At 37.9% G+C, this 144179-nt stretch overlaps 10 protein-coding genes, 2 long non-coding RNA genes, 1 other non-coding gene and 1 pseudogene across 20 annotated transcripts in view; 12 read left to right on the top strand and 2 right to left on the bottom strand.

Annotated features, from left to right (window-relative positions):
- LOC18780954 (serine-rich adhesin for platelets) lies at window positions 711–4038 on the top strand. Of its 3 annotated transcripts, none has more exons than XM_007212907.2 (3): window positions 711–961; window positions 1461–1550; window positions 1851–4038. In XM_007212907.2, exons 1-3 carry the CDS (start codon window positions 860–862, stop codon window positions 3975–3977), a joined length of 2319 nt encoding a protein of 772 aa, XP_007212969.2. In that variant the 5' UTR covers window positions 711–859; the 3' UTR covers window positions 3978–4038. The 3 variants fall into 3 exon arrangements, with proteins under 3 accessions (XP_007212969.2, XP_020417050.1, XP_020417049.1); XM_020561460.1 differs by having other exon boundaries at window positions 931–989; XM_020561461.1 differs by lacking the exon at window positions 1461–1550.
- Window positions 10029–10508, top strand: LOC109948748. The gene has a single exon (XM_020562457.1). It carries the CDS (start codon window positions 10029–10031, stop codon window positions 10506–10508), a length of 480 nt encoding a protein of 159 aa, XP_020418046.1.
- Window positions 13094–14158, top strand: LOC109948747 (uncharacterized mitochondrial protein AtMg00810-like). Its single transcript, XM_020562456.1, has one exon. It carries the CDS (start codon window positions 13094–13096, stop codon window positions 14156–14158), a length of 1065 nt encoding a protein of 354 aa, XP_020418045.1.
- LOC18780486 (alcohol dehydrogenase) lies at window positions 14963–21100 on the top strand. The gene is given in 8 exon segments (XM_020562738.1): window positions 14963–15517; window positions 16064–16199; window positions 17198–17267; window positions 17428–17521; window positions 18370–18583; window positions 19310–19451; window positions 19910–20074; window positions 20604–21100. Coding segments are annotated over 8 exon segments (1386 nt in total). The 5' UTR covers window positions 14963–15144; the 3' UTR covers window positions 20796–21100.
- LOC109948746 (zinc finger MYM-type protein 1-like) lies at window positions 26810–28595 on the top strand. The gene is made up of 4 exons (XM_020562455.1): window positions 26810–27725; window positions 28000–28144; window positions 28262–28472; window positions 28560–28595. The coding sequence occupies exons 1-4, from the start codon at window positions 26810–26812 to the stop codon at window positions 28593–28595; spliced, it is 1308 nt and encodes a 435-aa protein (XP_020418044.1).
- On the top strand, window positions 35268–44417 carry LOC18779080 (target of Myb protein 1). Of its 2 annotated transcripts, none has more exons than XM_007212205.2 (11): window positions 35268–35603; window positions 35722–35783; window positions 35967–36080; window positions 36798–36876; window positions 37154–37252; window positions 37342–37455; window positions 39408–39562; window positions 41782–41857; window positions 42474–42559; window positions 43426–43587; window positions 43805–44417. In XM_007212205.2, exons 3-11 carry the CDS (start codon window positions 35980–35982, stop codon window positions 44133–44135), a joined length of 1203 nt encoding a protein of 400 aa, XP_007212267.1. In that variant the 5' UTR covers window positions 35268–35603; window positions 35722–35783; window positions 35967–35979; the 3' UTR covers window positions 44136–44417. The 2 variants fall into 2 exon arrangements, with proteins under 2 accessions (XP_007212267.1, XP_020417557.1); XM_020561968.1 differs by having other exon boundaries at window positions 35962–36080.
- LOC109948459 lies at window positions 81863–85125 on the bottom strand. 4 transcript variants are annotated; one of them, XR_002271086.1, is made up of 5 exons: window positions 84749–85125; window positions 84394–84538; window positions 83513–84070; window positions 83064–83407; window positions 81863–82102 (listed from the first exon to the last, which is right to left on the bottom strand). It is a non-coding gene; the product is annotated as an uncharacterized LOC109948459 (long non-coding RNA). The 4 variants fall into 4 exon arrangements; XR_002271085.1 differs by having other exon boundaries at window positions 83064–84070; window positions 84710–85125; XR_002271087.1 differs by having other exon boundaries at window positions 83064–84070; window positions 84745–85125.
- On the top strand, window positions 95419–103514 carry LOC18780096 (DDT domain-containing protein DDB_G0282237). Of its 2 annotated transcripts, none has more exons than XM_020561484.1 (11): window positions 95419–95844; window positions 96821–96993; window positions 97267–97439; window positions 99577–99998; window positions 100074–100125; window positions 100292–100638; window positions 100829–101265; window positions 101369–101540; window positions 101623–101784; window positions 101872–101960; window positions 103046–103514. In XM_020561484.1, exons 2-11 carry the CDS (start codon window positions 96881–96883, stop codon window positions 103194–103196), a joined length of 2118 nt encoding a protein of 705 aa, XP_020417073.1. In that variant the 5' UTR covers window positions 95419–95844; window positions 96821–96880; the 3' UTR covers window positions 103197–103514. The 2 variants fall into 2 exon arrangements, with proteins under 2 accessions (XP_020417073.1, XP_020417072.1); XM_020561483.1 differs by lacking the exon at window positions 95419–95844 and adding an exon at window positions 95976–96224 and having other exon boundaries at window positions 100074–100149.
- LOC18779704 lies at window positions 103647–113528 on the top strand (annotated as a pseudogene).
- LOC109948467 lies at window positions 107390–109543 on the top strand. Its single transcript, XM_020561486.1, has 3 exons — window positions 107390–107789; window positions 108335–109161; window positions 109272–109543. The coding sequence occupies exons 1-2, from the start codon at window positions 107777–107779 to the stop codon at window positions 109108–109110; spliced, it is 789 nt and encodes a 262-aa protein (XP_020417075.1). The 5' UTR covers window positions 107390–107776; the 3' UTR covers window positions 109111–109161; window positions 109272–109543.
- TRNAM-CAU lies at window positions 114265–114337 on the top strand. Its single transcript has one exon. It is a non-coding gene; the product is annotated as a tRNA-Met (tRNA).
- On the top strand, window positions 119963–120382 carry LOC109948468. The gene is made up of 3 exons (XR_002271096.1): window positions 119963–120007; window positions 120115–120210; window positions 120331–120382. It is a non-coding gene; the product is annotated as an uncharacterized LOC109948468 (long non-coding RNA).
- Window positions 127614–128912, bottom strand: LOC109948745. The gene has a single exon (XM_020562454.1). The coding sequence runs from the start codon at window positions 128910–128912 to the stop codon at window positions 127614–127616; it is 1299 nt and encodes a 432-aa protein (XP_020418043.1).
- The window catches only part of LOC18780191 (probable glycosyltransferase At3g07620), a 7242-nt gene continuing 7110 nt past the window's right edge, over window positions 144048–144179 (top strand). The window contains exon 1 of the mRNA XM_020562928.1: window positions 144048–144179. This exon is cut by the window's right edge and continues 308 nt beyond it. Within this exon, the coding sequence (XP_020418517.1) occupies window positions 144176–144179 (4 nt within the window). The 5' untranslated portion in view covers window positions 144048–144175.

Below are 144179 nucleotides of genomic sequence, written 5' to 3'. Positions count from 1 at the left end.
CAACCCTTGGTGTAGCCATGTATTTATAGGAGCCTTGGAGGCTAAAGTTTCAGAAGAATAGTTCCACATATGGAAATGAATTATTTTTCCCCAATTTGGAGAGATTGACGTAATTAGGAATTTGATTAATTAGGGTAAGAATCGAATAATTGCCAATTAAATAAAATAACTCCCAATTAGGTCAAATAATTCTTAAATTGATTGGCTTAATTATTTGACCTAGAATCCATAGATATTTTGCTTCCACACTATGCAAAACCCAAACATAAGAGACATAAACAAATACGTGATCTTTAAAAAAGACTCATTCTTGAACAACTCCATGAAAAACAAGAAAAGAGAAAGAAAGAAGAGGAAGCTCATACCTTCTATATCTGGTGGGCATTAGTTAATAGAAATTTGCCTTTTGGGTACCGTGTTTAGTTTATAAAACTAAAATAATTATATATTTTTTTTATCTAGTTTAAAATTGAAAAAACTTTAATTATTGGGAGTTTATTTTATTTAATGGTAAGATTAGTTGGAAGTTGAAAGGGTCTTTGAAAGTCCCGTGCCCTTAACTTCCAACAGGTGCGTTACTTTCTTTATTAAATTTAACGACCCAATGCCTTCCTCCTCTCTGCTTCACTTCTTCTGACCCAATTTCAAAAGCTTCCTTTCATCGCTCTCTCTCTCTCTCTCCTTTGCGCGCGCTCTCTCTCTCTCTCTCTCTCTCTCTCTCTCTCTCTCTCCCTGTTTCCACATCTCTCGCTCTCTCCCAGTACTTGTTCTCCCTAACAAATGCGGTTCGTTGAATACATCGATCCAGGTCGCTAACGTACCGCGAATTGGTACCCTCGACAGGTTCGAATCAGAAATTATGAATCCGGTGGAACTTTTGTCTAATCTCTATGCACTGAGACAGTTATATGGACTCCTTCAAAATGGGGAAGATGGCTTTGAACATATAAATTCAAACAATGTATGGACTCTCAGAATCATCTAGTCAGGTTTTCTTTTCAGCAGAAACATGTGGATAATGTCTTCCAGTATGCCATCAATTTTACAAATTGTTGGAACAGAACAGATCTCTTTTTTTCAGTATGTTTAATTTATTTATTTTTTATTACTGTTGGGAAATAGATAGAAATTACAGAGGACTAGGTGTCTGCTAATATCCAATCAATTTTGCCTCCTACGCCTTATCCACTGATTTACTCTTAACACATCCATTACCAGTGTAAATAATTTATATATTTTTAAACCTTATCATTGATTTTATGGCTCCGCCAACTGGGTCCAACCGAGTTGAAATGATCTTGACTTGTAGACCAAAAGTCTCAGGTTCGAAAAGCCCCCTCCCCCAATATCGCGTGTGTTACCTAGTCGCAGAGAGATTACTTTGCATTGATTTTATTAATTAATTCACAACTCAGATGACTTTTTGTGCTCTTTTGGTGCCTAATATTATGTTCATGAAGGTGGGCAAAGCTTTGGATGTGAGAGCGCAACAACTATTAAAAGATCTTCTGGATGATGCTACTGACAAGATTTTGAATACTCATTCAGAGGTATCACCTCACCTGTGTAAAAATTTTGCAAAAGCTTTGCCCACCTTTGACGTCAAAACCATTAAAATAAGTACAAATACATTTTATTCGTTGATGGTCTTTATAAACCGTTAAATAATGTATGTATATGTGCTGATGCTCTTTAAAAACTTTCAAGTTTCAAGTGTCACCTTTGGCCCTTTTCTTTTTGTAGTGATTCCTATTTCTCTTTCTGAATTTTAAAAATGCTGTGACTTAGGATTTGTAAGGCGTAGGTATATTCACCCTGACTTTAGGTTTCTAATGGTGTTGGTTTTGCAGATCACAGCAGCTCGATCTGGTTTTGATAGCACACGCTTCTCTTCTCAAGCAGAGCAACCCAAGGCGGTGCCTAACCTAAATTCTGTTTTGCCAGCAACAGTAAAATCACCTCTTAATACTGTCCTCAACTATGGAAAGGATTCTAAAAGCTGCAACATCACTTCAAAAACGGATAAGCAGTCACCTAAGAAGCCCGAGGGAGCAAGTCCAGAGTCTAAAATAAGCACCTCAACAGACCTACCTGAATACAAAAGGAAACGGTGCCGGATCTGCTTAGAAAACAATCTGAACAAACAGTACTCAGCCAAGGAGTCAAAAATCTCAAATGAGAGAGCCAAGGTACCTGGCAAAAACAGTCAGAGTCAAGATCAGCGACACGATTGGCTTAGTCATCTCAATCATATTGATGAGCATGCTAAAAGACTACAAAAATCGAATGGCATTGGTAAAACTCTTGGTAATCCAAGCATTGATAGTTTGGCTGCTTGTTCCTCAGTCTCTCCAACAAGGGACGGCAAGCAAGAACTCGGTCTGATAAAGGAAAAGACAGATGAGGCTAGTGATTACTCTAAAGTACTCACAAATGCAATCAAACAGATTGAGTCCGGAATTTTGGCTTTGCAATTGGGTTCTACTGACTTGGCGGATTCTTTCAATAATGATGTTGATGTTTCAGTTAGTCCTACTCCTATAGTACACGCAGAAGAGCAGCTAGTTACTACTAGTACTAGAAGAGATCAGCTGAGTGATAGGAGCGAGTCATTGTCTTTGTTGGGTGGAACTGAGCTGTTGACTTGTCCGGCAAGTCAACTACTGTCTCAAAAGCATGAGAATCCAACTGGGAAGTTTGCTTCTAGGGGACATGAATCTTTGAAGGCTATTATGGAGAGATTGGAATCTCTGAGTCAACCAGTGAATCAGAATAATAAGATGGCAAGTTATGTTAATGGGCTAAGGGTTCCCCCAACTCCAACTCAGGATGAGGTAGCTATGAAGCCTGCCACGCAAGTGAAGACGGATCAAATATCTCAAATCAGTCTAGGGAAAAATCCAACAATGAGGAGCAAAAAGATCGCAAGATCTAAACCGTCCATGCCACCTCAGTCCAGGGGGTCCAAAGCTTCTTCAGTTGGACTTGGACCTGGCAAGAAGTTGAATCAGAAGCGGACAAGAAAAACAACGAGACATTGTAATCAGATGATCATGAGGCCAGTTCTGTTAGATGAACACAAGTCTAATGAGAGGAGAGGGAGATACAGGATGTCTTATGTGGGCCAACAGAACAAGGTCATGCCACGCAAGCAAGTATTGGAAGAGGAGACTAGCTCAAGTACCTCAAAGTCCCAAACATGGTCAACCAGTGAGCAAACTGAAACTGAAAGCAGCTCCAGTAGTAATGAATATTCTAAGCAGGATTACTGGAGTCCTAGTCAGTCTTCAAGACGTACTCGTGACATTCATATGAGAAGTGGACAAAGGTCAATAAGAGTGACAACACAAGATAGTAGTTCACGAATTAGTAGCTGTTGCTCCTCCTCCTCCCCATCAGAGGGTCTCTATAGCCATAAAAGATTACAAAGGGACAAGCCCGTTGGACGATTAAGGAAGCTCAAGAACAAGTTGGGACTCATCTTTCACCACCATCACCACCACCACCATCATCATCATCATGGAAATGTTAACAGTGATGATGATCACGGCCATTCTAGGTGGAAACACCTACGGAAGATGATGTTGCAGGGCGAAAAATCCAAGCAGGGCAGTGACAGTCATCAAGGAGGAGAGAGAGGAGGGGTCAAAAAATCGTTGTTGAAACTGAAAACCATGTCACATAATAATAAGCAGCAGCAGCACGGGCATTTTCATGCACTGGCGGAAGGACTGTTGAGGCATGTTAGGCATTCAAAGAAATCAAATAAGTTGTCAAAAGGAGGTGGGATTGGACGTTTGAGACATGGCCCTCATCAATCTCATCATCTTGGCCACGGCCGCCTTAATAAGAAGAACAAGCTGCACTGGTGGCACATGTTTCGGCGGCACGGTGGAGTGAAGCTGCCTAAGGCTAAAAGAGGGCGTGTTAAATTGGGATTTACTACTAAAAGACGTCCAAAGCTAAAAATGAAGTAATTAGTTCAAGCTTGTTGTAATTAAGTGTAAGAGTAAATAGAAAGATATGAGTAATTGGTTATCTTTTTGTATGATATACTACTACTCTACATATTGCACCTCATGTTTTACCTGGCACATTCATCTGCTGAGATGTTTTTTAAGGCATTCCTCGACAAGTCCGCCTCTTTGATGCCGAAGGGCGAATTTGGTATTGTCGTGCTTTTAAACAAAATTGTTTATCTTATGTTGTGAGGATAATCAATTGTAAAATAAAGTAATTTAGCGTTTGATAAACTGTATTTTGCAAAAGTGTTGTGAGATAACAAGTAGTGTAAAAAACTTTGATAAATTTTTGTGTGGAACTGTTTAGACTATGTTAAATGACTAAAATAGGCATGCTAAAAGTGTTTATTACTCATTTGTATTCTTTTGTACACACACACACAAAAAGAAAAAAAAAAAAAAAAAGCAATACTCATCTAGAATTTGAGGATTGATCTTTAAAAAAAAAGGGGCTGTTATAAATCTAGAGAAATTGGAGAGGGAATTGAGATGGAGAGAAGGGAGTAGAAGCTGATTTTTCTTCTCATTTCTGTATATCAGACAAGTAGAGGGGGATGCCATATTTATAGGCAAGTAGAGGTGGGCTCCACCATATATATTTACAACACTCCCCCTTGGAGACCACAAATGATATGGAATATGCCTCGTTAAAAACCTTGCCAGTAAAAACTCAGTGGGACAAAAAACTGGTCAAAGGGAAAAAGAGTACATAATCATGTGTAACATAAAATTCTATGTATATTGACGCGCGTGCAACACTGCCTCCTTAAAACCTTGCCAGGAAAAACCCAGTGGGATAAAAACCTGGACGAAGGAAAAAGAGTACAGTGTTTGAAGATCTTTATTGATAGCACGCTCCCCCTGATGCTTGGCAAAATATCTTTAAGCCATACTGTTGATCATCTTTCTGAATATTGTAGTTGACACTGCTTCTGTGAGGCAATCTCGAGCGACACTGCCTCGTTAAAACCTTACCAGGAAAAACCCAGTGGGATAAAAACCTGGATGAAGGAAAAAGAGTACAGTGTGTGAAGGTCTTTATTAATACCACGCTCCCCCTGATGAATATCTCCCCATGAAAACTTCATGACTAGCTTTTCCAGTATGCGACCATAGAAATTTCCAGAGTCCGCATATCTAATAACACTTGGGCTATTTGTAAGTTCACTCAAAAAATATGCCCGTATGTGGTGTTATGCTGAGATAGCATCAAATATGCCTCACATCATCCCAAAATGATGGTGATGGAGTTGAGCTCTATCTGAAAAATACAATGTACGGTCCAATATACTTCCGGAAAATCCTTAAAGTGTCCAACGGATAATCCTCATAAAAATGCTTCAATACTTTCTTAGTATAAGCAAGAATCTCGTTGGCATAATGCTCGATTTTTAAGTCGAGACAAATATTTCGTGAATTCTGCAAAAGCTTTAATGTGTTGCAATCACATTATAATCAATGTACTCACTGAGGTAATTTATGCATATTAATATTGAGTACAAATTTTGTGCTTCAAGCACATGTCCTTTAGGGACTTGCTTTATGCAATGTCAATCCTCTCAACGGATTTTGTTTAAAAGGGATTAAACTTTATGACACATTATATAGTTTTAACCCAGCTATTTATACATCTTTAGGAAATCGCTTCTGGCGATATGCTCCATGCATTTAATAATCCTTAAAGATAATATGTTGGTCTCCGTAATTGTGTAATAAGGGGGCACAATTGAATCTGTAAATATGGAGAAAACCCAACATTCCTTGTTTCTGTCAGAAACAGTGTGTCATACAAAGTAGGTATATTCCCTTTTATTCCGAACACCCAAGTATAAATTTTAGTATTAACATCTTTTGGGGTTCGTACTGTGGGTTTGTTCATTCACGTTCATTCTCATCTATAATGGAATTACCTCATTCCATTTTGGCCAATGATATTGTCGACATTTAATAATTGAACGTGGTTCCAATCAACACAGCCCATTGATGATTTGAGTAGCTACTCCAAAACTAAAAATTGTCATTCATCAATTCATGATCCCATCATTCTCATTTGCACGTGCATGCATCAATTATAAGCATTTCTTTGCTTTTGGGTACCCAAGCCACTTCATGGGGCTTTTATTATGTGAGAATGTGGATTATAACCTCCATTGGAGCGTTATTTAGCAGTAGGGCGTGGATAATCTCCATTTAGGGAGTTGGAACTTAGAACCCATATATCTGTCATGCTGAAGGCATGCCACAGATTAATACATTCATGTCAATTAATTGCTGGGACCTTAACCCATATTATGGGACCTTAACCCATATTATGGGACTTTAACCCATATAATTTGCTACGCATTAGGCGTGCACAATATCAATATTGACATGTCAAAGGATTGTCCTTTCGGGACTTCAATCCACATCATTTGCTGCGCAACAGGCGTGCATCATATTGATCACTGCTATACCCATATTCTATTCTTATGGGACTTTAATCTGCGCAGTGTATTATCAATGTATCCAACTTACAATTTGTAAAATTTGCATTAATAATTCATGGATACATACAAGCCATTCTTTTGGAACAGACTTATCTTCCCATTTGGTTACCTTTCAAGATAAAATATCAAATAAGTATATAAGCATAAAATAACACAAGTATTGCTTACATCCTTAGGTGGGAGAAACTTTTCTCAAGTATCATTCAAGCTCGTATCGGCCCAGTAAATATAATGTAGCGCTTGATGATCTAGTTATATCCTGCAAGAGCAAAATCACAACTCTTTTCTCTGTCAAAAATAAATAACCCTCAGAGTTAGGATCACTTCATGGATTCTTTCTTCAGATGTTCATTCTAAAGAAACAAAATCTCTTATGAACAGAGAGTTAATGTAAAGTAAAGGTGCTTGTATGGGCACTAATTCTGCTCCATACATTTAAATAAAAATAAAGGCGTGGACGATAAACCCGCGCCACCCTTTTAAATAAATACTGTCGTATGGGTAATAATCCTACACCATACAATAAATAAAATAAATGTGTGGAAAAAGTAAAGACAATTATTTGTGGGTTCTTATCAACACCACGATCAAATAGTGTAATATTGTTATACTGATATATTAGTGAAAGCTAGATATATTACGTTGGCTTTTCTTCTTTCCACTTATCCCTCCTTAGTGGAGTCGAGATGTACGACTGTTATTTTTCCTCTTTCAAAGCGCATGAATGCATGTATGGGAGATGTATGCATGGTCTACAATTGATGGCTGAAAGGAAGAGAAAAATGGGGGAGCTGCACATGCTTACGGTGCCTTGGGTTCCCTCCTTAGTGGAGGAATATTTTTGTATGTCATGATGGTGTTTGTTGCAATGATGGGAAGACATCATCATTTGTCTTTAATGATGCTGTCTTGGGGGGCCTTTTGACTGGCCATCCTGATTGGTCAACGGAAACCACCTTGGATGATAACCTGATGGTGCCACTGGGGAGTTCATTTGCAAGGCCATCCAACAACTTCCTTTTCACACATCGAACTTCATGGTCTCTGTGCTTTCCTTTTGCCTTAAATGGATCTCTGGAGAGGAAGGAAAGCCAGTTGGTGAGGAACTCCAACGCGATTTGGAGATCCGAGGGCTGGTACCCGACTAGAAACGGGTCGACCGGCGAGCTGGAATTTCTCAACCAGCAGAATCTAATTCTGAGCATGGAGAACAAAGCCCTCAAGCAGCGCTTAGAAAGTATAGCACAGGAGCAACTTATCAAATACTTGGAGCAAGAATTATTAGAGAGAGCGGGTAGACAGAAGCGGTATTTGTGGAGGTTTGGATTTGCTGGGTGAGATTGATTCTACACACATCAGGGGGAGGAAGGGTCACGATGCTGATCCATGCCGAAGAAATCGAGCTCAACGGTTGCCCTGGACATGCTCGCAAACTGTTTGCTAAATTGCTTGACAGATATATGAGAGCTGAAGAAATGAAGTTGGGCTTTGTGGTGTGGTTTGAAAGAGAAACTCATTATTGCAGAGTCTTGCTTTCTTATCAGCAGGCCAAAAATTCGGTTCCAAGAACCAGAATTGAGAGGAGGTGCATAGAGTTGTGAGGAGAGAAAAAGAGAGAGCGTTGAGGCTCTGAATTTAGAGATAGAGAAATCGTGCTGATAACGTGTTATAAATCTAGAGAAATTGGAGAGGGAATTGAGATGGAGAGAAGGGAGTAGAAGCTGATTTTTCTTCTCATTTCTGTATATCAGACAAGTAGAGGGGGATGCCATATTTATAGGCAAGTAGAGGTGGGCTCCACCATATATATTTACAACAGGGGCAACATAACATCTTTTAATTACTCAATTGCCCAAAGTAATTAATCATTAACTAATATTGCCCTCTTATTCACCAAAACTACTATTCACCTCTATTGCGTTCTAACTAACCTGCCAATGGAATCAACAATATTAATCACAATTAATATTTACAACTTAGAACTCATTCTAAATATCCCTTGAGTATAAAATTACCATTTTACCCTCAGGGCTTTCACAAGCCAACTGTGGCGCCTAGCTAGGGGTGGCAATTTCCAATACGACCCGTTACACGACTCGAAATCTGCACGGAAAAAATACGACCCAAACCCGCATGATTAATAATTGGGTAATTTTTCGGGTCAACTTGCCATGAGACTTCATGGCGCACACAAGGGGTTTCGAACCCCTGCCACCTTCATTTCTCTCTAACACCTTATCCACCATGCTACAAATAACTTTGTAATTATATGCTACGCCTTTTGATATTTATAATGTTTCTTTTTCTTCTCTCTCTTTTGTTTTTCTTCCTTTTCCGTCTCTCTTCTCTCCTCTCTTTTTTTTCCTTCTCGCTTCTCTCTCTCTCTCTCTCTCTCTCTCTCTCTCTTTCTCTCTCTCTCTCTCTCTCTCTCTCTCTCTCTTTTCCTTATATTTTCTCTCCTCTCTCTTTTTTTTTTAAATAAATTTTTTCAATTGTGAGTTTTGTAACATACATATTATTATTTATGAAATTTAATCGCGGGTCGTCCAAGTTTATGGTTCTTTATACATATTGATGTTGCTTTATTAGTTGCTACCATTTTTTATTAAACAGGTTATTAACCAAGTAACCTGTTTAAGACGACCTGAACCCGACTCGACACGTTTATTAAATGGGTCGGGTTCGGATTGAGCATTCTTGACACGTTTATTATCTCGACACGACACGAGCCCGACATGACACAAAATGAATTGAACATAATTCCGATTACGACTACCATGTCCATGTAATTCAATTTCTCTATCATACAATGTTTTGATTGTAACTCATTAGGCATGAATTACTATCAAGCCCTAATTATGATACTAGGAATAACAGTCCTTCATACATGATTCAATACAATTTACACTATGGCTAGAGATTTCTGAATCATCCTTTCATGAAATATTCTCCTATTTTACTAGAGATGATAAATCCTATATTGTACATTCATTGCCTTCGTATACAAATCACTATGTCGGTACATTATCATAACTCATGGTTAGAACTAAGACTTGTTGCATTGTCAAAGTTATATATACAAGACAAATGTGAAGCCTCAAATTTAAGGATCACTTACATAGTTGTAACGAAGAATTCTTCTTTGATGGACAAGTAAAACTCCATCGAAGAATTCATGTATACGATCACGTTTAGCATCCCTTACACAATACATAGGTACCCAAATTCCTCTTTTAGTGTCTCTTGTTGAGATATCACCGAAATCCCTATAGTTTAGGTTGATTGATTTACAATTGATTCTATATATTTGTTGCCTTAGTAGTACAGCTGACTTCTTGTATTTGCTCCTTGATGATTTCGTTAATTCTAGGATCACCACTGTATAAATATGATTGATGTTGTAATGAGAAAGTATTTTGGTTGAATCAAAACATTAGCCTATTCCTTTTTTTACATGGTATCAGAGCAGAGATCCCAACCCTAGCTCTCCTTTTTGCATAGTCGTCCCTCTTTCTCTATCATGGCTGACGACTCAACCAAAAAACATTCTTCCAAGGATGGAAGCACTAACGATACTTCCAGTCCCTTTTTTATTCATCATTCAGACCATCCAGGAATGGTCATAGTTTCCAAGCTTTTGAATGGAGATAACTATGGGACATGGTGTCGTTCCATCAAGATCTCTCTGAGTGCCAAGAATAAACTTGGTTTTGTCGATGGATCTGTCAAAAGACCATCAGTGAAGATTGATCCAGAAGGTTTTTCCCTATGGCGGCGCTCCAATGACATGGTCCTATCTTGGATCCTGAACTCACTCGAACAAGATATAGCCGATAACGTGATTTATTCAGACACAGCCTATGATATTTGGCAGGACCTTGAGGAACGTTTCTCCCAAAGCAACGCACCCAGGATTTTCCAAATTGAGCGTGACATAGCTTCACTTACTCAAGATCAGATGACCGTCGCTGCGTATGACACAAAGTTGAAAGGTCTCTAGGATGAATTAGCATCATACAACAATGTCTGTCCTTGTAGCTGTGGGGCAATGAAGACTCATGCTGAACAAGAAGAACGAAACAAAATTATGCAGTTTCTCATGGAACTCAACGAGTCCTATGCTGCGGCTCATGGACAAATATTGCTCATGCAAACCTTGCCTGCATTTCGCAAGACATATTCCCTAATTTTCCAAGAAGAGAAACAACGGGAATTGGGATCCTCCCGACCCGTTGTAGAGACTGCGGCCATGGCGGTTCGACAGAGTCAAAGAACTTCCAATCCAAATCGTAGGCCTCTCCATTGCTCACACTATGACGTTGACCATCACACTATTAAGACATGCTGGAAACTGAATGGTTACCCTCCAGGCCACCGCTTCCACAAGTCCAAGAAAGCTAATGGGAATGGCAATCGTGACAAGCATGGGGCTGCATCCTTCTCGGCTAACCATGTGACTTCTAGTCCCACCTTGCAAGAATTACAAGCTGCTATACCTAATCTTTCTGAGACACAATACCAACAAATGCTTTCCATGATGAATGCGAAGATGAATGACCAGGGACCGTCCCAGGCAAACGCTGCTGCTCTGTCATCAGGTTTGTCAAGGTCGAGTTTGCCCTTACATCAATGGATAATCGATAGTGGGGCAATCGATCACATCACTTCATCTTCGTATTCACTTACTTCTAAATGCTCAAATTCTTCAATGCCACCTATTGTCTTGCCTAGTGGTGAAAAGGCTCCTATCTCTTCTACTGGGACTTTATCTTTAAATTCACAAGTTCATTTACGAGATGTTTTACATATCCCTTCTTTCAAGGTCAATCTTATGTCTGTAAGCAAACTTACAAAAGGATTGAATTGTTCAATAACTTTTTTTCCTACTGGGTGCATTTTGCAGGACTTGGCTACGAAGACGACGATTGGTTTGGGTAAACAAAGTGGGGGTCTCTATCACCTTGTGGCGTTGGGTTCTGCAACCTCAGATTCCAAACCTTATTCTCCCATACCTCAATGTTCCTGCAGTCTTGTCACCACCTCTACCCATTTATGGCATCGGCGTTTGGGCCATTTATCTTTATCTCGTTTACAATTCATGGCTAAAACTCTGTTACAATTTCCCTTTCATTCAAATAATATTTGTGATGTTTGTCCATTGGCCAAACAAACTCGTTTACCTTTCAATACTAGTTCTATTTCAACTACGAAGCCTTTTTCTCTTATTCGTTATGACATTTGGGGGCCTTATAAAATTGCCTCACTTTCTGGGGCACGTTACTTTTTAACAGTGGTTGATGATTATTCACGGTTCACTTGGATTTTTCTCGTGCACCATAAAAGTGAAACACAGAGTCTACTTAAATCCTTTTTTTCTTTTATTCAAACCCAATTTCATTCTCAAGTGCAAAAAATCCGTGCGGATAATGGGGAAGAGTTTATTTCTATGTGTGCCTTTTTCAAGGATAATGGGATAATTTTTCAACACTCTTGTGTTTCCACACCACAACAAAATGATGTCGTGGAACGCAAGCATCAGCATATTCTTGAGACGGCTAGGGCATTACGTTTTCAAGCTCATCTCCCACTCCATTTTTGGGGTGAATGTGTGCTCACAGCCACTTATTTAATCAATAGATTCCCTACACCTATTCTTTCACACAAAACCCCATATGAGATGCTATATGCTAAGCCTCCTTCTTATTCACACATGAGAGTTTTCGGTTGTCTCGCTTATGCAACTTCTATCCACCCATCTCATAAATTTGCTTCCCACGCCAAGAGATGTGTTTTCATTGGCTACCCCATTGGACAAAAGGCTTATAAATTATATGACCTTGATACTCACAAACTCTTCACTAGTAGAGATGTCATCTTCCATGAGGATTCTTTCCCACATCAATCACTGGCACAATAATCTTCCACCACAACAACATCTGTCTTACCTATTCCTATTTATGATACGCCACTTAGCCCATCACCCAGCCAAGATATCAACAACCAAGATACCACCAATCCATATACACCAACACCACCTCTTCCAAATCATGACCAGCATATCACCCCAGAGCCACAATTGCCAATTTCTTCTCCACCACCAGTTTCAGCACCACCTTTGAGACAATCCCATCGCCATAAGACACCTTCTGTTCTTCTCAAAGATTATGTTTGTTCACAAGTGACGATGCCCCCACATGACCCTATGTCGTCTTCCTCGCCAAGTCATCTTAAAGGTACTCGTTATCCTCTTTGTAATTATTTGTCTTACCGGCGCTATTCACCTTCACATCTCTCTTTTATTGCCAACATTAGAAGAAGCATGGAACCCCATTCTTTTGTAGAGGCAGCACTTGATCCTCATTGGAAAGAAGCCATGGATTCGGAACTACAGGCTTTAAAGTCCAATCACACTTGGACCATCACCACTCTTCCTCCTGGCAAAGAACCCATTGGTTGTAAATGGGTCTATAAAATCAAGCATTGCTCAGATGGATCCATTGAGCGTTATAAGGCTCGTTTGGTGGCTAAAGGGTACACCCAGACAGAGGGCATTGACTATCACGACACTTTCTCTCCCACAGCAAAATGGTCACTGTTCGGTGCATTCTTTCTCTTGCCACTGCCCAAAATTGGTCACTTCACCAACTTGAGGTGCACAATGCTTTTCTTCATGGGGATCTCCATGAGGAAATCTATATGTCTCTGCCTCCTGGTTGTCAGCGACAGGGGGAGAATTTGGTATATCGCCTCAACAAGTCTCTATATGGTTTAAAACAGGCATCTCGACAGTGGTTTGCAAAGTTTTCAAAAGCCATACAAGCTGCAGGCTACACCCAATCCAAAGTTGATTATTCACTCTTCACTTGCAAAAATGGGAAGTCTTTTACAGCTCTCTTAATTTATGTCGATGACATTCTGATTATAGGAAATAATGTAGTTGCGATTAATTCTCTCAAACAGTTTTTGCACACTGGATTCCGAATCAAAGACCTTGGTGATTTGAAGTATTTTTTAGGGATTGAAGTGTCCCGTTTCAAGCAAGGTATATGCATCTCCCAGAGGAAATACACCTTGGAGATTCTCAAAGATGCAGGTATTTTGGGAGCACGACCAGTAAGTTTTCCCATGGAACAAAACATCAAGCTCTCAAATGAAGGGGAGATACTCAAGGACCCCGCCAAGTATAGAAGGCTCGTGGGACGTTTAATCTACTTGACGATCACACGGCCCGATATCACATATGCTGTACATGTGCTCAGCAGGTTTATGCATGAGCCGCGCGTCCCACATATGGATGCAGCGGTTCGAATCTTGAGATACCTTAAATACACTCCAGGCCAAGGAATACTCTTTCCAACACAGGATGACTTAAAGTTGAAGGCGTTTTGTGATTCTGATTGGGCGGGGTGTCCGACGACTCGCAGGTCGACCACAGGTTACTTTGTGTTTCTGGGAAACTCGTTGATCTCTTGGAGGACAAAGAGACAGAAGACTGTATCTCTCTCTTCAGCGGAAGCTGAATATAGAGCCATGGCTAGCACATGTTGTGAGCTCTTGGTTGCGGTGTCTATTACAAGACTTGCAACTAACAGATTCAGAACCAGTCACACTACATTGCGACAACCAAGCTGCATTACATATAGCTGCTAATCCTGTTTTTCACGAAAGAACAAGGCATATTGAGATGGATTGCCATTTCATCAGAGACAAGATCCAAGATGGTTCAATAGTTACAAAACATGTTTCTTCCTCACAACAGGTGGCGGACATCCTGACAAAGCCTTTAAGAAGAAGGATTTTCAACAATGTTGTGCAAGTTGGGAGTTCTTGACATCCACTCTCCAACTTGAGGGGGAGTGTTGAGATATCACCGAAATCCCTATAGTTTAGGTTGATTGATTTACAATTGATTCTGTATATTTGTTGCCTTAGTAGTACAGCTGACTTCTTGTATTTGCTCCTTGATGATTTCGTTAATTCTAGGATCACCACTGTATAAATATGATTGATGTTGTAATGAGAAAGTATTCTGGTTGAATCAAAACATTAGCTTATTCCTTTCTTTACATCTCTACACAGATAATTGAGACCAAATTATCTTCGACATTGAGTAGAGATTCTTACTGCATTCTTAATGCCTAATTAACAATACCTAAAAGTGAGAACCATTGAGTAACTAGTATCTATTCAATACCGCTTAGAACATGTTTCCTTAGACTATTTTATGCTTGCATAAAAAATAAATAACTTCAGTGATTAGTACACTAATTTTATTTTATTTTTTTTCCATTGAAAGATTATCCTTCCACGTGTTAGTCCCATCGGATTAGGATGCTTTCAATTTCCTTGTATAATATAAAAAAAAAAACATGAAAGTTACAACGTAGGAGAGAGAAGAGATGGTTAATTTAATATGGAAGAAAAAGTTGTTATAAAATAGTTTCCTTCCCCTCTTCTCTAAATTTCGATTAAAAAAGTAAGCCACTATCTTCGCGCCTGGCGAGCTATCCCTGGCAAGCAAGTAGCATCATCCCATCTGCCTTGCTATTTCTACTGTTGTCTGTTTTGTTCAACACTTTTGAGTATTCAGATTGAGAGAGAGAGAAACAAAGAAAGAAACCAATAAACAAAGAAAGATGATGATCCGCAGTGCCATCGCCAAAAGACTTGTCTCCTCAAACTCCTCCTCCTCCTCGTCTACTTCTTCCTCTGGTTGGTCTTGGTTGTGCCAAAAGACTAGCAGCAGCAGATCATCGTCGTCGTTGGTGGGTCAATGCCTAAACGACGACGACAACAACAACAAGAAGCTTGAATTTGAATTTGATGGCATTGGGAAGACGAGTAAGAGTAGCAGCAGCAGGTGGTTTCACTCTGCCTCACTGGGTGGTGGTGGGGGGTTGCCTTCTTCCATGAGGGCAGCTGTCTTCAGGGAACCTAACAAACCTCTCACCATCGAGGAATTTCACATCCCTCGCCCCAAATCCGGTGAAATTCTCCTCAAAACCAAGGGTATATTATATATGACTTCAAACTCTCTCGTCTTTGGATTTTGGAATTGTTATTATCATTTGTTCCTCATTTCCCTGTTTACCTTTCAGTGATTGATTTTGAATCTGTCATGCTGGTTTTGATTCTTGACTTATTTTTTATTTATTAATTTATAGTTCTTTGATGAAAATACCCAGAATTTTTTTTTGTTTTAAAGATGATTGGCCAAAGAAAGAAAAAGAAAATCGGAACCACATGTGGATGGCTGATAATGCGCCATAGACGTTGGAGCTTTGAATATGATTTGTTGAAATGTGATGTATGAGCATTCTTAATTAAGCTTGATTGCCTTTTCTATGTATTGGGTGTTGCCATTTCAATTCTCTAATCTTTCCGCAAGTAAATTCTCACTTGACCTTTTTTTTGTTTTAGCCAATGATAGGTTTCTTCTCCGTCCCTTCTTGCTCCTTTTCGGTTTTCACTAAATTGTGGATGCACTTCTCATGTGTTCACTACTCTTCACAAAATGTTGTCTGATATTGTTACTGTTTTCTTTTCTTGTTGTAGCCTGTGGAGTTTGCCACTCTGATCTCCATGTTATGAAAGGTGAGCTTCCATTTGCTAGCCCTTGTGTCGTGGGGCATGAGATAACTGGTGAGGTTGTCGAACATGGACCGGCTACAGATACCAAAACAATAGCAAGGTGCCCTTCATTTAGATCACAACAATTTTAATGGTGTTCTATAAATTTGCTCTCATAAATGTAGATATCTAGATCACCAAATGAAAAAAACAAGTGTAGACATCAATTGACACCAGTCTGAAACTTTTATACTACTATAATTCTTTTATGGGATTAATTTGCAGTTATACTCACCGTTAGATTTGATATTTCACAAATACAAGTCAGAAGGGTCGTGGTAAATCCATCACATTGCGGTGTGTTTGGATGGGAACATAAACTTGGAATTTATACAAAAGTCAAGATTTCTGAAATGACATGTACTAATTCCTGGTATGAGTGTATAAATTCTACATGGAAAGAAACAGAATTCGCGGTTCGTAAATCTCTACTTTAAATTCCACCTAAATAGGTATCATTTCCAGAATACAAGACAATTATAGTTTTGAGACAAAGGCTACAACCACCACCACCTCTACCTGCACTCCACTATCACCATCTTGCCATGGCCATCACTACCACCACCATTAGCACCATCGCCGATGCCACCGCTACCAATAGTATCACCATTAACACAATTACCACCACCAGCACCATTAACACGTATTTAAATCTCATATCCTTAATAGATTAACCAAACAAGAAACTTTACAAATTCCAGAATTTTAAATTCCATTTTCTAAAATTACTTTGAAATTTCATAGTAACTTAAACTCAGTCATCCAAATGCACCATTAGTTTTGAAAACTGAAAGTTTTGTGGATAAGAAAAAGAAGTATGAAGTAACCGATAGTTTTTGATTTGACATTTGACATGCTCAATAGATGAGGAAAGAGCATATTATAATTTTAATCCAACTGCGAGGTTGGAAATTATAGACTAACAAAAAAAAGTCCAGTAGAGGATGTGAGGAGTTGTGTACATTTTTGGCTGGCCGATATCTTAGGTTTACACTTGTATGTGTGTGTGTGTGGATGTCGGCTTTGTGGATTATTAGTTTCATTTTCTTGATTTTTCAGATTACCAATTGGATCTCGTGTTATTGGAGCTTTCATCATGCCTTGTGGTAACTGTTCCTACTGTTCAAAGGTAATACTACTCAGAGATGCTACTTTGATCGTTCTCTCCAATCTGTTGTTATCAATAATAGTTTATTGACTGCTCTACAAATGTCGTAGTTACCATTTCGTTTTCGGAGAAAAGTGTGTATCAAATAGTTGATTTTTTTTGGTCACTGAATTGAGAAAAGGGCCATGATGATTTATGTGAGGATTTCTTTGCCTATAACCGTGCAAAAGGGACCCTTTATGATGGTGAGACTCGGCTATTCCTCCACAGCAGTGGTAAGCATGCTCTTCTCTCTCTCTCTCTCTCTCTCTCTCTCTCTCTCTCTCTCTTCCTTTGTTTTTGTCAGTCTGTTGAACTTTTAATAGCCATATATAAATGGTTGTTTCTAGTATCCGTAATTCTAATGCAGGGCTTAAGGGATTGGAAATGAACAGGTCTTTCATTCTGATCTTTATGATTAACAGTGTCATTTTCTTTTCCAAACTTTATTGTTGACTAAGTTGAATCCCTTCAACATGTAGCAGCAAAGTTTCCTTAAACTATCACTTAGAATCTTTACCTGTGATGGCATTTTTCTCCTCGCCTTTTGTATAGGTAGTATACAAGATCCGTAGTTTTTTGTTTTTGGCTAATTCCAGACACGTACTATAAAGAAAAATAGAAAAGAGAATATGTCTATGAAGATTGTGATAAAAATATGCTAGCTACTATTAATTTTCGCTTTACATTCCTTTTCTTTTCAAAAAACAAAAAAGAAATATGACAAAATGGTTTAATCCGAATTTTGTTTGCTGTAAGCAAAAATCAGGTTTTCTCTATGTTGAAAATTTTGAATATTGATTTTTCATTTGTGCCGTTATGGGAAGAATAATCGAAAGAATGTGGCCATTGTTCCCCAGAAAGAAAGCAGAAGTTGAATGAAAAAAGTAGAAATGTTCTTTCAATTCAAATTATCTTTCATCTTGATTGCCACGTTTGCACATATGCCTGACATGTATGTTATGTGTTCCAAGATTCATCCTCCTTGGAGGTCTCTTTTTCCTGTTTTGATAAGGTTGGATTAAATCATGTAGAGTACACACCTTCGTTGTTTGATAACTAAAAGGTATTATATGCTGTGCAGGAAAACCAGTATACATGTATAGTATGGGAGGCCTTGCTGAGTACTGTGTTGTGCCGGCAAATGGATTGACTATTCTGCCGAAGTCATTGCCATACACAGAGTCTGCAATTTTAGGATGTGCAGTATTTACTGCTTATGGTGCTATGGCTAATGCAGCTGAGGTGCGTCCTGGGGATTCAATTGCTGTGATTGGAATTGGGGGTGTTGGATCAAGGTAAACTTTGTACTCAAGTAAATTTGTATGTTTATTGACCTGTATGTTCAAATTTTTGTATTTATAAAACTTGGTTTAATTTGTCTCTTTGGAGGTGTGTGTTATAAGAATAAAAATGGATAGAAGCATGTACTATTTTGTGGTAGAAAGTTCCACCTGGAAGGCATAAAATGTATACAAACATAAGTGTCCATGTAGGAAATAATCGATGTTTATGGGGCATCATTTCAGACTTTCTTAATTGCTACTCCTTGTGTAACCTCATATTAGGTTCAAAGCTTTTGCTGGCAGATACTATAACACCAAGATATGGAAATTCCTTTCTAGGCCTTATAATTTTCCTTTTCTTTTTGAGAAGAAACGCAATCTATTAATGAAAAGAAGATTACAATCTGTGGACAAGCAGGTCACGGCAACATAAATTTTGGACAATTTATCCATCATTGTCTCTCTCTCTTTCTCTTCCAATTTCTTCTCTTTTCATTCTCTTCTTCCATCTCCTTTTAATCTCTGAAAGTTCTCTTTTGGGATCCATGTCAGGTTGATGGTACGTCTTTTATTCATGTATTTATTTTCTAATTTTTAACTGTCTCTCATTTCATCCATACAAGGCTAGGCACTTTTGCTTTATCTTGGGTGGGTTTTTTTTAAATCTTAATGCCCGTTTTACTTTCATCCACCCATGAAATTATTATAAAGATTTTATAACTATATCATGTTCTACAGCTGTTTGCAGATAGCAAGAGCGTTTGGTGCCTCTGATATTATTGCTGTGGATGTTCAAGATGAGAAACTGCAGAAAGCCAAGATATTTGGTGCTACTCATGCAATAAATGCGGCTAAAGAAGATGCTGTTGGCAAAATAATGGTAACAACTTAAAGAAATTATCTTTCTTCTTAGTGAGATTTGATACAATATTGGTATGGTACTTCAAGTACACAGGTATTTTGTGCTCATTATGATGTCGATAATTTGTTTTTGTGGCTTCCTTTGTGGTGTTTCAAGTACGCAGTCCCACAAACTATATTAAACTACTCCATGGAGCCAACCATAATAAATGAGTCATCTTCTAATAAGGTCCTTAAACAAGGACCTGTCTATTAGTCATTAGATGGGATACGGAGTTTGAGATGCCTGGTTGGTGAAATAGATCCGAAGATCAGCAGTTCAACCTGTTGATAGTACGTACTAAGCTCTCATGTTTCACGTACTAAGCTCTCATGTTTAACGTACTAAGCTCTCATGTCTAACGAACTAAACCCTCATGGCTAACGTACTAAGCTCTCATGGCTAACGTACTAAGCTCTCATGTTTCACGTACTAAGCTCTCATGTTTGAACAATAAAATTAATATAAATCAGCAACTTAAATAGCAGACTTTTTTGCAATGTGTACAAAGTGTGAAAGATGGAGGAAAAGCTGTAATGATTGGGCTTGCACAAAGTGGTTCAGTTGGGGAAGTAGATATAAATCGTCTTGTTCGTAGAAAGGTGAGTATTATCAATGATGTATTATACTGAATTGATTTTCAATCTTTGGCATATGATATAATGTTTGTGGCACCACATCAATATTTATTAGGTGAATGTAATTAGGTGTAGTTGTGATAAGATTATAGGAACGATAAGAGAATTGAGAAATCTTGGGGAAACACTTGCAAGAAATTATGTAGTAACTAGTAAGTAACTTGCTTGATCTTTCAGATTCCATTTGTAGTCTTGCATTTATGTAGGTCCATTTCAGATTTCAAGAACATGAGGTTTTACAGCTTAAAATATTGCCTTATGATGAAAGAACAAAAAGGAATAATGTAAGGTTGACCCTCAATTTTTCCTTCTGTTCTAAACAGTTACTTCCTCTTGCATCTAAAAGACCAAAAAATTAGCTCAAATCCCCATGTGTCATTGAATCCAGATTTGGTCTTATGTTTCTTTTTGGAAGAGCTGAGTTAAGCTCAAGTTGTCTAGGAATGCTCTGTTTCATTTCAGCTAACATCTTTACTTGTTTGCCAATGAACAGATACAAATCATTGGATCTTATGGAGGAAGGGCAAGGCAGGATCTTCCTAAGGTTGTGAGGTTGGCAGAAACAGGTGTATTTGATTTAACTAATGCTGTTTCTAGAAAGTACACATTCGAGGAATCGAACGATGCGTTCCAGGATTTGAACAAGGGAAACATTGTTGGCCGAGCAGTGATTGAGATAATGTAGTTCTTTTCTCTCCAAGCGGCTGTTGTTGATGCCAAAAGTCCACCTCAAGTACAAGCCCAAATAGAATCTGAAGCTGCATTACTAATGAAGCCTTGTTCAATCCATTTCTGCATCTACCTTCAATCCCTATCTATCCGACAGAATTGGATGATCTCTGTTTGTTACTTCCTTTTTCACTTCAATTCATCTTCTATAGACTTAAAGCTCTTGGCCGTATAACATGGTATGAAAGAGGTTACGCTTCTACATGTGATTTGAATAATATATAATATATATGTAAAATAATTCCTCTGGTTAACCAGTAACATATAGTTTACTAGTTTCCCCGCATCCAAAACCTAGGGCATAGGCGTAGGGCTAGAAATGAGCAGCTTTTTTGTTTGTTTTGTTTTTTTGGCCGAAGTTAGGAAGGGGGAGGGGGGAAAACACACACACAAGTATCATGGGGCTTAAACCCAAGACCACTTGGAAGTACATCAAAGACATCCAACTAACACTCCATTGATGGAAATGAGCAGCTTTAACCCAACATCAGAAGTGTAAAAACTTGGCATTATGTATAATGATCCAAGCAACGTCCTGGTAAATACGCGGGTTGCATGGGCACATATGATCAATAAAACTTCATGAGTAAATAATTGTGACGCCTATGGTAGAAAAAAGATGTTATTTAACAATTGACATGAAGATTTATGGGATGTCAATTTTGACATTTCTCTTCATTCCTTCAAATCCATGTAGATGTTATTTTCAAATCTATATAGTTTACTAATATGAAAGATAAGAATCTAATTTCACCTAATTTACATAAGTTCAATGCCTAAAAAAAAGCTCTAATTTTACAATCATGCATTGAAAAAATCTCAAAATTACAAAAGATGCCATTATTAAATTGCCAAATTTTACTATTTCATATAGGGTAATTCTATATGAACCCCATTATTTGCTCTTTACACCCCATTGAATTTTAATAAAATTTAGAATTACTCATTAAACCCCCTTTCTTTTCTTTCCCTAAATTGCCCTCATGAACCACATTCCCTAACTCACTGTGTAAACCCCATCCCATACCATACATCACCCATTGAAAACCCCCTTCTCTTTTAGACACACCCCATCTGATATCAAACCCTACCCCATCTGATATCAAGCCCCACCCCATCGAAAATTCCCTCCTCTTGCAGACACACCCCATCAGATTTACAACAACCTCCATCACACACCTCATCCCTTTGCCATCACAGAACCCATCATTGCTCACCACCGAACCTCCATCTCTGCAAACCACCGAACCCCATCGTACAACCCATCTCTGCAAACCCGAACCCATCTTTGAAACAGAGCCATCAAACCCATCTCTGTAAACCACCGAACCCCATCGCACAGCCCATCTCTGCAAACCCGAACCCATCTCTGTCAAGTTTTCACAAATCCTTCGAAGAGCCAAGGTTTGATTTCAATTTTGATTTCTATATTTACGTTTCTAAGTGTTGATTAAGCCTACATTTGATTTCACTTTTGAAAAGCCAAAGTCTGATTTTGATTTTTGATTTCAACGTTGTGGGTGTATAGTTTGAACCTGGTTTTACAAAACTGGATTTTAGTTTCGGTGGATTACCACCGATATGGTTACATTGCTTCAGTGGTAGATTCCTACCGAATGTATTTCGATTTTTTAGTGGTAGTCCACCGATTATGTGTTCTTTTTTCCGGTGATAGTCCATCGAATTTATTTCTGTTTTCAGTGATCATCTACCGAATACGTTATTGAGTGGACACTTAATATTGTTTGTTTTTAGATATGAAGAGGACTCGCAGAGGTACTACTGAGGCTTCATCATCTCGACCTAATAGACAGTGTCCCATGGCCTCAACGAGGACACAGAGAGCGACTCCCCAAGATCACTTTGAAAGATCACTTTGAGGATACTACAGGGGTTGAAGATGTAGCTGCTACTCATGATAGTAATGTTGAGGTACATGCTGAGCCTACTGAACTATCTCGAGTAGGTCCCATTGTTCCATCTTTACTTACGAGTTTTAAAACTCACATAGCAGCTGCAATTTGGAATAACCAGGTAATTCGTTTTACTGTGACAATAGAAGGTAGAATATAAGTCTAGTTCATGGTAATTAACCTTAATATATATATTTTTTAACTAGGAACGTGAGCCCCTTAGGTGCATGTCGAAGACATCCACCCTTCGTGAGTGGAATTGGTGGAGTAATTTAAATAATGGTATATTCAAATGGTACATTTAGAGGTCTGGATTATAGCAACTTATTAGGTGTTCTTATCGGAATGCTGATAAGATTGTGGGATCTACATTTGTTGAGAGGTTGCATCTCGAGACGAACACCTTTCACATGCTTTTTGGTGAGATGACCATCACATTGGATGATGTGTCATCTATTTTAGGCATTCCTGTGTCTAGTGCAGCGGTTGCTCCGCTTGAAGATGAATGACCTTGAAGATACTCTGAAATAGGATGGTTATGTACTCCACAAACCACCTTCAACTTCCAATCATCCCCATCACTAATATTGACACCTTTTAACAAGAATGAGCATCCACATTTCTTGGTACCAGTGTCGCAAGCACATTTTTTCATATCACTATTTGCATCCGACCTTATATCAGTTGTGTTCGTATGAAAATAGTGTTGTCATTTCCTAGACTCTAGCATAGGTTGAAAATTAGTGTGTGAAGAATTATTACTGGACGTTTTGGCACAACTCATTCAACCCCATACATTCGAGGCTTGACTTAACCGATATGAGAAACTTGATTTCAGGTAAATCATGACATAATCATGCATTCATTATAGGATTCCTAGTTTGAGTTTTTTGTTTTAATAGATATTGTTTTTCTATTAAAAATTGATTGGTTGGCGTTTTTCAATAAGAATCCATATTGAACTAATATTCATGTTGGAAAACCAATTGTGGTCTTCATAAGAGTCCAAATTAAGCTAAAAGTTCATAGTTATAATTGAAGTGGGTTTGGTACTCGTGTGCGGCCATCTGACTAGGTATAGGAAGCTTTGAATAAAAGCAGCTTGCATCTCTTTGGTTTTTCATAGTATTTCATATTGGGTTGAGCATATAGAATTCTTAAGCAAAAGCTGTTGTACATATATTTGAGATAAATCATCAAGTGTTCTATGTTTTACTTGGTGATTCATCAAACACTTTAATCATTCATATTGCATTCATATGCATGTCGGTGACTCATACGGTTGAGGGCACCAAGACAGTGGTGGAGGTTTTCCTCCGGCGAGCTTGAAGCAATCGTGGCCAGTATTGCGTTCAACATAAGGAGTGTCGAAGATCATCCCGTGACAGAAATTGAGTTACGAAGAAGTTGGTAAACATTATCTAGAATGAGTCTAGGATAAGTGTGTGAGTACTTCTTGTAATCATTGTTCTATAGTGGATTTGAGTTGGACTGAGAAATCCTGTGGATTTTCCCCAGAGGTGGGGTTTTACCACGTAAAATAATTCTCTGCGTGTTCTTTTATTTTAAGCTTTGCACATCTCAGGATTGATAACTCATATCAATCCTGCTTCAAAGGTTGATCATTATTTATTGCAAAAAATTCGAATTAGCTTGTTTAACCTTCTCCAGGCATATATAGATATCCTACAGGTATTTTCAAGTTGTCTAACTAGACTTGCAAGACTTATAGTTGCTGTTCCTCTCACAAGCAAGTATTACACGAGGTCTCCTCTTGCCCTCACCTCCATAATCAGACCTTTTAATTACAAAGACAATATTATTCATTTTTCCTTGTGCACGAGCCCATCTAAGTAATGCATCTCTACCATTGAATATCTACACATAAAAATCATATTATTTAAAGATAAAATTTGAAAATTAATACCCCGTTAATGATACTAAAAAGGATTTCAGACAAATAATTACCAAATAAGTTGTGAATTGATCACTATAGTCCATTACACATTATATTCACACATTGTTGCCTTCAGTAGGGGCTCACCTTGTTTTTGTACCTTCAATGGGAGTAAGATCAAAATAGCTTGCATTAAATTTGTGGTCGGCAATAAGTTACTGAATAAATAAATAAATTTCTATTCAATGCCACTGAAACGCAGGTAAAAGTTCGGTAGTGAACCATTGAACTGCGTTCTATGTTACGGTGGAGTTCCACCTAATATTAAGTTCATGACTGGTTAAACACAACCGAAAAAGGTGCAACGTTTCGATGGCATCCCACCGAATTTACCTATCGCGTTCGGTACTGATGTGCTGAACGCAACCAGAGACCATTATGAAATACTAAACTTGCAAAATGCTAAAAAATAAACTCGTACCTCATTCGAAGCCTCTCTAACTTCAATCTCACCCTTCATGAATAAATACAAGATATTTTTTCACCAATATAAACGTATAAATCTAGGGTTTAGGGTTTAGGAACATGATAGTTTGAGAAAAAAAGTCAAACTAGGGTTGCAGGAACATATGTGGAGTGTAGTGAGCAATTTTAATTTTTTTGTCCTCAATGGTAATTATGTACAACGGTAAAATAGGTTATTCATGTTTAAAATTAGTATGGGGTGTAAAGAGAAAATAATGGGGTGCTAGTGGCGAATCTGTGTAAAGGGCAGGGTGGGTGCCAGCCCATCCAAAGTTTTTATTATTATTTAAAAACCTATATATGTTATATGGGCAGCCCAAGTTTAAAAACTTAAAAAGCTAACCCAATGTACACACACGCCCATCCAACTTCAAAGTGGTCCCAGCTTTTGTCTTTTTTCTTTTGGCATAGCTTTTCTCTATTCCATTCTACAGAGCCGACGACAACAACAACTTCCTTTTGCCCTTTTTATTTTCTGCATCTTACTATTATATTGGTTAGGCTGTGGGCAACTTGGCAAAATCTTGTCATCTTCTTTCTACAACAACAAGCAATTTCTAATTCTCTCATTTTCTATATATCTTTAATTATAGTTTTAATTTAAAATTCAATATTCTAGGGTTTACTTAGAGATTGAATTATAATTTTATGATTTTGTTGAAATTAATTAGGGCTTTGATTTTAGGAATTTTGTTGAGATGTTTCAATGTTTGATTTGTTCTTTGTTGATATTGTTGAGATGCTATTATTATTAGAATTTGTTTGATTTTTTGTTGGTATGTTTGATTTAAATTATTTATTTTACATGTTATTCATAGGTTATCTTTGATTATGTCGGATCACAATCGGAATCCCAAGAGAACAAAAAACTTGTTCTCTTTTTTTTAAGAAAAGGAATGATGGGTCATCATCTAGTACATTGCCTTCTAGCTCTTCTTTATCTATTCCAATATGTGATGAACAAAATCTTCCCGAGTCTCTCATTATCAAGCCTCAAGTTGAAAGAATTGAATCTGAAAGAGTAGATGATTATCATGATTTTAATATCAATTATCTTGAGCGTGATCTAGGATTATGTCGTCTAACATGCAAATATCCGGTGAATGAACAAGATAATGTGCGAAGAGCATATATTCTTTTAGGACCATGTCAACCCGAGTTAGAAGATTATCCAAGCCATTTAGAAGGGCGGGACTTTCGTCAATTTAATAAAAAATGGTGTGGTCAATTCACTTGGCTTGAGTATTCAGTTGCTAAGAATAAGGTATTTTGTTTTCCTTATTTCATTTTTGACATGAATCAGTCACACCCAACCTTTATTGTTGTGGGTATAAAAAATGGACGAGAATTGGTGGGAATCAATGTGCATTTCAACATCATGTAGGCAAGTTAAATTCACCACATCATCTTGCTATGCAAAAGTGGATTAGCTTAAAAACTCCATCTCTTCATATTGAAAAAGTGGTAGAGAAGCAATCAAAGCAACAAGTGATAAAAAATCAGTTGTGACTTACTACCACAATAGAGGGCATTAGGTATTTAGCAAATCAAGCATTGGCTTTTCGGGGCCACGATGAATCCGTTGACTCATCTAATCGGAGCAATTTCATTGAAATCATAAAGTCTTTTGTAAGAATGAATATAGAAGTTGAGAAAGTTGTCCTTGATAAGGCTCCTCAAAATGCTCAATACATTGCGCATGACATACAAAAGCAAATCTTACATATTTTTGCTAACAAGGTGAGGAAGGCAATTTGTAAGGAACTTTGGAAGAACAAATTTTGTATTCTAGTTGATGAATCAATTGATGAATCCGGTAAGGAACAAATGGCTATTATTATAAGATTTGTTGATTGTGATGGATTTATTCGCGAACGCTTCTTCGATATTGTGAGTGTTGTAGACACTAATGCCTTGACTCTTAAAAAAGAGATATGCAAAGTGCTTGGTAATAACGACATTCTAGTGGAAAACATGCGTGGTCAAGAGTATGATGATGCTAGTAATATGCGTGGTTCATGGAATGGCTTACAAGGATTATTTTTTCAAGATTGTCCATATACATATTATGTGCATTGCTTTGCTCATTGCTTGCAATTGGCATTAAATGGTGCAGCTAAAGATGTGAAAGTTTTATGGAGGTTGTTTTTAATGTTGACTAACATTGTGAATTTTGTTAGTGCCTCTGCTAAGCACCGTAGTGAGTTAAACTTAATTAGAAAAGTTGAACTCAATGGGTTGTTGGATTCTGGAGAACTTGAGATAGGCAGAGGACTTAATCAAGCTCGTAGTTTGAAACGAGCTGGAGCCACTAGTTGGGGCTCTCATTATGCCTCTATTACAAGTTTGTTGTGTTTATTTAAAGAGACTAAATTACTTCTTCAAGAAATCAATGATCATGGACCTAACCAACAATTTCGTGGCGATGCTGAGAGTAACTATATTGCTATGATGTCTTTCGAGTTTGTGTTTTCATTGGTTTTGATGGATAAAAATTATGGGATTGACCAATTTTCTTTGTCAAGTATTTCAGACCAAAACTCAAGACATTGTAAGTGCTTTAAAGTTTGTTGAAAACACAAAAATGCAGCTTCAAGATATGAGGGTACATGGCTGGGATGATTTATTTTGTAGTGTGGTATCATTTTGTGAACTACATGGTGTTGATGTTCCTGATATGGGTGCTCGTTATATGACGGGCACACATCGTTCTTGTCAACAAAAAGATTTTATTACATTTGAGCATTACTATCGCGTTGATGTATTCAATGATGTTATAGATTGCATGTTAAGGGAGTTAAATGATAGATTTCCATAGCAAACAGTTGAACTTCTTATTCTTAGCTCAGCATTGGATCCTCGTAATTCATTCAAGTCATTTAATATTGAGCATATATGTAAACTTGCTGAGAAATTTTATCCTGCTGATTTCCTTCCAAATGAGTTGAAAGATTTGGAAATAGAATTGAGGTATTTTCAAAATGATGTACATCACCTTCCTTGCTTTAAGGAAACCAACACTCTTCCTCATTTATGTCAACAATTAGTGGAAACAAGTTTGGTAAAGAACTATTGTTTGATCAACAGGTTGATTCGGTTGGTGTTGACTCTTCCCGTTTCTACAGCAACAACGGAACGAGCTTTTTCATGTATGAGAATTATTAAGAATCGGCTTCGAAGCACCATAGCTGATGAGTTTCTTGTTGATTGCATGACCTTCCACATTGAAAGAGAGTTTGCTAATAGTATCACTAATGCATCGATAATTGAGGAATTTAAGACTTCTAAGTCTCGCAGGGTAAACTTTTAGGTTTAACTAGTGATGTTTTGTATTACATTTACTTGTGATTTTTGTTTTTGTTGTTAAGCTTGTATTTATGTATAGATGTATTTGAGGGTAAGGCTTATTATGCCCCCATGACTAGGTGTATCTTTTTCTGATTATTAATGAAATTCACTCGTACCGTCGAGTTTAGTATGTAAGTTCCGCCCAATTGGCTTTCCAATCCTGGATCAGCCACTGTGGGGTGCCAATAATAAAATCACCCTTTTCATTTAAACTCAATAACAGTTGTCCACATTTAACATTCCCACGTCCAAAATGATAGCAACGCAACCAAAAATCCCACATTAAATGACAACAATGCCAAAGCTCCCTAACACCACAACAACGACCAAAATTCATGCCCACGACGACATTCCCAACTGCTCCATCTTCCCACAAACATCCAACTCCTTCATCCCATACTTAAAGAAAAATAACTCACAAACTCAAACCTCACAGATACACTGTTTAAAAATTCACTCTCTGAAAATCGACGAGCACTCACTACATATTGGTTAAGTTATGATCTCAAAACAAAATTGTTAGAACAATATGCTAATATCTACAATTACATAAACAACAACTCTAATTAAATGGAAACTGCAATGTAGTGTGTACAAAACGGCAATGCAGCACATGTCTAAAAATTTATAGAATTATCTCTACATCATAAACTAAAAAGGGATGTTCATATCACTGTCTTGCAAGTCTTCATGTTGTGGCATGCAACATCGTACTGATTGCATTTCAATGGCCTTATACCTTTCACAAAAGACTTGATCCTCTTCGTTGACGGTCTTCCAACTGGCCTCTTTGTAATCGGAGGAAACACAACTTTACCAACTACACCACCTAGTAAGAAACATCCTAACACAACTAAAAACCAACTACATAATAACAGCTAGCAAGTAGAGACCTAAACCAATCAAATCAGCAACTAAAAACCCAAAGTTTCATGCCAATAACTAGTAAGAAATAACCAAAACCAATAAAATCATAAAATAAAATTATAAACTGCAATGCAGCACCTAGTAAGCAACATCCCAAAACAACAAAAAAACCAAAAACTACATGACTGCAGCAAGTAAGAAAAGACCTAAACCAATCCAATAAATAACTAAAAACTAAAAACTATATGCTAACAACAAGTAAGAAATACTAATCAAACCAGAAACTAAAAATAGAAATTTCAATGCAGCACATAGAAAGCAACAACCAAAAGAAATCCAAACAGCAAGTCGAACCAAATCAAACATAATCTACAACGAAAAATCAAGAACGAAACTTTACAATCCTATGGAAAAGAAGTTGGATTCCAAGACAAATAGTTATTATTTTGTAGGTTATCCAGATAGAACCAAAGGGTATTGATTTTATAGTCTAGGTCATACCACAAGGTTTGTTGAAACTGGGAGAGCAATTTTTCTAGAGAATGATAGAGATATTACAGAAGAAAGAGAATTTGATTTTGAAGAATTAATAGAAAACACATGTAGAAGAGAAGAGGCTATGAATCAATTCACCTTGCCAGTTGATCTTTTGAACAGCACGGCACAAGAAACTCAACCACAACAAATAACGCCAGAGGCACTTAGCACTGCAACACCAATGCAAATTGAACCTGAGAATCCAAAATAGACTTAAGACCCACAGCAAGAACAAGAAAATGTAGAACTAAGGTCATAAAGACCTAGAAGACCTGCAATTTCAAATGACTATGTCATATATTTACAAGAGTCCAAGCATGACATGAGTCAAAAAGAAGACCCAAGCACCTTTGAACAAGAAATGAACAGTGATAAAAATGAAGAATGGCTTGCTGCAATGAAAGCAGAATTGGATTCTATGAGAAAGAATGGAGTATGGGATTAGTAAATTTGCCTCAATGATGTAGACCTATTGGTTGTAAATGGGTTTACAAAACAAAGAGAGACTTAAGAGGTTGTATAGAGAGACACAAAGCCAGGGTAGTTGTAAAAGGCTTCACACAACAAGGTGGGATAGATTTTAGTGAAACTTTTTCTCCAATATCGACTAAAGATTCATTTCGAGTTATTATGGCAATCATGGTACACTTTGATCTATCACTTCATCAAATGGACGTCAAGACTGCATTCTTGAATGGAGAACTCTCTGAAGAGATTTACATGAAGCAACCGGAGGGATTCATTCAAGAAGGGAGAGAAAATCTTGTTTGCAAACTCAAGAAATTGATTTATGGTTTAAAGCAAGCATCTAGGCAGTGGTATCTCAAGTTTGATGAGGTTGTAAGATCTTATAGATTCACTAAAACACTAGTAGATAAGTGAATTTATATTAAAACCAGTGGGAGACATTTCATGCTTTTAGTTTTATATGTTGATGATATTCTTATTGAAAGCAGTAGCCGTACTCTTTTACATGACACCATGACATTTCTGACACAATCTTTTGATATGACAAATCAGGGAGAAAGAACTTAGGTTTTAGGCATTGAGATCATAAGGGATAGGGAGAGAGGTTTGTTAGGACTATCACAGAAAGAGTACATAGAGAAAGTACTCAAGAGGTTTAACATGGCAAATTGTGCAGGAGGAAGTGTATCTATGACAAAGAGAGACAAACTGAGTGAAAGTCAAGCTCCTCAAAATGATACTGAGAGGCAAGACATGCTAGACAAGCCTTATGCATCCTTGGTGGGCAGCCTCATGTATGCACAAGTCTGCACAAAGCCAGACTTTGCTTTTCCTATAAGTGTTTTGGGGGGATTCCAGTTGAACCCTGGACAAGCACATTGGGTGGCTGGAAAGAAGGTATTGAGTTACTTACACAGAATAAATGATTACAAATTAGTTTACAAAAGGAGTCAAAATCTAGAATTAATTAGATATGCTAATGCTGATTTAGAAGTCTGTGTGCACACAAAGAGATCCACTTCAAGTTTTGTATTCCTATTTGGAGGAGGAGGCTGTTTCTTGAAAAAGTGTCAAACAATCTATTATTGCTACTTCTACGATGCAAACATAATACATTGCTTGTTATGAACCAGCTTCACAAGCTATTTGGCTAAGAAATTTAATTAGGAGTCTAAGAGTGGTTGATTCAATTGAAAGGCCTATTTTGATATGGAATGACAATACTTCAACTGTTTCTTTACTAAGAGCAACAAGAGATCTTCAGGCAATAGGTTTTTAGACTTCAAGTATTATATGGTCAGAGAGAAGGTTAAGTCAGGAGACATTGTAGTTGAACACACAAACACCCATTCTATGATAGCAAACCCTTTTTACAAGGCATTGCCAGCTACAGTTTTTCATGGACATGTCAAGAGCATGGGATTGTCACCTATCCTTGATATGCTTGATTAGTGGGAGTAGTTTGCTGTTTATCTTAATTGATTTTTAATTATTCTTTAAGACCTTGTTTTGTTGGTTTTGATTATTTCTATACAACATTTTCAGTTTATTTATGTTGCTAAATAATCATTCGTATGATTGGTATTATTGACAAAGTGAATTGCGTTGCTTGTTCATATGCAGTTTAGCTAGCTATTCAATCACTGCATAAACAAAGTTCACGAAAGTGTTGTTACTTGAGATCTTGGTAATCTCTTAAAGAGGGCATGTGAATGAACATGATTTTATTAACACATATGGTTGTGTCATGATTATTCTAAGCTCCAATCTTAACGGTAACTACATGTGGTTTAGAGAGTTTGTATGTGTGGCTATAAAGGCCTTAAGCTATGCTTGTTTGATGTGCCTTGATAGTTCCATATTTGCTTCTCTTAATTGACAGTAGCCTGTGTAGGATACATGATTGTATTTAACTCTATAGTACTGAAAGTGATCTATGTTAAACTCTTTTTGATCATGAGACCAAGTGAGAGAATGTAAGACATAGATATGTCTTGACTCACTAAGTGTGGTCTTATGATCGTACTAAGGTTCTAGAGTTTTATATTGATCAGGAATTTTATATTCAATATAATCTGCTACTCTGATGAGGATAAGTGTTTTAAAGTATATCGCTAGAGTTAGAAGATATCCTATCTCATTATGGATTAAGAGACCTAAACCTAATGCAATTAGGAGAATTAGAGAGTTTCTTGATGGGCAAGACTCTCTAGCCAATGCATATAAATAGAGGCCCCTGTTGTCACGCTCCGGACCCGGGGATCAGTGGAAACCCCGCGCCCAGTGTGCCAGAAAATAAAAAGAAGCCGAAACATGGGTTTAAAATAAACTTCTTTTATAAAAATAGCTCCAAAATCTTACAACTTTACAAGAGATAAATAAAGCTCTATTACTCTCATCTAATTCAACGTCAACTGGTTTAGTCCTCGTCTTGCCCACTAATTCATCTGAAAAATTAAATAGGGTGAGGGATGAGCAACCACTACTCAGTGAGTAGATTATGTAATGTGCTAGTCAAGCAATACTGTTTTACACACTCTAGAAAATTTCATGAAAAGATACACCATTCCAGATCATATCACATCATCCCTTCATATCTTGGTTATCCTTCATAGCATGTAACCAACCACGTGACCCTATTAGCCTCAGTGCCCTATGTCCCCGTGTGGTACATCTATCCCTCGGATACTCCAACATTGAAGTTCTCATGTTCCATGAATAATACATACTTCATAAATATTCCAATCAATATATATAGTGTGACATACTGCACCAAATTAGACATGCTTGACTAGAAATAGAGAGATATTTGTAAATAGAACAAATCCACGATAATTCAGGGTTTTCATATTTTATCACAAAATAAGAACTTTTAGAACACATTACAAAAACCACTCACCTCGATAATGAGAGCCCTTAAAATAAATTGGCAAGACAACCCATCTACCTATTGTCATATACTATCACTCAAACCAAGCTCCTAGAGTTTTTCATATTTTGAAACTATAAGGTTATGCTCCTATTTGTAGTGGTTATAGGGATATGATAAACAAGGATAAGAACATCCAAATTTATCCAAAAGATAAATATCTTAACAAGATAAGATCATCTAAGTTTATCCAAAAGATAAATATCTTAAAAAGATAATATCGTCCAAGTTTATCCAAATGATAAATATCTTCTTTTATCTGTTTAAAATACGAGTCTTCACACATACTCATTTGATCAAATCATCACAAAGAGCATTCATACCCCATCTAGAATAAGAGTGAAGAAAGGATCGAATTGAGTGGAAGGCTTCTGTTCTGATTCAGACGAAATCTCGGCTTTATCATCCTCATCTGTACCTATGGCCAATCCAGGTATATGCAAGTGTTTGTGTTCTTTATGTATGCAGTAGTTAAGTTAACAAATACTACCAAAATTATAAACGAATAATAGATTCCAAGTACTCATACCTCAACAACAAATTATGAAAAAATCCCCTACAAAACCGCACCTCCAAACTCAAATCTCATCACAAAAGGCATGAAAACAAAATCTACATCAAAGACTTCAAAAATCAACTTCTCAAACCAAAACATAACTACAAAATTGAAATAAGAATATGATCAAGAAAATACATACCAGACGAAAAATAGAGCTTCACATGAGAAGATGAAATCGCACCATAACAAACACAATCTCAAGAGAACGAAAAAAAAAAAAACCAAAAAAATTGAACACGATTGCACTAGACCAAAGCACAGTAGATGTCGCACCACAAAATCAAGCTTGATTCTTGATGAAACTGCAACAGCATGAAGAAAACATAAAAATCAGTTCAAAAACCACAAAAGAGGATGAAAATCGAACATAAAAAAGAAGAAAGACGGGAGAAATTGAACAAGCCAAACAACAGAGCTCAGATTGCAGCTCCAGAACCAGAGCTTCTACATGTAAAACGAGTGAGAGAATGTGAAAGTAAATCTCAAATCTTGCGTACTTTAAACATATGGGGGCTAAAAGGTAATTTTTCTTACTAATTTGAACAGGGCAACGAATCTGGGCCTCTTAATTGAGTTTATCCAAAACCAAATTTAAAACCCATTCACCAAAACCCAAACATAAATACTCTATTTATCAAATCCTTATTAGTAAAGATTCTTATCACTAATACTTAATTTTTCTTATATATTTTTGTTTTAAATTTCGTTTTAATCTTTTAATTAGTTTTTAAAAATTAAAAATTAAAAATTTATTTATTTGTCAAGCTAGGATGAAATTACCAATGTAACCCTACCACATCATTAGTTTTAACAGAGTTTGAGATGAAGTTTATAATAAAGGAGAAAGTGGCACACCAAACATTGGTCAATGGTGCAAATTGAGTCAACTTTGAGAGGGGAATACGGGATTTGACTAATATTTTAGGGAGCACTGTAGCAATTAAGCCTTAAAAATAAACAATAATAATTCATATAAGGACATTGAAGGAAGTTGAAATTCCACCCAAAATTAATTGGCAATAAAAAAATAGCCAAACTCTTTATAAATCCACGTTTGGTGTTTCAATTTTTCAATATGAGACGAACACACTTAAAAGATATCTCTCAACTCAAATAAACTTATTTAATATATCCTGCCATGTCTCGAAATTAACATATTTACATGAAAGATGTATAATAGATAAGTTGGTTGGCCAGTGAAGCACCCACGAGTGAAAGTGCGGTGAGGTTAGAGAAACCCAATTTTCTGCTTTTTGAGTAAAAAGACGATTTTAGCTTTCGACAGCCAGATGGGCCATGGCGGTGCCCCTCTTTCGACAACTTCCATTATATTCTATTCTATTATTAATTTATTAAATTATTAATCTTTTTTAAGCTTAACAAGTAAAGTAAACAACACTGGACAAGATTCCTCAAGCCTCTCTGGCTAATCTTTTCTTTTCCCTCTGATATACTCTCACATTTTCTAACATTTTTTTAATTTTAATTTTATAAATTATACTTTTCTATTGAGCTTTGTAATATTAAATAAATATTTGTTGTAAATAATAGGGAATCTAATAGAGCACAAACTATATATAATTACTACCAAATCAGTACTAAAACTCCATTTGATCTCTCTGGCTTTTTGGTGTTTTGAGAAATGCTGAAGCTGTTTAGGGTTTACCAGCTCGTCTCCACCTTCCTCTTGTTGGTCTCCCTCTTCCTCTTCGTCTTCACTGGTACACTATACTGCTGCTTTGTTTGTTTATTTACTGTCATTTTTAAGTTCTTGTATCTGTTGCCCCTCCATTTCTTCAATCAGATTTATTGTTTTTTTGTTTGTTTGTTTGCTTGCAGAGTAGCATATGAAGTTTTATCAATTGCCTAGTTACTGCTGACGTTCCAATTATTTGTTTCAGGTTAATTGTGTATGACTCTTTATTTTTGGGTGTAATTGTAGCAATGATTTAATACATCTGTATTTCGTTTTCTTACTTTCTGCTAAAATTTTGAAGTACCCATAAGATGGGTGCTGAAGCTTATACCATTGGGTTGAAATATTAGTTCATATTCTTACTTTCTGCTCAATTTTTAAAGTATAGAACTACCCAAAAGATGGCTGCCGAGCTTGTCAATTCTGCAACAAGTGAGAAACTTTCTGAAATGGATTGGATGAAGAATATTCAAATCTGTGAGTTAGTTGCTCGTGATCATAGGTATAATTGCTAAATCACTTCCAAATCTCTCTCTCTCTCTCTCTCTCTCTCTCTCTCTCTCTCTCTCTCTCTCTTTCTGGTATAATTGGATTTTTCTATTCATTTGTTCAGAAGAATATTTTTGTACACATGTCCGAGGAGGGAATTTGTTGAACTCTTTCTGGTTCAGTATAATGTGAACCAGAATATTGCATTTTTAATTATCTATATTTTATAGGCGTTGCATGTTTAATATGATGTCGGTTATTGTACTAGTAAACTGGATTGCACATGATAGCTCGTCCTTGTCTATGTTTCATCATTGTATTTGGGACCATGAGATGATCAAGTTTGAGAAAAAATAGAACCAAATTTTCTTTAGGTATTTGTAGCTAATACCTCAAGAACTATAAGAGTTAGATAAGCAGTTCTCGCTTTCCAAATAATAGATGAAGGAGACTTATGACCTTGTGTTGGAAGTTCCTGAACACCTGACTACTTTTAATTTCAATGTTGATATGAGTTCAGTTTTGTTTCTGGAAAATGCCATTCTCAGTGGTTTACTCCATATCCAAGTTTAATAAATTGCTCTCATTGCATGAGCTTATCTATTTGAAAATTGAAATCTGAGTATTGAAAGGTTGCTCTCTCATTGCCTGAGCTGAAATTACTTTTATCGTAATGTTTTTTTTTTCCCTATCATCAACTTGCTTACGTGTGAAACTTTGGTCGATGTAGGCAAGCTAGAGATGTCATTAAAGCTATCAAAAAACGACTGGGGAGTAAACATGCAAATTCTCAACTTTATGCAGTTATGGTGAGCAATTGCATGATTTTGTGATGATATTTGGTTTATGTTGTCTGGCTAAAAAAGGACAAAGAATAGAGGAAATCTATCAGAGGGAAAAACAGAAAAAGATGCAAAGTCATCATGGTATTACCTCAGTGTATGGTTGTGTTTCTTGTACCTTGCGAACCCTTTTCTTTTCCCTGACTAGTGCACATCAAGTGCTTTCTGACCTGGGTTTATACCTGTAATGATCTGTTGTGATGTCGTTTGATATAACACCATCCATTATCCTTTGATTTTGTAGTTGTTGGAGATGTTGATGAACAATATAGGAGAACATATTCATAAGCAGGTGATTGATACTGGGCTTCTTCCTAGCCTAGTCAAGATAGTCAAGAAAAAGGTGCTAACTTGTTCTCATGTAGGCAATAGCTGAAAATTGGCTGATTTTATAACTAATTCATCGGGTTTGCATTTTTCTGGTGGTTGCAGTCAGACTTGCCAGTGCGAGAACGCATATTTCTACTTCTAGATGCCACTCAGACATCCCTTGGTGGTGCTTCTGGAAAATTCCCCCAGTATTATACTGCTTATTATGATTTGGTGGTAGGTACAAACAAGTCATATAATACTTGGGCTCCCATTTTATGAGAACAGACAAATTCTTAAATCGTATCATGTGGTGGCTGGTTCAGATTCTTGGCATGCTGTAGCTGGAAAATGAATAACTTTTACTACGTATATGATGCGAACTTGGAGATCTCTAGACAATAAAGATCTTTTGTTACTTCTTCTTCACAATCAATTGTATCATTTGAATGTTTTAGTTGCAATTATTGTTTGAGGAGCCGGAACAGACGCATAATAGGATCTTAAGAATTTCTCACTTTGTTTAGAATGGAGCCACATTATTGTTATACAATATGTTTATAAATAATCTTGTTGGTATATGGAATTTGGGGCATGAATTTTAAAATTTGTATCAATGTTTCTGGGAGAGACCCGATTTCTGCGCAGCTCTACAGTGGCAGTGGCAGTGGCAGTGGCAGTTAGGCCATTTAAAAAAAAGCAAGGGTTGATGGTTTGATGCAGATGAATAAGCAGAATGGTTCTGGGAGCAGTGGTGGGTAGAAATGAGGTGTGATGGTGATGCCTTTTGGTCATGTTTCGGTGGTGTCGGTGATAATGGCCTTGGTTGGTTTCAAATTTTGGGATTCTTTGACTGTCCTTAATATCTAGACTGTATGTATAATTAAACTAGAATCCATCAATAAAAGCAGTTTAAGGTTTAGGGTCTTGCGTGTGAGTACATGTATTTTGTATTATTGCTCCTGACAATGTTTCTTTTTTTATTTCTGAAATTTTTAGAAAGTTTTATGATCATTAATATAATCATTAGTCATATGTTAGTGATTCCTAGCAGTTGCTATGGGGGAAGATATGTCAGTTTGATGCTTGAAAATATTAAATTAGAAAAAAAATAAAAGTCAATTTGTTTCAATATGGGTACAATCAATCTGGCAAACTGCTGAAGTTAGTTCACGCTCTGCTATTTGATGAAGAGACACTCATTGTGTTGTAGGTAGGAAAGATTAATTTGTTTGTGGGTTTGGCGTATGCATGTTCCCTTATGTTGGTAAGTAATGTTGATGGGCCACACTAAATGTTTAAAAACACTGGTTTTGAATTGTTGTGTGCTGCTCAGCATCATGCTGAAGCTTAAGCAGAAGTGAACCATGCAAGCCCGTATGAAACTGTAACTTCAGGTAGTCCATGTTGTATCTATTGAATTTCCAGGAGTTGTGAACCTAAATGAACTCATCTTCATGTCGCATGTGAGACCATAAGCAAGTACTTAGTCATCTAAGTACACTGTTTGTTTTGGAAAGGGAAGTCATAGGAACTTCTTCGAATACTCTGTGTATAAAGTTTTAAAAATTGTATTGAGCATTCATGTCTTGCAGTGGTTAGCATTTAATTCTAGAAACAATGGTTGGGTTACCGGATATGTGATGGACAGAAATAATCTCAATCAGTTAGATAACTGGATTAGACTTTTTTTGAATATATGCTATATGATTTACTACTTTCAATAGCCACAAGCTTCTTCGTTTGTTATGCATTTGTGATGTTCGGGGACAGCAGTTTTGATGTTTGATGGACGAGAAGGTATAACTTTGTGTTTATATAATCGAAATATTACAGGAATGGCCCTCTGGGGACTGGGGATAACATTAATGTTCGAACCCAAGAGTGTGTGCATGTGTTTGTGTGCGCGTTTAGACAGGGATGTTTGAAGTTAAAAGTAATGAGACATGTTGCATATGGGAAAAGTGATTATTTCCTCATTTATTCTTTCGGTTAATGTATTTTGACCTTGTTTATAGTGAAGATGATTGCTCTCAAAACTTGATGTGTCTTGCTATGTGTCACTGTGGTCTTAACCTGATGTGCTTTCTTGATAAAAGATATTAAGGAAATGACTATATCTTGTGTTCTAAAATTCTTATTACTTTCACAATAGAGTTTTTCTGACTTCAAAGTTTATATATTTTCAGAGTGCTGGACTAGAGTTCCCTCAAAGGCCTCATCTGGTGCCTCCGAATCCCTCACCACAATCAACTAAGAGTAATTTGCCTAACGGGGAATTAGCATCATCTATACCTGAAGGGTTTGCTCCACAAGCGGAGCCACATATTGTTCCTGAATCTAGGTACCTTTTGAATTTATTTTGAATATACTTTGGCATACTAATGACTTTTGGACTGTGCATAGGTCATCAGTTGTGGGGTAGAAGAAAACATATTATAATTTATCATGCTAGGTTTTTAGTCTCTTGTTTCATACATTGTTTTCATTGTTAGGGGAAAACTGTCTTTGTTATGATAATGTAACATGTTGGTTTGATTACAAATGCTGTATTATTCTCGAACCCCTAACCCCTTCAGTTCTCTCTCCTCTCCTCTTTCTACCTCTTTCTTTGTTTCTCTCTCACACACACATAAAATGTAAGCATTCAAGACTGCAAGAGTTAATTAAATAATTGTAGATACCGAGAACTCCTAGTTTTCCGGGGAAGACAGCTTGTTTCTAATTTATTAAATCCAATGCTTTGCTTTCTGTTTAAGGATTATTCTCTCTTTCAATTTCATTTTGGTCACCTGAACGCCCAACTCAAGTCCTCTTTCAGTAAGGTTTGAGATTATTAGGTAGCCTTGTTTTTTTAATTTACCGAAGGTATTTTAGTTTGTTTCTTTAATTAGGCCTTTAGACTTTTCTTTTAGTTAGGCCTTTAGATTTGGGTACGCATTACATGGGCCTAAAATAGCTAGAAAGCTATTGTAGCTTAAAAGGTGTTTCCTCCAGCAATGTTCTCTATTTTGGCTAATCTGAAATATTTTATTATTATTTTCTCTTTCTCCCTCTTTCTCATGCAAATCAAATATATTAAAAAGAAAAGTAGAAACCCAACCCCACCAACCTCCCAAATGTCTCTATCTCCCCCCCCCTTTTTCTCTCTCCTCCTTGGTAGATGTAGAGAGCCAAAAGTTGGTTCTCCAAAATAGAGAGCCAAGTAGGGAGTCTGCTGGAAGGAGGATTTTCCTTCTTTTTAGCCAAAGTAGCTAGGGATGAGAGGATAGAGAGTCTGCTGAGATTCTGAGAATGAATACAACCACTCAACATTATCGAATCCTCGAAGGGTCTAATGACTCGATTTAAATTTCTCCCTTTCTAGTTTACCTCTTTATTTATGGCAGCTGGTATTCACATTCCCAGTTTGTCATCCTGCACTCCAAGCTCAATATTTATTATTTTAAAACTCTAACAGGACTGCAGTATGGCATTAACAGAGTGGCAATGTCATTGCTTTTTTCTCTTCTCCATGTTGATATAGTTCCCCCATGAGCTTATTTCTGTAATCACTGAGCCATGTTGTCCTCTTCCAACTGCTCAGATTCCATGAGTTCTCAATCTTCTACAGCCACCATCTACAATGTTGGGTCCATATTTGACATCACCAACCTAGTGATCATGAGATTAACTGATGCGAATTACTCACTTTGGTGCACTCATAACAAATATTTTGGTGCTTCGTTGATGGATCCAATCCCTTCGGCATCAGAGTTGTTTTATTATGACTTCTTGCAAACCACTATAGCAAAAGCAAGAGTACTGATTCTTGTATTTCAATAATCAGACTCATCAGTCTTATCATTTCTACCTTCTCTTTCTGATTCAAGACGTGGTTGTTGGTCTTCATACTTTCCCACGAAATTTGGATCTGTCTTGAGCACCACGTCTCAATAATCCGATCGCTTAATTAGTTGGGAGGTGGTGTCTCACTTTAATAGTTGAGTACCAAGCATGATTGTTTTGTTTTTTGCTATGTATGGAATAGTTGAATACATACTGGACCATAATTTTGTGTTGTTTTCTCTGATTTACTGTTTTATTTTGAATTGGTGACATAATATGCCGGGATGTGGCTTATGAATCTATATTCTTGTTGATGTGAACTTGATTTCCTTAAATACTTTTATTTTTTTTATACACGAAAAGCTTGTTGGCTCACCCTGCCCATACTATTCATTAGGCCTGCGCACCTTCCCATAACAATTTTTTAGGCCTTAATATTTCTCGTAATTATTAATTAGGCAATTACATTTTTCCTCTAATTAGTATATAATGTGTTCCTTTCGTATCCATTGTTGTTTCTGCTAAGTCTATTTTGTTCGATGCCTTTATAAATTGTTTGAATGAGGGGGTTAAGCATGTTGACAATGTCATATGTCCTGTGCTCTATTTAGTTATTTAATTTTTTTTTTTGCATGCGCAGTTGGATTGCACTAATGTTATTGCCATTGTTATCATTATTTTTCTTGTTTTTTTACTCTGTCTGAGAAGACCATTTATTATTTTGTACCTATTTAGTATTATTCAGAAGGCAAGTAATGCATTGGAGGTCTTGAGAGAAGTGCTTGATGCTGTTGATGGTCAGCGTCCTGAGGTATGATGGTGATTTGTTTGAATTTCAGAAAAAATCAAAATGTTGCATTGTATCTGTGATTGCCCTACTATACAAAAACCATTTCATTTTCATATTTTTCTTTTCCTCTTCATTTTTCTTTTAATGGTAATTCTCCACAGTGGTTTAGATTTTAGATCTTTTATGAGGTTTGTTTCTTTCTTTCTGGAATTGACATTGACAAACAGAAGTCTACATAATTACTCATAAGAGTCGAGTTGGTGCATGGGTTGTTTGTGTTGTGAATATCCCTAGGTGTGTTAACATTTTTGGCTAATAGTGTTATTCCAGAGTTTGAGTCTGTAATTCTTTCTTGTTGATGCCCAGTGAGGTTGTACAACTTAAGCAGCTGCTACATTAGCTTCTTCCTTTTCCATCTATAACCAAATCTATACCCTTGAGGATTATTTTTAATTATGGTTAACTACATAAAACCCCCCAAACTTTGGAGTCAATTTCAAATTGGTACCCGATCTTTCAGATGATGAGATGATATAATTACATTGTGTGTGTGGTTGGTTCCCAAGTTGATGTTTAAAAGTGAAATAATTTTTAAATTATCTTTTGTAATGTTACTCTTTGATATATGTGTATTTAGGCAGCAAAAGATGAGTTCACACTTGATCTTGTGGAACAATGTTCATTCCAAAAGCAAAAAGTTATGCATCTAGTGATGACTTCTCGGTAAGGCTTCAATTGTTCTGTAAGTATAATAAATTGTTCTTTTATATTGGCTGCATATTGTATAATCCACTGTAGTCCCAAAACTAAATTTTGTTGTTAATGCGATGAAATTTACAATGATATCTTATTAGTTGATCTCTCAATCAAAGCAAGATAGCAAAGATATTAAAATCAGGGACAACAAAAGCATGTTGGTGGGACCCACATAGGGAGCTTTTTTTCTTGGCTTCTGAGTTGCTGTAGTTTCCTCATGGAGAATCTCTTGTGGGATTTTCTTCCAGGATGTAAGGATTGGTATTAAGTTTTTTAGTGAAATATAAAATGTCATGAGAAGTCTCACCTCCTTTTGATGGTTTTTTAGTGTGTGATATGAAGCTGAAGGGTTATTTAATCAAGTTTTCCAACAAAAGTAGGTGATAGTAATTGGACACAAATTTCTTGTTGAAACTCGTAGTTGTACATTGGAGTACAAGAACTTGGAATCTAGATGGTTCCAGAGCCTTAGAAGTGGGAACGTTTGGACTGTAGACTGTAGTATGGTATGCTCATTGACAGTTTGGTTGGTTTTAGTTCAAAGGAAGATCTGAATTGAAGTTCTTATTTATGTGGCATTATCAATTGAAATTGTAAGACTAGAAAAGATTGTCGGGATTGAATAACAATTTCCAAATAGCTTTGTTTCCAACTTTGAAGGATGGAATGTTGGAATGTGAGCTTAAATATTTTTTGTTGTTCTGATGGGATCTGTAGTTATTCTTTTAAAATTGAGAATTTTGTTTAGGGGACGCTGTACATACTTTCAGACAAACATGCATGCATTTATAGCGTTTGCATCTCCGGTTAAACATTGTGTTTGATTTTCCCAGGGATGAGAAGGCAGTTTCTCGAGCTATTGAATTAAATGAGCAGCTCCAGAAGGTTCTTGCAAGACATGATGCCCTTCTTTCTTGTAAGCCTACATCAACTGTGAACCATCTTAACCAAGATCAGGCAGAGGAGGAAGAGGAGGCTGAACAGCTTTTCCGAAGGTATGTTCACTATACGGGCCTAAGCTTTTCATGGAAATTTAAGTATACATCTTCTCCATTATCCGCATTTGATATTCCTCGTGTACATGCTTTTAATTCTATGATCACTGCAAGCTTTGCTTTGTAAGGCGATCTTATTGACTTCTGTATGGGGATGTCTTTGAATGTACAAGGATTTCTTGAACTGAAATCAGTTGTCTGGCTGGAAACTTGACAGGCTACGGAAAGGAAAAGCATGTGTGAGACCTGAGGATGAAGAGCAATCAGCTGAGCGCCCTCATTTGGGCTTGCTTGGATCATCCCAGCCAGGAGAAAGGCTTAACCGTCCACTTATACGACCACTTTGTTTGGAGCCACCGCAGGAATCAAATGGGCATCTTCCACCTGTTGCAATTCCACCCCCACCTGCAAAACACATTGAGAGGGAAAAGTACTTTCAGGAAACCAAGATGGACGGTTCTGGTTTGGCTGGCCACGTGAGGGGTCTGTCATTACATAGTCGCAATGCCAGTAGCTCTCGCAGTGGAAGCATGGATTTCAGTGATTGACTGCTGTACTAGAGGGGCCTCTCTTGTATGTTTAGGTTTTTTCCGTTCTTTATTAGTAGCTGATATAGTGATGGTTTCTAATTTGGTAGTGTTGGTGTCGTGGAAAGTTGGAGGATGTGGCAGATGGAGCTTCTGCCATATTTTATCTCATCTCATGTTTTCATATATAATCTTGTCTTCGGACCTCAGGTTTGTGTTTTTAAGCTGACTGTTTTTATATATGGGAGGGTTGTAAAGAGATTTGAATATTTTAATTTTATTCAATTTATTTAGCTTATATGCTCTACAAGTGCGTCTGTGAAAATTGTGATCGACTCATCGTTATTTCTTGAGACATGAGGCAAGAGTTGTGGAAAACAAGTCTACCTTGAAGTACACACTAATTTTGTTAAAGCCTCCCCAATGGAATGATTTTCGGGCTCTAAATGAGGAAGCCTAGACGCAGAGGGCTCCAAATATGTGGACTTTGTTAGAGCCCTTGAAACAGAGCAGACTTATTTTTCTCTCTTCGCTGTTTTGTGCCTCGGGTGTCGTTTGTACAAAACCAAAACCATCATATGTGCAACTGTCTTGTCATTGAGTCGTTGCTATCATACTGCGTGTTCGAAATTTGTCATGTAGGTGTTAAGAAAAGAATTTTGAGAATGAAGGCATTGGGAAGGAGTGTTCTGAAAATAAGATGAGTGTTGGTGCTTTGATGCCTTTAACATTTGTAGAGAAAACGATGGTACAAGAGATAAGAAATCTATTGATGAAATTAAGATTGGAGCATTGATTCAACAGTTGATGTAAGATGTAATCTTATAGTTAAGATAGGGTGAAAAACCATAATAAATGAGATTTGTCTCCATCTACCACCATTATTATCTGACAAATGTGATGGATATGGATGGAAGTCTATAATGAATCAGACCCATCTCAAACTACAACCACTATTACGGAGGAAGGCAATGAGGTCCTTTCGGAGGTCAAGGAGAAGGGAGGTACACCTACTGATCAAGGAATTCGTCATGTAGGCACAAAAGTTCAAGGTCTTTCACAGGCTATGCATGAGGTGTAATGGATTCCTTCTGAGGATCCTCAGGTCGTTCGGTAATGGCAGGAGGAAGAGGTAGAGCCGTAGCTACCGAAAGAGCTTCACGCCGCGGGGGTCGGTAGGTGGATTTGATTGCTGAAGCGTAACAACTTCGGGCATCAAGTTAGTCACCTCGCATAGTGACCGTGCCATGGAGGGTAGGAAACTTCAGCATGAGCATATGCGTAGAAATAAATATACTCATTTGGTATAGGGCTAGGCGTCCTAGGATAACATTGTATGCCATATGGCAGTCTACGATTAGAAATAAGGTGGTGAGCATAGCTATTTGGGGTGCTGAACTGAAGACGATCGGCAGGTGGATGCTCTTGATGGGTTGGACAACATCTCAAGAAAAACTTACCAGAGGTGTGATGCTTCGGTTGAGCAGGTTGTCAGGGATCTGAAAAGCGCAGAAGGCTTCGGCAAACATAATGTTGACCAACCTACCAGTGTCAACAGTATGGCCAACATCAAAGTTGGAGATATCTGCGCGAATGATCAGCAGGTCATAACGGAGAAAAATGACACCCTACTCCTCCTTTTCGTTGAAGGTAATAGGCTCCCAACTAGCCTTAGTCATCTTCGGCGTGCATCCTTGTTCAGCACTGAAAACCTAATATGCATAAGAAGACCGAACATAGTGCTTCAGTGAGTTATTGGATGTGCCAGCCAAAGTAGGACCACTGCTGATGGTAGAGATCATATTGATCTGGCGTTGGTGAGGGTTTGGTGGATTTGGAGCATTGTGTACATACTTATCTAATTTGCCTTCGTGAATGAAGGATTCAATGTTATTGCTCAAGGCGATACAAGATTTGGTATCATGGCCGTTGAACGGATGGAATCAGTAAAAGACACCAGTGTTCATCATGGGCTTGTTGGTGGGCCTTCAGGCAGGAGGTTTAGGGATGATGGGTGCTTCATTAATCAACACCTACTCATAGGTGGTATTCAGCGTGTGAAGACCTCAAACCATGGCTTAGGCTTAAAGAGGAGAGGGCCGCGATCATTTGTCTTCTAAGGGTTACCACCAAAACGATAGTTGTGGAAGCTCTTGCATTGTTTACCATTGTTGAATGATTGCTGGTAGCCATCCTTCCTTTTGAAATATTGACTTTCATGGGTATCATTGGTAGAATTGTAATGGCTGGACTTTGGGTGAATGGTCATAGGAGGAGGGTATAAAGGATCGGTACGGGCCGTAGCTTGTGGCTGTTTGCCGAAGGTAGTCTTTGGATGGCCAACAGAGCTACGTTTGGAGTTGAAGTATTCAGCCTTGGCATGGGTGGCACCTTGCTTCATGAGTTGGCATAGGTGTTCCATGGGTTGTTGTGAACCAAGTAACTGAAGTTGGATTCACGAAGGCCACTTTTAAAGGCTCCAAAGGCTGCATGATCATCTGTATCTGGGAAACAAGAATACTCATGACTAAAGCGAGTGACGTACTCTGAAAGGGGTCCGTCAAGTATAAGCGATGAGTCTGGATCATGAAATGATCGAAGAAAATTTACTTCAGAAAGTCGAAGGAATTGACAATGCCGAGGTTCAGCCAGTAGAACCAATTCAAGGCAGCTCCTGTAATAGTTGAAGGAAAAAGGAGACAAGACAGGACTCGACCCAAATTCCACTTTGGAATCCATGTCGAACCCCATTCGTGTCCAACACTGGCAAGTGTCAGGCACGAATGACGAAAATACCCTTCTTGCCCTAAACCAAAAATTGCCTTAGGGTTTGACTTCTACTTGAAAACTGGCAGTCTTCCTTGAAAAAGGCTCAAAACCCAGAAAATTTACTTGCACAGCAAACTCAAATAGTCCCAAGCATTCAGCAAAATCAACTTTACAAAACTGAACATAACAAATAATCATAAACTTGCGGCTGCAACAAGGTTAGCCTAGGTTGCCTACGTACCCTTACTGAGGGATCAAGCCACACGTAGTTCTTTATACAAGTAAACAGAGTTCAACCCATATGTAAGCACATGAATTAAATATTTCTTCACACTTTCCTAAAACCAAAAGCTTCAAACTCTAATCAATTTGCTGAAACTTAAGCAAAAGATATTGATTTCAGAACAATCTTCCACCCTTCACATGTGTGCATATACAAATACATATATATAATAGCTCATTGCAGATAAGTAGGAAAATGAGAAAGTTATCAAAATAACGTTGGCCAGGTGAAACCTTAATATCAATATTAATGGTTTGATTAAAACATGCTTCAATCTTTCACATGTAAAAACAAGCTCATTACTTAAGAAAATAGTTGTGAATTATATAAAATCCTTAAAACTTAGAAAGCTTTTAATCATTGTCTCATAAATCTGAAAACATGTATTAAAACTTTCACCAATGAGTACCAAAATAAAATCATCAATTTTAGTTTAAAACATCTTGTTGAGATAAAAAAAAATGGGCAAGAAAAAATTGCATTATTGTTCAAATAAAAATTAAATGATAAATGCAAGCCAACATAGGTTGCCAAAATTTTTGGGATATCTGTTATATTTCAAATTGGTGGATATAAAAGATGATAGGCCTAAAAGAGGGGTTGAATCTTATTAGCACTTTATATAGGCCAACCGGATAAGACTCCCTTGAACAAAGAACACTTTTGAAATTCAAAAGTGTTGTTTGTTCAAGGAAGTCTTATCCAGTTGGCCTATAAAAAGGCTACAACAGAAAAAAGAAAAAAAAGAAAAAGAGGAAGCTGGTGACAGATTAAAAAAGGTTGCTGGAGAAATTAGAGCAGTGCAAAGAAGAGAAAAAAATTGCTACAGGTATACTGCCATCTGTATTTTCTTTTCCATGTTAGGCATAGCATGCCACAAATCCATGGGTGAAAAACCCCGAAATTACTTGGATGGAAATCTATGGGTGAGAAACCCTAAAATTATTTGGATGCAAATCCATGGTTGAGAAACCCCCAAATTACTTGGATGCAAATATCCATGGGTGAGTAACCCCAAAATTATTTGGATGTAAAAAAATCCAAATGTGTGAGAAACCCAGAATCTCTGCGGATGAAAGAAATCTAGAAAAATGGGTTCAAAGATCCATGACAATGAGCAAACAAAATGGGTCTTTACTTTCGTCTTGTTATTTCTCCTTCACTTTGCCTGAATAAGCTGCAAATGAAAAACGAGAAGTTAATTCTCTACCACCAAGTGCAGCAAAGGAAAAAAGAATTGAAGCAAAGGTGCTGCGGTTTATTCCTGTAGCAGATGCAAATAAAAAAAGCAAAGAACATCAACTATTAAAAAAAAAAAAATGTATGAAGGGCCAGGTCCCGTTGCTCAGCCCACTCTTCCTAGTTTGGTGTTTGTGTAAAACTGTCAAAACAAAAAGGAAGGAGCATAGCCACGAAATCCCAAGTTAAATAGACCCATTAGCTACAGACCCATTTGAAAATGAGGAAGTCAGCAAACAAAAAAGTTTAGAGGAGAGGCCACACACAGGCCATGTTTTGCTTGAAGTACTCATCCTGTGTTTGTATACCAACAAAACAAAAAATGGGCAGCAGAGAAAAGAAAGAAAGAAGGCTTGAAGAGAGGGGGGGAGGCCACGTTGCAGACTTAGGAATTTACTTAGGAATTGTGTTTGCAAACAAGCAAAACAGAAGAATGGGTGTTGGTTTGTGAACAGGCAAGGAAAAAAAGATTTAAAAAAAGTTGAAGAAGGAAGAAAAGTCAACAAACAAAACAAAAAAGGGAAGAAGAAAGTGGCTGTACGTCACTTTGTTTGAATGTGCATATAGACAAAACAAGGGGTGTAGGCCAACATGAAGGAAAGTAAAAGATGCTAGCTAAAGGGGAAAACGAGTATAAAAAAAATGGAACAAGACTCACGGTTTGTTTTCTCTCCCAGCTTGCTTTGCACCAGTAGACCTGTTTTGAAATTTTGTTTGATTGTTCGAAGGGCTCTTATGAGATATTTGTGTTAATCTCAAGTACTACAGATAAATATGGGAGTTGCAAAGCCTGGTTATATTTGGAAACAAACTTTGCAAGAGTTTCACAGTTATGTGGTTGGCTTTAATTGGCTGCTGGGTACCAAAGCTTTTTTGATATGGACTCACTGCTCATGGGCTAATTGATAACAAATATCAAATGCCCGAAACAGATTAATAAGTTGCCAAAAATCTTTTCCAATAAATTCTCAAAAGCCCAAAATATTTAATGGGTGATCCAAATAATTACCCATTAAATTTACAGAGTCCCAAATTGCCTATTATATGGTTCATGGATCAATTTTAAAAATTCTCATGGCCATATTTGGGTTCAAATGCAAATATCAATTGTAGAAAATTAATGGATTCATCAAAATTGCTCATTATGTTTCTTGGACATTGACAATAATTTTTTCCATGGGTCATCTACCCATACAAATTTCAATGAGATTAAATTCAAATCTCTCAAATACAAATTCTCAATTAGTGGGCCACACTTACCCATTAGTTTTTAATTTTTTCTCATGGGTCATGTACCCATGCAAATTTCAATGAGATTAAATTCAAATCTCTCAAACACAAATTCTCAATTAGTGGGCCACACCTACCCATTAATTTTCAATTTTTCCCATAGTTCATCTACTTATGAAAATCTCCAAATTGTCTCAAATACACAAATTCTTAATTAGTGGGCCACACTTACCCGTTAATTTCCAAAATTCCGAACTACGTTTGTTTGATCACGTCAAGGGTACGTAGGGAGTCTAGAATCTTAATAGACGCAATTGCAACAAAATTTGAATCCCTGGTTTATTCTAAACCAAATTCGCCCCAAAACACATATCAAAAATCGAATCCCTAATTTATTCAGCTAAATTCACTCAAACACTTTTTCAATCAAATTCATTTAAATTTCCCCTTTTTGCAATGAGTCATTTATTCATTGCAAATCTTTGAACTACGAGTGGCTTGATTCCCGCAAGGGATACGTAGGCACCCTGAGGTTGGACTTGGGAGCAGCCGCAAAACCAAAGACACATGTTCTATTTCTTTATGATGGAATCAAAGGGTGTTCTCTTGAAACAAGGGATTGTAATTTAGAGACACTGTGTCTCGAATGGGTCGAACTTAAAATAATAAAATCCCATTATTTAATTAGTGGTGGTGAAATTATGTTGGGAGGTTCACAATTTTGTTCAACATAATTTTTGGCATGTCCGGTGGGACCCATTTACCTTTTCACAGGTTAACAAAACCAGATAAACAATGGCACCACAAGTTACAATTTTCTTCCACAAGATTGAGACTACCAGGAATGCATGCACCAAACTAGTAGGCTTCAGAAAAACTTTCGCTGTTTTTGAGAGCATCATCAAGTGCGCTGTTCCAAAGCCCATTAAGAAGGCCATGCCTCAGGTCACTCCTAAGGTCGTCAAGACCCAACTGAAGAAAACACTGTCCAAGAACGCTCTCTGGAATGCAAGAAAGAGGGCTGCGCGTGCTTTAAGGAAGAAAGAAACAAAGAAGTTGTCTATTGAGGCAGTTTTAGCCGAGCTTTTTGGGATAACCCAATGGCGACTGTAAGCAAGAACACTTCAAGCACCTTGATTGTGCCTACACCCAAGAAGAGTAATACCACCCATTTTGTCCAAATCATGATTGGATCAATCCCGGTCAACATGTATCATATATATTCTGTTCTGATGACTTCCACCAATGAAACTAGCGAGGAAAGTCAAAAGGATAACTCTGTGAAGAACGCTGAGGTCTAAAGGGCCAAACCTCCATCAAGCCCTAGAGCCCATGTTGTGGAATCCACATCACAAGAGGTTTACCCTTGTTCTTCCAAGGATAAAAGCAAAGCGATCGTGATGAAAAGGAAGGTGGTGAACATACCTCATCCACAAAGAAACCCCTGCATTCAATCCAGTTTGAGTTCTCATTGGAGTGGAGTCTCTTACCAGGCCAGTTTTAAGCCCTTATAGTTACCTTCCTTCTGTCAGCGATCTAGTTTGAGTGGTAGTTCCAGCCGAGGGAAGAGGTGTCTCTTTGTAATGTCACTTGAACAACCATGGAGTCGGCGTAAAGCTTTTTTAATTATCATTACGGCCCGGTTAAGCTACTAAAGGACATTTTGAGTGCCTGTTGACTGCCTTCGCCGAAGCTGTCCGCTAACTCATTTGGTCGATAACTCCCGCTAGGCAAGGGTCATTCGAGTTAGGTTAGTCCCTTTTCGTTTTAAAGCGTGGAGTGCCTTAGGGGATCAAGAAGCACAGTAGCTGTTATTGCTGAGTTAGATCTACAGTGTCTTAGAGAAGAAGAAAGAAAGAAAGAAAGAAAGCAAGGAAAGGACCGTTTCCCTCCCCCCCCGAGGGGGGAGATCTAACTCTATAAGTCTTACTTGAGTCGTATTTTTGCCCCTTATGAAGTCTCGTTCGACTCCTGTAGAGGGAGTCTCACTCTCTTTCAGCATTCCTTCATGAATGTTTAAGTTTACCTGTTGCTTAAGGAATCCCGTACAAACAAGATAATGAAACCAAACCCCTTTATACCGTTCGACTCCTTTCCTAGTCCTAGCGCTGGATAAATAAACTTACAATCGTGCTTGTTCCTTTATAGTAGACCGCGTCGCCCCTTTTAATTACATCTATGTCAATCGAAACCTTCAAAGGAAGCGGAGGAGCAACAGCCATAGTGAGCGACTGACCGCAAGAGAGACAAGAGTCAGAGTTAGATATGTAGTCGCTTGGTTGCTCCTGAAGACTGAAGACCGTCATGCTTTGCTTGATCTACTGCACCTACCAGGACGGATTTTATTTACACATATCGGATTACCCGGTACCGGAAACTGAAGCACCTATGCTTGCTGCCTTAACTCCACCTTTGGAAAGATCCTATTACACAAGTCTAGTGTTAAAGGAAAAGGTAATATAACTTTTTTCTGTCTATGATAGGTATGAATTAGCTACTCAATAAAGGAAAGTACATCATAAGTCCAATACGACAGGTTATTCCGTGATTAGACTAGCTTTTGAAGGGGGAAAGCCTTAAGGAAAAGAAAAGTATAAGGGCTTCATTTGTTCTCCCCCCTCAACCCCTAAAGCACTGGCTGCACTCCACTTGAAGAGAGTCTCTTAGTCACAGTGTATTAAAGTTAAGAGAGGGGGCGGGCATATCTTTCTAAATGCCGGGGATTCGTGTACTGATTTCTTGCCTTAGCTGCCTTTTAATGCTTGAACTACACTACACTATTCTAGCTTCTTGCTTCCTAGCATCAGGCCTATGGTCCATCCAAACAAAGGCAGGAGTTCCCAGAAGGAACCTTACTCACCTGTATAATAATAAAAGTATTATATATAAAAGGCATATCTTGAAGACGGGCGAAGAGCTGAAAGGGGCGTTTAGCCTCCGGAGCGTACATGAGAAGATCATCATCATGACTGAGCTGCAAGAAGTTGTTATTAGAAAAGTATAATGCCTCGTCAACAGAGACGAAAGACTTGTAATGGAAGGCTGCTGCGGCGAGATATGCATTCATGTCAATATTGCCACTAGATTTGATATCCGCAAAGACGATCATGCTTCTTGCTAGATTCACGCTCGTGGAAATGCAAGACACCACTGCGGTAGATTCGACCTCAGAAGTCGAGAAAGGCTGGCAAATAAAAATGATAGCCTTCGTAGGCTTGTGCCAGCTTCATAATCAAATTCTCATAACGAGATTGCTGTATGTTCTTAGATAAAGTATGTAACAATTCGCTAAAGTTACATAATTTATTAATAAGCTCATCCTTCATGTGAAACTCTCTAAGTAAGTTGGATACATCTTTGATATTCATAGAGGATAGAAATCTTGGCATGAGTAAACTAGATTCAACAAATGAGTCCTCATTATATTTAAGACATTTCAACCAATGACTGTTGATTTGAAAGGCCTGACCCTGCAGCTTGTTATTACAAGACACAGTTTCTCTTAATTCTTTTCTCTTCCAATATCAATATAAAAATTATTAATGTCACCTGAACTTAAGAGGCGGTAACGATCATATAGGCCACCTGTTGGCTCATTTAAGTAACCCCCTGATAGATCGGACAGGTATCTCGGGATGGTACTTACTTTCATACAGGTGCTGCATGGCTGTCGTCAGCTAGTGTCGTGAGATGTTTGGTCAAGTCCTATAACGAGCGAAACCCTCGTTTTGTGTTGCTGAGACATGCGCCTAAGGAGAAAGTCTTTGCAACCGAAGTGAGCCGAGGAGCCGAGTGACGTGCCAGCGCTGCTAATTGAGTGCCAACACGCTTGTTTAGTAAAGTCAAGTTTTTGGCCTTATCTTGCAGGTGACGATGACGTCGAGTTGGCGGCGGGAAAAGATTCGGCATTCAGGCGAGCCACCCGGTGGTGTGGTACGTAGTGAGTTTAGTACACCCCGCCAAAACGGCTCTGAAAGAGATAGTTCTTCAGTCCCTTTCATCAGCAGCTCTAGTTCCTGGAGTTGATGTTAGGAATGATGTGCTCTATCTGTATGAGCATGTGCTGCTAGGATACCCAGAATCAGAGTTGGTAGAGTTGGCTATTTAAGCAATATTGGACACCAAGCACTTCGTGAAGGAATTTCCAATTAAGGATGAGGAAGAGGAAAGTAGCTCGACCAAAGGGAGAGGAAGATCAGTGGTTGACAATCATTTGCCGACTCTTGCCCAGTTCAACTGATAAGGAAATTGAAGTCAAGAGGGGCTTGCCACCTGGTGAGATAGTAGTAGTGCCTATGCATGCAACTATTGGAGACCTAAAGAAAGCAGCTGAAAGTGCACTGAGGGATACTTCTTTTATCACAGAATGGTTTGTGGTTATCGGAATCGAAGGCTTGGATGAAATGGAGGATATGGAAGTACTTTTTGGAGTAGTTGAATCGGGAGTAGGAGTTGGTGTGAGTGGAAGTGGGATAGATTTAGACACGCCTTTGAGGTACGAAGGTGGATCTGATACTTGGATGGTGAGATGTGAGTAACCCGCAACCTCTAAAACCTTACGCGGGGGGATAGCATAGCACAGTACTTCGGGCCTGGAGTGAAGCAGTCTGGTTCTTTAGAACCTGGGGCGAACGAACAGCTCCTTCATCTCAGAGGGGCAACTCCTTCACTTTTAAATAAAGCGACGCCCCACCGTGCCCACCCAACAAGCTAGGTTGCTTGCAAGACAATTGCAATACAATCCGTAATGCAATCATTCAGAATGAAAGGATTTAACAACTCTGGGTAGACTTCTTGTTTCATAATAGCAATAGCAATAGCTAAATTTCAATAGCTATAACTGAGCTACCTAACAAGACCAATCAGATCATTTTCAGTCCATCGCTCATAAAGAACCAATAATCTTTCCAAATTCTGGCAGTAAACTAAGCCAAAAAGAATGGCTTTTATCCTAAAGAAGCAAGGCCCTTGCGTGTTAGACGCTACCATTTTCTTGCTTGTGCATGCCAACTTCCAATTAAAATATGATAGAAAAGATAGGTCTTCCACTAGTGCTCTAGTGATGCGGCCTCGCTAGCTTTCTGATAAATAAGATGAAACTCTATAAAATGAAAGTAATCACACGACTATCTATATAAAAAAGAACTCAACCGCGGGACCAAAAGAAAGATTGATAACTGATGTCAGGTAAGGGATACCGCCACCAGAGAAGCCTGCCGTTGAGCCGGCTTAGGCGTTCTGGTTTTGCTTCTCATTAAGAAGCACACCGGGCTGCTTAGTCGGAATAGGCAAGCGGTGTGCTTTAAGAGTAAAATAATTCATATTAGAATGAAACGTAAGCTTTCTATTTTTCAGTACGGATCACAGTTTGATCCAACCGGTCCCACTCGTTATTCACCCAGCGATTGGATTGAGATTTCCTTTTCAGAATCTTCTCCATCTGAGGGAAGTTATTTTATAAGGGCCTGCCCGGTCTCCAATAGTTCCGCTTCTGAGGCGTCCACTGGGATCCGGGATGAGCTCACTTATTATTCCCCACTAGATCTAAATATAAATGACATGAGTCAAGAATTTCGAAATGTGTGTGTGTTCTTTCAAGGGAAGATAGAGGAAATAGGGGCGAACTTGCCATCCACCTGGACTCTCGAAGGATTTACCCAGCTGGTGCTTGGGGAAGAGGAGGTCTTCGACCCCTCTTATCTATCGGATGTCTATTCGAACCTTTTAGAGTGTGGCTTTCATAGTTGCTATTGGGAGGCAGCTTTCGAGTATATTCAATTGATTTATGGTATTATTTAGTTTAGGTTAAATATTCTTTAATTGTACTTCTTTTTTCTATGCCCGAGGGCCACCACATATCGTATCAAACTATTGCCCTGTTTGCATTAATGATGGCCTTTTTGATCTCATTCGTATTCCGATAGAGTTTTTTATGAAACTTGAAAACGTCTCTCTCGAGATTTCTTTTTGGGTTGTAGTCTTTTTTAGCGGTGGTACGCTCAATAAGAACGAGGCCCGCCCCAGAAATGGGGCGGGGAAGGAGAAGTGGGAAGTGGGTCTCCTTCGCTTTACTAGAAGTTTTTTGATGCGCGAGGAATTGTCTAAAAATGAAAGGATTGGTAAGCAGCCAAGCGAGCATTCCTGTGTGATCGGGGATAGGTAGGCACAGAGAATCGTCCCTTTCCTGTGCTATCAAAAATAAGGAATAGTGGGATGCTGTAGCTTTCTAGAGCATATTGGTGCTAAGGAAAAGAGAGTAAGCAGTAGGACAACTTCTTTCTTTCTACAAAGATGCCCTTCTTTCGGGGCTTTTACTTTACACTCCCTTTATGAGGGATTCATAGATCCTTGGGATCACACTTGAGATCGGCCATGATCCTTTCACCCGGAAGCCAATTCTAAGTGCCGGTTTAGTTGAAGGATCCCGCGTACCATCAAGTGCAGATTGAGTGCCATATCCCATTTTCGTTTGTTGCCTATATCAGGATCGAGAGTAAGGGGACGGGGTCTGAAAGTTCTTTCTTTCCTTCTGCCACTAGTAGCTGTCTCATTCCTGACCTTCTGTTAGTACGGGCTAGCCTCAGCTAGCCGGTGAAATCGATAAGTCGTGTAACAAACAATCCTTATTCCTGACTTTGCCCTTGTTCCTTTCGCCTTGCTGCCTTCGTCTTTCGGCTTTAGGACTAGCTCACGATTCCCAGTAGTAAGTCCTCGGCATATCGCGCGTAACAAATCCTTATTAAGTAATGGGGTTTTAAGGGGGCCGGCTTACGGGCCAGGCGTCTCTCTGACCTGATAACTAGTATCGCCTCCCCGCCCAGCTCTATCAGCAAGCCCTTTCTTTTGCAATACTTAATAAGGTCTCTCATGGCCCAATTATTATTACAGCGTTCTCTACCATAGAATTCAGCCTTCGGGGTCAACCCGGCGGCTTCTATGAGGAAGGCGGTGCAAAGGAGGCTTGAGGGCTTGTTAAGGAAGGCGGCAAGGGCCGACGAAGGAGGGAAAACGGAAGGCGTTTTCTGGTCCCCCCCTGAGCCGGGGGGTGCTTATGGGGGGGTGTGCCACGACGAAACAAGGGAATTTAAGGTCGAGAGTACTATAAAGTGAATGATTAGGATTGTTTATAAGGGCAGTGAAAAGAATATGACTAGCCTTTCTTCACCCTTTGTTTGGGCATTAGTCTTTTCTAGCTAGCTTGACTCGATGCTTGGTCACTAGCAAACTTGTCCCTCCTCGCGCGGATCCATTCCCATTTTTTTTTTCTAAGGAGTTATATAGGCCCACTCGACTTCTCTTTTCTTTGTCCAACCTAATGCCTGAACTTCGAGGCGCTCGGCTGCAGCGAGAGTGGAAGCCCAGTCCTTCACTTATTGGCAAGGGCGCTAACGAGCAAGAAAAGGCCCATTACTATTATAGATAGGCTAAGGCGCCTTTACTAATATTATAATAGAAGGCGCTTCTTTTTCAAAGTAAAGTTTCTCCTTACTCTAACAAGTAAGCAAGTAAACTACCTTTTGAAAACCTTACTAATAGAAAGGGGAAAGATGCGCTCAAGCATGCGAAGAAAGCTCTTTGAGCTTCCCTTATATTATAGAAAGGTTTGTTTTGTAGAAAGGGGCTTCTTAAAATATCCCATAAATAAGTAGGGGCTTCAAAGCTTGTTGTAGTTTAGGGGTGCGCAGGTTTGGAGCCCCATACAGGGGGCTAGCGTGCAATGGCTTTCTCTGAAAGGGGCTCGCTTCTTCAAGCTCCGCTCCGCTTGCTGCTTTTCATTTTGTTAGGAGTAGGTGCTTGCTGCTCGTCAAAGCCGTGCTGTCTACTAAACGAGCCTTCACTACCCGCCCGGCCCCTATCTTTAATCTTAAGTAAAGTTAAGTAAAATCAATGAAGTGAACAGCCCAACCTCTTTGTTTGAAGCTTTGCCAGGAAGCTTCTACTTGTTGAAGCTTTGCTTCCCCTAATTCCAAAACACAACAATAGACTTGCAACTATAGTATAGGAAAAAGCTTCTCTTTGATAGCGGTCATATGGGGGAAAGGGTCTGATCGTAGAGTGATCGATATCAGATGTACTTGCTTTGGCTTAAAATTATTTTTTCATGGGAAATCCAATTCTTTGTTAACCTCGGCGTGGATGGCTTCTTACTAAATATTCATATTTTATAACCCTTATTTGAATAGAAAGATTAAGGCTCAGATTTACCAATTGATAGAGAAGCTTGTCCCATCCCAAGCCCAATGTGATCTAAGTAAGACCTCTCGACAGGAGCAGCAGCACGCTTCAACGATAAGACAAATATAATTGACTAAGAATAGAAATGCGAGAAGGCTAATCTCTACTTCCTGGCCTTGCTACCCCTACCCTACCGTTCAGCAGAAGATGGACGGGCTGTTCCATTCTCAAACCATTTAGCTAGGGACGTCACCTCACCAATTCTCAGTGGGCGGTACACCCGGAGAGCGCAAAGCGCTCCACCTGAGTGTGAGCAAATATTTGAGGCGCTTTATTCGGAATACACCAAGTAGGTGTCGAGGTCCGATAAGCAATTACCCCCGGAATGGAACATGCCGGGCCTTGTTCAGACGGTGATGGGGGAGGAAGCGATTCACATGCCAGGCTTTTTGACGGATTCATACTATGATATAATGTTACATGGGTCGAATAGTTGGTTATGTCAGGATATTTTTAAGTTTCTTGATCTAATCAACTATGTCTTCTAGTTTTATCATATGCATGCCAGAAAGATGCTATTTGCTGCTATTCCATCTATTTGTGCATTAAGTTTGAAGAATATGCTACCTCTGAACGGAAGGGCCCCCGTTATGTAGTTTTTTTTCGCTGAATAAATGAGAGAGAGAGGGCGGGTGGGTCTCTTCTCATTGGGCCCGCTAGGATTATTGAGTGGCGCACACCAGTGAGGTTTTATTTCCTTGTTGGTTGTAGCGGGTATCTCGATGTCAAGGCAGGGAATGGAATATTTTGATGCTAATAGGGCCTTTGGTGGGAAGAGGAAAATTCAGAAAAAGAGAAAGAAAAGAAGAAGATTGAATGGATTATACCAAACCTGCCTCCTCCGCCGTCGCACGAACCGTTTAAGATGGCCGCGGCTGGGTGGATTGTGGTGCTACCATTCCTTTAGGATACCTTTCGGCTTCAGTAAAAATTCTTCCCCACAACAGCAAAGACAATGTTTTTCTCTGTCCATCGAGGACTTATGTTGATACTAATCCCCATCTTTTGTTGAAGGAACGTTCGGCTCCTGTAGGGGAGCCTCACTCTCTTACAAAGGAAATTCTTCATAATAGGATGCTTTTTCAGTACCCCTACCTAGATTTACTTTGTAGTTGTAAAGGAGCGAGCCGAGCTTGGGGCAGCCTACTTGCTTGTCTACCTTTCTTTCCTTATTTTGAAGTATCGTTCGGTTCCTGTAGGGGAGCCTCACTTTCCATTCTGTTGATTATTCAAGCAGGGGAATATTTACGTAGGCGATCAATGAAACTTCAAGCCTATGGAGGTGTATTTACCACCGTGAACGCAAAAGAGATTAATCGCATTCTGCGATCAACTCTTTTGTGGACTAACTAAAAGGCTTGAAGACAAGACGGCATTGGTTGGAACAAAGAAAGCTCATGCAAAAGGCGAAGACAACTGATGCTTTAAGGAATCAAATTCCCATATCACAGGGGGCAGTCACAAAACCTCAAGATTAGTTGAGGTCCTACATGGGACCATTGACCCGTTCCAAATCCTGAGACATGATGGGGATGATTATTTCCGAGTTATCCGCTCTAAACTCAACCTGCTTGGACAATTATTTGCTATGGAATCCTCTTTATGATGATCCCGTATCTCAAACTCAAGAGAATGATTACATAGCATTCCAAGGGGCCAAACTTCATGAGGGAGTGGAAAGCATGCAAGTGATGATGACTGGTACTTCTAATATTGAAGACCAATTACCCTTAATCCAAGAAATGATGCAAGACATGCGAAGGAAAATGCAGCGGAAGTTAGCAGAGAAAGACGCAGAAATAACGTTACTATTTGCTCAGTTGAAAGGAAAAGCCATCATAGGTGAGCAAGACAGGGGCAAAGCAATTGAATTTGTGACCCATGAACAACAAAGAAAAGAGGAAAAAGGAGAGGGCTCTACGAGCACAATTTCTCCAAACGACATAAAGGCATTAATTGTTGAGGGGATTCATGAGTTCCAAATGTCCATAGCACTTCCTATTCATGGATATCAAAAACCCTTCCCTTCTCACTATGACACCATCCCATTCCCGAAGGGTTTCAACGACCCATTTTCGATAAATTTGATGGCATAAATAGCTCACCCCATGAATATATGGCAAATTTTTATTGAGCATGTGGTGAGACATCCCAGTCAGACGCTCTCCTGGTTTGTCAATTTGTCCAATCCCTAAAAGGATAAGATTTTACTTGGTATACACAACTACTGCCAGGCTCTATCCTGACATGGGACGACATGCAAAAAGAATTTTTGGCACATTTTGTTAGTTCTAAGAAGAAGGTATCGATCATGGACCTAGCTCAAACTACCCAAAAGCCAGGGAAAGTGCCAATGACTTCGTAATGAGATGGAGGAGTCTCAATCTTCAATGCCCGGAGAAAATTACCGAGCAATCAGTAGTGTAAATGTGCTACAACAACCTCATGCCAGATATTGCAACTTCTGTTGCCGCCGTTGAACCCCAATCTTTTGATGCTTTAGTGTCAAAGGTGAGCAATGTTGAAAGACAAATTGCTCGCCAAAAGTCTGCAACCCAAAAAATTCAATTTGGGGAAAAGAAAAATGATAAGAAGTCTGGTAAGGGAGAGTCGTTGGCCACTTTTTTTAGAACAAAAAAGAAAAATGAGAAAGGCCAATGCAAAGACCCACCCAAAAGGCTCACTCTTAAAGAATGCAAAGAGGTCAAATATTCTTTTGACGATGATGATGTAGAAGAAACCTTTGACCAGCTTCTTGCCTCTAACGCTATTACCCTGCCAGAATCAAAGCATCCTGTTGAGGCCAACAAGACAAATGACCCTAGATATTGTCGGTATCATTGCCTCACTAGTCATACGCTCAAGGAGTGTTATATCCTAAAGGACAAAATCTAAGAGCTCCTCAACAATGGTGGTTTGGAGATAGACTCTTCTTCTCGACATCAATCAACTACATCAAATATGATTGAGGAAAAGCTCACACCTACCGTTGCATTACCAGAGAGAGCGAAATTTACAGGTATTAATACCGACAATTGGGGCACAATTGTACATTCCTGTCCAAATGCACCAGGTCTAGTGATATTCAAATTCCCACACTTCATGAGCTCATAACTGCACCTAGTCTAGAGATGTGGGAAGATTCTTCGGCCGACAAATCTGCTGAGGGGTGGAAGGCATTTGTTAAAAGAGCCACGCACATGGCCAAACATTACCCACCCAATCACAGATCTATTACTCGTCCTGGTGTCAAGATTCGAGGTATGTCGTCCTTGAAAAATAATAGGAGGAAGAAGAAGGTGCAAAAGAAAGTTCAAATCCCTCAAAATGATGAATATGATCAACCCACGAGGGTCCCGGTCACACTGACTGAGTTTTTGCCAGTTGTGTTCTTCTCAAGTGAATCCGAAGTTGAGGAAGAAATTATTCAATGCAACAAGGTTTTTGGAGGAATATGAGGTTGACACAGAGGTTGATGAGATTAACCTATGCTCTAGTCGAAGCATCCCATCTGCTGACAAAGCAGCACAAAATGAGGAAGATGATTCCTCTAAAATCGAGCAGAAGTCAAAGGCGAAAGAGATTAAGGTCGCCTTGTGCAAAAAAAAAAATGTTGCAGGGGACGTTCCATCATCCTCCTCAAAAGAAAAGGACCCTTAGTCCGATACTGGTAAAGCAAAGAAGTCATGACAACCACTGTAACACCCCGACTCCAAATTTAATCAATTATTTAAATTATTTAAGTGAAACTACAATTTTACCCTTGGGGTAGGGGTATTTTGGTTATTTTCTTACCCAAAAAGAGTTTGGGCCAATGACTAGTATATTTGGGTAGGTCGTACTAAGATGAGTCCGTAGACACGTGGTGGGCTTGAATCGGAGTTGTAACGCGAGAGATATGGTCAAAAGAAACTCAGTGGCACAATCGTAATTATATCAAAATGGGATTTTTATAAAAATCAGATTTTTTTTTTCTCTCTCTCTCTCTCCCTGCGCTCAGCGCCCTCTCTCTCCGTTTTTCTCTGCACAGCGGTGGCTTCCAAGAGCCACCATCGCCAACACGGACCATCACCGGCCACGAGGTCGGACTCGATCAAACCGCCGTCGCTCCCTCTTCCTTTTTCGACCAGCCCCACCCCTGGAACCACCGGATTTCATCGGAAAAAGCTTGGAATCACGCCGATTTTGACAGAAACTTCGCCTGTTTCGTTCGTCGTCGTCTGGCCACCATTTCTGACGACCCAGGTATGGATTCTGAACCTCTCGAGCTGTTCTTGCTGCCTGTTGTGTTAGATTTGATAGATTTCTACGTTTTGAAGGTCGATTAAGCAATGGAAGTTTGGCAGGTTTTCGGCCTCCAATTCGGGCCACTTCCGCTGACTTTTTTGGGGTAGGTCCAAGAACAAAAGTTGCTCCACTATATGGGATTTACCTAACCTGGGAGTCTTGGCCGGTGGTTTGGAGTTTTTCCGGCTGCCGGAAATTGATCAAACCACCCACGCTCTGCCGGTGCGTGGGTAGCAGGGTGGAGACAACATTCAATCCTAGAATGATCCCCTGGTCCTCACGAGAGCGTAGGTTTTTGCGGATTTCAATTCGGATGTCGTTTGAGTCTCGAATGGATATCGCCTATTGCTCGTTATCCGGGTTCGATAGGTTGGGACCATTGGATGGTCTTGAATTTAATATATGTTAATCTAGGCAATTTTAGGATCGTGTAGGAATTCACAGATCGTGAGGCGGAGCCCCGGATGTTCCGATTTAATAATTTAAAGTTTATGTTTATATTAACCGTTAGATCGTGCGATCATGAGCGATCTGACCGTCCGATCTGGACCAAACTCGCAGAACGAGTGTCCTATGCATTGTAGAACCCATAGGAACTTTTGAATCAGACTTTGGAGGTCGTGGGCCCCGTTGGCCCGTTTGATGACTGTGAGTCTTCCGAGGTAGTCTCACCTTCCCAAGAGGATTTAAATGACCGTAGAGACAGGTCTTGATTATTAGATGAATTATGTTGATTATGTGGGATTAAGATATTAATTTATTGTTTTAAATTTAGGGATTATCTGATGCTAGACTGTTGTTGAGGTTTACACAATATTAGAAAGCAATATATATATTTATATATGTTTGTAAAGGTATAAAAAGAGTCTGGAATGTCAATTTGAAGTGCTATAAGCACTACCTTAGGTACCTCCCCGAATTTTGATTACACTATAAGTACCACCCTATGAATGCTAGGACGGCTTGCCGACAGGCGCCATACGTGGCGTTGGTAGTACCGGCTTATGGGGAGATATTGTGACAATATGTTGAGGTCGTACGTGGCGTAGGTTATCCGGCGTGTTGACAGACCCTATTCGTACCGGCGTATGGGGAGATATTGTAATATGATGTTGAGGTCTCGCGTGGCGTAGGTTATCTAGCTTTGAGATAGACCCTATACGTGGCGTTGGTTGTACCAGCGTATGGGGAGATATTGTGAAATACAGAGAGATGAATAAAGGTATCGAGTTTTAGTGGGAAGAACTACGTGTGGCTTGATCCCTCAATGAGGGTACGTAGGCAGCCTAAGGTTATTTGGTGCAGCCGCGGACATATATGTGATTGTGTTAGTAGGTTAAAACCTCATATATTAGGATTGGAAAAGTTAGATGATGCATGTTGTATTTAGTATTCATAATTAAATTTATTGTTTGCCTTGTTTAAGGTATGAATAGAGTTGATAGAGTGCTTGGTAGTTTGTTGAGAATTATTGAAAGGCCGAAGGCCGTTTATGTGAATTGCATGAAACTATCTTGTGCATGCTGCCAGTTAGGAATATAAATTGTGTTTTATGCAGGTTGAAATTTTGGGAAATGTTCAATTTACAGGAGAGACTCTGTCAAAATTTCGGCAGAAAGTCTCGGTCTTCAGTAAGTGGGCCCGGCATCGAGGTGATTTCGGGAATTCTACAGGATTCATCTCTGTCAATCACATGCAATTAAGTATGATATTTTGGCTCATCTTAAGGGCATCCTCGCTCCTTTAAATGTCTATGACGCTTGAAAAATGTCAAAAGAGCTTAGGGAAGCACTTATAATGGCTTTAATGAGTCTGGATTTGTACAAGTCATGTTTCAAATCAGCTGATGTCCACACAACTGAAACCTCGAAGTTTTGTGCATCGTGTCTAGTGGCGATCACTTTTGGTTACTTGGGTCCAAATTCCATAACCGACCTCTTTACGTCACTGACGAAGTTGGAGGCACGACCATTAATCGAATCTTATTAGATTGTGGTTCGGCTGTGAATCTTGTCCCTTTAAAGACGCTCCATGCTTTAGGGATGAGTGTTCGACAGTTGTCTCCCTCTATGCTGACTATTCAAGGGTTCAACCAACTTGGGCAAAAATCCATGGGCTTTATTGCTCTGCTCCATACATATGGCGTAGTCCCTTCTAAACTTCACCAGTGCTTCAAATACTTGATTGATGGGGAAGTTAAGAACGTTTCAGCTGAGATGGACCCGTTTAGGGGCATACTTGATGCGAAGTTTTACGGTCCCCTTGATCTCTCATTTACACAGCCATAAAAGGTTGATAAGGAGAAAGGAACGACTGTTGAAGCAGGAAAATCACAAGAGGTAGGAGCACCCAAACCTTCAAGAGTAATTCGAGTGAAGCTAACACCTCATGGTATGTCATCCTCAAAAGTTGAAGAAGTCCCGACTTCAAAGGCTCACAAGTCGAAGATAATTGTCAAGACTTCAAAAAAGGAGCCGAGTGAAAAGGAAATAAGCTCGTTAAAACAAACAATGGAGTCACTAATGACCGCAAGCTACATTCGTCCTTTTTGAAAGATCAATCAGTCTATCCCAGGGGGCAGTTTGGTCATTTCGACTACTTTTGGCAAAAAACGATGGCTCGAGTAAACGAATAGTCGTCCACCAAAAGGCATCATTGCCAAAAACAATATCTGCTCCATTAAAGATAAAACTCAAAGGCCGTAAAGCAAAGAAAAGCAATGCTGGCCTCATAGTTCAAAATGAGAGTGGCAAGCTCAAAGTTTCTCTTTGAAGGCCACAGCCTGAAGCTTCCAAGCCTGAAGTGCTCATAATATGGAACAAGCTATGTTTAGAGAAGATGAGGTGAACACAAGGCCATTTTGCATCTCTGTGTTCAAATGCCTAGAGAGCAGCAGCCACCTCGCATCTCAGTCTTTCAACGCTTGGAGAACCCTAACAATTCTCAACAAGGAAAAGTCCATAATAAAAGGAAATGGAAGGTTAAGAGTCAAGAGAAAGCTATGATCAAAATAGTCAAAAGGGTGAAAATAAAGGACGACCTTGTCCAAGTCAATTACACCTCTTTCGAAGAAACAGTGGATTATGATGATAATCCTCAGGATATTGAGGAATTCATTGACATAGTCCAACCAGCTCTACCACAAATGAAGGAGGGAGGTTAAGCCACGATTGATGATCTCCAAGAAATTAATCTTGGTACAATTGACTGCCCAAAACCTATATTTGTTTGTGCTTCGTTAACATCTTAAGAGTTAGAAGAATACACACAACTGTTGCAAGAGTACCGAGGTGTATTTGCATGGAGTTATCAAGATATGCCGGGTTTAGACCAAAACGTTGCAGTTCACTAACTTGGGATACTTGATGAGACTCGATGGGTGAACCGAAGACACATGTTCTGTTTCTTTATGATAGAATCAAAGGGTGTTCTCTTAAAGTAAGGGATTATAATTAAGAGATACTGCGTCTCGAATGGGTCGAACATAAAATAATAAAACTCTATTATTTAATTAGTGGTGGTGAAATTATGTTGGGAGGTTCGCATTTTTCTTCAGCACATCTCAAAACTCAAATACTCTCCACCTAGGTATACTCCCGATCATAATCTGTCAATTCCAATAATGTTCCGTCAATTCTAAGTACCATATATATTACATCATCGTAGAACTCAGGGAACACATGGCCATCCTGAGAACGCATGACCTCGCAGAATCGGGTGATCAGCTCGAAATGCATATCCTCGAAGAATCGAGTGATTAGCCCAAAAAGCATATCCGTCAAATTCCCTTAAAAGACTCAGGAAGACATAATCAACCACATGGTTTAGGTGTCCCCAAGACTCGTGGGGCATTGTCATATATGACTAGACTGTTCCGGAGGCAACTGGGGGGATACTCCTGTAGTGGGTTTGAAAACATTTTTTGAAACTTATCATTAAATTCCTTTTCCACAAATCCACTTTCACAAATCCATTTTCCAAATCCTTTCTCAACTTTCCAAAAATCAATTCTTCAATAGATAACCAAAAATCCCTTTTTAAAACGAGATCAATCTCAACATTCCTTAGCTTGAATTTGACCATGCAAAATCTTTCAAAATTGTTCTCAAACTACATTCAAATGTGTACAACATACTATTGAGAAAACTAGTATCCATCATTCATCAATTTCAAGCCACCAAATATATATTTAAATATAGACATATAATCAGGCATTTAATTAATTCCTTATTCATGCCAAAACCTGATTATCCAAACCATTCCCAACTCCACACAATTAAACATAATATAACATGCTTGGAAAATAAAAGAGATTGCATAATATTTCATAAACATTTAATAAAACTCTCAAAGCATAATACCATTTAAAAACAAACATCCAGTTACAATTACAACTACTAAAAGCCCTCAACCGAGCCGACAAAGCCCACTAACTAAGTCAACTGGGCTCGTAGGGCCCACGACCTCAATTTGTTATATGACAATTCCTATTGGCCCATAACCAAAAGTTCGAGGTCAGTTTGACGCCAATCACGAAATTTGACCAATTAGGCCTGCGAGGCCCACAACCATTGATTTTTCTGTCTGAATGTTCCTATAAATCCAACAAGGTCTACATAACACGTCTCGAGACTTTGGTCTCGATCAAGCGGTCAGATAGCTTTCGATCGTACGTTCGGACGTTAACCGATTTACTTAACCCTAGAATCATTGATTCGGAGTATCCGGGACTTCGATTCTTGATCAACCAGTTCTTACACGATCCTAGAAGTACGAGAAATAACATATTTGAAATTGGGACCGATCGAAAGGTCCGAACCTATCGAACTCGGATATCGCATAATAGGTGCAATATCCGTTCGACTATCAAACGATAACCGAATTCAAATCTGAGTATACCGTCGTGCTTAGGACGACAAGGAAAATAGCTATTGGAATTAACGGAAATGATGCTGGAAACTTTGAAAATCACCCAAAGTTACAGTCATTTTAGTTTAATTTCCTTTGCGTTATTGAGCTGGGAAAATGGTTGGGTTAGACAGAGGATGTCAATACGAAACTTTTGCATCTAATTTCGCTTGAATTGGACACCGGACGGTGCCGAAATTGCTGTAAAAATTTGATGCTGCAAGCGTAGAGAGAGAGAGAGAGAGAGAGAGAGAGAGAGAGAGAGAGAGAGAGAGAGAGAGAGAAATTTTGAATCCCAACTTTGAAAAATTTAGGATTATGCCACTGTACTTTCGTTGACCACAACTTCTTCGTTAGAACTCCAATTTGAGCACACTACGTGTCTACGAACTTGTGAGAGTGAGCTCTATGAAATATTGCCACTAAAATCCCCAAATTCTTCCAGATCAAAAAATGACTAAAGTGACCCTACCTCTAAGGGCAAAAGCGTAAATCCACAGTTAAATAATCACGACATATGCCCACTACGTGTCTACGAATAAGGATTTTTGGGATGAACATGAGCACACTTCGTGTCTACGAACAGTGATTTTTGGGACGAACATGAGCACACTAGGTGTTATAAGACATATGCCCTCATCACTAAGGCCCTTAATTCTAAGGCAGACTAGAAGGAGTGGATATGGGTGATGGGGTCTTCAGTACCAGTGTAGAAGGCTTTGTGAAGGGGCTAGACGTCCTTCTCCTGACAGTAAGTGTGGATGCTCTCGGTATAGGGACCATGGCATGGCTTCGACTAGAAGGGCTGATGGCTGCGTTGTCACTTATCTTCGAGGTAGCGAACCTTCTCAAATAAAAGTCACATAGCGGGATTGGTATAAGGAAGGGTGTCGGGTGTTGAAGATCGGGGTTGGTGGTCGATAATTTTCCCATTCCTCAAAGGCTTTAGAATAGTAAAGCTCCTAGTCCCCAGGGTTATAAGGTTCCCAATCTTTAGAATCACTAACCACCTCCTAATGAGGGAGATGTTTGGGCTTTTGTAGAGGGCCAACGTGCGTGACATGTGGGTCATCGAGATCTACCAGAATCTTAAAGGGTTTTGGCGAAGCTCAGAGATGCGATCCATATAATCCTTGTAGACCTAGGTTGGGGCATGAGGCTGGTCCCTGGGTGGTAAAAGTTAGAGAGGTCGCGACTTGGTTGCTTCAGGTTGAATGTGGCCTTTGTCTTTGTCAGGTCGAGGCTGCATTGGGGCGCTACGAAATGAGATGGCTGGCTGATTCAGCAGGGTATGCTCGACACCTTAGGTGACTTCGTGCTGTGCTAACTAGTGGCAAGTGTTCTTTAAGTTGCGCTTCAAGGTTCTGCAGTCATGTTCCAACTCAAAATTTTTAGTGGGGAGGTGTTCGTAGTTCTCCATCATTTTGGCAACATCGGCATAAAGTGGCTCCACTTTGGCTTGAAGATGTGCATCGATTGAAGGTTTCCTTCTAGAGGCTTCAATATGGGGGGCATGATTTTGAGTGCCAAGGCTAACTTAGCTTGGTATGATGGAGTGTGATGGACTGAAGAGACGATTGGGTTTGATAGGAAAAAGAGCTAGCGAGCCTAATAGAGATGTGAGATTTAGAAGTCGATTCCCACAAACAATGCCAAACTGTTGATGTCCAAAATTGGATTCAACTTAGATAGAAGAAGTGTAGAATCTTGAGCAGGACTCGGGAGATGTGGACCTTCGGTAGGGAGGAGACTTGCAGAAGTGCGATAGAAGAAACAATTGTCAAGCTTCGGGCATCGGTGTGGTGCTGGCCGAAGGCTCTCCGATGCTTAAGTCAGCTAGAGTAGGGTAAGTGGTAATTTTGGCATAGTAACAGCAAAGGTGAAATGTAGTTACCCTTTTCACCTAGACACTGTTCTCCTTTTATAGAGGAATGAGAGTGAGCATTTGCACAAAGTTTCAATGTGAGACTTTGTGCAAATCAATGTGCCAGTGACACATGTCAAATGCTTAAGTTCTGCCATCTAGAGCTTGAGCAAACGCCTTTGGCAGGCTATTGTCATATCAGAGGAAGATGTCTCTTCGGCAGCTGAGGTCATGATGAAGTCATCAATGTTTAAGGATTTTGCCTTCTGCAGGCTTTGGTTTTGTCTGTGTGTTGGTCCCCTAGTGCCAGGTTTGTTCGGTTGATTATGGTATAAACATGCTTTGTCATTATATGGAATGTGTTACTTGTGTTTATATCTTGTACTCACATTTCACAACTTTATGGTCATGGATGAACCTAATTTTCGCTTACTTTTCCAAGTGGATCAACCAAAATCCTTTTGAGTGTAAGACTTATGATATGTTTTCCAATTCAGTTTTCAGTATGCGTGGTCCTCTGTTTTCCATGTTACCAATGAAAGAGAATTTAGTTTTTACATCTATTATTCATGTGCTCTTTGGGTGTGTGTGACAACAATATAAAATTTAGTTGTTACACTTGTAATTTGTCATATACTAGAGTGTCTCATTAGGTGTTAGTGTTACCTTATTATATCATTGTTCTTTTCCAAATTTTAACTGAAATCTTTTGTTGTAACTGCTAAAATATGAATATGGTTTGAATGTATTAGGTTAACTTTATTCTTCTCCATAAGGATGTATATATAAGAGTTTACATGGTACTTTACAAGGAATTTGATACAGTGAAGAATTAGGAAAGTATCTTCTATTTATACAGTGATTTGTCAACTATATAAGAATAGGAAAGTAAGTCCCTTAATTAATCAAGGAAGTAAATCTCCTTGATTAATTAGGACACTCACGTCAACACTCCTCCTCAAGTTGGTGCATATATGTCACTAATGCCGAACTTGGTAAGTGAGTCATGAAATACTCTTCCACAAACAACTTTGGTTAAGATATTTGCCAATTGACCTGCTGATCTTACCAATGGTAGGCGGATGATCTTCTTCTCAAGTTTTTCTTTGATAAAATGTCTATCCACCTCAACATGTCTAGTTCGATCATGTTGAACTGGATTATGGGCAATATCGATGGCTGACTTGTTATCGCAGTGTAACTCCCTTGGCTTTTCTGGCTTGAATCTCAATTCTACCAATAGTCTTCTGATCCATAGTAATTCACAAACTCCATGGGCCATTCCTCGATGCTCAGCTTCAACACTGGATCGAGTAACCACATTTTATTTCTTACTCCGCCAAGTGACTAGGTTACCTCTCACAAAAGTGAAGTACCCAGAAGTAGAGCGTTTGTCAATAACGGAGCCAGCCCAATTAGCATTTGTATATCTAACGACTTCGAGATCTATATTTCTTGAGAGCATTAACCCTTTTCCAAGTGCTGACTTTAAGTATCTTAAGATCCGATCAACTACATTCCTATGGGATACACTGGGTGAATGCATAAACTGACCATATGCAATATCTGGTCTTATGTGAGCTAAATACATCAACCTTCCAACAACGCATTGGTACTATTCCTTATTAGTTGGTTCTTGATCCATGTCTTCACATAACTTGTGATTCATCTCAATGGGTGTATCAGCAGGTTTGCATCCAAGCATTCCTGTTTCAGTGAGTAGATCTAATACATACTTCCTTTGAGATAGAAAGATACCAGTTGTGGACCTGACTACTTCAATTCCTAGGAAGTACTTTAGATCTTCCAAATCTTTCATCTCAAATTCATGAGACAAATACTTCTGTAGTTTCAATTGCTCTCTTATGTCGTTTCCAATTACGATTATGTCATCCACATAAACAATCAATGCAGTAAGTCTTCTTCCATCACGTTTCAAGAACAAAGTGTGATCTTCATTACTCTGTATATACCCAAAAATTTTCATGGATTTAGTGAATATGCCAAACCATGCCTTGGGGAATTGTTTTAACCCATATAATGACTTTCTGAGCTTGCAAACTTGATTCTCCTTATCACGAGCTAAGTTACATCCTAGTGGCAAGTCCATATATACTTCTTCTCTAAGTCTCTATGTAAGTAAGCATTTTTTACATCAAACTGATGTAATGGCTAATCTACATTTATTGCTAGAGACAGAAGGACTCTGATAGAGTTAATCTTGGCTACTGGGGCAAAGGTCTCTTGGTAGTCTATCCCATATCTTTGTGTGTACCCCTTCGCCACCAATCTATCTTTATATCTTTTAATGGATCCATCTGCTTTGAGTTTTACAGTATAAATCCATCTGCATCCTACTGTCTTCTTTCCATGATGTAATGGCACGAGTTCTCATGTGCCATTCTTCTGGAGGGCTCATATTTTTCATTCATGGCTTCTTTCCATTTTGAGTCTTCTAGTGCTTCAGTTACACTGTTGGGAATGGGTATGTCAGCCAGCTGCTTCACTAAGTGTACTTGTGACTCTGATAATCTGCTGATGGATACATAATTGTTGATGGGATATTTTCCTCTTGCATTAAGATCTACTTCGTAGTGAACTGGAGGTTTTCTACGATTCTTCCGTTTTGGAATCTGATATGCAGGCTCTGTGCCCTCTGAAATTAAATCATCATGAGATATTTCATTAATATTATCAGTTTCAGAAAAAAGATGTTTCCTGAATGACGTGCTCAGGAGGTGATTGGTGTGATACTGGCACAAAATAATTATCCGGAGCGGGCAAAAACTCCTCAATATTCTCCTCCTGAGTTTGACAGCAGGGAGACAACCGGTCGTTGTCCTTTGGCGACCGGTCGCTTTCGGGCAGAGTCAGATTTCTGGGGGCCTACCTGTTGCTTTCAACTTGTGACTGGTTGCTTTTAGGCCAATTCAAATTCTCGGGCGACCGGTCGCTTGCGTTGGGAGACAGGTCGTTTTCCTTCTATGACCTTTCTGCAGGAAAAATTTCTGAAATTTGAGAAATGTTAGCATTTTGATCCTCCTCCTCGACGGCTGAAAAATATATGTCGGATTCCTGGAAGACAACATTCATAGAAGTATAGACTTTCTGACTCAGAGGATGATAACACCAGTACCCTTTCTGATGAGGTGCATATTAGCAGAGAGGATGGTGCATATGTCGGATCCTCCTCCTGGAATGTTTCTGATAAGGTATGCTGCATATAGGATAACTTCTCCACAAAAGGGCCTAGGCATATTGGCACCAAAAAGAGAGGAATGAACTACTTCCAATAAGTGTCTATTCTTTCTTTCAGCCACACCATTCTGTTGGGGGGTGTAAGGACATGAGCATTGGTGAAGGATGCCATGATCTTGTAAGAACTGAGTAAGGTCATGGTTGAGAAATTCTCCTCCATTATCGGACCGAAGAACCTGAATTTTAGTATGAAATTGTGTCTCTACCATTTGATAGAACTATTGAAACTTGGAACTGACTTTCCCTTTTGTTTGGAGAAAGGAAACCCAGGTCATGCGTGTGCAATCATCAATGAACGTGACAAAATATCTAGCTCCCCCTGGAGTGGTAATCTTAGCAGGGCCCCAAACATCAGAATGAACAAGTGAAAAAAGAATCAAACTTTTATTTGTACTTAAGGGAAACGGGACACGGTGGCTCTTGGCCAGTTCACAAATGTCACACTTAAAACTGGAAATATCTAAATCGAAAAATAAGGAAGGAAATAGCTTATGTAAATATCCAAATGAAGTATGTCCAAGACGGTGATGCCATAACCATACTTCTGAATTTTTCTTCTCAACACTCGTACCCCCAATTTTGTAAACTTATTGAGGCTAGCTTCACTGTCAGATGCCAAGTCCAGATAGTAGAGTTTGCCCTTCCTAGTACCACAACCAATCGTCTTGCTGTTGAGGATGTCCTGAAAAACACAATGAGTAGGCTAAAAGATTACAGTGCAATTCAAAACCGTAGTAATTTGGGCAACATACAAAAGATTATGATGAAAGAATGGAACAATCAACACGGAATCCAAAGTGAGGGAGTTAGAGAGAGAGAGAGGGAACCCTCCCCAATTACTGGAGAAGGGTACTATTGGCATTAGACACCACTGATTGAGAAGACGGTGTATGAGAGGTAAGTTGTCCAGGATCAAAGGTCATGTGATTAGTGGCTCCGGTGTCAATGACCCATGTGTGTTTCTTTGAAGAACTATGCAAAACATAACTTTGGGTACCTGTTGTGGCTACAGAGGCAGAGGCAGGAGCTGGTGCCGTTGGAACCGCAGGACTTACAAGAGCAGAGTCGGAAGATGTGTTGAGTGATTTGCCCCTATTCTTGCACGGAGCTTTGGAGTGGTCCCACCAATCCGGGTACCCAATTGATAAGTCCACAAATTTACACATTTGTGTACTCTTTATACTTAGTTTTTGTAGGAGAATTTGATGTAAAAAGGACTCATTATTTTATTTTTTCAATTTTCAGCTTTCTAAAGTAAGTAATTTGTTTTCAACGGAAATACGACTTTTTGGTGGAGTTTTAGTACGAGACTAATTGAAGATGAAAGATAAGACCTTGAAGATGATTGTGGAATTTTTCTAGAATTTTTGGAGCAGCCAATGAGAGCAGTCTTTGAAGTTAAATCAGCATAAGGTGCAATCCCGTCAAAACTGTGCTGCTGTGGAAGAATGAATATTTGAAGACTTTCCTGATTTTTCCTCAAGACATGATGTATGGCTGGAAAGATAAGACAAAAATCTACAATTTACATATTTTTTCCGAATTTTCTTGGAGGAGGAACAACCCAAACATACCTACAAAGTAACTGATGTGTTATCCCAGTCCAAGTAGGAAGAGGAGTCAATTACTTACCCATTTTGGATTTATGTTTTAATCAGGTTTTTCTTTATTTTTGGAATGCTGTAAAAGCCCAGCTAGGGTAGGAATAGAGATGTAGTGTTTTATTTAAGCATGAGAAACAACTCCTTTGGGGGGACGAAAAGACTAGGAGAAATTGGAGATGCCGAAAGAGTACCGCAATTGGCTAAGTATTATTGTTTCTTCCTTATGTTTTTATTTATGTCGAATTCTATGATTATGTTCAACTAATCTTCTTTTGCTAGGGCATGATGTAGCCCTAGTATGATAATCTAGTTTTCCTAGTTCACTTATCTATTAATTGTTGTTTGATGTTGGATTCTTAATCACTGTGCTTAATAACTTGGTTGATTATCTTGATGCTTGATCACCATCTAGACTTTTAATTGAGTTAATCGGATGCAAATTAGAGTAAATACCATACTTAATTTGAGACTTGCTTCTTGTGATTAGGATTTGCAATTCGTCTAGGGTAAATACCATACTCCTAGGGTTTACATGCTTGTTCGAGATTTTCACCGATCTTAATGAGTTTCTATGTGTTGATATTGGACCTAAATACCATACGCAAATTGCATGTAGGAATATACGAGTTAGCCTAAATACCATAGGTAATTCATGAAAAAGGAAAACTAAACGGCGACATCAAATGGTTAGTTAATAGGTAGGTGAATAAGAGGCTAGATCGGATTACTAGTGGTGAATTCATTGTCATAGTGCTTTTATCAATTTGAATTTCTCATCCTTGTGTTTCATGACTTCCTACTTGTTTTGTCTTTTAATTTCGTTGATAATTAAATCATTCTTTCGAAAAAAACACCTTTTGTGTTTACGTGTTTAATTTCTTGTTTATTTAATACAGTAGTTAAAGTATTTTGTGAAGTAAATTAGGTTAGACTAATTGGTAGTTGAACTCAATCCTCGTGGGAATGACCTCATATTTGCCATACTATATTAAGATTGTCCTTATGTACTTGCGAGTATAATTTGTGTTTAGACTAATACTTATAATCTCCATTTTTCAGGTTGTCTAAAATTCACAACACCAATCAATGCGTAACAGCCAGCACGGGTATGTTTGCTTACACCACAGTGAGTGCATTTGTGTTCCATATGAGAGCTTGTGACTTGAGTCTGAGAAGCACCATTGGTAGAAGTAGGAGGACCCGGTGGACATTGGGTGGCCAGGATAGTAGTGTCTGGAGTACTGGTCATGGTCAGTCTTTGTTGAGCTTTGCGACGGACATATGCAAAGGTTTGGTCAAGGTCTAATTTGGGCGTCGCAGTGCATGTGATTGGGAGTGAGGTGATCAATCTCCTCAAAGATGGTCTGCAGCTGGCTGTAGTATTTGTGAACAGGGACACCATTCTGTTTAATGGTGAACGCCCATTTGTTGAGATCAAAGAGGAAAGTTGCATCGCCACCATCAAAGTAGGTTTTCTTCATGGCATCCCAGATTTCTTTGACGGTACTTAAACGGATGAAACGACTCATCAAGTCGGGAGACATGGAGTCAATAAGCCACCCCTTCACCTGAAAGTTCTCCGTACACCATGTAGAGTAGATGGAGGAGAGCTTAGAAGGTTGCAGGGCATCGCTGGTGAGGTACCCCAATTTTTCGCGGGCAGCAATACGCTTCTCCATGACCTGAGACCATGAGGCATAATTGGTCTCAGTCGAGATGATGCCGGTCGGAAACGGAGTGTTGCCACTATGAATAGTAGCAATTTGGGAGGATGGTGGAGTGGATTTGGTGGATTCGGAAGACGAGACAATTAATATCCATGGCAGCAGAAGGATAAAAAATATGTGTTTAGGAATTTGAAGGAATGAGGGATATGTGTATGGGGATCTGAATTTGGGAAAGATAAAGGTGAGAAATATGATATAAGGTTTGTGCTTGAGGAAGTTTGATATGAGGGTTTAGAGTTTGTGTTTGAAGAAATTTGATATGAGAAGTTAGAGACAACCGAGGATCGATTGCTCTGATACCATGCTAAAATATGAATATGGTTTGAATGTATTAGGTTAACTTTATTCTTCTCTATAAGGAGGTATATATAAGAGTTTACAAGGTGCTTTATAAGGAATTAGATACAGTAAAGAATTAGAAAAGTATCTCCTAATTATACAGTGATTTGTCAACTATATAAAAATAGGAAAGTAAATCCCTTAATTAATCAAGGAAGGAAATCTCCTTGATTAATTAGGAGACTCACATCAACAATAACATGGTCTTCTAGATATGGAGAATAACAAGATGGATAATTATTGAGCACTTATATGTAGCAAGAGTAAACGTAATACAGTAAATGTTGGAACATGATTTATCGTGGGGTATTGGTCTTGCTTTAAGTTCTTAATAATGGGTTCTTTTTATTTTATATTTTTTTACTTGCGTATGCTCATAATTATTATATTTGCTTTTGGTCTTCTAATGATAGAATGGTTAGTTACTTCTCTGCATATATTGATGTCTTTGTTTCAATGGTAAATCTTAAGCATATAATGGAGCAAGGGATGATTAAGATAGATTGATTTTTAAGAGATTATTTTATGGATTACTTAAAAATAATTTTGCAATATGCCAATGTAGCTTCAGATTGTAACACTTGTAGAAGAACCTTCAAATAGAAATGACTTGCATACATTCATTATTTAACCTTCCAAGCAATAGACGACATGGCAGATCAAACTAACAAGTTATGGGCTCTCTAGGCTAAAAACTGAAAGTGAAGAAGTCACACATCTCACACGATCTAATCACGTTCGGTTAGCCAAGTTAGAGATTGTTAGTAGCTCTTAGTCAAGCACGTGAGCTATTAATAATTAGTTAGAATTAATAAAGTTAGGTAATAACAAATCTATATAGCTGGAGTTATAACAGCTTAGAGTTTAACTTTCTCTCCCTTAGATATATACTAGACTCTCTGCACGTGCTTCCATGCTTGCGAGAGGTTTTTTAAAAAAAATTTAAATTTATTTTAGAATTAAAAAAGAGAATAGGTAAAGTGTTTCATAAAAATAGAATCCATTATCTAATTTTACTTTTAATGTAATTTTTTTAACATGAAAATGTGTACATTTGCCATATTATGTTCATTTAATTAATAATTTCAAACCTTAATAGTTGTATTAATCAATGTCATTTTCTGGTATTTTAAATGTTTTACCATTCTCTGCCTTTTGCTTTATATATATAGATATAATACTATGTAAATAATTTTTAACAATTAATAAAAGGCAAAATTGTAGCAAGGGTCCCTGGACAAAGACCAAATTTTACTTTTCACACAAAAATTTTAAAAATAAATAAAATCTCTCTCTCTTCAACTCCGATTTCTTCCCCCACCCCCCGGCGATTTCTCACCCATATTTATTCTTCCATAGCCCTCAAATGAACCAGAACCCCAACCCATAGCTACAATTTTGGCAATACACAAACACATAGCTATAGGAAGTGACCAATTTCTCTTAGCAGATCAATACACCTGACCAAGAAGCTAGCAAATCCAAAGTAAAGAAGAAAACTAAAACAACCCATATCTAGATATTAGCAAAATGATAAAAAGCCACCCAAAAAGCTAGCAAATCCAAAGTGACCAATCTTTAAAAAAAAGGCCAGATTATCAGCAAAATGATAAAAGAAAAAACTGAAATTGAAAATTCATCACTTGAAATATGAATAACCATCAACCCTCTTGGTTATCTGTTTTGACTAGATCTGGGGTGGAGGGTGGGGGCTGGGGTTTTGGGTTCATGGGTACTAGGGTTGCGGGCTACAGTAGAGGGTGGTTGTGGAATAGGTTTTAGCGTTGGAGCTTGCAGGTGGTAGTCATGGGAGAATAGGGGAAGAAGAAATTGTCGGGGGAAGAGGGAGAGCACATAGGAGGGGAGGAGGGAGAGAGAGAGATATATATATATATATATATAGTCCCTTTCTATTGAGGGATTAGGTCTTCATTCATAGATTATCCTTATAAAAAATTAGACAAATTGAAAACCATTTCAACATCCAATTGTGTCCTACAAAATCAATGAACACGGTGCTTCAAGAAAGTATTAAAATTTCAATAATTCAATTGAATGGTCAAATGATATCAGATTCAAGTGATTTTTTTGTAGAGATAATCTTTGAATGAGTATCTACAAAATAGATGGTTTGGATTAGTGAATTACAATCCAAAGTGGGCCCTACAAGGGGTGTCCCTCAAATAACTTATTTGAGGGATCACTCAATGGAAGCTCTCTGTATATATATATATGTGGTAAATTACTCAAATGGTCCTCAAATTTATACTCGATTTATATTTTGGTCCTTCAATTAAATTTTTCGTTCAAATGGTCCATCAACTCTATATTATTCGCTTAATTGGTCATATCGTTACATTCTGTCAATATTTCCATTAAATATGAAGGCAATTGGTGATTATTTACAGTAAAATTAGGTTAAATCTAATAGAAAATTAGACGATAGGACCACTGGAGTGAATAATATAGAGTTGATGGACCATTTGAATGAATAATTTAGTTGATGGACCAAAATGTAAATCAGGTATAAGTTTGAGGACCATTTGAGTAATTTACCCTATATATATTACGAATTTCCCAATCTGCCCTTAATTTTGATAGAAAATTTAACTCAGTTGACAGAAAGACCAATGATGCAACATGAGATCTAATTGAAATACCACCGTTACAATTTAATAATATAAGGACGAAAAGTAAAGTTTGGTCTTAGTCCAGGGACCATTGCTACAATTTAGCCTGAATAAAAATAGAATATTCAATTCTCTTCATGGTATCGAGAGCCCTTTGTCTTGCGTCTTCTCTCTGTTAATTTTCTCGCCCTTTCTCCCTTTTTATTGTCTTACAAACACTCGCTTTCTTTCAATTTCTTTGCAAACACGCCTTCTTTTACTTTATCTGGAGCGGTGTCTTCTTCTTTGCCTGCTTGTCCTGTTTCTACTGTTGATTCTTCTTTTTCTCCCTCGATTTCGAAGGTCACCATTAAGAACATTTTTGGAATGGTTCCAATCAAGCTCAAGGTTGGGAACTATCTTCTTTGGAAGAATTTTTTTTCTTCTTGTTCTTCGAAAATTTAGAATGCTAGGTCTTGTTACTGGATTTGAACCACCACTTGCTCAGACAATTCTTGATTCTGATGGTGCTTTTATTGTAAATCCGGCATTTGATCTCTGGTATTATTGTGATCAAAGCCTCATGATTTGGCTTATGTCTACTCTTAGATATGTTCCCTAGAAGCCAATATAAAAATGGAATACTCTAAAGATATAATATAATTAATATAATCAAAGGGGTGTGAATGTTACTTTAAGAAACACAACGTATACAAAGTAACAAGTCCATGGATAAAGATATAAATAGAAAGCAGTCTAAAGAAGTTAGATTCACGAGACATTTCCATGATAAGAATATTGTATCCTAAAGTGTTCCTAGCCATAGGATCACCGATTGGATAATGGTGAACTGTAAAGACTGGTACACATTATGTCTGCTCAATTAGGAGAATGACTAGTCTCAAGTCATTTATGTTGAGACACTAAGACAGGTGTGTAGGTGCTCTTGTATGGAAGTCTTACTCACAAGTATCAAATAAAAAATTCTAAGGTATGATAATGCGAATTAGTCCTCAAACTTGAGACACCATAGTTGTCTTGTGTATGAGTTGTTTGTCTTTAAGAGCACCATACAGTCATATCAAAAGGATGTGACTTGAAGATGTTGCTCAAGAGAATACTCAGCATGTGCACAAAGACATGTGGATGTATAACAAGGAATCTCTACTCTTGTAAAAGGAGAGAATATTCTAAAAATATGATTCGTCGAATTTTTGGCCAAAGTAAAGGATGATAATTGAAAGAAGAATGTTTACAACTGCATACAAGTAGATAATTGTTGCGAAATTTAGGTATAGCAAATCAAATTTTAATGCTCGCAAGTATACGAATGAAAAGATAGTATAGCTAAGTAAGCACATATATCGTCCCACAAGGATTGATTTAATTCTTAATATTCCTACCAATTAAACTGAATTTGATTTTATATTGAGAAACTTTAATGGATGAAATTGATTTGAATTTGTAATTAAGAAAAACTAAAATTAAAGAAAGCAATTAAAACTAAAGGCAGAGTTGCACGACACAAGGAATTTAGGAAAACCAAGAGAGAAAGACACTAGAGCATCCGATTTCACCTTAACCAATCTTACCCAATCCCTTAGCATATAAATTCCAAGCAATTCCCCTTATTGATGATCAATTTCCCTAAATTATTCAATGGCCATGGCATCTGGTTACATCAAAAGTATATTTACATGCAATTCTTTATGGCATCTAGATGAATTCAACACATAAAGACCCAATAAGCTCTATGGAAATTATGTAGCGATCACACAAACCCTAACTGCATGGCATCTACAATTAGTCATTCATGGTATCAATTGTAAGAAGCAGAACTCAAGTTAAGTATGACATCTACTCTAACTTGCATCACACTAATTCAACTTAAACATTAAGCACAACAAAATATACTCAATAAAAAAGGGAAAAACTTGAAATTAATATTAACTAAGAAATTGAATATTTATGATAAGGCTATATCGTAGCCCTAGCTAAGAAAATTAGTTCCTCATAATCATAATTGAAATCACAATGAAAAATAGCATGAGTTTAGAATAACCTAAGTGAGAGCTTCCTTTCTCCTCTTGTCGTCTTCTCTGTCTCCTTGATATTCTTCACGTTGATATCTCTCCTCCCCCTCCCCCCAACAACAATAAGGAACTATCCCTTAGATAGTCCAAGGGACAAAACTAATAAAATAACCTAACTAAAAATACCTAGCCGACTTGGACTCCAAGTCCTTCACCAAAAAGGAGACAATTCATATATAAAAATCAAACTAACAAAAAGGTAAGTCTTCCCACATCAACCCTTCACGCCCAGCCACTTGCATTTGGATTCCAATCCCAGCTTCCTTCTCCTTAGTTTGGCCTAACTATGTGTGCAAACTAAATAGGTCTCTATATGGCTTGAAACAAGCCCAAGGCCCTGGAATGATGAGATTTTTCAAGCTCTGCTTGCTTTGGGTTTTTATTATTCTCAGGCTGATACTTCTCTATTTATCAAGCATGGTTCTTCTCCAGTTTTTGTTCTCGTTTATGTTGATGACATCTTGGTCATTGGTTCTTCTCCTACTACTTGCCAACAAGTTATCACACAGTTAAGTGCTCAATTTCCTGTGAAAGAATTGGGTCCTCTACATTATTTTCTTGGTCTTCAAGTTACTTGATCTGCCTCTAGTCTCTTTCTTTCTCAAATGAAATATGCTTATGATCTGCTTAAGCATACTGATATGGATACCTCTTGGATGCCAAGACCTATGCAATACCTCTTGGCTCTTACAACAATATGCGAAAATTGACTTTTAGCTTCGGATAATATCCTTTGCTAAAGGTACCCAAGAACCGAAGTATTGGGAACCGATGCGTATGATATAGTCATACGCATCGGATATTATCCGTTGCTAAAGATTATTTACGACTTTGCTATTTACTTAATGGCCGATGCGTAAGTTGTTACCATGTGCAAAAAGAGGGTTAACCTCCGATGCCTAAACCTTTAATAGCATCAGGGAATATATCAACACTGATGCTAAATACTCATTATAGCATCAAGGGTTTTGATTATACTTAAGCATGTTTTGACTTACCACTTTAGAAAAGATGCCACTACTGTTGCAAATTATGGTTTGCGCATTCGTTTTTTGTGCTTATGCTGAAGTGAAAAGCCTACAAATAGTTTGACTTTCTACAAATATTATTGACCCTTTTGATTATAGGCTCCGGTTCCCATAGAGAGCTAATGTTGTTTTTAATTTTTAACTCCAGTTGTTATGGCAAAACTGATGTTGTTATACACAATAGACATCGTTGTTACTAATAAAGTGTAAGCAATTTCCATGTTTCACATCATATTTTACTTAGTTTTTGTCTCAAAATATAGTCATCTCATCCATTTCATATATATTGCCATGGCAACATCAAAACACACATTCCTATATATGTAAACTTATGAGTTCTGCCTGTAAACCAAAATCCATCCATCATCCATACATATATAAGCAAAATACTACCAAAACAAGAAGGAGAATGTTGAAACTCAAATCCACTCTAGCACATGACATGCCCATTCATCTCGAACCTCGTCCAATTCCATTTGGGTGTAAAATCCCTTCTTTTTCCCACTTCTCGCATACTGAAATTAAATGAAAGCGCATATAAGATTAAGAAAAACTATAAAATCATTTACAAGAAGCTATGCACAATCTTTAACAAGAAGCTAAAGAAAAACAAAAATACCATAAAAAAAAATACAGGGAATTCAACTTCAATTGTTAGAAGATTTCAGACAGCAACTTTTTATTTTTATTTTTTCTTGAATAGAAACAATTGCATTGATAATCAAGAGGACAAGCTGTCCTCGACTAAACAACAAGAGCAAATACTACTTAATTAAAAGCAAGAAACTAGAACCAAGAAGAAAACCACTGAAGCTACCCCTCTTAAAATTTGCTAGAAAAAACATCTAAGTAAACTTATCTTCAGACAGCAACTACGCCCAGGAAACAGAAACTATAAGAAAGAAATCATGCACATTCTACAGTAGATTGACCAATACAATAACGGTATATGAAAAATACTACAATAAGGTTTTATATTTAACATTCATCCAAACACAAGAAAAAGTCACCTCAATGCTAGAAACATTGCCAGAGCCGAAAAGAAGCAACATCAAACAAAGGAATAAAAAAAAATTTGGTCTTTCAGCTGAACCCAATCATCCAATCCATAACAAAGACTCAAACATGCTACAACAAAAGGACTAAGCCATCCATTTATGGATTCACATGTCCAGAGTGGGACAGTCGAAAATAAATTTGAACTTGTCAAGGATGGTCAAAATTCAAGTCCAATTGGCAATTTGGCTACACTTAATTTATCCTTATCTAAAGTTGCAATGATAAGCTAAATGCAGACAAACTCCTTTTGACTCACCATAAACAAAAATTGAAAGGGGAATGCAACTACTAGATGGACTATAGTTACAAAATACACTCCAAGAGGCTGGATTAATACATATAAAATAGCAAACACAATAAGAAAAGACCTTAGTTCCATAATCATATTAAGGAAATAACTAAAAAAGAACGACTTACGCGTTTACAATACGTTTCCACACATCATGAGGGTGACGAACCCCAAGAGGATCCATGATATACACATTGTCTCTCTCTTCGTCAATGATTGTAAGGATCCAATGACCCCTACATATTAATTGGAAATATATTAGTAATAGTCATAAATATATACTCTAAAAAACAAACCACTTTACTTAACCAGGATTGTATGGGATCAAAAAGATGCTGTCAATACTAGCTTGTTTCAAAGCTTTCACAATGTATTGAACCCTCCCTGCCTCATCCGGTGACATCGGATCATTTGTGGTATGACTTGGGTCCATAAATGCAATCATTCGTTCCCATTCTTTGTCTTTTACCAACTTATATAAATAGTTGTTAACCATTATCATAGAGTCAGTAAACTGAAACACATGATTAATATCCAAATATAAACATAAAATTATAAAACACAAAGTGACTATTACCTAATGTAAGCGGTTAGCTTGTCCTATTTCGTTCATTTGAACGAAGCTGATCACATCTTCTTTTAGGACGTATATCATCTTTTCTACCCCAAATATGTCCTCATCAATATATGAAGCGAGAGTCTAACCTTGGGACATCAGTTTCTGTGCAAAGCCGTATAAAATCTTGCAAGACTTTGGTACTGTTTCCGGGATAGACTGAAACAATGACTTCACTAATTTTTCCTTTGTAGTTTTTCTTTTTCTACAATTATCACATATATATTAGGGATAATATGAAATAAAACAAGTTCAAAAGTAAGGTGGTTTACCACTATATCATCTATAAAAACTATAAGATCCTCTGGCCAAGCTACATGAGACCCAACAGCATCCTCAACAATATTCAATGCTCCTTTCACTGGTATCGGTAGTGGAGAAGCTCCATTTATGGCATAATTAACAGAGACTTTTATATTTCCCTCTCCTAAAGAAACATTATGAAGCAACTATTGAGGCACATTATGCCAGTTGCAAAATATTGTCCTTTGAGCCAAAAGCCAATTTGCAATCCTTACCCTAATACACATATAAAAGACATGTAAAAAAAAATAACAATCAAGCATACCCTATCCTTACTTATATCCTAGCCTTAAACTAAATTAAGCATATGCATATTATAAAACTAAATGAAATTGCATCACAATATTTCCCATAGTTGCCAACAAATAACCAAATTTTTTTTTTACCAACACTCAAAGACCAAACTAGAGTATTCAAATAGTTTTAAACAAAATGGTTTCCAAATAGAAATAGTAAAAGCATAAATGGAAGCGTACGAAACTCAGAACTCAAATACTGAGAAACAAATACAATCAAGATAGGAAGATGTTTTGTCTTACCTGTAGTTATCAAGATTCAGTACAGGCAGAGATAAGAGACTCCACCAAAGGCAGCTGCGTGAGCTCCAAAGGGAATGCAAAATTTGGACTTCAACTGACCTCCGGATAAGTTGTTGAAGGTTATTGTGGTTGCCTTACCCAGTCTCTGAAAGAAGGCAGCCATTTTCAGTAAACAATGTCAAGAAACCACAACCCTTAATAAATTGAAAAATAAGCTTCAAATTGCAACACGCAACAACATCTATAAAAAAATAATAGATCTCAGATGAAGAATAATCAAACCCTAAACTTAAAAATGATATTTATAACAAATTACCCAAATTTGGGCGTTTGATTAATTGATGAAATCACCTACTTTCGGTGATTCTAAGCAGCTTATACATGGATTCCGTCTGAGTGTGTTGGTTGAACTAAGTGTGTGGTTTTGTTGGTTCTAATTTTGGAGATGGTGATACAGATTGAGGACAAAGAAGATGACGGCAGAGATGGATGGAGAACAGAGAAGACATCGATGAAGAAGACAAATGCTGAAGGTGAGAGGGATGAAAGAGTGACTGTGACTGGGGGTATCGTGAGAGAGAAGAGAAGGAGTTTGAAGGTGAGAAGGATGAGGGCTCAGAGTGACTATCTATGACTAGGTATCACGAGAGAGAAGAGAGGGAAATTTTTTATGAGAGGGGGAATTTGAGATATTCACAAGGGACCGAAATTTTTTAGTGAAAAATCATTGTAGCAGTCAACTAGGCTTTTGGCGTCGAAGCTAAATGTGGCACTTAAATTTATTTTTCGCACAACCATTTTACGCATCAGTATATTTCTATCAATGGCATTGGTAGGAAAAACCAAAAATTTGTGATGATGCCTTTATATACTTTTAATCTTATTATTTATAAAACCGATGCCTAATATACTAACAGCATCGGTATTTCATTTCGCAGATGCCTATGTAGTGTTGCGTAAAGAGAAATTTGGCATGGTGAAAGTTGGATAATAATAGTTCTCTTATCATATCCTTCTTTCTATCGTTTCACAGTTGGTGCTTTGCAATACCTTACTTGGACCAAGCTTGATTTGGCTTTTGCAGTTAATTCTGTGTGTCATCACATGCATCAGTTAAGAGAATCTCATTTAGGAGCTGTTAAACGCAACCTTAGGTACCTCAAAGGTACTCTCAATCATGGTCTTTGGTTTCAACTTGGCCACACGACTCTTCATGCTTACACATATGCTAACTTGGCTGGTTGTCCCATTGATCGACGTTCAACCAGCGGATATTGTTTTCTTTGGTTCCAATTTGATTTGTTGGTCTGCCAAAAAGCAGCCTATAGTTTCTCGCAATAGCACTGAGGAAAAGTATCGTGGCTCTGCAATGGCTGTTGTAGAACTTCTTTACATTTCAAAATTGTTTAAAGATATTGGCTTCTTTCTTGGTGTTTCCCCAGTATTATGGTGTGACGAGTAGACAACTATGGCCTTAGCCTCTAACCAAATGTTTCAAGCTCGTACAAAGCACATAGAGGTTGATTATCATTTTATCAGGGAGCTTGTTCAATTTAGCTAGCTGAACCTTCAGTTTGTTTCCTTCTTCATATTAACTTGCTGACATTTTTACTAAAGCCTTATCCACAACTCATTTTTAGTTTCTTACTTCCAAGCTCTCAGTTTGGTGAGTCAACTTCAACTTGAGGGGGGGCTAAAAGTGGAGAAGCCACACAACTCACACGATCTAATCATGATCGGTTATCTAGGTAAGAGATTGTTAGTAGCTCTTAGTCAAACACGTGAGCTATTAGCAATTAGTTAGAATTAGTAAAGTTAATTAATAACTAATTTGTACAACTGGAGTTATAACAGCTCAAAGTTTAACTTTCTCCCTCTTGGATATGTATAAGACTCTATAAATAATTTTAACAATGAATGAAAATAGAATATTAAATTCTCTTCAAAACCTTGCATATGATGAGAGAGATAGATACATAGTTATATATAGATCTGGTGACATAAAAGAAGTATTCAAAGGCTAAGAGATGAAGAAACATCTTGGTGCTAGGCTACATTGCCTCACACCTTAAGTAACTGTCAACAGTTTTGCCATTTTAGGGTTTAGGCTACATTCCCTTTTTAGTTAATGAATGATGAAATTTCTAGTTTGATATTGTAGAAGTTGTAATAGGCCTATGTTTTTGAATTATGTCAAAAGGTTACATGTAATGTATAATTTTGATATATTATGCTTTGTAGAAACAAGACAAGTTACTCACAACATATCTATGTAAGAACTAATGGCAACTATGGTGCCATATTAATAGTATGGAATGACCAATATGCCCCTTTAAATGCTATATATGGTATAACATGATCATTTTGTTATCAGTAGAATTTTTATGTGAATTTTCAAAGAAAATGTTTGTTATAATGAGAGGTTTGGTGTTTCTTCCCATCTTCACAATACTATTAAATTGATAGGAATTGCCCCAAATTCCTAGAAATCCGGGACAAACCTGTGGGATTTCAATGTCGGGCCCACTTACTAAAAAGAGACGAGACTTTCTGCCGAAATTTCGATACGGTCTCAACTAAAAAATGGACATTCCCAAAAATTTTCAGCCTGTTGAAATACATTTAATAACAACAACCAGCAGTATACATAAGATAATATCATGCAATAAACATATTAGGCCTTCGGCCTTACATCCAACCCTAACATGCGTGACATTAGAGCAGTCTAAAGAGTTTCATATTACAAACGGAAATAAAGTTCAACACAAGAGAAACGAACAAAAGTTTATCCTACATAAGCTCGGGCTCAGATTCATGACTTGATACGGCCATTCAATTTCAAGACGATCTACTACTTGGGGGTGCAAAACAGAATAATTGTGAGTGGACAAAAACAAAGTATGTTATCCTTGAAATCAATATATAATAACCCCATCATTCAGAGTGACTTCACAAGTATCGATGATATGGGCTAAGTATCCCACACATCCCTTCTTGAGCAATCGCCTAGTCATTATGGCTGAGATTAGGCATGATGGGAAAACTTTACGCTCTCCACGGAAAGTGACTTCAGGTTGTCCCGGACTTCGAAGTACAACTTCCTTTTGGAAACAATCTGGGGATGCATGATGCTTCTCCAACCAATCCATTCTCAAGATGATATCGAAGTCGACCAAATCCAAGGGAATCAAATCGGCTTCCAACACTGCATCACCACTTGAACAAAACTACCCTTAAAGACCATGTCAGTAAAAAGGACATCCCTTGTAGGTAAAGAAATACTAATACTTCTAGCCATGGGTGCAGGTCTGATACTTGCATACGGTACGAAACTACGTGCAATAAATGAGTGTGTAGCCCTGGGATCTATTAGAACACTTGCAAAGTAACCAAACACAGGAATCATACCGGTAATGACATCGGGTGTGGCCTGCACCTCCTACTAAGTCATAGAGAATACACAAGCCTGAGTAGTAGAACGCCCAGGCAGACCCCTTTGGTGTCTATCACCCCTACCCCGAAAAGTAGACTACACTCCACTACTAGATGAAGGGCCTGCAGCTGATGATGAAGCACCACTCTAGCTCTTACTTTGACTCAACTATCCTGCCCCTGTTAGGCCCCAATTTCCTCTCTTATGGTAGCACTAAGAGAGAGAAGATAGCACTCACTCTTAAAGTGCTCCACCTGACTGCAGTAAAACCAACCAACACTGCCCCTCTGACTGGGACCACTATTCTGCCCAAGCTGTGGGGAATCCCTCCTAAAATATCCCACATGTCCACAGTTATGACAAGTTGAGCTAGTCTATCGAGAAGGATCCCTAACCGTACTGGCCATCGACTGCTACCCAGAATGCTGACTCGAAGTTGGCCTAAGCCCAGATATCCTACTACCAAAACTGGACCCATGCCCTCCAAACCATCCACTACCTGCTAAACTGGAGCTGGATCCATCCCTCTTTGATGGACCCTGACTTGGTCCACTAAAGCCAGATGCGTCCATGTGACGCCTAGCTGAACTCGCACTAAGCTTCTTTGCCACACTATTTCCTACTTGGGCCAGTGCCCTCATAATAGGATTAGTGGTGGCGGTGACCAATGCCCTGAACTTCTAGCCACAAACCCTCCTCAAAGCATCTGCACTTCTCTTATTCAGTGGGAATCAGTTCAGGAGCAAACCGAGATAGTTCATTGAACTTGTGCTCATATTCCAGCACGTACATTGACCCCTGTTTCAGATGAAGAAACTTGGACTTCTTCGCATTTCGGCACGAATGCTGGTCAAGTTGTTCGTAGAAGACACGCTGAAACTCCCCCCAAGTAACAGCAGTAGGATCAGCATACCCTTTACGGACAATCTTCCACTAGTGATAGGCATTTCCCTTCAGGATGAAGGTGGCCAACCGAACTCGATCGCCATTAGGGCACTACAAAACTTCAAACACTTTCTCAATGTCGGTGAGGCAATTCTCAGCTTCAGTAGGATCCGCAGTACCAAATAATTCATGAGCTCCCAACTCCTTGGCCCTTTTGATATCTACAACCTTAGTGTTATGCCTCCCTTGCAGAGCCATAGTCACAGTTCTGGTGAAATGATCCAGTATATGGCGCAAGTCGAGCTCATTCTCTTCAGCTTCCTCACCAACAGGTGAAGATGGTGGAGATGGAGGTGGTGGTAAAGATGGAGATGGTGGTGGAGGTTGAGGTGGTGCAGGTTCCCCCATCTCGGGAAAACAGGTTCTCATGTACCATGTCGATGGAGCATAGTTCTATATGAAAGAAAACAAGGGAGTCGTTAGTTCCAAGAATGCAACAGAGGTGTGAAAGTCAAAGAAAAATGAATCTAATGCTCTAATACTAAGTTGACAGGACCTGCCCCGAATTCCTTGAATTTCAGGATGAAACTTGTGGTATTTCTAACATCGTACTGATGCCAGGGCCACTTACTACAAAGAGACGAGACTTTCTGCCAAAATTTCGACAGAGTCTCCCCTGAAAAATGGACATTCCCAAAAAAATTTAACCTGTTAAAACACGGTTAATAACACCAACCAGCAGCATGCACAAGATAATATCACGCAATTAACATATTGGGTCTCTGGCCTTACATCCAACCCTAGCATGGCGACATCAGAGTAGTCTAAAGAGTTTCAGATTACAAAAGGAAATAACGTTCAACAGAACAGAAATGAACAAAAGTTTGTCCTACATAAGCTCGGGCTCAGAGTTCACGACTTGATACGGCCGTTCGATTTCAAGGCGATCTACTACCTAGGGGCGCAAAACAGAAAACTTGTGAGTGGACAAAAACAAAGGATGTTATCCTTGAAGTCAACATATGATAACCCTACCGTTTAGAAAACGATGCTGAAAATGACATGCATTCAAAATCGACGTATCTATTTATATATATAGTTAAGTCAAACCAATGTGAAATCCATAATTCGTAATAGTATACTCTCACCAACACCATTCCAAAATCTTTCCCAACAACTATCTCGAAACGCGTGCCCGTTTGCACGACCAACGAGGAAGTATCCTCACCGATAAACAAGAATGAAAGGATAGGTATATATATAATATATATCTGCATATATATAAGTATGACCACTACCAAACTTGTACTCGGGAGACAATCCAACCGAGTGATTGTTTGACTAGTCCACATGGAAGACTCCTTAATTAATCATGTGGCTAGGGAACGAGCCATCCAACTGGAGACTGAGCTCACCAACACATACAGCAGAATCCTTAATACTCGTACGCCTGTGACAAGTCCTACGAGCACAGACTAACCCCGCTAAGGGGCTACGAAACACCCCGTCAAGGGTGCTCGAGTTCTGACATATACAAGTATCACAAAGTTCCAAGTATCCAATTCTAGTGTTTCAAATTCGGGGAGGTACATAGGGTAGTGCTTATAGCACTTCAAACTGACATAAACTATAATCCACTCTCTTTCCATAAACTCATTACTAGCAAACCCACATACCCCACACATAACCAAGCATAAATATTCATTCTCGAAAAATAGCACTTATCCATTCCATAATAATCACAATCCGAAATTATTCAAATATACTTCAGACATATCCAAGTATCACAAAGTTCCAAGTATCCAATTCTAGTGTTTCAAATCCGGGGAGTTACATAGGGTAGTGCTTATAGCACTTCAAACTGACATAAACTATAATCCACTCTCTTTCCACAAACTCATTACTAGCAAACCCACATACCCCACACATTACCAAGCATAAATATTCATTCTCGAAAAATAGCACTTATCCATTCCATAATAATCACAATCCAAAATTATTCAAATATACTTCATTTACTTTCATAAAAATATTTCATTCATTATTTAACTAAATAATAACTCAATAATCAAGAAATCATTATGCATATTTTTCCCATCCTTGAAAATAATGATTATAGTTTAAAACAAAGTCCACTCATAGATAGTCAAACGCTGTCTGACCCTAAATGGGTCCTGCCTACTGGGTACGCTAAGTTGGAGTACCTATTTAAAAATACAAGGGGGAGATTTGAAGGGAATATTGTGGAAATGGTGTTGTGTAGAGATTTCTAAAAACTCTAAAACCAAACTTTGTGAGTATAAATCACCTAGCAAGCTATATCTAATATGAAATCAAAGTAAGAGCGAAAGCATTAAATAAACTAGGGATTCATGCAAGTCTCATTTGGTCTCAATCTTTATAAGTCTATGAAAGTGTGCGCCAAAGACTCTAAATCCTATTTGAGAGAAAGAAAAGATGTTCATACCCTTGGAGCAAATCTTGAAACCAAGAATGGTGTTCAAGTAGAGGGAGTGGTCCCTTTGTTGTTGGCTCTCCCTTTGATGTTGATTCTCTACCTTGTAGCTTTCCAAATAGGTACAAAGATATGCACCTCCCCAAAGCTATTCACCAAAAATTGAATGGGATGAGAGAATGAGACAACAAGTGAAGAGTGGTGCTAGCACCCTCACTTGATGTGATAGATTGAAGGGGTTAGGGGGAGAGAGCTTGATGTTTTCTCTCTTCCAATTTCACCAACTTGAAAAGGATGATAAGATTCCATAGCTACACACTTATAGGATCAAAAATGTCACAAGAGTGACAAAATTGCCCCCAAACCCTAGTGTAGCCACATCGCCCCTATGTGTGGCATCTTTTGCTATCTTTGTCCAACACATTAATCCTATAATGTGTCACATATGTGCCTAAGTTGATGTGGCCAACTCCCTTTTGAATTTTCAAGTCATATGGAACCTTTAATTAAAGTTTCATAACTTTAATTGAATAATTAAATTAATCTAATCAATTTAATTACTCTAGTGACTTGACTAATTCAATCGCTCACTTGTCTAACAAGTGTTGGTCCCGGTCATCCTTAATTGACCGTGTCAAGTGTCGGGTCAATTGTTTGACCTTTGACCTTTGAATTTTGACTTTGACCTTTGACTTTCACATTGACTTTGACCAAGTCACAAAATCACTCATTCTCTTCATAATTTTTCAATTGATTCCTTTTCGGTGTGCGATCTTATAGGTTCTAATTAGTAAGGCAGTTGGTATGAATGATTCACTCTGAGTCAAGTGTGAATTGTATCCCTCCACACAATTCTCCCTATTGGCGAAGGTTAATTATAATTAGTCTTTACAGGGCTTCCACAGGCGATGAGTGACACCTAGCAATATGTCATGGCTACCCAATCTAAAAAGAATTCATTTAGAGAATCTAGTCAGTTTGTGATTACAATGCAATTCGATCCTTTTCTAATTCAATACTCTATGTCATATTCTCGGGATATAGTAAACTTGTGTCAAAATTCCTAAAATGACATCTCTAGATTATATGATTCAATTTGATGAAATTGCAAATGTTCTTGTTTCAATTTCCATCCAATACTTTGGCCAAAGATTCACGAATCATATCTTTAGAGTATTCTCTCTTCTTGCTAAGAGCAGAGATTCCTTGTTGTACATTCACCTCTCTCTGCATACACATTGAGAATCCTGAGGAACACCTTTAAGTCACATCATTTTGATACGACCATATAGTGTTTTCAAAGAGAAACAACATATACACAAGACAACTGTGATGTCGCATTATCACAACTTAGAATTCTGTTTGACACTTGTGAGTAAAACTTCCATACAAGAATTCTAGAGTTGATCGCGTTGAGTGAACTCCATCTTCTATAGAGCACCTACACAGCTGTCTCAGTGTCTCTACACGAATGACTTGAGACTAGTCATTCTCCCAATTGAGCAGACATAATGTGTAACAGTCTTTGCGGGTCACCATTGTCCAATTGGTAATCCTATGACCAGGAACATTTTAGGATACGATATTTATATGTATGGAAAGGTCTTATGCATCTAACTTCTTTAGACCACTTTCCATTTATCTTAATCCATGGACTTGTTACTTTGTGTACGTTATGTATCTAAAGCAACGTTCTAGCCCCTTTGATTATTATATATTATTTTTTTTAGAATTATCCATTTTATATTGGCTTCTAGGGCATATATCTAACAAGATTAACTTAAATTACTTCGAACGAGAACTTTAAAATAAAATCCTAGTTTTTCCAGGATTTAAGTGTGTGTACGACGAAAGAGAAGTTTCTAAGGTCCAACTACGTGTTCTGGATGATGAAATAGCCTCAGAAGACGCTCGGTCAACCGAGTGGTCAAACTTTTCAAATTTGGTCAACCGAGCCCACAAGGCCCATGACCTCCGATTTTGGATCTGAAAGTTCCTATGGGTTCAACAAGATTTATTATACATGTCCTACAAGTTTGGTCCAAATCGAATGGCCAGATTGCTCGTGATCGCAAGATCGGACGGTTACTGTTTAACCTAATCTTTGAATCATTGAATCGAAGCATCCAAGACTCCGATTCACGATCCGCAAATTACTACACGATCCTAAAGATGCCTAGATCAACATATTTGAAATTGGAGTCGATCCAACTGTCCGAACATATCGAACTCGGATAACGCCTAATATGCATAATCTAATCGACAGTCAAACAGTAACCAAATTCAAATCCGAGTATATCGTCGTGCTCGGACGACATGAGTATCATTTTAGGACCAAATAGGTCACCCAAACAGTGCCCAGGTGCCGACAGAGTGTGGGTGTCTTAAGAAATTCCGGCAACTGAAAAATTCTTGAAACACCTATACCTATGTGATTAGGACAACGAGTGGAGCAAATTTTGTTCTTGGACCATGGCCAAAAAGTGACCAGAATTGCCTAAAACACGAAACGAAAAAATGCCAAACTTTGAGTTACAAATCGAGTTTTCAAAATTCAAAAATCGATCCTAATCAACCAACCATCAACTAGAACATGTTGAGAGGGTGAGAAAACATACATAGATCGACGAAAATGGTGGCTGAAATAGCCAGAACGAGTGATGAAGGTTTTGGGTAAAAATCAACCAAACCTTACGATTTTCCTACTGCGGCGGTGGCGGAGATGGGGTGGGATGGAGAGGGGAGGTCACGGTGGTTCTTTTGGTACCAACCTTGAGGCCGGTGGTGGTCGGGAGAGAATGGTGGCCGACCAAAAACCAGTTGGCTGAACAGTGACGCGGGGAGGGGGGAATGCGCTGTGTCGCGCGAGAGGAGAGAGGAAGAGAGAGAGAGAGAGAGAGAGAGAGAGAGAGAGAGAATTTTAAAAACCATCTTCGAAATATTTACGATTGTGCCACTAGGTTTCCGTTGATCGTAACTTCTTCGTTTCAACTCCGATTTAAGCCCACTACGTGTCTACAATCTCGTATAGATGCGAACTATGTTATAATGCCATTCAATTCTTCAAAATCCTATCGGATTAAAAAGTGACCAAAATAACCCTATCTTTGAGGGCAAAATTGTAATTTCCTAATTAAATAATTAAATAAATTTAATAAGTGATTAAACATGGATCGGGATGTTGCATGAATGGCTTTGAAACTTTGTTAATATGAATGCTTTGAAAGAAATACCTTCCTCGTATTCTTTTTTCACTTGGCAAAATAACTAGACGTACGAGTCTCGAATTTGGGCAATCGAGCCTTCTAACATATCTATGCCCATGCTAGTGTCGAAGTTTTGCCTATTGAAAATTTAGATCATAGTACGTTAGTTTTTTATACTGAAACCGTAGATATTGAATTGTATAAGGAACTTGAAGAGATTGAAACTGGGAAATATTAGTTTATTTGAATGTTCTTTATGCTTCTTATAATGTTATTTTTATTATAAATCGTTTCTCTTTATGCTCATTATAATGTTCTTTATAAATACTAAATTTTTGTTGTTTTATATGTAGATGGCCTTAATTTTCAGGACGTCTCTTTACCTCAAGCATAATCACAATCGGATCCTTCAAATCCATTCTCGGCCACTTGGTTTTTCTGTGTTTTGGGTTGTTACTTTATTAAATTTGCGTTGCTTTTTTTTTTTTTTGGGTTGTAACTTTTTGCTTGCTTTTGGATTGTAACGTTTTTTGCTTGGGGTTTGAATTTGGTTTTGGATCGTAACTTGTAACTTTATTTGCTTTTGTGTTGTAACTTTATTTTATATTCTTGGTTGGTTAACTTATATGCTTGGTCAAATGAATGGAATTTGAATGCCAAAATTTGAGGCACTAATGCAATTTTTTATAAACAGGATTTTTGTTTCATGTGCAAAGTTCAAATTGAATTCCTATGAAGTTATTTCGTTCTTTAAAGTTTAATGCTGGGGGTTCAAAAGGCTTAAAAATAGACCTGGAAAAACTTTGGAATAGAATTTAATGTTTGGCCCAAAACAACCCAAATAAAAAGACCCAAAATTTACAGTTTTTAGCCAATGAGGGTTAGTTGAGTTGGTAAGGATCGTTCTCTTTGCTATTCAGGCCTAAGTTTGAGTCTCACTACTAACAATTCCTCTTGGTGGGTAATCTGTAAAAATCAAAAAATGGACTAAGACCCCCTTTGTAAGTCATCAAAGAGACCTTGGTATACTCTGGTCTTGGAATGGGGTAGCCTCCCCTCCCGTAAACTTTTGTTTACCAATTTTTTTTAAAAAATTTAATACAGTTTTTGGCCCAAAACGACCTAATTCAATGACTATCGTTTTTTTTTACACCGACCGCTTCATCGGTCCGACCGATCCACGGGCCAGAACCGATCGCAAATATGTACTACAGCCGGTGGTCTGTCGGTTTGCGATTGGCTGAAAAAATCTCGATTCCCGAATCGAGTCCACCCTAAATACACGCATTTACCCTCTCACAAAAAGAAAAGAAAAAAAAAAACACGCATTAACACATTACAAAATGAGAGCAATATAAGGAAAAAATAAAAAATAAAAGAACACGAGGCAATACAAACGAGAACCGCCCTCTTCCCTCTCTCGCCTCCTCTCATTTTTCGCTTCGTACATTCAGTCAGTCAAGTTCTCCATTGTAAGATTCAAACTCTCTCTCTCTCTTTCTGCCTCTCTTTCTCTCTCTAACTCCCTTAGAGTCACGCACGCACACCGCGAACACGCTCACACTCGCTTTGCTTGAATTGATTACTGTGGCTGTTTTCTTAGAGTTTTACTTGTGGCGGGAACTCACTTTTGGCGACATTGACGGCGATTTGGTTTCTTTTACGGCATTCTTTTGATTTTTTTCCCTTCATCTCCAAACGCCTATTGGGCCCCAATGCTATTGTCTGATTGTTATGGAAATGTGAAACGCATGCGGTTTTGATTGTGCCTCGAAAACGCGGCGTTCTTGAATCTAGGGTTTCTGTTGTTTGACTATCGCGACTGGGTCTCTTTTTCCTGTTCGAATATTGGGTATGAAATTGTTACTTTTATTTGTTTTTGAAAAATCGGTGAAAAAACCTTTCTGGTGAACGTCTTAGCGGTGAATGAACTATAAGTTTTTTTTTTTTTTTATTTTTCTCCTTGGTTTTTGTAGTTTTTCTACGCTGCCATGCATTTCAAATCAATGCTGATAAGATCCTTACTGAAGCTGTTCATTGTTGGGTTTCATTGAATGGATGTGTTTTGGTGTTATTTTCATTGTTTTTACTCTATTCTTACAACTAATGCTAATATTTTCTTTAATGAGATATGAATCTGATTAAGAAGACTCTTGTCTTGATTCTAAATGGTGTTTTGCTTTTTGTTATGGGGTGTGTGTGCTTGGGATTTTGGTGTACTGCTTCTTTTTCTATTTTCCTTGAGCTAGAGTCTCTGGAAATCAAGGAAATCGAAGTGAAAATGGAAATGTCAAGGCCTATGTTATAAGTTGTTTTAGTGTCTCTTGAAGTGAAATGTTTTTTAAACCCAACTGGCTCATGCATTGTATAAGCCTCAGCTAAGTGGGTTTCTTATCTTACTTCCAATAACTCTTACATTATTTATGTGGCTATTTTTTATCTTTTCAGGAACTTAATTCATATGCAGGTTTGCGTCCCTTATAATTGCATCTGCACATAGTTATAAGGATGCCTCTATTCAAAAGAAAGACTTTTCCTTTGGCTGAACTTCCTAATGATTTGGAACCTCATGAGCTTGTATACCAAGTTCGATTTACAGAGGAGATATTTCGGGGCTACGAGTATCCTTTCTTTAGTCTTGAAAGTTTGTGGCTTTTTTGTTTAGTTTTCTTTCTTCTGTTTTTTGTTTTTTGTTTTTTGTTTGGTGTGTGGATCTTTCTGAGTTTTAGTACTTTGTGTGTGGTTTCTGAGGCAATTGAAGAAGAGGTTATGAAAATTAACGTTGATCTGCTTGCCTTTTGTCTTTAGCTACCTAAACGATTGCAAAAAACTTAAGCTTTTCAAATTCTCCTGCATGGTCAAAATTTTTGTCTGTCAGACTTGACATGGATCAGTGAATATTTGAACCGGATAAATTTATATCGCCAGAGAGTTTGGATGTGTAAAGTCTCTGGAAAGACTAACTTGACCTATGAAGAGGCTTTGCTGTCAGAAGAGCGGGCTACTGAGAAGGTTCATCAGTTCCCGAAAGAGCTAATGGAACCTGCCCTGCAGATTATTCAATACAGTAAGAACTCACCACTGTGATCAATGAACAATTACGTTGAAATTTTTTTTTCCTCATTTAACCATTTTTCACCATTCAATAGTTTCAGATCATTTTTAACGGAGGTTAGTAATGTAGATCATCACAGGATAATTGTCTTTTTGTTCTCTAATTGATTACATCCGTGGTGACATTAAACGAATAAGCATGTCTGTTTGTAGATTAGTTTCTGTTTGTGACGTGGAGGAAACTCTTGTGGTAGGTGCCCATTCTAACATAAATAACTCCTGTCATAAGATTATTACATGATCTTGGTCCTGCATCTTGTAGTTGAAAGTATTTGGTGGTGCATGCCTGACAATAGTTTTCTTTTTGTGCTTTGAGAATCTGGCCAAATGGTTTAGTTGTTAGATTTGTCTTGTCAGATGTTGATCACGAATATGAGGTGGAAATGGCTTTCTGTTTTCAATAAAAGTTCAGTACTTGTTTCACATTAATACGGCAATAAACATGCTGTAGTGTTCTAGAGTTGTGCTGGAAAATATTTTCTTTTATTTTGATTGATCTCTTATTGCCACCTTGTTAGGGACTATTATGGTGTGGTGTGAGGGAATTACTTTTCACTCTTTGGCTACTTGAGATATGATATGAATATCACTTTGTATTCCGTATTTGAAATGCATTGACTTTGTTTCGTTGATTTATTAAATGTGCCATAATTTATCCACTTTGATGTTCCTCTAAATTTGTTTTTGCAATGTGGATTTTAGCGAACAAATATTCCTTTTTTTTAAAGTATGGACTGATATGTCTCATTCAGATAGTCAGAATTTTCAGCTATTTTGTTTATTTATGTTGAAATCACAAATTGTCTACATGTTTGGAAAAGCACACATTTTGAGATTGCCTATTTCTATGTTAGAGACTTACCCGGATCCGATCATCTTGTGTGACCTTCTTGCATACTTCATGTCCTATCTTAAGATAGCCAAGCTGAGCTGTTTATTTATTTATTTATATTATAATTTTTTCAAATTTTTAATTATTTTTAAAATACAAGCGATAGTCTAAACTACGAGCTTAGATAACAACGGGGCAGTTTTGAGCTTAGATAACAAGACATTTTCCTTAGGAGGGGTGTGATTGATATGGGGAAGTAGAACCGCCTAATAAGTACGAATATTGTGTAGAGATCAGAAAACAGGAAGAGGGTTAGCTATTAGAAATTTATAAAAAATGAATGAAGTGTTGTTAGGTAAGTTGTTAATGGTGTTTCTTTCAAGAGCATGACTCCTTATGCTGTTTTGTCCCCTGAATTGTTTTGTTTTGTGTAATGAATGTATGTTCATATAAAATAATTGTCATTGGCTATATGCTTAGAGTTACCTTTCTTTTTATAAAGTGTCTAAATTTGTGGTGGATGATGGGTATAAAATTCGGTTTTGGAAAGACATTTGGTATGACAATTCATCTTTTCATTCTGTCTGATTATTGGAAGTAAGTCACGCTGTGAATTTCATCTTATATAGCTTTGGTTAGTTAGTTCATGATTTCAAAAAACAGATCCCATTTTCCTGGATAATTTTATTTCATGAGGTCTGTTTTCCTATCTTGCTTTTCTTTGATTTTCTTGCATCTTTTTTCGGTTTTGTACCTGATCAATTCTTTAATTTATCTGAAAGTGAGAACAAATGTAGAGAAAAGGGGAAATAAACAAAAGTGGATTGATGAAATTGATTTTTTCTGATTCTGTTGCTTTCCAATTTATTTTTAATCTGGTACCCCCTTTTTCCACTTCCAAGTATGTAAACATGACGGACATGTCCCTGTTTAATGAAGCAGAGGAATTTTATATGATTTTTGGGTTGAGGATTTGAAGGATATCCTGCGTTTGTCTCTCATGTCTTACTTCTGTTAATGTTAAATTTAGGTTTATAGGGTAATGTATGGACCTTGATGCACATGGAATAATTGGGACAATCCAAATGTAAACGCAGGCGTTGCATGTGAATATATCGTGCATGATTTGGACATTTGGATGCTGATGAAGGAATACCTGATAAGCTAGACATTCTTATGATCATCTCGAGCTGCTATTGCTATGTAATTGCAACGTTTATGCAGTTCTGTACAACTCATAAACATTTTGTCCTGGCAGGTATGCTTTCATTGAAAGACCTTTCTGACATGGTAGCTGAGAAGTTGCAGGAACGGTTATATGTGGGTGCTGAAATATATGGAAGGAAGGATGATGATATGTATCCATGCATAGTATCGAAGATTATTGAAGATGATGTTGGAAAAATTGAATATGAGGTAGCTTGGCTCGACAAAAATAAAGAAGTTATAGAAACTTCGGTAATAAATAGGGAAGATGTGATACAAAAGAAGCTGCCATTTAGTAGAAAATTTTTGAAGTCTTTTATTCGGGAATCTACATACCGTAGTGCTCCTTGGGTGCTTCATGATAAACTTGCACAAAGTTATGGAATATCAAAAAATGTTCCAGAGAACTTAAGAAGCAAAGTTTCTTTCAAGGATGGATTACTAGTCTGCAATAAGAGAAGGAAAAATGGGGAGGTATAAATTCAATTTGCTTGTTCATTGATGAAATGATGACATTATCTGCCTGACTTATATTTTTACCATATCCAGGAAGCAAAACATGACCTTGAAAATTTTAAAAGGAAAAAAGTTGACGGTTCAGGTACGGAAAGTAACATTGTGGAAGGTACAGTGTAAAGATGTAAATCTTTACTTGGTACTTCTTGTTAGTGGTGGATATCCCTGTACATGGGCATTCTCTTTAAAGGTTTGCTTGGTTGGAACTCTAGTAAATTTCACGTTTCTATTATTGTATCTTGAATTTGCAGAAGGTGATGAACCAGTGGAAGAACCTATCAAATATCCAATTGATGACCTGTTAGTGCAGCCAGATGCAGATGATCCAGTTTTCACAGATCGCCCTTCTCCATCAAGGGACTTCAATGTTCCAATGGAATGTGTTGGTGATCTTTTAATGGTTTGGGATTTTTGTTCTTCTTTTGGTAGGCTGTTGCACTTATGGCCATTCTCTCTTGAAGATTTTGAAAATGCTATCTGCCACAAGAAGGGCAATTTGGTTCTTCTTGTGGAAACTCATTCGGCTCTTCTTCGGTTGCTCATAAAAGACAATGGTGAATATTTTTCAGCTGTGCGGGAAAGAAATCGAAAATTAAAGGTTAATCACTCACTTGCAATCTATTATTTAAGCGTCTATGTTTGTCCTATGAATATCTATGTCAATACAAATTCTTGTCTATCTTTCCTCTTTTTTTCATAGCCCATGTATTGTTTGGTGTTAATGCACTTCTGAAGTTATCACTTTTTCTTCTGTTTTTGTTTTCTTGTTTGTTTTCTTTTCTTTTCAGATTACCCTAATCACTTGGACAGAGTTTTTGTGCGATTTTTTAGAAATGATCAACATTCCTGAATTATGTGCTTACGTAGCAACTATCAAGCGGGGGCACTATGGCCTTTTAGATGCTCATGCTAAATTGGGAATCTTCCAAGAATTGGTTAATCATGCACTTGAAACAAATATTGTTAGGGAAAAATTGGATAAGTTTGTTGAGCAGAGGCAGGCTCTTGGAGCCACAAGAAGGGAGGAAGCATTGGAGGAAGCCAGAAAGAAAAGAAAAGAGAAAGAACGTTTGAGGGCAGAGTCTGATGTCGATCAAGTAATGGATTTGGAGAGTAAAGGAAGTGCATCTGAAAATGGTAATCATATAAGACAGAATGGAGACATAGTAAAGAAAAGAAATGGTGAGATCCGATCATCTAGACAGGATAGTGCATCGGAAAAAAGGTCTTGATTCTATTATCCATTATCCTTGATATATGTGTGTGTATATATATCATAATGATTTTCTGTTGGGTTCAAGTTCAACAATGTCTTTCATTTCTAATAGTGGGAGCAAGCAAGTGGACGCTGCACCAAAGAAAATGGCCAGGAAACAGAAAGTGGAAGTGAAAGTCCCAACAGCCAATGGCAATGGGAAGGATTTATCTGAGAAGGAAGCACTGGAACGGTCAAGGGATGATAGAAAGGAAGTCGTCGGACAGAGCAGCAAAGAACGAAGGGTTTGATCTGTCTCCTTATTAAGTTCTTTTCTGTGTCTCTGTGTTTTTGTTTCCTACCTTTTTAAGACGCTGCTTACAACAGAGGGAGTATTATGAACGGGAGATCGAGAAGCGGTTTATACGTACCAATTCCTTAGGTAAAGACAGAAATCATAACAGATATTGGTGGTTCCAGCGTGATGGCAGAATATTTGTTGAGAGTTCTGACTCCAAGCAGTGGGGGTATTACAGTAGCAAGGAAGAGGTATTGAGCTGCTTATCTCATCATACTCGGTTGTCTTTATTTTATTATTTATTGTTAATTTACTTCTGCCTTGACATTTTTGTACAGCTCTATCTGTTGACCGGCTCACTAAATTGCAAGGGTGAGAGGGAGAGGGCACTTAAAAAGCAGCTGGAAAAATTTATTAGCAGAATATGGTTAGTCCTTGATTCCCTCTTGCAATTGATTATCCTGACACAAACAGCTAATTTTATTTCCTCTCTTCTTGGCAAAACCTTGAGATGTAAGGCCAGCATGTTAGCATGCGCACGCAGGGGTTGCCCTTCCCACATATTTTAAAATGAAATGTTCAATATAGTTTTAATAACAATTATTACTAAAGCATACTCACATTCTTTATTGTTCTCATCTTTTATTCTCTCTCTCTCTCTTCAACTCCTCTTTCCTTTTCATTAAGCTGAAATGTTATACTACAGAGTGCAATACCCTGAATTTTTTTTTATCCATTAATTTTTTTTGGTGGTGATTCTATTGACTTGAAATTGATTTTGGAGGATTCTTATGATATATGTTTCTAATTAAATTAGGATTCTGAAGAATTTTTTTTGTTTGAATATATAAATTAAATAAACTACATTGTCTGAGGTGCCCCTCCTAGCTTAAAACCTTGTCTCCGCCCCTCTCTGCATGCCAGTTTGTGCATGCTGGATAGATGTTAGGCAGAGTCAAATTTTTATTTAAGATTGACGACATAAAGCTTAAATTGATAAGCTGGAACAGCTTATGATTGGAGCCACACGTTTTTTTTTATCACATGTGGTGAGGCTCTTGAGATATATGAGTTGGGGTAAAGGAGAGAATACCTTTCTACTATTAATTCAAATGGATTTTATAAGATGGTTTGTTGAATGCTCAATTGGTTGGCAGTTGGCACTGGTCATGATGAAACATTTGTTATTGTCTTATACTGTTATACATAAAACAGATTCCTGCTCGAATTGATTGGTTCTACTCCACTGGCAAAATATAGTTTAAATTTTGTGTCGTTTTTATCATTAATTTTATTGTCTCTTTTTTCATTAGATTGAAATAGTTTGATAGTTCAGTAGAAGCATTTCAACATCTATATTTTGTTTATCTAGGGAACTATATTGGCACTCCACAAAAAAGTCATCTGCACAACTTTGTAAACACATAAGGCATGAGTGCAAGGTCTTTTTTGGAGTGCCAATAACAGTTTCCTTTATCTAAACAATATTGGTTCCCGAATACATTTTTTCAGCCTGGAAATCGAAAAGAGATCAAAGGACTTAGCTCAAAGGGTTGCATTGGAGGAGGCAGTGCTCCGAAGATCTTCTCGCGTACGAGCTCCACCAAGGAAAAATCCTGCCAATGCTTTCCTTGAGTATGTTAACAAGTGGAAGGAAGACTAACTAAGCTTCCACAGTCCACTACATTTAACTTGCATTAGGACAAAAGGAGACTAGGAATTTTTTGTTGGAGTCCATTGCATTCTTGTGATCGCTTTTGTGGGCATCTCTGGAGTGTTGAGGGCCAAGGAAGTGGTGACAGAAAAGTAGGAGAGGAATAGGGATGGAGCAGTTTTTTGTTGTTAATATATCAATTTTTTCTTATCCATTCCTCTACCAGTCCAGTAGACAGACTTGTATTTGTGCTTGACACTCAATTGCTATAAATGACCTTGCTTGACATTTTCTCACAAAAAATTGAGGCAAAAGGTTATGAGATTATGATCATTTTTTGTTTAAAGTGCCAAATAAGATATTGGTTTTGCCCGTTTGGATACTCTTTTGGCACCAACAAACGTAATTTTCTTATTTAGTATAAGAAACAGGGAGCTCATCTGGGTTTAGTTGAATTGGCTGGGGTCAGCCAGCTTGAGCCATCAGAATTGAAATAGGGAGCTGTCTGACAAAGTCGAGTTTTTAAAGTCCAAACTGAAGATCGTTAATTGATCAAGCCGGACATTATTTTGGTAGACGTACCTTGGTATAAGTGGCCTTTGTATTGGTTGCGCTACAGTAGGAGTGATACCGTACGGCTCTATAATTTCTCCTAAGGCAGGGCACATGATGGGGGGATGTTCCTCTTATAGCAAGTTTTCCTCATTCATAGTAATACTATGTGACTAATTAAACATTCAGATTATATTTTAATTATATTTTCTCAATTATATTCTGCTTCACATAACATCCAGACCCTTTAACATAATGCTGTCATGTAACTCAATATAAAAACTTAAAAGCACACATAAAAAGTGAAAAAAAAAAAAAAAAAAGTATTTCAACATGTCAAACTTTCAACCTCTAGATTGTATTTTAATGGTGTTGTAGCTTTCTCTTTATAGTCAAGCAGATTCTAGTAGCGAATTCCAAGTCATACAAAGAAGGCAACTTCGTTTTGGAAAATGGCATCACAATGCATTTTAAGATGAAGAACAATAACTGCAAACGAGCCACATCCACAGAGAGAGAGAGAGAGAGAGAGAGAGGTCACTATCACTATGAGCAGGACGTTGCTTGGTTCCTGGCAAAGTTCAAGTTGTAGGAGAGATTCCAAAATTCCACTATATGGTTATACCTTATATACCCCTCCCTCTGTTTCCCTAACTCCCCCTTCTTTCTAACATTACAAAGCCTAGGCCGACATTCACTTAAAAAGAGAGAAAACAAAAGAACAAAAATATACTGGCTATAGTAGTAGTAGTCCCAGTGGATATATAGATTTTGGAGCATTAAAGAAAGTGGAGACCGGAGAAATGAGGCCTACCACATCCTCAATTTTAGTGGGGTTGCTTGTAATTCCTTTGGTGGTTTTTTTGGTAATCTTTCTCATACAGCCAACTGCCTTCAGCTCTTCATCATCATCGTCGCCGTCGTCATCATTGGAGACGACGTGGAATAATACTAGTAGTAGTAGTACTAGTTACCCTGTTGCTTTATCTAGAGAAGAAACATGGCAGCCTCAACCAACAGCACAAGCTCCACTTTTTACTTTCTCAAATTATCAAAGAGGAGCCCCAGCTCCTGCCCCTCAAATATTTGTGAGAATCATTCATCTCTCTCTCTCTCTCTCTCTCTCTCTCTGTGGATGTATATATATATATATATGTCTTAATTAATTTGGTTTTTGGTGATTAATATTTAGGCAGTTGATGATGATGAAGGAGCAAATAAAACGGTATTCATGAGAAGCAGCGGCCAGCTTGATAGATTAGAAGCAAGCTTGGGTAGAGCAAGGTCTTCCATAAGAGAAGCTGCCAAAGTTAGAAACAAGACATCAACCCATCAAGACGCTGATTATGTTCCTCGAGGCCCCATATATCGGAACCCCAATGCCTTCCACAGGTAATATATGCTATATTCTAATCAACTCTAATTAATCTTTAGTAAATAAATACTTATGCTGTCAAATTGTGGATGGTCGGAATTAAAAATTCAACATGATTAATGGTTCAATTACCGAGGTCTTAACATCTTATATTACAATTTACAATTCATTTAGGAGTTACTTAGAGATGGAGAAATTGTTCAAGATTTATGTGTACGAAGAAGGAGATGTGCCAATATTTCATGACGGTCCATGCAGGAGCATATATTCATAAGAGGGAAGATTTATTCATGAGATGGAGAAGGGCAACATGTATCGTACCAGAGACCCCAATAAGGCACTTGTCTATTTTCTTCCCTTCAGTGTGGTTAGAATGGTTCAGTACCTGTATATGCCCAACTCAAACGATCGACATGGCATGAAGCTTGCTATCATCGACTATGTCAATCTCATCGCTCAAAAGCATCCCTTCTGGAACCGAAGCCTTGGTGCCGACCATTTCATGCTATCTTGTCACGATTGGGTACATATAATTACACTTTTTTCTTCTCATAATCTACACTCCAAACTGAATACTTGTGTGCGTGGATAGAATTATCAAAATTACTCTTAGCTACCAAATGCACATAAGGCCACATCCTGACGCTCCTGTTTTCTCATTTTGTCTCTCTATATGTATGTTTCCTGTTTTGCATTTGTGGCTTAGAAACACCTACACCTAGCTAGTGGCTTGTAAGATTATATTCTCCTTGATAAAAAGATAATCACGAATCCAATGAAAGACGTACGACTTTATAAAGTAGGCTGGATATTTATGCATGGTTGCTTTAAGCATATAATTAACCCTGGTTTAAATTACTTGATCAAATTAGTGTGTTGAAAGTTTGAACGTATAGGAGGTCTTCATTTATTTCTTTGTGACACATGTTTGAATTTATGTGGTGTGTCACTTCTGTCTGTCCCTAGCCCTGGACTGGACGCACGCAACCAAAAAAACATGATAAAATTAATAGGTTACCTGCAAATCCTCTCCTCCCACGGTCCCACCCAAACTTCTTAGATATTTTCTAGTGTTTCACACACTTATACAACAAGTAAACAGTAATAAATTAAAGGAAGGCCTGTAATTTTAAACGGCACAAAAATAAAAGAACTTGAATCAGCAATAATTTCTGTGTAAAATGCACCTAATATCTCTCATCATACTTAGACTTATGCCAAATTTTCCATTTGATTGAAGGCATTTATTATCCAATGTTATGGAAAACATAACATATATCTGTCAGGATTATTATCATTTATCATTATTTAGCTGTGTTTGTCTTGTTGCAATTATTAATTTTCGAAATAGATAAATTATTCCTTTCCCTGTAGCCTCCTTTGTCCTGAGGAGAAATTTTGGAACTTTATTTGGTGTTTGATTGCAATTCCTTCTTTTTGGATTGTGAGTGGTGGTACCAAGTTCCTTTTATTAGTGGCTGTTAGTTCTTTTTCCCTTTTCATGTTTCATCTTTTTTCTTCTAGCTTGGAAAATAAATAATTTTTTTTTCTTTCTCATTATGAACTTAAATATATTCAATTGATTGCTTGATGCACTATTAACTTTTACAGGCGCCATTTACAACATCCTTTGTCCCCCTATTATTTCACAAGTCAATTAGAGTTTTGTGCAATGCAAATACTTCGGAAGGATTTAATCCCTCCAAAGATGCATCATTTCCAGAAATAAATCTTAAAACATCAGAAATGTCAGGGCTTGGTGGCCAGTCTCCATCAACTCGATCCACTCTAGCTTTCTTTGCAGGTCGTCTGCATGGCCATATCAGGTCCCTTCTTCTGAATGAATGGAAAGGCAAAGACCAAGATGTCCAAGTCTATGACCAACTTCCTCGAGGAGTGTCCTATGAGAAAATGTTGAAGGGCAGCAAGTTCTGCTTATGCCCTAGTGGGTACGAAGTAGCAAGTCCTAGGGTGGTAGAAGCAATTTATGCCGAATGCATCCCAGTGTTGATTTCGGATGGCTATATTCCACCTTTCAGTGATGTGTTGGATTGGAAGTCGTTTTCTGTACAAGTGCCAGTCAAGAATATATCCGATATCAAGAACATATTGATGAGCATATCTAGTAGACAATACCTCAGAATGCAAAGGAGAGTGAAACAAGTGCAACGACATTTTTTAGTGAATGGACCCCCTAAGAGATATGATGTTTTCCACATGATTGTTCACTCTATTTGGCTCAGAAGGCTCAACATTCGCATTCAAGATCTATTGACCTAACTGTAAGATAATTTATTATCCCAATCCTTTCAGAATTGGTCTTCTATTCATTATCGGATTGCAAGACTCAAGACTAATCAAGAGCTCAACACAACTCTCGACCTGCAGCCTCTGTGTCAGTGTCCCATATGGATTACAAGGCTAAAGGGGTTTCTAGTTCTATGAGAATTAGGATTAAAAGTTCTATAGCAATAAGGATACCTCAAGGAGTCTCTTGATGGGCAAGACTCCTTGAGTGATGCATATAAATAGAACAGCTCCCTCTAAGAGCCGATACACACAAAAATCTCATCAAGTGATTCACCCCATCTGGAATCTGAGAATAAGGCAATCGGTGATCTTAGAGAAGAGCTGTCTCCCAGGTGTTTGACAAAAGGCTTCAATGGCAGAACAAGGTTAGTGTTCAAGTTATTATAACTTTAAAGTTTACATGTGGTATCAGAGCATAAGTTATTTTATCTTCTACCTAACCAATTTTGTTGCAGCTTTTAGAACTTGAAAATTGAAGGATAATTAAAGTTTTCAAGGTTAAAGAAACTTGTTACAGCAAGAGTTAAAGTTAACACCTTGCTGTGACAAAACAGAAATTGATCAAAGTTTGTATAGTTCTTGCTGTGCTCTGAGCAAGCCAAAGCAACTCAGACACAACAAGATCTGTACATTCAAAGTTTTATGATCAAACTTGTGTTGAAAATAAAGGCATAATGAATGATTCACTGTCCAAAGATGTGAATGATTTATCATGCAATTATTTTCAGCAGAACAGCATAAGAGATGAAACATGTAGGCTATCAAGATTGTTCTTCTGTCCAAAGATGTGGAACTTTTCTTGTACAGGAAGCTTATGTGATTTTCATATCTTAGTGTTGATGAACATGTTTTGATTTCTTCACCTAAAGGTGAGAATTGATCATGTTTTAAAGATTCTGGGGTTTTTCAGTTTTAAACACATATATATATACTATGTGTTTTTCAATTAATCACAACTCGATTGAAACTCTCATTGGCTCCAACTACACCAAATGGAGGGAAGATGTGGAAATTGCTCTAGGATTGCTGGATTATGAGATGGTCATTGAAGAAGAAGCTCCTGCAGAACCTGCTGCTACTGCATCTGCTGAAGCAAAAGCAAAATATGCAAAATGGATTAAAGCCAACAAGATGGCTATTCTAATCATGAGGAGATCAATTTCACCATCTGTCAGAGGAAGCATCACACCATCTGATAATGCCAAGAAGTTCATTGATTCTATTGCGGAAAAATTTCAGGAATCCAAGAAAGCTGAAATTGGTACTCTGATGGCACAACTTACTGATGCAAAATACAATGGGGAGAAGTGTGTAAGAACACACATATTGAATATGCTGGAAATTGGGAACAAGCTGCAAGCACTCAAAGTCAATGTGGATGAAAATATGATGGTACACTTTGCAATAAATTCTCTACCAAGCACTTTCAAGCACCTTAGAAGCACCTATGTAGCACAGAAGGAAATATGGACAGTAACTGACCTCATAGGCATCTGTGTGCAGGAAGAACAAAATATGAAGAAAGATAAGGCTGAAGAAAGAGTTAACATGGTTCACAACTTCAAACCCAAAAAGGATTTTGGAAAGGGTAAAATTGCTTGGAAGAAAAACAAGGAAGAAAAGGGAAGTAAGGGGCTAGAACCAGAAGGTTTCAAGTGTTACTTCTGCAAGAATTTGGTCATATGAAGAGGAATTGTGACAGATACAAACGCTGGCTAGATAAACAGAAGGCTAAAGGTAAGTCTAGTCAAGTAAATGTTTGTTTTGAGTCTAATGCAATTGGGATTTCTTCAGATTCATGGTGGTTGGATAGTGGTGCAACAGTTCATGTGGCTAATTGTTTGCAGGGGTTCAAAACAAAGAGGTTGCCAAGCAAGGCTGAGATGAAAGTGTTCGTGGGAAATGGAGAAAGAGTCAAGGTGGAGTACATTGGATTAGCTAAGATCGTTTTGGAGTCTGGTTTTATTTTGGAGTTAGTAGATGTAGTTTATATTCCTTCTATGAAAAGGAATCTTATTTCAGTTAGTAAGCTTGTAAAATCAAACTTACAGTTTGAGTTTGATGAGTCTGGATTCTCCATTTTCAAAAATAAAGTTATGATCGGTAATGGTTTTCTAGATGATGGCATGTTTCGTTTGAATTGCGAGAAACCAAATCCAAGTACTGCTAATCTAAACATCAATCTGATAAGCACTAAAAGGAAAGCAGATAAAGAAGAATCATATAGACTTTGGCACAAGAGACTAGGACATGTCTCGAATGAAAGAATGAATCTGCTAAACAAAGAAAATCTGTTGCCACTACTTAACCACCATGACAAAGACAACGTTTGCATTGAATGTGTTAAAGGAAAGTTAACTAATTTGAGGAAGAAAGGTGCTACAAGAAGTGAGAAACTGCTGGAAATTATACATACTGACATATGTGGTCCTTTTCCCACTAAAACACATGATGGTTTTAAGTATTTCATAACTTTCACAGATGATTTTTCAAGATATGGTTATGTATACTTAATATCTGAAAAATCCAATGCATTAGACATGTTTAAAGTTTACAAAACAGAGGTAGAGAACCAGCTGGATTCGAAAATAAAAGTGGTAAGGTCAGACAGAGGAGGTGAGTTTTATGGCAGATTTGATGAAAAAGGAAGAAATCCTGGACCTTTTGCAAAGTTTTTACAAGAAGAAGGAATTGTGGCTCAATATACTAATCCAGGTACGCCACAACAAAATGGCGTGGCAGAAAGACGAAATAGAACATTGATTGAAATGATTAGAAGCTTAATGTGCTGTTCTAAACTTCCAAAATTTCTCTGGGGGGAGGCTTTGAAAACAGCAAACTATTTGCTGAATAGAACTCCTACGAAAAGTGTGAACAAAATCCCTTATGAGATATGGTGCAACAGAAAACCATGTCTCTCACACCTCAAAGTCTGGGGAAGCAAGGCAGAAGCAAAGTTCTATAATCCATCAGAAAAGAAACTAGATTCCAAGACAGTTACATGCTTTTTCGTGGGATATCCAGATAGAACAAAAGGGTACAGGTTTTACTGTCCCAACAATACCACAAGGTTTATGGAAACACAAAGAGCAATTTTCATTGAGGATGAAAGTGAGCAAGGCACTGATGAAAATTTTGATTTTGATGAAAATTTGGAAGATGAGGAATTTACAGGAAAAGAAGATTTGATAAGAGAAACAACAGTCTTGCCATTCACTGATTCGAGTGACAAGCAAATCTCACCAATTCATGATGAAAGAAATTTAGAAGAGAATCAAATAACTGAAGCTCAACCAACTGCAGCAGAAAATATGCAGATAGATCAACAAGAGCAGCAGCCTTATAACTCAGAACTGAGAAGGTCACAAAGAACTAAGAGACCTGCTTTATCAAACGACTATTATGTCTACCTGCAAGAGTCAGAACATGACATCAACACCATAGAAGATCCTGTGTCTTTTAAACAGGCTGTGCAAAGTGAAGAATGTGAAAAATGGATGGAAGCAATGGAGTCTGAGCTTCAGTCAATGAGTAAAAATGGTGTATGGAAGCTTGTAGCATTGCCTCAAGGATGTAAACCAATAGGATGCAAATGGGTTTACAAGACCAAAAGAAACTCAAAGGGACAAATAGACAGATATAAGGCACGTTTGGTAGCAAAAGGGTTCACACAACAAGAGGGAGTGGATTACAATGAAACATTCTCACCTGTTTCAACTAAAGATTCTTTAAGGGTGATAATGGCATTAGTGGCACATTTCGATTTACATCTCCATCAAATGGACGTTAAGACTGCATTTTTGAATGGAAACCTTATTGAAGAAATTTATATGAAACAACCGGATGGTTTCATTCAAAAAGGGGAAGAAGATTTGGTTTGCAAGTTGCAAAAATCAATATATGGTTTAAAACAAGCTTCAAGGCAGTGGTATTTGAAGTTTGATGAAGTTGTGAAGTCTCAAGGTTTCATTGATAATCCCTTAGATGAATGCATTTATCTCAAATTTCATGGAAGACATTATATTTTCATGCTCCTTTATGTTGATGACATTCTCTTAGCAAGCAGCAACTTGTCATTATTACATGACACTAAGAGAATGCTGTCAAATTATTTTGAGATGAGTGATTTAGGTGAAGCAAATTATGTATTGGGGATTGAAATTAGTAGAGATAGAGAAAGGGGATTACTTGGTCTATCACAAAAAGGATATATAGAAAGGATACTCAAAAGATTCAATATGGAAAACTGCACAGGTTGTGATGTTCCATTCTCAAAAGGTGATAAACTGAGCTGTGATCAATCTCCTAAAACTGAGCAAGAAAAGCTGGAAATGCAGGACAAGCCATATGCTTCACTTGTAGGAAGCTTGATGTATGCACAAGTTTGTACAAGGCCAGACCTTGCTTTCTGCATAAGTGTTCTTGGAAGGTTTCAATCTAACCCAGGCCAACAACATTGGGTAGCAGGCAAGAAGGTTTTGAGGTATTTACAGAGAACTAAAGAGTACAAACTGGTTTATCGAAGAGTTGAAGAATTAAAACTGGAAGGATATGCTGATGCAGATTTTGCTGGATGCTTGGATACTCAGAAGTGTACATCAGGTGTTGTATTCTTGTTTGCAGGAGGAGCAGTGGCATGGAAAAGTGTAAAACAACAAAATGTATCAACCTCAACTATGCAGGCTGAATTCTTAGCAGTTTATGAAGCTACTTCAATAGCAATATGGCTTAAGAATTTTATGTCAGTGTTGAGAATTGTGGACTCCATACAGAGACCAATCCAGCTGTGGAATGATAACAGTGCTGCAGTTTATTTTGCAAAAGGAAATAAGAGATCGTCGGGTCTGAGACATCTGCAGTTAAAGTTTCTGTCAGCAAAAGAGAAGATTCGAGATGGTTTTACAACTCTAGATCACATTGGGACAGATTCTATGATTGCAGACCCTTTGAACAAAGGTTTGCCTAATCATATTTTTCATAGGCATGTCAGAAGCATGGGTTAGTAGATCAGTTTTGATGTTTAAGTCAGTGGGAGTCAGTGGGAGCCAGAGTTAGATCTGTTTTCTTTTAATTAGTTTCAATCGAAGTTGTCCTTACAGTTTTATTTTGAAATTGCTATTCAAAGTTTTCTTAAATTGTGTTTTTCCAATTTATAAATATTTTGGCATATGGATGAAGGAAGAATCTGCAAAATTTGCTAGCACTTGTGTTATTGCATTTTCGTATCCATGAAGGAGTCATGCAAGTTTATTAAGACCTTGGTAGTCTTGTAAGGGTGAGCTAAGTTTTGTTTTGATCATTAAGTTTACTAAGGTAGATCACAACAAGTTTTTGATACTAATTCAGTTGGCAGTCACATGTGTTGATGTACATTTGTATGTGTGGTTGTAAAAGACTTGAGTTTGGTTGCTCAATGTTCTTTGACAGTTCCATATGAGTTTATATCAATGACAGTGGCTTGATAAGAAACTGAGAAGGTTGAGTTCTAAATTGGCCATTAAGAGATTGCTCTTGAGTCACAATGAATATTTGACCAAGTGGGAGAATGTAAGATAATTTATTATCCCAATCCTTTCAGAATTGGTCTTCTATTCATTATCGGATTGCAAGACTCAAGACTAATCAAGAGCTCAACACAACTCTCGACCTGCAGCCTCTGTGTCAGTGTCCCATATGGATTACAAGGCTAAAGGGGTTTCTAGTTCTATGAGAATTAGGATTAAAAGTTCTATAGCAATAAGGATACCTCAAGGAGTCTCTTGATGGGCAAGACTCCTTGAGTGATGCATATAAATAGAACAGCTCCCTCTAAGAGCCGATACACACAAAAATCTCATCAAGTGATTCACCCCATCTGGAATCTGAGAATAAGGCAATCGGTGATCTTAGAGAAGAGCTGTCTCCCAGGTGTTTGACAAAAGGCTTCAATGGCAGAACAAGGTTAGTGTTCAAGTTATTATAACTTTAAAGTTTACACTAACTAGTCCCATTTTATTGGTCACTAATAAAGGTTACTAACTCTTTTTGTCATAAAAACATTTTTATACTCCTAAAAGAGAACTCTCGTAAGTAAGGAATGTGTAGCTTTAGAAAAGTTATGCAAAGATATATATATATATATATATATATATATACAGAGAGCTTCCATTGAGGGATCCCTCAAATAAGCTTATTTGAGGGACACCCCTTGTAGGCCCCACTCCGGATTGTATTTCACTAATCCAAACTGTCTATTTTGTAGATACTCATTCAAAGATCATCTCTACAAAAAATCACTTGAATCCGATATCATTTGACCACTCAATTAAGTTATTGAAATTTTAGGATTTTCTTGAAGCACCGTGTTCATTGATTTTGTAAGACACAATTGGATGTCGAAACGGTTTCCGATTTGTCTAATTTTTTTTAAGAATGATCTACAAATGAAGACCTAAAAAATAAATGGTTTGGATCATTGGGAAAAAAATTGTAGGGTACCCTAAAGGGCGTCCCTCAAATAAAATTATTTGAGGGATCCCTCAATAGAAGGGGACTGATATACATATATATATATTTATTCCCTTTTTATTTTTATTTTTTTTAAATTTCTTTCAATTCTTATCTATTGTAAAAACATGTATTTTTGTGTGAATAAGTTTAGTTTTTTGGTTGAAATATAAACAAAATTAGATTTCAATATGCAGTTTATAAGATTCACTAATCAAATTCCTTATAATGACCGAAGTACAAATATAGTTCCTGCACTTTGTTTGGATTGATTGGTATTGCTTATAATTAATATTACATTTATAATTCATCAATGTGATAGGTCCCATTTGTTTCTATTTGTGATGATAAATGACCTACTTAACTCAGTGGTTAGAGTATTGCTTTCATACGGCGGGAGTCATTGGTTCAAATCCAATAGTAGGTAAAACTTATAGTTCCTGCACCTTGTTTGGATTTCCATTTGGTCTCTATAGTTTGTTGCTGGAACACAATTTCACACATGTTTGGAATTGCCAAGAGTAACAGAAAATCAAGGAAGAGCTTCATGTATGGTACTTACTAGTCAAGGACCCTTGGTGGTCGTGCAAGAATAATTAAAGTTAAATACAATAAACATATGAATAAAAGCAGAGTTATCGATTGATTCATACTTAGTGAAGATAACATGACAACTATGGGAATGATTTTCTTCTTTCTGCAACACATAGGTCAAGCACGCTATAGAACTCATGCATTATGAGATGAGGGACCAATTCTTTTATATTGAACAAACCTCTATCTCTCCTATTATAGATAGAGTAAGAGTTTAAACAAAACAAATATTTTTAAGTAATTGAGTCCTAGTCAATATAAGCATTAAATAACTGAAGTCTGTCAAAATTAAAAGTCTAACAATAACTGAAAAACATGAACCCCATTATCTCATTCTAATACAATAATTATAACACGTGATTAGGCCAACTCACATAAGTCATTTTACAGGTCGAAGATCCAAACAAATCAAGACCACATACATTCTCAGTGAAAGACCCCAAGAAGATGTTTTGGAGTCTGTTTCTCCTCCTCACTACCTCCATGGCTATTGATTCTTGTGAGACCAACAAGAGACTCCTTGGAAAGTCGGCTGGAAAATTGTGCATCAAGAAAAAGGGGGATGGGTCTCTTTACTTTGAAGACTCGTTACACTAGGAGATATTGATGATCTCATCTATCAACCCATATAGTACGCATTGATAAATAAATAAATAAATAAACAAACTTATATAGTGCTAAAATATGAATATGGTTTGAATACTTTAGGTTAAGTTTTATTCTTCTCCATAAGGAGGTGTATATATGAATTTACATAGATATTATCTAATCAATTAGGATAGTATCTTCTAATTATACAATGATTTGTCAACTATATAAAATAAGAAAGTAGATCCCTTAATTAATTAAGGAAATAAATTTTTTTAATTAATTAGGAGACTCAAGTCAACATATAGTACGTAGTGTAACTAGTTAAGCGATCTTTAGATCCAATCCCAAAAGGTTTGGCTTTAATTAAGTTTAACCCATGCATTTTCTTGTTTTTGATCTAGACCCACTAATATTTATATGTTATTTTTTGGTCCATTTTGCCCTTTGAAATAAATGTGGCAAGAAACTGAAAATTCTGATTTTATGCATTATTTTACTCTAATATAAATTTTAAATTTTAAACAGTGTATTGTCTACATAATCCACCTACAATAAGAAAAAATTCGTCAAAAAAATTAGGGAAATATGCTGATATAATCAGTTTTCATAAGTGGTGTTCTGAAATGATCAGGTTACAAATTGTGTTCTGATATAATCACTTGTGAACGTGAAATGACCAAACTGCCCTCCATATAAAAGCACATGTATTGGGGAGTTATTGGCCTTTGATTGCCGACCTAACGCTTCTGGCTTCTCTCCCTTTCTCAGCTCTCTGTCACGGTTCTCTTCCTCTCTCGGCGGTTTCTGTGTCCATCGACCACCACCACTCTATTTCTCCCGCTGTCACGAAAACCTAAGCAGCACTCTGTCGTTCTCTCTCTGCAGGCAATGTTAGGGTTTGGTGAGGGGGTTCTTGACGGTGTCTCAATTCCCTCTAGTTTCGAGTCTTGAATCGACGTCGGTCTCTTCTCCTCTGCTCCTTCAAGGCCTAAAAAAACCCTAAATTTTGGTTTCGGTTATGACTTTGTTCACAAACGTCCTCCTCCTTCTCAATCCTGTGACAGACAAAAGTCGTGATTTGCTGTAGGTGTTGCTGGGATTTCGAATTGGGTTCTGTGCAGAGAAGGAGTGATTCTAAGGTGGGTTTTGTATTTGTTATTGACTAGTTTGTGTTTTTGTATGGTTATCATTTGAGAAGGAAAATTTCACTAACCTGTGACTGAATTTGTGAAGTTTAATAATTAGAGAGATTGCAATAATAATGTAATTTAACTGTGAATTAGATCATGCTGGGATCAAACTTGTATTGGTGTATTGAGTTTGCTCTATGGACGATGAAGTGCCTCAAATTGCTATTTGTCATCTAGGATTGGTTCGTTTGTGATGCTTGTTTTGACTTCCATTTTATGAGTCATATTTAGTGTGGGAAAATATTCTGGTGGCAATGGCTATTCCATTATAACACACCATTACCTCAGTAGGCCCTGAATTAGCTGTTGAGTAATAATGCAGAAGTAAAATTGTTGGTATCATTGGTGTTTCAGCACGTAGTAGCATATTTTGCACCCTTCCAGTGTTAATGGTTAATTATGTGATTTTGAAATACTAAAGTTAGTTGGCGTGGAAATTTTCTCTTCCCTGTGGTATAAAACTTGCTAAATTGTGTTGTTATTCCTTGCTTGCAGCTTGTGATATATGTCTGAAAATGGTATTTTATGGGGCTTCAGTATCTGTTTAGAAATTGCATGTTCATCCATCTAGGTTTAGCAGTTGCAGTTGCAGTAACATTTTGACGTGTCTAGTTTGCACACAGAGTCCATAACTGTGAATACTGATGTTCCATGTGTGGTACTGTATTGCATATGACTAGACATGTATATAACTATGGTCATGAGTAGATTGTAGTAGGCATTGATGCATTTGGAGTAATTATTCTAGCCATTTCGCCCAAACCCTGTATGAAGTGGATCCGTGGTTGATGAAATTGTTTTCAGACTTGGGTGGTATTTGGTTTTTGGATGGAATGGGATGTACATTTGGTAGAAGGGAATGTAGATAAGAGGAGAGTGTGGAGAGAGTTGGAGAGTAGAAAAGAGGCTTACAAACATTTATGGTTTTGTCATATGTATATACATATATCAAAATGGGTTGAAAGTATTAGTTTGAGTAATGTACGTATGAAATATGGGTAACCAATGATCCATATGTATGATGTTGTTGTGCAGGGAACTTGAGAATGGCTTGTAAAGCAAAGCTTATGATTCTTGAGGATGAGAAGTACGAAGGAAAGCCATTTGCCCTTTCATACACAAGGACCGCCATTACAACAATAAAGGCGAAGTTCAATACGCAGCAGTTACAGAGGTTCGAGGGAAGTTGTTTTGGTCATCTATTACTGATAGAGGACCTCAAGTGGAATTCACAAATTGTCCACGGCCTGTTGATGAGGAAGGCTGATCCTAAGACAGTTACACAGGTGAACGGGATAAAATTCATTGTGGGTAACAAGTTGATACAATTCACAGCCCAACAATTTTGCCTCATCACGGGGCTAAGGTTCGGAAAGCTCCCTTTCATTCCGAAGGCGACAAATGAAAATTGCTCGTTGAAGCGAAAATACTTCAGCAGCAATAAACCTACCACCCTTTCGGACCTACACACCGTCTTCATCGAGTGCACAGATGACGAGGATGCGTTAAAGCTTGGAATGGTCTATTTTGCCATTTTTGTTCTATTGGGTAGTGAAAAGCATGTGCTTATTGACATGCGCTATTTGAAGTTGGCTGAAGACCTAGAGGAGTTTGACAAGTATCCATGGGGCGCAGTGTCATATGCAATGACAAATGCTTCACTGTTGAGGGTAGTTTGTGCTGAATACCAAAGAGTGAAAGTGCCCCAAAAAAGAAAAATGCCCAAACAAAGTGGAAAGAGAGTACATCATAAGGGGGTTTGGTGGAAAGAGAGTACATCATAAGGGGGTTTGGCTTCGCTCTTCAGGTGAACACATATCCAGCAATTAACTATTTTATGTAAATACATTTACAGATATTGATGTTTCATTGTTGTGAACAGATTTGGGCTTTTGAAGTGTTCCCAGCATTGGAAGCATTGCATTTCACGGTCCATGAAGACAATAGTCACATCCCTCGAATATTACATTGGAGGAGCAACACGGTGGCCCGTTTTCGGGAGGTTATGAGTCAGGTTTTTGAAAACTTTGAGGTTAGATCTGTTTGTATTAGTCATGTTATGATTAGAAAAAAGTACAAAGTTCACTGATTTTTTTTTTTTTATGTGTTTCAATTGGAGGTTGATGTGCAACTTCTCCGGCCAACAGATATTGAGAAGCAACAACCTTACTGGAGTTGGGGTGATGATGACAACGAAGAAGAAATTGTTGAATTATTTGGGGATGAGGCCGAAGAAAAAACCGGCACTTCTAGTGAAGAAAAAGACGTGGATGTTGAGGAAACAGCTACCCTTCCCTCCTCTTCTAAGGTGAGCATGACCTCTTTCCAATGTTGTGAAAATATTGCGAATACGATAGGAATGAAGTGGAAATAGTTTCCTGGTTTTTTGTAAGCTTTCTAACTGTTGCAGTATAACTGTATGCAGGGCAAAGGGTCTGTTAATGACGTTCGCAGTTTGAAGCATCAATTACGAAGCACTAAGGATCAGTTGGAAAAGCTACGTAGTTCAAATCGGGGGCTTAGGAACAGAGTTCGTGACTTGGAAGCTATTGTACAGAAGAACTGTTTCAAGCATGAGAACGAGTGTGACAGAAATAAAAACGCTATTCGGGATTTGACCCTAAAAATTGCTTCAGTCGAACATTATTTTAAGTTGGAGATGGAGGAGTTAAAAAAAAATTATGGTGGAGAAGGGCATGAGGAAGTCTGTACTGCTCAGATGAATGAAGGAGGGCAGAATGAAGTGTCACCCTTCAATGAACCTACTAGTCCGACTACAGCAGCACCTAAAATGGACACTCAAGTTCCAGCTGATGGAGTAGAAGCCTTCCCAGGCATGCATACAGAATGGGGTGAAATGGAAGCAGCAGTCTGTGGTGATGGAGTGGAAGGCTTTCCAGCCATGCATATAGAAGGGGCTGCAAGGGAAGCGGAAGTCCCTGCTGATGGAGTGGAACCCTTCCCAGCCATGGAAGTCATAGACACTGAAATTGAAACTTCAGTTCGTGAGAGGCAAGTGGACCAATAACCTCACAAGGTTCCTACCTCTGAAGATGTGAAGCTTCCTAGTGTTGAAGATGCCCTCCTTCCTACTCCGGAAGATGGGAATGGGTATAGAGTTATTTGTAAAACAATGTTACATTTGTTAGAGGATTGGAAGAAGACAGAAATTGAGGGGGTGGGATGCAAGGTCAGGCCTCCCATGAAATGTAACATAAGTGTGGTTGGTGATGAAGGGGACAACGAGGCTACTGCCACGGTTCGGAAACCAGATGCTGAAGGCAAAGGGTGCAGACTTAAGCGGGCTGCGACACCATTGTTGAGTCCATTCACCGATCCCTCCAGGAAAAAGAGGAAGGTTACTGATTTGCATGCACAGACACCTCAGCCCCGTTTTGATCCGACAAAACCCGTGGCCATGGACGATGTGAAGGCTATCATACAAGTTTGCAGGGCTTGGAAAACTGACATCAGGTTAGGATTTGTATCTTGGCAAAACCAATATACTTGTTTTTTGATGTATGCAAACAATTTATACGCAGCTATACTATACATGTGTGTGTCATTGTCATATTATACAAGGTGTTCCACTTGTCTATTATATTTCAATTTACCTTTGCAAGTGTTATTTTTGTAGTGCGGAGCTGGAGCTCGAACCATTTGAAGTTGGGGCAGATTTTTTTTACAAACTGATAGATGAAACTGCATGGATGAGCTCGAGGGTAACAATTTGAACCCGGCTTTATTTCGATCAATCTCTTATTTGATGACATTGACTATGTGTCATTTGTTGTCATCTTGACACCGTTGTTGTGTTCTGAAATAGCAGCACCTTGACATGGCCATGTTTCTAATACGCAAAAGACAACTCTCTCATCCTCAACTATTTGGAAGGGAGTGGACAACCGCCGAGTTTTGTCTGCAGGTATGATTGTATCCATATTATGTGTCACTGCAGTTCTTGCATTAGTAGGAGTCATGTAGATCTCTCCTTTTGGTGCTTTGGTTCGGGTTTATGTAACGTGTCTTTCACACTTGGTTGCAGCAATTTTTACAGCCGTTTGCAATGCCAAGTGGCAAACGAGTCACGAGGAAACAATATGCTTCAAGGACCGTTGACCCTTCGCCTAACTACCTCAAAAATGTACACCACTTTGTCAATGGGTCATGGCAACATGGGTATGCGCAAGCATGGACGAAAGTGCGCAAGGTCTATCTCCCGTATAATGTTCTACAGTCCCATTGGGTGGCAGTAGAAGTCGACTTTGTGCGACATACTGTCACTGTCTATGACTCGTATTCTGATTTTACCTCCAACAGTATGCTTGTCCGATTCATGGAGCCTATTACCCATACGCTTGCAAAGGTGCTGCATGAAATGAGGTTTTATGAGAAATCGGAGGTTGAAGCGGTGAAGAGAAAGGGGACTGACATGTCAAATTTTAACCCATTCACAATTTGCAGAATTTCCGATGTTCCTCAACAAAGTGATGGGTAAGCTGTGTTCTTTTAAAGCACTATAATCGGATGTTATCAATACGTGCACTTCTAACTTGTCTACTGCTCGGGTGGACAGTACTTCATGTGGCATTATGAAAGTCAAATATATTGAGTACCTTAGTGCCGGCATTCCTTTACATACCATTGACCCATCGAAGTTTGGCTACTACCGATTGAAGCTTGCAATCGAGGCTTTCAGGGTGGAGGCCTATGTATGAGGTAAAAGTCCTAATCTGACCTCATTGCTGCTTTATTGTTAACTATTGCCTTTGGAATTGCGTTGTTATTTACTTCATTGTAGTTACGTCGTACGTACTCACCTGTTACGTCAGTGTTCATTTAAGATAACTTACATTATGTTCGGAACTTGTCCAACTGTGATGAATAAAAATGGCTACTTTTGTGCATCAAAGTTTAGGGTATTGGGGATTTGAACACTATAGATGGTAATGTCAATGTTTCGCAACTGGCATCTGATTTACGTATGTCATATGTTCTAAACTCCGACTGTGTCTAATCCAAAACTTGTTTCATGTTCTTTATGAAAGGTTCAAACAATTAATTCTTCAAATTGAACATGTCTTATGACATCTCATTTTCCCTTTATATGAACGCTGAAGTGGCACATATGTCCTCCTTCTGCAGGTGGTCCTTCGAGCTTCATACCCATATTGACATCTCAGATTCTATACACGTTTGTGAAAGAAGTTGCAGGCTGTTTTGTCGTATTGTGAATATTAAAACTGAATATGAGTTTTTGAGTAACATGGCACAATTTTTGACATTTTGCTCACCACGCGATAAAGTGGGGTGATTTTGTAGTTTGTTGCAGGGTGTTCATTTATGTAACGGAATTCAACTGTACTTGTCTTCCATGGTAGAAGGGTTGTATTCACTTTCCTTTGTTACAACTAATTGTTGACATTCTGTGCTTAACAGAGATTGTAAATCCATCATTTGGCACAAGTTGTAGCGAAATGCAATTTTTTGGGGCCACCCACATTGTAGCCTTTTTCCATTATTTTATCGCCACTATAGCGAAATATTCGACTCTCATTTGGCAATATATTAGGGTGTTCATTTTCGTGACAGTTGAAAGTATATATTGGGTGGCTATATCATGGACCTGTAAACATGAGACGACAGTGCATTGTCGACTGTTTAGTTTAGTTTAGTTTGGTTGAATACTTTGTTTTGTATATGCATTTTTTAAATCCGATCCGCACGGAAATGTCGGGGTTGGTTAGCACAAACATTTTCATTAACGCTCGGCTGGACCAATTAGAAGCTCAAATTTGACGTCATTGAGTTGTAGTTTTGGGAGGTCTCTCACCGTCAAATATTTAGTTCTTTCTCATGTTTTACGTGGAATAATTGGTCTGACGATTGAGGCTGCATAAGAGTTGATACCAAAATACCTGAGCCTGGGGTTATTGGCTATGCCTTTTGTGTTTGCCTTTTCAACCCAATATGAAATAGAAAACGACCATGTCTGCCATCACTGATTTATAATAAATCAAACATGTTCCATTACATCCATAACCTAACCAACTTTAACCTGCCAACTGTAGATGACCAGGAGTCCTATTACATTTGGAAAACAACAAATAAATGACCATTCCAACCAAGAAAACAGAGACCCAAAACCATGGGTTTTTCATCTTCCCTTTTCCAGCGTTTTGTTCTTCTTCCAAGCGGTTTATTTTCCTAAGCAAGCCTGGAATGATGTGCTTCGATCTGTCACACATCTCTGGGTCAGCCCATTCCCAAAATGTACATCCATTCCTCTGCAGAAACGGAATCAATGTTTTCAAACAAAGACAGCCAGCATCAGATTTGGAATACAGACAATTCCCAAATGTCAGCTCAAACTTACACAGAAATAAACTTACCCTTGCACATACTTGAAACCTCCTTCCAGGATGAGCAACCGTCTACGATGTATGCGTTTTGACAACGTTCCCACAGTAGCACAGCCGTGAACACACTGAACTTGCGGCTTCCATTTCCCAGCGAGATCTTGAAGTCGCCTCTTGACCGGGCAACCGAGACGTCACTGACTCACCCTCACCGGTACGGAGGCTCCTCCTACTCATCTTCTTGTTTTGGAAGGTATGAATTGTTGTTCACGTTGTGCGATATTTAGGGTGCTGAAGAGGGTCATCCCAAATTCAAAGGGTTACACTTGCATGTGCACAATGTTTCTGTTACATGGTGTGAGTGCACAAACATGAAACCTGGACTTAATGGGGTGTTTTACCATTGCCTACAGTAAGTATATATTGGGCCTAATGTTATTCATAGCCTTGGTTTATGACAGATACGGCATGGTATACACTTGCATATACAGTAGATGCCATTCTTCGTTGTCTGTATATTGGTGTATGATTGACGTATTGATAGGACAGTGGCACTATATTGGTATCGTATTGCACCTTTATTGTATCGATATTGATTTGTATTGGTTTTATAATGCCCGATATTGGTGTTATATTGGCATTCCAATGTAACCTCTGCATGATTTGCAATTGGTACAGCTATTATAAATGTTTTTATACTGTCTTACGTATTGGTTTTGCACTGTCATTTAACAAGTCTACAAATCTGAACTATGCGGAAGGTAATTACGTTATATCGAATATGAAATGAATGCAGCCAAACTACATCAACTGCAATTATCAAACCTCATGCAAACAACACAAAAGAAAGGCACCTGAAACGTACATATAATACGAAGGCCACCTCAACCTGGCAGCATACAAAATAAAATAACAAGCCAGGTGAAACTTACTGAAGACAAAATTTACAAAGAGGTGACCTCAAACTTACATAATACAATCTTAACAAAGACGGCACCTGCAGCTTACATTATACATATGTATGAACGAGGCCCCCTCAAACTTACAGAAAACAAACGAAATAAATAAAAAGGGCACCTCATACGTATATATTGCAAAAAGAGGGCACGTCAAAAATTCCACTGTACTGGGTTTGTCCCCAATAGTAGCCATGGTAATATTACAAGGCAAACCCTCTGGCTGTGGCCGAATTTCGAGTTGCATACCCGTCAAATGCGGCGACCGCGACCCATTAAGTTCATGACCCCTCCCACAGTGATGTCCCACTTTCCTTCTGCATCCACAATTTGTGCAAACTTCCTAAATAGTTCGAAGCCGGATTCCAGTTGTTGTTGCTTCAGCTGAGCCATTTCGTCTGATTCTTTGAATGCAATAACTGCACCGGCATGGGCATTTTCAATTCTAGCTCTGACAGCCTTCATATGTAGGAGATGCATCCGGGCTTGATAACGCGCCCGAATTGTGCGTTTTTTTATGACACCCCACCTAGCTTGGCCCTCTTTAATTTTGCTAACTATGTCTGCATGGAGATTTTTTCAGAACATGGTATTGGCTCGACATTGCTGCAGTCCATGGACCCAGTCTTCAGTGTCTTCTGTTGGTGCTTTGGCAGGTGTTTCAGTGTCCCCTCCTTCAGTAATGGCAAGGGTTGGGTTTGGTGTGGGGTTGGGGTCCATGGGTGTTGGGTATTTACTGTGGGTTGGTGTGGCCATTAGTTTGCCCAAACTGCCATTCATTGTGATGTAGGTGAAATAGCTGCACAGGCAGGGGGGTTTGGTTGCAGTAAGTGTGATGGAAATGTTGGGTGGATGCAGCTGGGTTACAATTAAATAGTGGGAGGTATTAATGACCAGGAGTAAATGACTATGATGAAGAGGCGGGAGTTATTGGCGGCAGTTGTTAGGTCCAATTTTAGGCGGGAGTTATTGGCGGGGGTTGTTGGGCAACACGTTTGACTTGGGCTTTGCATGATAACAGCTGTATATAACTATCATTTACCATTGGTTGGTGGTTGTTGTATGGGACCCTTGTTGAATTTGCAATTGATTCCTTTTGTCCTCTTTCCCCAATTTCCGTCCTGTTCCAAAACTACAAATTGTCCCAAATATATGAGTACAGTAATTTGACAATGAATGGGCCAATTACAAAAATGGACCATGAAACTATTTGTGTTTCCAATTTCCTTTTTGCTGTCTTCTAAATTCCTTCATATGAGTTCCATTTTTGTATATAACGGTGAATTCCTAACTCTGATTTTTTTCCATTTGCAAATATTTGTAGGTGTATTAATCCCACCTGACGTTTTATTCGCCTTAACATTTTGGTCGGGACTGTATATGACTGATTTGGTGGTATTAATTTGTTTTTAGATGGACTTGCTTATTGTCGTCATTTGTAGGGGATACTTTGTCATTTATGAACAAGTCTGTACAGTTGGAAAAATGAGTTAATGGGGAACTTGCTACTAAGCTATTATTCATATGGCAGCACCTTCAATATTAATATAGTATAGAATTGTGATGAAGACTGTGTGTAATTTGTGTAGTCACTGTTGTTCAGGTGTGTATATTGGTACGGCTGAGTATTCCAACGTTGACAGGTGTGTATATTCGTATTTGGTCCGACTGTAATGGGCATATTACAATGCTGTCAGTGACAGAGAGGAGTAATGACTGAAGACTGATTTTGTAATGTAGTCATTGAAAGCAATATAAAACACACAACTTCCTCTATATAAGAGGGTCTAACCTACTCATTCAATTCCATATATATTAGACACGATAGCTGTACTAAAGCTCACCCTATTGTTGGTAACGAAAACGATGCTCCAGATTCAACCTAACGTTAACTGTTTTTCAGGGTGCATGTGTGCATTATCCCCATTTGAAGTTGAAGATGTCAGACGTAATCCCTCCAAACGAGGTTGTTAGTTACCCAGGAGACTAGCCATGGCATGTCCCTTTCCCATCTCCACCTGGGACTCCAAATAACGATCCCACGTCATCCGAAAGTGAGGCTGACAACATTGATCCGCTAAAGAAAATAGCTGAAGTGAAGCATCACCTCCAATATTTGTGTACGGCAACGGATTGGTGGGAAACCAAATGCGATATTCATGGCCAGGTGATGGGCAACTTGACGAACAAGCTGAACAAAGCATTTGCTAGAGAAGTTAAGCAAACAATGAAAGCCCAAAGTCGAAGCGCGAAGTTAGCCTCGTTGACGTTACAACTGGAAGAAACAAAGAAAGATGCTGTCCAAAAATTCATTGAATCTGAAGAATTTAACCATGAACTGGTTGAATGTTTTAACAATGGGTTCGAGATGTTCCGGGATTATGCTTCCGTCGTGTCACCTGACTGCAATTGGAGCGAAATAGATGTTGGTGGTGTCTGGCAGGTGCTGAATAAGGGTGGCCAGGGAATGGCTGATCATAGCCTTGTGCATGCAGCGAGGAAGAAGACCAAAGAATTGGATCTATTCATGGACCTGTAAACATGGTGATTTTGCGGAAGGGTTTCTGTAGCTGGGTCAGGGTAAGTACGGGTGGAATCATTTTGTATGTATTTGGTGGCTTTTGTATGAATGTGGTGCCTTGTTTACGCCTTCCTCTTATTCTCACCGTTGAGTGGGAAATTACTTAGTTTGTATAAATTTGAAGTGCTGTAACGTGGAGGTGTGCTTATTAAACGTTTATTGGCCTCATATTAGAAGCATTAAGCATGTATATTGTGTTTGTATTGTATAATTATTGACTCATATTGCAATCGTATTGTGCTTATAGTATGATTTTATTGCTGCTTTATGGATATACACCTCATATAATAGCCTCTACATCTGAGTAATGATAAACAGTGACTCTAGCAACGGTCATATATATGGAGGGTTTCAAACAGATCGATGGTTATGACGTGCGGAATATCCATGGAAATATGGGACATATATCGATACCTTAAGGCAATTGGATACAAACCACGGACACTGTAAAAACATGAAATTTTTTACTAACAAGACAAATAAAGTTATGAAAGCAATAATAATAAATGCCCCAAAAAAAAGGATTATAGACATTTAATTAATGAAGTAACAATTTGAAGGGATAGGTGGTAATATTCAGTACTGATTTAAGTTCAGTAGTTAGTCATTTCAGTACTTATAATGAACATTGGAATTAAATAAGCAATAACAAGAAATGGAGTGAATAATTAAGTATTTGAAAAGTCCATATCACGATAGTAGTGATGTGTTCACCATGTGTAGCTGCGTATATAGTTTCCCAAAAACTATATATAGTTTGGTCTATGGCAATCAGAACAATGAGAAATCATGAAGTACAATGACGCTCCCAGTAATTGCGTAACATTTGCATTTGAAGGAGTTTTACGTACGAGATTACATTTTAGTTAGCCTTCTAGGCCATTTCATTTTGGACACAAACCTTTTTAATTACACTACCAATAGCAGTGTAACAAAGGTACAATACAATACCAATACGAGGGCAACGAAGGTACAATACAATACCAATACGGCGCAACAAAGTCACAATACAATACCAATACGGTGAATATAAAGACAGGACAAAACGTTGTCTAGGAAAGGAAACCAAGTGATGCCAACGTGACTACAATCACAGTTCACAACACCAAATCGAATACAATTTAAATTAAAATAAATAAAAGGTACATCACAAACGAATAGAAATGCTAATGTGTAAGACACATTGGCCAGTGGAACACTGTTAAATAACAGCTGGTTTTCTTTTCACAAGTGGAAGTGTAAGTTCACAAATTTATACTAATAATAGGCTCTCATTGCAAGGAACTTGTTACCTTGTTCCATATGCTTCACATGACCGTTTAATTGACGGACTTCCATCCCTGCAGCATCACCGAACCTATTCATGAACTTCACAGTTGATGACAACTGAGGTACAAACTGAACAACTATACAATATGCGCAAATAGACACTTCAGTTCTTGAGAGGGACAGATTGTTTGCATGTATTTCGGTAGTGGCCCTTCACACCACACCTTGAGCATTTTTTTTGCCGGGAGTCCTCTCCTTTGGAAGGTACTCTTTGCATTTTGCGACGGCCCGGCATAACCTTACAAACAGGAGGAAGGATTTTGACATTGTTCAAATGTTCGGGAATAACCCATGTGCCTTTAGGTGGTACAGGATAAATAGATTCAGCATATGCAGCTGCCCATGTAGCTCGTGTATAATAAGAAGAGGCAAAGGAGTAGGGGTTCAAATTCAAGTGCCAACATACCGCAATAGCATGCTTGCAAGGGAGTTGCTCCAAGTCAAACTTCCTGCACGTACAACTACGGTTTGCCAAGTGCACCAGACCGTTCAAATCACCATCCAGAACATTATACTCGACATCATTGATTTTGACCACATTCATCCTTGACGCAGCGTCTAACCTCTTCCTTAACTTCTGTTCACCCAAATCAGGGCACAATGTAAAATGACATTTCATTGCTAAATCTCGACGTTGACTAAACCAAGTGAGAAGTAAATTTGTGATTTCATCGATCAAGTGTAGGACCGGAAGCATCCTTGCAAAACGAAGAACTGAATTAATGGACTCCACAATATTCGTTGTCATCACATTATAGCGTCGTCCATCACAGTGGGCCCGAGACCACTTCTGAACGCCTGCACGTAGTAGATAAGTTCTCACTCGCTCATTGTTTATCATCGAGAAGTGACGTTTGAACTCCGCTAGACGATAAGACTTCGCTGCCCTTACAAAATACCCCAATATCGGATCCCGTTGCTTCAAGTGAAATGAGGCTTTCATATTGCCCTTCAAGTGATAAAAGCAAATACCATGGCTTGCCCCAGGAAAAACTCTATGCAACCCATGTTGTATGCTAACATTGCGATCAGATATGACAACAAGATTCGAGCAATCACCAATTGCACAATGTAATTTTCTCAAAAACCACTCCCATGCTGCATTCGTCTCCAAATCTCCAATCCCAAAGGCAACAGGATATATGTTGCGATTTCCGTCAAATGCGGTCGCAACAAACAAAACACCTTTATACTTACACTTCAAATGGGTAGCATCAACAGCAATCACGGGCCGCATTGACGACTTAAATCCTCGTATGCATGCACCAATTGACATAAAAAAATATAAGAAGTGGTCGGCTGCATCAGTCTGAATGTATGTCAAAGTTCCCGGATTTGTACGCTCCAATTCATAACAATAGGAAGGGAGAAGGGAATACGACTCTTCTGCAGACCCTCTCATTGTTTTGAAAGCTAACTCTTGGCTTCTCCAAGCTGTAGAGTAGCTTATGATGACACCAAATTTTTTTTTCACATCTGTCTTTATATCAGCTGCAGTATAAATGCTGCGTGAATCCTGAAATCTCCATTTAACACAGTCAGACACCAATTCGGCCGTAGCTTGAGGATGGTGACTACTTACAAACCTCAGATCACATTCATGAAGTGGATCGTATTTAACAACCTTAAACTCATGTAATCCAACTTTATATGCCCGAAGTTTCCAAGAGCGAACACAAAACCGACGCTTCCCAGATTGGACTGTTTTGAACCGAAAGTGGCCTCTAATTGGTGCTAAACTGATGGTTTTTAAAAGGGCAATCTTATTTGGATAAACTCGGCCAACCTTCAAATTTGCTTCCCAATTTATGCACGAAAGGCCTCCACCATAACCAATATATTCCACACTCTCACCATGCTTCGAATCAACCCGAATTGTATGCATTTCACTCGAACTTGATTGCCAGGGAGGTTCAGATTGCACCTGTCTACACTGCACAGTGGAGGGTCCGCATTGCTGTCCTCAGGAGGATGCACAATTGGTGCAGAGTACGGTTCCTCTTCATTGCTAGGTTGATACAAATCAGCAACTATGTTTTCACTGCTTTCAAAATGAACTTCTTCAACCCAATCACTCCAATTAAAACCATTCCTACCATTTTCAGTTTCATTGTGCGAAATTACCACATTTCTTCGTTCCACAACAAAGGTAGCAGGAGCATTGCTACTCTCAACGCTTACAATGCCATTGCACCCTTCAATACCATGACCTTCGATATTTTTCAAGCTTGCTACTAAAGGGGTTACTTTAGAGGCCATAACATCTGTGTTGTACTTGAGAAAATACTGAACATCATCATTGTCTTCAACCCTTATGTGCTTACTGACAGATGCGGATACAGGAACTGAATACTTCAATGTGACACTATATTTCGTGGGCTCTGCATCCATGATCTTATAAATGCGTTCAACAAGTTCAGAAAACGTTACGTTTCGTGACACTATTATGCCTTTAGCCTCCCCACCTTCATAACTCTCAATGTTATCCTTCTTAACCCAACTTCCATTGTAGCATACCAAAATTCCAATTGTATCCATTTCTGCAAATAACATAAATAATTACTACACCAATTTATAACACTAAAAAATAAAAAATAGATGAATAAAAACATGCACAACAGTCATTCCACTACACATATAATCTTCTAAATCCTCAAATCTTCAAACTCAAATTGTAGCTGCTTCAACAAGTAACTTTTATTCCTTTTTGTTTTTTCTCTAATTTTGTACATATCTGTGGGTTCCAAGTTATTAACAAACTAACATACACATACAATGGCAGAAATATGAACCCTCTAACCCTCCAAGGCTTTTGCACAAATGTAAACACCTTCAACAAAAGGATCAGGTTGTGATAGAAAATGTATAATGTAGTACAAGCTCAATTACCAAATTCGAAACCAAAACACACAAACTATACTTCTTATTACCAAAACAAACCCAGAATGCCAATAAATTCCCCACATTAGCATCTAAATTGAGCCTAACACTAGCCGTATTTACAAATTTTTAGGCCATACAAAGTTAACATATGATTTTTCTATGTGCTGTTATTTTCACCATTATCAAACACATTGCACTACATTATACACGCATTCAGTCAATTTTAAACAAAATTCAAGTTCACCAGACAGATCCCACTGCAGATAATATCACAAACTATGAATTTCAACATATCATAACTCCTTCAAACTGAAAATTTAAGCTTTTATCTCTCTGTGGTGAAAAGGGGCTGAACGATTTCATAATACACATACACTACCAAACCAATATCACAACTCACATCCGTTCACAATGACACCGGAAGTCGCCACTTTCCCTTCTCTGTGGACTCGCAGCAGTCACCTCGATCTGGAGGTCAACAATGGAGGCCGTGCCTTCCGGCTTCGCTGCGCCCAAGCTAGGGTCCTAAATTTGAGGACATCTGGGTTATGACGATGGATGGGTTGCGAACTAGATTGCTCAGTGGGAACATGTCTCGCAACCTGGAGTTCCCCCAATTTTTGCCAACCTTCCAACACAGAGGAGAGAGAGTTTTAGGAGTTCAGACAAGTTCTCTTTCAGAAAAGGGGTGGCAAAGGGTTGCTACATGTGCTTTTATATGGAGGGCAGTTTGGTCATTTCACGTTCACAAGTGATTATATCAGAACACAATTTGTAACCTGATCATTTCAGAACACCACTTGTGAAAACTGATTATATCAGCATATTTCCCAAAAAATTATTGACCTTCATATGAGGTAAATACACAACGGACAACAATTTACCTATACATGTAGAGTTAAATACCTAGGTTGAGATAAAAACAAATAATTTAGCTTACTCAACTAAATACATCCGAATTTACTTGTTAAAATTTCATTACCTAATCAGTAGAAACCACCCTACTTATTTTACCTAGACTGTTGGAAGACTCGTGCATGTTTGAAAACTTGTGCACGGTTGTATTTTATCACCTCTAGAAAAAGTATCAAACCCACCATATATTACCTGTACACCTAGTATCATACCCCAAAACAAAATCCAACCTCCCCAATACGTAAACAAATGAAGACAAAAATACACCAAATAAAAATAATAAAAACTAACAAAACAAAAGACCCACCCCATTGAAAATTTGATGGTACGATTGAATTTCATTGATAACCAAAAAAAACTCGGAGGGGAGGAGGGACATTATCACGTTGATTAGGGATATGTGTCTATTTGAGGACATAATCTGGGATCACGCTTAAGAGAATTGGTATTAACTTCTTGATCACAATTAACTCTTCGAGACTGGACTCTTACAGTTTCATCTTAAATGCTTTGAGGTTGAGAAGGAAGTTGCTCCTCACAAATTGGAGGAGACGGACAAGGAACCGAAGGCATGCTATAGTTGATGATTCATCATTGTTTCTCTTTAAAAAATCCCGAAGAGTCTTCGATCTCTTAACATTTCGATGTTGACCTGACATTATAAAGTATAACCTATTGAATAATAGTTAAATATCTAATCAAAATCCAGAAAATGTTATAATTGTAAATAAGAAACTAGGTCTTTATCACATCTTCAATTAACATGTCAACAACTAATCAATTTATCAAAATCCCTAATTAATAATTCATACAGCAAGAACACCAAATAATCCCAAGAATTGTAAATCCTGTCAAACAAAGACTCGCCAACAAATCCCTAATTGATACTTCATAAATCCTAAATAATCCCAAAAATTTCTACACAAAAAAATTAAGAGAAGAACAAAAGATGTCTAAAGCAGGGGTAGATGCAGACAGTCTGCTGCTGCGCAAGAGAGAGAGGGAATTTTTTTTTTTTTTTTTTGTTAAGGAAGGAATGGTTTGTTGTTGCCGCTGTGTGTGTGTGTGTGTGTGTGTGAGAGAGAGAGAGAGAGAGAGAGAGAGAGAGAGAGAGAGAGAGAGAGAGAGAGAGAGAGAGAGAGAGAGAGAGAGAATTCTGTTTTTTGTTTTTTATTAAAGAAGGAAAGAGGGAATGTCTGTGGCCTAGTGGGAGTCAAATTCTAATATTTCAAGTGGAGGTTTTTTTTTGTTGGTCAGCCATCCTAGTGGGGATTGGTTAAAAAGATTGGCCTAGGCTAGTAGGCCTCATCATTTGGCCTGCGGGTTCATGGGCTGATGGGGGCCCGCCTGGCCCATTGAAAAAAATTCCGACTCGGCCCGTTATGGGTTTTGAGATGGCCCGGCCCACCTTAAGCCGGGCTAGGCTTGGGCTTGGGAGTTTGAAGCCCGGCCCGACCCATAGGCCCTGCCCGATTAAGCCCAAGAAAGCCTGGCCAGGCCCGCCCACAAAAACCTGGCCCGTTAGGCCTGCATACATATATAATTATGTATAAACAAGAGCTTAGGTTTATGATTATATCACTTAAATCATATATATAATCTGTTTCATTTAATTTACTTTTATTTACTTATTCCTAGTTTATAATTGGATGATTAGCACATTAATTTGTGTCAATTATTCATTCAACAATTATATATATATATATATATAAGATGAACAACATATCACATCATCAAATATAATCATATCACGAAACATAATTGTACCACCAAATATAATCATGTTTTTCTTGTACACATCACCAAATATTTGCATATTTATTCATGCCATCCTTTAAAAAAATATTTTTTTGATACTTATTATTTTTTAAAATTATTTCTTAAAATGTATTACGATCTAATTATGTAATAACCTCAAAAATAATACTTGATTTTATTATTTTTGTGAAAATCTTATAAGTTGTATGACTTTATTGGGTGTTTTATGAATTTGGTTTGATGTGAAAATATTGGAATTAAGTGAGTTTAATCTCAAATTTGGACTAAAATGCCCTTATGATTAAGTTTATGATTTTTTTTCAATGAAGTAGGGCCCGTTTAGGCCCGGCCCGGCCCGATGGGCTTTCTCAAGCCCGGCTCATGGGTCGAGCTTGGGCTTTGAATTTTCTTAAAAAATCCGGCTCGGCCCGGCCCGATATTTTCTCTCTCCTCTTTAAAGCCCGACCCGGCCCGGTCCAAGCCCATTAAATTTGGGCCGAGCTAGCCCGGCCCGGCCCAATGACGAGCCCTATAGGCTAGGGTATTATTTTAGTCTTAAAAAAAACAAGTTGCCTAGGCTATAGCCCAAATTTGCATGTTAGTAATACCGTCCCTGCAAACATTTCAATACATTTTGAATGAGCTATAGTGTAGAGAGTACCAACATGGTGAGAAACAAAAGAAGAGAAAAGTTGATATAGATTCAAAAATTCAATCAAGAGTTGGGTTTTGTCTACACATTAGTTGTCGTTGACAGAAGTCCTTTGACTTTTGTGCCACATAGAATTATATTCCTTTTTTAGATTTTCTTATGTATACTTAATTTTTTTCATTTTAAAATTATTTTCTTGTTCCCATTACACCCATGAGATATAAAACAAGGAAAAATGTAATTTGGGTGACAATAACTACAAGACTTTATTATGGTTTTAATTTAGGGACACAAATAAGGTAATAGCCTGATTTATATGACAATAATTTAAAGATTCCATATTTCTTGTGATTGATGTAATGACCCAAACCTAAAATTCAAATTTAATTAGTAATGTATTATGAGGAAAGACAATTTTGCCTTTGGAATAATTTATTAAAGAAAAGGTGACTTTTTGACCAAAAAGGAATTTGATAATTCCACATACACCATTGCGTAGAGCACGACGAAACGAATTTGTACACACGAAGTGGACTCGAATCGGAGTTTTAACGAAGAAAATACGATTAAAATATCATGAGGGGTAAAATGGTAAATAGGAAAAATCAGATTTTTTTTACAAAACCTCATCCCTCTCTCTCTCTCTCTCTCTCTCTCTCCCTCCTTCTCTCTCCCCGCCTGCTCTCCTCCCTCTCTGTTTTTTTTTCTCCCGTCCGTCGCCCACCAAACTTCCATACCTCACGCCACCGCCCACCCCAAGTCGCAAGACCGGAGCCAAAACGACCGGCGTCACGCCGCCACCATACCCGGCCCAGCCCGCTGCCAGCCGCCGGAAACTGTGAAAATCGAGCCGGTTTTGCACAGTTTTACAACCGCTCGTTCTCCTTCAATTCTCCTCCAAATTTGTTGAGTAAGGTATGGATTTCTACATATTTTCCATGCTCTAGCTGATGGTTGGGTAGGTTTGCATCGATTTTGACCGTAGATAGCTAAGTTTGTAATTTGGAATTCGGCCAGTTTTCGGCCTCCGTGTTCGGCCACTTCCGGTCAGTTTTTGGGGTAGGTCCAAGAACAAAAGTAGTTCCAAATATAGAGTTATACTTAGAGTAGGAGTTTGGAGCCGTGGTTTTGAGATTTTCTGGCGATGCGTAATCTCTTTGGACACCCATCGCTGTTGGAGCGTGGGCAAGGGTGGTGCAGTGGCACTGTGTCCTGATGCGATGCTTAGGTTGTCACGAGCGCGTAGGAATTCACGGATCTCAATTTGGATACCGTTTGAGCCTCGAACGGATTTTCCATTTTGTGCGATTATCGGGTTCAATACTGTTGAGCCATTGGATCGTAATTAATTTTAGATATGTCACTCTAGATAATTTCAGAAACATGTAGGATTCGACTGATTGTGAATTGGAGTCTCGGATACTCCGAAATCGCGAACCCTAGGGCTAGGGTTTAGAAATTATGTGATTACACGATCGTGATCAATCCGACCGTCCGATCGACACTAATACCCTCGGGACATGTGTCCTATATATATTGGACCTTCTAGCTGCTTCCGGATCATATTGTGAGGTCATGGACCCGTGGGGTCCCGGGTTGATCTTTTTGGGACTTTAGCGCTTTTTGAGTCCCAAGATACCGCTAAACTATCTCACCTGGAAGGAAAACTTTTATGGGCATAGGGATAACTTTAAATTGACGCACGTACTTTTAGGAGCCGGTGGTAGGGTTTTTAATTTCATACTATATTGTATTAATAGAATATTATGGTCATTGAATCAGGCACCCGGGCACCAGGTGACCCGCAAGAGGGACCTTCAAGAGGTCCAGCGAGCTCGGACTATCAGTGAGTGGACTCTTTGTTTTTAGAAATGAATTTAAGCAGTTCAGTTTTAGTTATAAGTTGTTTTATTTTGTGAAATATTTTATGTTGCATGCTGCCGAGTGAAATTTCCTTTAAAGCATATAGGAAAAGATATTCTCGTTAATTATCAGATAAATGGCAGCAATGCTTAGGTTGTACCCAGATATGAAATGTTGCCTTCGGATTATATTTGTTGCCTTCAGTTTAGTCAGCATGCTTGACAGCTGCCCCCACGAGTTCCTTGGTACTCGAACTCATGTGGAGCGAGTAATGCGGATAAAGGTGGACTACAGTCCCCTGAATCCTGCGAGTTGCAGCTCGGACTGACCTCGTGTCACTGAGATCTGCGAGTATGTGTCACCCATGGTGATGCAAGGAATTGACGGATATAAGGATTTGACGGAAATAAGGGTACACCTAGGTGATAGTTTTAAACTGTTTTCCAATGTATAATTCTATACATGCATTGGTTTCAGAAATAAAGGAATAAGCTAGTTTGTATAACTGTTTTTACAGTGGGGTTAGTATGTTCATATGTTATTTTCTAAACTTTGTTTTGGGTCCACTCACCCTTTTTATTGTTTTGCGCCCCCAAGCAATAGACGTGCATAGGAATCCACCACCGGGCCATTTCCTATCTTCCGCGCCTTCCTTTTGATGTAGGATTTTTGTTTTGTAAAAGGATTGATTCCTTGTAAATTCTTAGTAGTTGCTCTGATGTTTTGCCATAGACTGAAAATTGAACTGTTAGAATGTATATATATATATGTATGCTGGCAGTTGGTTGTGTATATATATACTTGTTTTGACAGGTGTAAATGTTTTGGTATTGAGCCAGTTACAAGGGAAACTCTGCCGATTTTTCGGTAAAAGTCAACCTTGTTATTTTATCATGTTTTGTGTAGAAGGAAAAATAGGTCATTTGTGCCTGACATTCGCCAGGTGTCGGACACGTACAGAATCTGGTTCGGATTCCAAAGCAGAATTTAGATCGGGTCTCTGTCAATTGATCATTTAAGGGTTGACTTTTATGTGTTCTTACTTGATTAAGCAAACCCATCACCACATATTATTGAGAAATATTTGCTTAATTAATAAAAAATGACGAACCAACAACAGATCCAATAGAAACAGAAAAGAAATGAGAGCGGGACAAAAAGAATTACATATACTTCTCCATCAATTGTATTAGGTTCATCAATTTCTCTTCTGAACCTCCAATGACAAGAAGCCATCAACCACATATGTGAAAAATGCACTTTTGGACATTGCGGACAAATGCTCAAATCAAAAGTTGAGCTTTAAACTCATTGACCAATGCATATACATATTCTTTGCATAGAAGATGGTGAGGATTCTTCTCATGGTGGTTTTACCTCTTCATAAGGTGTAAAGGTATGGTGCATCGGCGGATTTAGGAATTTTTCAGTGGATGTGCAATTTTTAAAAGTTAAGAGCTCAAAAAAAAAAAAAAGACAACTAAATATCTTTTGTAAATAGGCTCTTCGGATTTGTTCTCAAAAATTGGGATTATAATAAGTCATTGGAGGTCTAAGTCCAGGGTATGCAGGAAGATTAGCCAATATTTCATCCAACTCAGTGACCTTCGATTGTTTTGGACTACCTGAATTATTCAAGAGAGGATGTGAACTAGCCGGATTATTAGAAGGATGATTTGAACTAGCCGAATTATTCGAAGGAGGGTTGGAACTAGACGGATTATTTGAAGGAGGATTTGAACTCTTTCTCTTAAAGGGTTTTATATGTATAACTATGACTAATTGACTATAATTTATCAATTAAATAAACAAATCAATATCAAAATATCAATTCAATAAACAAATAAAAATTAATTATACATCGAATAGCATGTCACGTGGCCTCTTAATACAGAGAGAGCTAAATAAGAAAAAAGAATTTATTAAAAAAAGGATAAACAAAATTGACGTTTGCTCAAGAAAAAAAAAAATATGCATCCAACTTACTTTGGATTGACGTACTCAATAAGGAAAAAAAAAACGCAGGATTCTTGTGATGCACACACACTTTGATGAAATTGGGTGATGTTAAATTAGTTTTTTATAAAGAGAATTCTCAATCCCACTTAAATAAGGAATTCCAAAAACCCAATAAAATAAAGAGAAGTCCCAATTAAAACCTAATTAGGTAAGAATTATAAAGCCTTTTTAGAAGCCCAAGAATGGCCCAGCAGTTTTCCTTTTTTTATTTTTTATTTTTAAACCCTAGTCCAAAATGACGTTATTTTAGCCAGGTTTTTTTTATTTTTATATATATATAAAAAAGCAACACCTGGTCCAAAATGACGTCGTTTTGGCAAGACTTCTTTAAAAAAAAAGAGAAGCCTGTGCGCTAAGCGCAGCAGCGCAAGTCATTTGTGCATTTCATCAAATAGCTTGTGTGCATCTCTAATCTGAATAGAGGTGCAACTCCAGCAGCTCTTATGGAGTTCTTCAGCGACCAAAGGTGCAGGTGCACCTCTTTGCGCCTGCACAGGTCTATCACTGGTATGGTGATTTGGGTTTTGGGTATTTAGCTTTAGCATGTGGGTCTCTCACATGGTGCATTTCTTTCTTATCTTATTTTGCCTCTTTATGTATCTAAGGTATAGGTATGACGCTTTATAAGTTTTTTCTTTTTTATCTACCTAAGTTATAGGTATGTAACACATTTTTTGACTTTTCTATATGAACCTTAGTTATAGGTGGCAATTTTTTTGTGCTTAATGTACCTCAATATTAGGTAATGGCATATGGGTAATTAGGTTGATTTTTGTGTTTTTTATGTTAACTTACCAACCAATAGGTACCTATCAGTAAGGATAGGTAAGTTTATATATCTACATATATGCATGCCTTCATCATTTTATCTTATGTGTTGTACCTATTAGTAACATAATATATAACATGTTCTTTGTTTTTACCTTTGGGTTAGGTGACAAGTTAAAGAAAAAATTGTGTATTCGTTAAATGGGTTTTTACCGTATAGATAGATATATTGTTTATTGATGATTTTTTTTTATTGTTGCAGGTGCCTTATGACTGAAATAAAAAAATTTAGAAGTCAAAATTTGAATGAGGAGGAAAAAGATGCACGAAATCATTATTTTTAAATTAATCAATTTTAGTTCAAAGGGAAAATTGGTGTAAAAATTGAAGTATAAAAGTCAAAGGACTTGAATCAAAATGCAAAAAGACATGGACTAGATTTAATGGCAATCAAACACTTTGAACTTAGATCTAACAACCCAAAAAAAAAAAAAACTACCAATTGAGATATGCTCCAATCAATGAGAAGGTATAACCTTAAATGTGACAATTATTAAAAAGTTCAAAATAATCACTATTGGCCTGAAAAATATTAGTGTGTTTTAAATCATGCAATAATTAAGGGTTGACAAATGGGACAAATGGTTGTTTTGCAATTAATTTCATAATAAATGGAGAAAATGTTTCTTTTGGTAAAAAATAATAAATAAATGGATATTAATGAGGGTAAAATGGGCACTGAAAAGTCAACCTATCTAACTCATACAATTAGCTGACACATCATTGCCGCCATTAATTCAAATGTTTATATAAACCCAAAATGGGCTTCAATTGATCCTAAAAAACCCATGGGTTTTTCCCATGAATGCTTGAAGTTTTGGGTTAATATCTAATTTTCTAAATTTAGGGTTAAATTAAAGGGTTTTTAATTGTCGAGGTTGTTTACCTTACTTTGAGTTTCAATTGAGTCCTGAAAATGTTTTGGGAAATAGCTCTAAATGCCACCATTTTTATAATTTTTTCTGAAAATACCACCTCTCCCCAATTTTTTTGCAACTATCACCTATAAATATATATTTATTGTCAACTTATTCCACACATATCACTTTTCTATAAAATTAAGTTCTCTCTCTCTCTCTCTCTCTCCATTTAGCTAACTACGCATCTTCTCACAAAGAAGAAGATCAAGAACAACCTACAGAACCCACAGCTTTGCCCTCAAAACCCAGTTCTTCCTCTTCCTCTCTGTTTTCTTCTCAACCCAAATTCAAACCCCAATTTCGTCTCTCTTCGAATCCCTTCTGCAACCTAAACAAACCCAAACAAAACCATATTTTCTGAATATGACAGCATGTGTTGGCATTAGGTGGCCATTGTTTGAGCATTTTGGTCCAATTTTGGGGGGTTTTGAAGTCTGGGTTTACATGCCCTCTTCAAGAACAACTTTTCCAGAAAATGAATTGTTGGGAATATGTAAGTTTTGATGTTAAATTGAACTAACTACGCATCTTCTTATGAAGAAGAAGATCAAGAACAACCTACAAAACCCACAGCTTTGTCCTCAAAACTCAGTTCTTCCTCTTCCTCTTTGTTTTCTTTTCTACCCAAATCCAAACCCCAATTTCGTCTCTCTTCGAATCCCTTTTGCAACCTAAACAAACCCAAACAAAACCATCTTTTCTGAATATGACAGCATGTGTTGGCATTAGGTGGCCATTGTTTGACCATTTTGGTCCAATTTTGGGGGGTTTTGAAGTCCAGGTTTACATGCCCTCTTCAAGAACAGCAATCGTATTGTGATTTTATTGCGATTGTATTGTAGTCGTATTGCTTTTGTATTGCTGTTATATTGATTTTTTTTGGTGTTTTATTGGTATGTTACTGTAATTTAACAGGAATATATGTTGATATCATTTTTCTTTATTTGCTTGTGATTTGAGTAGGAGTTGAGATTATTCTTGGCTGAAGTATTATTTATGATCTCTCTCTTTCTTTCTCTCTCTCTGCTCTTTGTATTTTTCTCAACATTTATGTCTTAATTTAATGTCTGGCATTGTTTTGGAACCATAATCATTGTCAATCTCATTGTTTCTTTAAAAGATTGCTTTGAAATTGTTACTTCATTTTCTTCTTTCCTTTGTTTGAAGATATTTTTGTTTGGAAAAAAAGAACTTTGTTTTTGTAATCTAAAAGACTAGGTACTCATGGTGAGTGTTTTCTGATCAACAAGATCCAGACTTTATGTATGTTAGTTTACTACTTTTGCACTTAAACTTTGGCTGTCTAAAATTTGAAAAGTCTTGTATGCCAGTAGTGTATCTATGTCACACATCTTGGGTAAGAGGTATTCTTCAATTGTGATAGTTTGCTCTGTTGTACGTATTCAAACTGCCTCAAAATGTTTTCATTGGTGTTTTGAGTTCAATACCAACAAAAGTTTTTAAATGACAAGAAATTATGAAAAGCTTATACATAACAGACATATAGTTGAACATAGATAGAGTGTATGTTTAGAAGATATCATTGTGCTTCAAATTTGCAAATTTGTGGGGTGAAAACACAATGGTTGACATGTCATTCTGCATTTGATGAAAATAATTGATGACTTTGTATGGAAGTATACTCATTAAATATCTTAGATTCTATCAATGAATGAAATATTTGCCTTCGAGAGCTTCATGTTTTTCGGTTTGTTTATCTTATATTCTATAAATGAATGAAATATTTTGGTAGATTGGAGAGACTAGTCAGCTAGTGGATTTTGGATCATGACTTTTGAAGGGGGACTAGGCTTGAGCAGCTGCAAGAGTAAAAGGGATGATGCTTCATGTAAATTCAACAATTAAATAGGAGATTTTTGTTTTCAATTTGTTAATTCTTGAGATACTTGGTCATTTTTTAAGATTACGTGAAATAAAAAACTTGTATTGAATATTATTGTATAGGAGACCATGTAATTATTTTGATACCATTAAATGAAATTTTAATTCAATTTACTTGAAAACTTTGGGGTCTTGAGCAAGATACAGCAGTCACGTATACGACAGTTTTAAAACATAAAAGACGATAATGTAAGAATGGTTAATTTTAACGATATCCATAGTTGCTTCCACTCCATTATAATGTTATGTAGATTATAAAGTGGCAATAGACATGCAATACAAAAGTAATATGAAAGCAATAAACAAGCAATAAAGCGGCAATAGACAACCAATGCAAAAGCAATAAAATGGCAATAAACAAGTACTGTATGGATGTCTTTGTACTCTCTTTCCCATATTATATATTGTTCTAATTGTTGAACTATTACAATATTCAGTTGCTATATATAATAAATAGTACATAAAAAATAATGACCATGTATGAAAATTTCATATCATTATAATAATGACCTCAAAAATAATATCAAGTACATTACACAAATTTTAGAAACATGCGGCTCCACAAGAAGAATACATGATATCTTATGTCCTTACTAATTCTTGGGGCCTAATAACAAGTATAATCAATGATGTATACAGTTTGTTGCAAGTTTGCTTAGCATTTTCATAATAGAAGCTTTGCTTTTCTCTTTAGAAGGCCTCTCAAAGAACTCCTTGTCTACACATTACATTATGCACAAAATGGTCTCCAATGCTAGTGTATGACTTGCACATCAGTATCTGCACAAACCAGCTAAAACACATTGTGTAATTGTTAACCTTAGATTTGTTTTTCACAGGGAAATGAGTTGGGTGTGGCTTTTTTCTTGTGCAATTTCAAAAGAAAAAGAGAGAGAAACATAAATTGTCAAGACAAAACTATAGCAAATTATAATTTGGTCAAGTACTCACCATCGAGAAACAATATGCTTTCAATGTAAATAACATATTAATTTTCAACCAACACTACTGCACAACTCATCTCAGAAACATGATTGAGATTTGACAAACATACAGGTAGAAGATCCAATCCATTAAAACACTCACATGCAAAAAATGAACCTAAATTATACACCAACTCAAGCTACAAAAACTCAACTTGTTGAGCACCAGTCAACAAGTTTTATAAGCAAATTGAAATCAAGTAGAAATTACTTCAGCAGTAACACCTTCATTTTTTGAACCAAAGATGCCAGCTTCCTTTCAATATCAAAAAGCACATTCAATTAGTCCCAAGATGTGGGACATAGATACCTAGTCTTTTAGATTACAAAAATAGAGTTCTTTTTCTCCAAACAAAAATATCTTAAAACAAAGGAAAGAAGAAAATGAAGTAACAATTTTACAGCAATCTTTTAAAGAAACAATGAGATTGACAATGATTATGGTTCCAAAACAATGCCAGACATTAAATTAACACATAAATGTTGAGAAAAATACAAAGAGCAGAGGGAGAGAGAGAGAGAGAAATAGAGAGATCGTAAATAATATTTCAACCAAGAATAATCTCAACTCCTACTCAAATCACAAGCAGATAAAGAAAAATGATATCAACATATATTCCTATTAAATTACAATAACATATCAATAAAACACTAAAAAAAAAAATATCACAGCAATACAAAAGCAATACGACTACAATACAACCGCAATAAAATCACAATACGATTGCTGTTCTTGAAGAGGGCATGTAAACCCAGACTTCAAAACCCCCCAAAATTGGACCAAAATGCTCAAACAATGGCCACTTAATGCCAACACATGCTGTCATATTCAGAAAATATGGTTTTGTTTGGGTTTGTTTAGGTTGCAGACGGAATTTGAAGAGAGACGAAATTGGGGTTTGGATTTGGGTAGAGAAGAAAACAGAGAGGAAGAGGAAGAACTGGGTTTTGAGGGCAAAACTGTGGGTTTTGTAGGTTGTTCTTGATCTTCTTCTTCGTGAGAAGATGCGTAGTTAGCTACATGGGGAGAGAGAGAGAGAGAGAGAGAGAGAGAGAGAGAGAGAACTAAATTTCAGAGAAAAGTGATATGTGTGCAATAAGTGGACAATAAATATATATTTATAGGTGATAGTTGCAAAAAAATTGGGGAGAGGTGGTATTTTCAGAAAAAATTATAAAAAGGATGGCATTTAGAGCTATTTCCCAAATGTTTTTAAGGCAATTACATGCTTTAACTTGACAAGTAGTTGCAAATGAGTTCTACCGTGATAGTCTGTCAATTTAGCTGTCAAAATGAGAGCTTACTAAATCAGCTTAGGAAACTCTTCTTATGGAAATGATGCTTTTAGTCCTTATTTTGATAGCCAAATTGACACACTTTGTTGAGTTAAAGCATGTAATTGCCTCAAAAAAAAGTTTTCGGGATTCAATTAAAACTCGAGATTAAGTTCAACGACCTCGACAGTTAAAAACCCTAAAATAAAATGTAAAAGTTAAACATACACATATACTAGTAAAAAGTAATATATATATATATATATATAAATTAAAGAAAAGAAACACAGCACAGTGTTATGTTTAAAGCCAAGCAAATTCTAGAAGATAATATCCAAGTGAAGAATCTGAATTCAGACAGTCAAATGATACAGAGAAGCAAACTTGGTTGTGGAGAACGTGATCACATGCATTTTAAGAAATAAAAAATTCAAGCGAACCACACCCACACATAGAGCAAGTACTGCTGAAGAGGTCACTGTCTAAGTTCAAGCTGTAGGTGATTCCAAAATTCCAATATATTACCCTTCCCTCAGTCCCCTTTTCTATCCTTCACTCAAAAAGAGAAAGAAACTAGCTTGTAGTAGTGGATATACGCAGTATCCACTGTAGAAAGGTTGCTGCGTGTTTTGGATATGGAGCATCAACGAAAGTAGAGACTGGAGAGATGA

This window comes from Prunus persica, chromosome G4 (assembly GCF_000346465.2).
Source record: "Prunus persica cultivar Lovell chromosome G4, Prunus_persica_NCBIv2, whole genome shotgun sequence".
Lineage (NCBI taxonomy): Eukaryota > Viridiplantae > Streptophyta > Magnoliopsida > Rosales > Rosaceae > Prunus > Prunus persica.
The sequence above is the reverse complement of the archived record's forward strand: the minus strand, read 5'-3'. Positions and strand labels throughout refer to the sequence as shown.

Coding starts and splice junctions, on each gene's coding strand:
- LOC18780096 (XM_020561483.1), top strand. CDS start 96,881: ATGCCTCTATTCAAAAGAAAGACTTTTCCTTTGGCTGAACTTCCTAAT. Junction 96,994..97,266: donor GAGATATTTCGGGGCTACGA/GTATCCTTTCTT, acceptor GACATGGATCAG/TGAATATTTGAACCGGATAA. Junction 97,440..99,576: donor CCTGCAGATTATTCAATACA/GTAAGAACTCAC, acceptor TTGTCCTGGCAG/GTATGCTTTCATTGAAAGAC.
- LOC109948745 (XM_020562454.1), bottom strand. CDS start 128,912: ATGAGAGGGTCTGCAGAAGAGTCGTATTCCCTTCTCCCTTCCTATTGT.
- LOC109948747 (XM_020562456.1), top strand. CDS start 13,094: ATGGTCACTGTTCGGTGCATTCTTTCTCTTGCCACTGCCCAAAATTGG.
- LOC18779080 (XM_007212205.2), top strand. CDS start 35,980: ATGGCTGCCGAGCTTGTCAATTCTGCAACAAGTGAGAAACTTTCTGAA. Junction 42,560..43,425: donor CATCTAGTGATGACTTCTCG/GTAAGGCTTCAA, acceptor TGATTTTCCCAG/GGATGAGAAGGCAGTTTCTC. Junction 43,588..43,804: donor GCTGAACAGCTTTTCCGAAG/GTATGTTCACTA, acceptor GAAACTTGACAG/GCTACGGAAAGGAAAAGCAT.
- LOC109948746 (XM_020562455.1), top strand. CDS start 26,810: ATGAATATAGAAGTTGAGAAAGTTGTCCTTGATAAGGCTCCTCAAAAT. Junction 27,726..27,999: donor AGACCAAAACTCAAGACATT/GTAAGTGCTTTA, acceptor CATAGCAAACAG/TTGAACTTCTTATTCTTAGC. Junction 28,473..28,559: donor AGACTTCTAAGTCTCGCAGG/GTAAACTTTTAG, acceptor ATTTATGTATAG/ATGTATTTGAGGGTAAGGCT.
- LOC18780954 (XM_007212907.2), top strand. CDS start 860: ATGAATCCGGTGGAACTTTTGTCTAATCTCTATGCACTGAGACAGTTA. Junction 962..1,460: donor AACATATAAATTCAAACAAT/GTATGGACTCTC, acceptor ATGTTCATGAAG/GTGGGCAAAGCTTTGGATGT. Junction 1,551..1,850: donor TTTTGAATACTCATTCAGAG/GTATCACCTCAC, acceptor TTGGTTTTGCAG/ATCACAGCAGCTCGATCTGG.
- LOC109948748 (XM_020562457.1), top strand. CDS start 10,029: ATGGCTGACGACTCAACCAAAAAACATTCTTCCAAGGATGGAAGCACT.